At 39.6% G+C, this 144,179-nt stretch overlaps 2 protein-coding genes across 5 annotated transcripts; both read left to right on the top strand.

Moving 5' to 3' along the window:
* Positions 1-24,039: 24,039 nt before the first annotated feature.
* Positions 24,040-96,765, top strand: sdk2a (sidekick cell adhesion molecule 2a; the record flags this gene model as incomplete). The annotated part of the gene is made up of 44 exons (XM_079818134.1): positions 24,040-24,194; positions 30,331-30,437; positions 31,765-31,912; positions 32,975-33,108; positions 36,581-36,692; positions 36,838-37,028; positions 41,727-41,810; positions 41,893-42,087; positions 45,650-45,766; positions 45,986-46,153; positions 46,879-46,981; positions 47,474-47,650; positions 48,679-48,815; positions 48,902-49,049; positions 58,242-58,382; positions 58,577-58,758; positions 60,508-60,623; positions 60,800-60,995; positions 61,098-61,196; positions 61,279-61,470; positions 62,742-62,863; positions 62,959-63,068; positions 63,155-63,305; positions 66,769-67,006; positions 67,723-67,838; positions 67,924-68,113; positions 68,200-68,298; positions 69,504-69,698; positions 69,781-69,982; positions 70,079-70,182; positions 70,436-70,506; positions 70,619-70,754; positions 71,827-71,883; positions 74,639-74,740; positions 74,917-75,032; positions 78,280-78,466; positions 80,122-80,259; positions 82,996-83,157; positions 83,250-83,375; positions 83,459-83,623; positions 83,718-83,858; positions 86,745-86,889; positions 92,150-92,279; positions 96,364-96,765. The coding sequence occupies exons 1-44, from the start codon at positions 24,058-24,060 to the stop codon at positions 96,763-96,765; spliced, it is 6,489 nt and encodes a 2,162-aa protein (XP_079674260.1). The 5' UTR covers positions 24,040-24,057.
* Positions 96,766-104,209: 7,444 nt separating this feature from the next.
* cdc42ep4a (CDC42 effector protein (Rho GTPase binding) 4a) lies at positions 104,210-141,386 on the top strand. Of its 4 annotated transcripts, none has more exons than XM_079819995.1 (2): positions 104,210-104,433; positions 138,073-141,386. In XM_079819995.1, the coding sequence occupies exon 2, from the start codon at positions 138,256-138,258 to the stop codon at positions 139,258-139,260; it is 1,005 nt and encodes a 334-aa protein (XP_079676121.1). In that variant the 5' UTR covers positions 104,210-104,433; positions 138,073-138,255; the 3' UTR covers positions 139,261-141,386. The 4 variants fall into 4 exon arrangements, with proteins under 4 accessions (XP_079676121.1, XP_079676124.1, XP_079676122.1 ...); XM_079819998.1 differs by lacking the exon at positions 104,210-104,433 and adding an exon at positions 129,004-129,034; XM_079819996.1 differs by lacking the exon at positions 104,210-104,433 and adding an exon at positions 133,781-134,023.
* The last annotated feature ends 2,793 nt before the right edge of the window (positions 141,387-144,179 follow it).

Genomic DNA, 144,179 nt, shown 5'->3' with positions numbered 1-144,179 from the left:
GAGGATAACATGAAATTAGTAGCAAAAGTATCAGTTTTGAAAAGATATGGGCACCTCTAAAATCAAAGAATATAACATAAAATAAAGGAATACATATTCCATGAATTACTCTTTTTTTTATATGTAAAAGTGTCTCATTGGCTATTGTTCTAAAATTTGTGCGGGGTTTTTGTGTGTTGGTGGTGGTATTATCACATAAAAAATTAAAGGAGAAGAAAGTAGATGGGCAAATGAGGAATAATTATTAGAAAAAACATATGTCTTTAAAGGAAATGTCCGTTTTTATAATTGTGTTAAATGTGTTTGAAATTAAAGACATAATAAAGTATAAAAAAAAAAAAAAGAATTGCACTTTTGAGTAGCTAGTGCTGTTATGATCTCTGTGGTTTTCATCAGGCATTAAGAAAAGGAGATTGAATTTTGCGCGACAGCACTCCATCCTAACAGCAATTTAGACAGTCGCCTTAGGCCTAGCTGAGATGGTACATAATAAATTAGTAGTTAACTCAAGGAAAGCGCTAAATAGCAAACAGTGGGAGTGAGTGGCACACAGTGACAAAACTGTCAGACTAACTTTAATCAATGAACTGAACAAATCTAGTTGTGTTTTGTCACTCTGCTCGTTGAAACTTTTTCTCTAGAAACAACGTCACGTGGTTGCACTTGCAGTGGTTCTAGGGGTGTTTTTATTTTATGACTATTTTTTCGCTGGTGCACGGGGGCCCATTTTAATGATCTCCCCTAGGGTCTCCACAAAGGGCAGATTATGGTCCTGCAAGGCTCCAGGGAACCTGCCTTTTTAATGTCCAAAAAAAAACAAAAAAAACATTGCAAATACGAGAATGAGCACATATATTGAGAGGTGTTCAGGGACTGGATTCACAAAATAAAAATAATAAGGTTAATAAAGGCTAGACTGCCTTCTGTATTCAACTTACTAAAAAAGTGTAACGCCTCTCGCAGTTCAAAATGCTTCAAAAAAGTTCGTAATGCAGTTACGCTTTTTCCGTAAGTTGAATACGGAAGACGGTCTGCGGAAGCTAGACATTTTACAAAGTTTAAAATATGGATTTTTTTTTTTTTACACAAACCCATCGCTTCACTTCAGAAGGCCTTTATTAACCCCCTGGAGCAATCTGGAGCAATTTTATAATGGATGGATGCACTTTTTCTGGGCTTCAAATTTTGGGGCTGCCATTCACTGCCATTATAAAGCTTGGAAGAGCCAGGACTTTTTTTTTTTATTTAACTCTTTTTTATTTAGGATGAGTAAATGATGGGGTAATTTTCATTTTTGGGTGAACTATCCCTTTAAGATTGTTCTAAAGACAACATTTTAGAATTTGAATTCCGGAAGAGAATGTGTGTATATAAATAAATGTATAAATAGTGTTGTGCATTGCATGTTTATTGCCAAGTGGGGGCATTAACTGTTCATGAGATGGATTGCCTGAGGGAAGAAATTGTTCCTATGCTTGGCCTATGCTTGGCTGTTCAGTGCTCTGTAGCGCCAACCAGACAGCAACAGTTCAAAGAGGAAGTGGCCTGGGTGTGAGGGCTCCAGAATGATTTTGCCAGCCCTTCTACTCACTGTGGATGAGTACAGTTCTTGGAGAGTGGTTGAGGGTAGTAGACATGTTTGTCTTTTCGTCCTGAAATGCGAGGCAAATGGATCCCAATAATCAGGAACCACAGTTTCCACAAATCCCTTCACTCGATTGGGATGTTCTCTTTTATTCTGGACTGCAAGGTCAGTGACTGTAACATTGAGCATATTTTGCAGTATTAAACACATATTTATACCGATTTCATCAGGCTCTGAAAATTCTTCAAAAAGAACACAAAGAATGGCCTTCTCAGCTGCCGTTGCAACTCTTGCGTCATCAGAACAGGTTGTTCAATGCACCACTGTTTCAAGAAAAAAAAAAAAATTTTGCAACGTTTTGTCGGGGCTGAACGCAGCTCAGGTGTTTGGCCTCTTCATTGATCCCTGGGTGAAAGGGTTTGAATATGGGAGATTATGACCATTAATGCAACCTTCTGAGTCCTCACAAAAAAAAAAAACATTTAAATGATGTAGTGAATGGTAGAAAAGGAAAAATGAAATGGTTGTTTAATTATAATTTTAATTTAGCTTTTTCTGTCCCTTGGTGAGAAAGCTGATATTGTGTGAGAAGTAGAATTGCTGTCTCTATAATTCACTCACTCACTCACTCACTCACTCACTCACTCACTCACTCACTCACTCACTCACTCACTCACTCACTCACTCACTCACTCACTCACTCACTCACTCACTCACTCACTCACTCACTCACTCACTCACTCAATTTATCTCTCTATTGCTTGCTCTGTCTTTCTCTTCCTTTGTCTCACTATACCTTTCTCTCTGTCTTTTAAGAGCTCCTGAATATTTATAAGACAATGTCAAAAATAGAACTAACCTTGATTTTACTTTCACAACTTCAACTCTGCATTGAACCTCTCCGGCTGCCTTTTCCAATACTCTTGCATTTAAATTGGATTTGTTAGTAGGAGGTTGCCAGTGTGACTTCTGGGTGGGGTGGAAAGTATTTTTCCCCCCTACAGCAAGGTTTTTGATTCACACCTTTGCTGCAGGAAAAGAGATGGAGATTTCATAAAAGGGGTGATTAAACATCTAATGTTTTAGAGTTTAGCCAGACAGACGGGAAGATATGTCAACTTTTGCCCCACAGAAAAGTTCTGTGTTTTTGCCCACAAGCAGAAGTTTTGTCCGTCATTCACACATTTTGAATATTCTCAGCCTTTTCCTTTTGTTTATTTATTTTCCTTTTCCATTTGTTTATTTAGTTTGGCTGATTTGATGCTTTAAGGCAGTGGTTCTAATCTGGTTGGTTCTCAGTAAGGATAGCATAGAGAAAACAAAGTTAAAACTAAAAATCTAGCAAAATATACCGTCCCTCAATGGCGTTTGATTTTTTATTTTTATAGAAATACAAATAATTTAGTTCAGTTAGAGAACAGACATTACTATTAAAAAACTGAACGTGTCTGCTCAATGCAGTGTGAGCCGACTGACAAGACAGCGTAATATTTGGTTTCAAAGCCTTGCCTTGCCTTGCCTTACTATTTCAATACTGCTTGGGACTAAATTCGCCCTCTTTTAGTATATATACAAGTATTCGTTTAAGTGTAACAGTAGAAAACTAAATTTCTCATTTGTACTGCTTCTGTACTTCAAATGGACTTATAAGTATACTTAGTAGTTTACTATTGTAATACTAGTAGTACATATTTCAGTTTATGAAAGTACACTTTGAAGTGTACTAGATTAGTAGTTTTATACTGCAAGTATACTTTAATTTAACATAACATCATACTTATATTTTACTATTTATATATTATTTTTGCACTTTAATTACTACTATGTTTCTATTTAGGTATTAATTGTTTTTATACTTAAAATATACCTGTACTTTACAGGTTTTTTTTGTCGCTTTGGTACATTTCTCAGATCACAACTGAAATTCTCAAAACTACTTGTTCAACCTCCACATCATCAAGTCACTTGTGTTCTGCACATCATAAAAGCAATTTTTCTTTGTTTTGAACAAATTGCAAATGCTTTGGTACAGTCATGCAATTGATTATGTGGAACTGTCTGCTGTTTCCTACATTATCAATTGCTTATCTCATGTCTCTTCAAAACATATAGGTTGTCATAATGTGTTGTGGATTTTCTATACATACAGTATCTATTCAACTTTTATGTGTGTGTGTGTGTGTGTGTGTGTGTGTGTGTGTGTGTGTGTGTGTGTGTGTGTGTGTGTGTGTGTGTGTGTGTGTGTGTGTGTGTGTGTGTGTGTGTGTGTGTGTGTGTTGGTGTAAATGTGTCCTGAATTGATGAATTGCGGATGAGAATTTTGAATTTCAGTAATGAAGGGGAATGCTAGATCAACCAATGATCAAGCAGTTCTCTAAAATAACTCTCTGAGATGCATCTCACGAACCTTCATTTGGCAAGCATATAGACAGAGCACAACACAAAGTTACAATTTCTTATAATGGAAGAACAAGGAAACAAACAGGTTAAACAGTCAGGAAGAAGAAGAGTAAGAATGTATGATGGAAGGGTATGGAGGCAAAACATTGGAAGAGGTAGAAGAGACCAAGATTGTAGACTTGTTTCTGATTAAATAAGGGCCACTATTTGGAACCATGTTCTCAATCATGACCTTATGGCAGACGCGGGTCAAAAGGTACAGCCGAATGTTAGGAGAACAACTATGTCCTCAATCATTCAAACGTTTGTAGAACAGAAGATACATGTAATCAGACAATGTTTACGATACTGTAATACTGTACACTTACTGTAATGCTTTATTACAGTAGTCCACTTACATTTTACATTATACAGTAAATATATACAGACACACACACACACACACACACACACACACACACACACACACACACACACACACACACGTACATGTATACAGTAGGACTATGTGTGTATATACACACCAATCAGGCATAACATTATGACCTAATATAGTGTTGATCCCCTGACCCACTAGACCCCTGAAGGTGTGCTGTGGTATCTGGATATAACTTGTTTGTTCAGCACATCCCACAGATGCTTGTATTGAGATCTGGGGGATTTGGAGGGTAAGTCAACAGCTCAAACTCGTTGTTGTGCTCCTCAAACCATTCCTGAACCATTTTGCTTCGTGGCAAGGCACATTATCCTGCTAAAAGAGGCCACAGCCTGCAGAGAATACCATTTCCATGAAAGGGTGTACATGGTCTGCAACAATTCTTATGTAGTTGGTATGTGTCAAAGTAGCATCCACATGTATGGCAGGACCCAAGGTTTCCCAGCAGAACATTGGCCAAAGCATCACACTGCCTCCGCCGGCTTGCCTTCTTCCCATAGTGCATCCTGGTGCCCCAGGTAAGAGCCAGGACACGAACCCAGCCATCCACGTGATGTAAAAGAAAACGTGATTCATCAGACCAGGCCACCGTCTTCCATTGCTCCGTGGTCCAGTTCTGATGCTCACATGCCACTGTTGGCGCTTTTGGCGGTGGACAGGGATCAGCATGGCCACACTGACTGGTCTGCGGCTATGCAGCCCCATATGCAACAAACTGCGATGCACTGTGTATTCTGACACTTTTCTATCAGAATCAACATTAACTTCTTGAGCAATTTGAGCTACAGTTGCTCGTCTGTTTGATCGGACCACACAGGCCAGCCTTTGCTCCCCATGTGCATCAATGAGCATTGGCCGTATATGACTAAGCATTTTGACTATCTTGTCTGTGAACAATGACACAAGATCTTGTCATTCTGATGGCACTGATGTGTTCATTGACATAAATACTTACTTTTGACAGATTAACTAAGGATTTTGAGCAAATTATATGCTTTTGCAGGTAATCCATTGTGTGGTGCTGTTTGTACAAATTGTTTTGAGAAATACATTGACTGATTTGCAAATCTTAAGGATGTTTCAAGAAATGTACCAAAGCAACTGAGGAAAACTGCTCGGGTTATGTATATAACCCTTGTTCCCTGAGAAGGGGAACGAGCACTGCATCGGAACGATGCTTTGGGGATGCTCCCTTAGCATCAGCGAATCTGAAACCAGAATGCCAACTAGGCCAATCCGATTGGCGTGCGTGATGACGTCATCGTGACGGCATACCCGGAAGTATAAAAGGGGAGCTGGAACGTAATGGCGGTAGTAATTGCTCTGAAGCATGCGCTCCAGGCGCGCCGAGGTGTGGCGTCGGGATGCAGTGCTCGTTCCCCTTCTCAGGGAACAAGGGTTATATACATAACCCGAGCAGTTCCCTTTCGAGGGAACTCGCACTGCATCGGAACGACGCTTTGGGGAACGAGTACCCACTAGGCCACACCGAAGGGTAGCACCTGCCCTAGTGTGAAGCCGGAGACCGGGCACAGCTAGGACTGGAGCACCCTCGCACCAGGCGTCGTAGGGAGATCCAGGCTATAAAACCTGACGAAAGTGTGTGGGGTAGCCCACCCGGCCGCCTCACAGATATCCTGCAAGGGGACCCCAGAAAGAAGGGCCACCGAAGAGGCCATGCCTCTGGTGGAATGAGCCCTCACGGCCACCGGTGAAGGCAAACTGCGCACCTGGTAGGCCATGGTAATCGCCTGGACAATCCAGTTGAGTAGACGCAGGCAATCCCTTCTTAGGTGAACCAAAACACACCAACAGTTGTTGTGATCTCCTCCACTGTGCAGACTTCTCCAGATAAACTCTTAGAGCCCTAACCGGGCAGAGTAGGTGAAGTCTCCCCTCTTCCGCCGTCACATGAGGCGGAGGATGAAATGCCTGCAGGACCAATGACCTGACCACCCTGGAAGGCACCTTAGGCACGTAGCCCGGCCTAGGGTGTAAGATGGCCTTTACTCCTCCCGGGGCAAACTCCAGGCAGGTCGGCGTTACCGCCAAGGCCTGGAGATCTCCCACTCTCCTAAGAGAGGTAATGGCAAGGAGAAAAGCCACCTTAAGGGTCAGATTTTTTGGTCCAGCCGACTCCAATGGCTCGAAGGGGGCCTCAGCCAATCCTTCGAGAACCACTGCCAGATCCCAGGTTGGAACTCTGGACCGAGCCGCAGGCCTCATCCTCCGAGCCCCACGGAGGAATTGTACAACCAGCTGGTGCCTACCCAGAGGCCCATCACCCATAGGAGTGTGGAAAGCCGCAATGGCAGCCACGTACACCTTGAGTGTGGATGGGGTAAGCCCTGCAGAGAAGCGATCTTGGAGGAACTCCAGCACTGAAGCCACTGGGCAGTTAACTGGGTCCACCTCACGCTCTCTGCACCAAGTGGAAAATACATTCCACTTGAGGCTGTACAGTCTCCTCGTAGACGGAGCCCTGGAACTGAGTAAGGTCTCTACCACCTCCGCCGATAGGCCAGCCTCTATGTACCTGGTCCCCTCAGGGGCCAGACCCATAGGTTCCAAATCTCCGGGCGGGGGTAAAATATCGTACCCGCCGCCTGAGATAGGAGATCCCTCCTCAGAGGAATCTCCCACGGCTGACCTGCTAGCAGAGCTATGATATCCGAGAACCAAACTCGAGTCGACCAACGGGGTGCTACCAGAAGTAGACTGACCCCCTGTCGACGGACCCTTTCCAGGACTCCCGGGAGCAGAGCAATCGGGGGAAATGCGTACAGACGCAGCCTCGGCCACGTCTGAACCATGGCATCCAGCCCCAGTGGAGCTGGATGCGTGAGGGAAAACCACAGTGGACAGTGGGACGTCTCTCGAGACGCAAACAAATCCACTTCCACTGGGCCGAACCTCTTGCATATGGCCTCCACCACCTCTGGGTGGAGTCGCCACTCCCCGGGCCTCAGCCCCTGCCTCGACAGGATGTCTGCTCCCTGATTTTGGACCCCCGGGACATACATTGCCCTGATGGACAACAGTTTCCCCTGGGTCCACAGGAGGACTCGGCTCGCTAGACTGTGAAGAGAGCGCGACCTCAAACCCCCCTGGCGGTTGATGTACGCCACGACAGACGTATTGTCTGTCCGTACCAGGACATACTGATCGCGGAGGTGCGGGAGAAAGCTCCTGAGAGCCTTGTAGACCGCCATCATCTCCAGGCAATTTATGTGCCAGGAGGAACGACGGCCCTCCCATGGGCCCCTCGCAAAGTAGCCGTCCATGACCGCGCCCCAGCCAGTGAGGGAGGCGTCTGTTGAAACGGATTTCCGGCAACAGGACGCTCCCAACACTGGCCCTTGGGACAGAAACCAAGGTTTCTTCCATATGACTAGGGAACGAAGGCAATTGCGCGTTACCCTGATCATACGGAAAGGATTCCCTCTGGGGGAAAACCCCTTGGTTTTCAGCCACCACTGGAGGGGTCTCATGTACAGCAGGCCAAAAGGTATTACGTTGGACGCTGCTGCCATGTGCCCCAGCACTCTCTGAAAGTGCTTCACAGTGATGCTGTGGCCTAGCCTTATTCCTGAGACCATCGCCCGTATGGTCTCGACTCGCGCGGGAGACAATTGTGCCCGCATCGTCGTCGAGTCCAACACGACCCCGAGGAACGTTGTCCTCTGGGACGGCGTCAACACGCTCTTTTTCGTGTTGAGTCTCAGCCCCAAGCACTTTATGTGGTTCAGAACGACATCTCGATGCCGAACCGCCACTTCGTACGACTGGGCCAGTATGAGCCAGTCGTCGATATAATTCAGCACACGGATGCCCTGAAGTCTCATTGGAGCCAGAGCTGCATCCATGCACTTCGTGAACGTGCGTGGGGAGAGGGCTAAGCCAAAGGGAAGCACTCGATATTGGTACGCTTCGCCCCCGAAAGCGAACCTCAGGTACTTCCTCTGACATGGGAGGATGGAGATGTGAAAATACGCGTCCTTCAGATCTATCGTGACGAACCAGTCCTCGGACTGGATCTGACTCACGATCATGGGAATGGTGAGCATTTTGAATCTGAAGCTCCTTAGAGACAGATTCAAAACCCTCAGATCTATAATCGGACGCAACCCTCCATCCTTTTTGGGAACTATAAAGTACCGGCTGTAGAACCCGGACTCTCTTTCCAGCGGAGGAACACGCTCTATGGCTTCCTTCGCTAAAAGAGTTTTTACTTCCAGTTCCATTACCCGAACCTGCTCGGGTATCACTGCTGTCCAGTATAACCCCCTGAATTGTGGAGGAGGAAAACCGAACTGCAGTTTGTACCCCTTTTCTACAGTACGCAGGACCCATGTAGAAATATTCGGAAGGCATTTCCATGCGCCGAGATAATCTACTAAGGGAACCAGCCTCTCGAGGCTGGCGTCGGGTGTTACACGGTTCCCATTCCCAACCTCCTGAAGCGGCTGACCGGCAGGAAGTAGCTGGGAACGGTTCTCCGGTTCTCGCGCGAGCTGCCCAGCCGCAGGTCTTTCCAGAGGCGGCTGGTGCAGCATGCGTTCGCGGGAAACCGATGTGGCCCGAAGCGTCATAGACGGCGGGATTACCACATCGATTTCCCCAGAGCGCTGTGGAGGAAACAACCTCGGTTGCTTCTCCACGGGAGGGACCGCTCTTAGAAGCCCTGCCGCAGCTAGGACTTCTTCCCAGCAGCCTTCCGCGCCTGAAGGACGTTCCTTAGATCGCCCTTAGGAGCGGAAGACTGCTGCTGAGAGCGCCGCCTCTGTTGCCAGGCTCCCGGGGGAGGGGCTCTAGATGCGACGCTCTCCTTTTGCACCTTCCGGTGCGAGGAGCTGGATGACGGCTGAGGCTGCCCGCTAGGGCCAGCCTTCCCAGGTTTAGAGCGGCGAGGGAGATACTGGTGGAAGGCTGCCGACTGTTTCTTCGCCTCCTGGTGTCTGGAAACGACGGTGTTAACCGCGTCTCCAAACAACCCAGAAGGCGAGATCGGGGAGTCCAGGAGAAAATATCTATCCTTCTCCTTTATCCCCGACAGATTCAGCCAGAGATGTCTCTCCACAGTCACCATGGAAGCCATGGAGCGGCCGATAGCGCGGGCCGTCTCCTTGGTGACGCGGAGAGACAAATCTGCAGCCTTCCTTAGTTCCAGAATGTCCTCCAGAGAGGGACCATCTCCCTCGTCCAACTCTTTAAGGAGGTCGGCCTGGTAGGCCTGCAGAATTGATAATGTGTGCAGGGAACCACCAGCCCGACCAGCCGCCATATATGCTTTGCCCACCAAAGACGAGGTATCCCGACAGGGTTTGGTGGGCAAAACCGGAGCCTTAAGGGACGATGCAGAATCGGGTGAAAGGTAGCTCGCGAGAGCCTCTTCCACCCGAGGCATCGCCCCATAGCCCGCCTCGCGTGCCCCCAGAACGTTAGAATAATCCAACACTGGAGGATTGGAAACACGCGAGGAATAGGGCCGTTTCCATGATCTACACACCTCGGTGTGTAGATCCGGGAAAAAAGGCAGGCCCCGGCGAGGTGTTTGGACCCGGTGTGAGAGGAACCGGTCATCCAGCCTGCTGGGTGGCTGGATTTCCGGAGCCTCTTGTGGCCAACTTATATTTAATTTAGCCACAGCCCGGGTCAACACCTCGACCAGCTCCTCTTGGGCGGGTGGATGAAGCGATGAAACAATTCCTGCTTCATCCCCCGCCTCGTGCCCATTTCCTCCGGCTCCTCGGAACCGGAGAGAACAAGCACCGGACCTCCCACCCCGGGGGAAGAAGCCGCAGAGCGGGCTTCCACACGGGGAGGAAGATCTTCGGAACTGTCAGAGGAGGATCGGGAAAGTGCCGCATCAGTCCCGAAACCCTCTGACAAATCCCGCTGTGAGCCCCATGATCTGCGACGCCGAGCCGCCTCAGCGACTGCGGGTCCAGAACCACGGGGCTCACGAGGCTGGCCGGCCTCATCGAACGCAGCCAGCCGAGAGCGGAGCACCCTGAGCGTCAATTTCTCGCAATGCTCACAAGCGGCTCCCTCGAGAGCCGCTTGGGCATGCTGGACGCCCAGGCAGTGCACACAAAGCAGGTGTGTATCCGAGCCCGTCATAAACCTGGGACACGGATGCACACACTGCTTAAATTCTCTCACTCTCTCACTTTCCATATTTCTTTTTTCTTTTTCACACACTCTCACTGACATAAAACAGTAAATAGACAAACAGTTCACAGATAGCGCTTGCTGAAGAGCAATAACTACCGCCATTACGTTCCAGCTCCCCTTTTATACTTCCGGGTATGCCGTCACGATGACGTCATCACGCACGCCAATCGTATTGGCCTAGTTGGCATTCTGGTTTCAGATTCGCTGATGCTAAGGGAGCATCCCCAAAGCGTCGTTCCGATGCAGTGCGAGTTCCCTCGAAAGGGAACTGTAACTAATTTTAAAAACATTTTATTCTAGCGTCATGCATAATTTTTATAAACACTTGAATGTGGGTAAGTTTAATAAAAAAAGGCAACGTTTTAAACATAAAGTTAAGAAAATTTTATTTTTGTCAAAGACTTTGTCTGGATGGGATACAGAATGATGATCGAAACATAGATGGAGTAGATCGAGTATATTAACACCCCAAAATTTCATAGTCCTGTAGCTCGTCCTGGGTCAACATTTCATTCAGTAACATTAGGCAGTTTTGCATGCTGTTTAATGTTTTATGATTGCGTTATTTTACATTTGCGTGAGCAATCTTCTGTCACTTGTTTCAGCTTCTTCTTCTCCTGTGTTTTGATACAGAGATTCTGTACTAGAAGATATGAAATAGCACCCTCTACTGCATAACACTGAAAACCCTGATAGCCTGAAAATTCAGTCAATGGCAGGTAAAAGAGTAAAGTAGTTTTGAAGCAAATTCCTATTATCACTACCAGTGGACTCAAAAAAGAACATACTCAGAATTAGGAACACATCTGTTTTCTTTATAAATCAATATTTTCAAACAATGTACGTTTATAAGACTGTATGCAAAATTATGAAAAAAGTATATTTAATAGGCTATTTAATCAAGAGATTAAACACAACTACAAGCCAATTATACTTAGAATACTTAATTAAACTTTTAAGTATATCTCGATCAAAAGATTGAATATTACTCAAAAAAAAATGGTGCTATATGGCACTAAAAGTGGTTCTTGGCTCATAATCATAGGGAAACCCCTTTTGGTACTATATAGCACCATATCTTAACAGTTTCTGTATATGGTAGCAGTGCTATATAGCACCTCAGTCATTTAAATAACCGCTGAAGAACCACTGAAGCACCAAGATTTGGTGCTATACAGCACTTAAAGTGGTGCAATTTTAAGTATTTTTCTGAGAAGAATGTAAAAAGCAGACTGAAAGTATACTTTCTTATTTTTAGTTCAAAAGAAGTATACTAATAGCACACTTGAATAAACGTATTTTTCGTAAACAATAATGACTCACAGGTGAGGGCGGGACTTTATCATCTGTGTATGAAGCTTGGGAAGCTCCACTAAGTTGACATGTCTCGGCACAAAAACAGCTTGCTGTTGCAAAAACAGCTTGGGGCAGTTGTGGCCTAATGGTTAAAGAGTCGGACTTGTAACCTGAAGGTCACAGGTTCGAGTCTCAGTACTGGCAGGAAATGTATTTGGGGGGAGTGAATTAATGTCTCTCTTCCACTCTCATTACCCACAACTGAGGTGCCCTTGAGCAAGGTACCTAACCCCCAATCGCGCCCCGGGCGCAGCAGCAAAGAAAAACAAAAATGGCTGTGTGTGTTCAAAACTTACTGTGTCTGTGCACTTAGATGGATGAAATGCAGAGCACAAATTCCGAGTATGGGACACCATACTTGCCTACACTTCACTTCACCAATGTTGCTATTGCCTTATTGACTGCTATCTGTAACCCGACAGATTACTAGGCATTGTAAAAATGTTTTTTTATAATGACACGTAATTATTGTTTGTTAGTGAGCTAGACTGAAGATAAACTTGCTTGCAAATTATCAATCATTTAACTATTAGCATAGCTATTCTTTCAAAAACAGTCTCACATTTCATTTTAAGTCCATTCCAAAGAATTCCACTCATAAAGTCAGCAGATTCCATTTGGGGGAAAAACTGTGTGGGTTTCTCGTTCTTCCTGGACTTCTATGTTATGGATGTTACATATATTAATTTGATATCTGAAACAAGCCATGGAGCCAAGCAGCTGTGCACATATTCTTAAGCGTGGTAGACAACGAAAGCACTCACTCATTTAAATAAATCTGTTAATGTGTCCATCACCACATATTTCCCTTGGCCAGACCCTAACCTGTGCTGTAGAAATCTATTCCTGTGACCAGGGCACATGTATTTAAACCACATTAGTCTGCAGTTCTCATAGCAAAATGCTGATCCCAAGCAGTTTGCACCACAGTTCTTGCCCTCTCCCATGTTTGTATAACCAGATGCTTATTTAGTCTATTTTTATAGGTGTGGTCAGTCTTACTCAAACTCCAGAATTCCATTAAGTTTATCTATACTGGTGCCATGTTAACCACAAGCATGGTGTAGATTCCAGCCCTCGCTGCTTAATGCAGACTACAGAGGTTAATTGCACACGGCCTCACATGCAAGACCATCGCCGGCCACTATTGTGTCCTGGCAAACACGATAATTAGTGTTCTGAAAAGAACTCCTCTCTCCTTTTGTTTCTGAGCAGAGCCTCTCAGCTACTGATGCACAATATATGGGTAATTGAGAAGCGAGATGAGATTCAGCGAGAAGACATGTAAGACGTGCGAAAACAATGTCATTAGCATAATGTCTGAGTGTTTGGATCCATATCTGCGTTCTGCTCTACCATCCAGCCTGGTTTGCCCATGTGCACAAATGCCCGTTGCTTCTCGACGGAGCCAGGCGTAGTAGTCTAAACACAGTTACAGGGCTCTGGCTGAAATAGAACTCTTGGAATGACAGGGGTCATGGGGTCAACGATGAGGTGTTTAGGGATGCGGAGTGCAGTGAATGGGGACTGCAGCTGGAAGTGAGGTCATAGGTGTCACAGGGGAGGTATAATTACACCATCTCGGAGAACACCAACAGCCCTATTGAGAAGAATGATGGGGGAAAAGGGTGGTCAAAAAGGTCTGTAGGAAGTGTGTGTGTATGTGTGTTATGGAGTGCCATTACTGGAGACTATCAGCAGGCCGAGATTGGAAACTGCTGTTTGTCTGCTCAAATTGTTTTGTGTATGTTTTCAAGCATAAAAGTTCTTGTTTGGTCACCCAGTCTCAACTCCCCATATGTCTTGCCTGTTCCTCTCACAAAATAATTTATTTTTTCTACTTTTGTTACCAGCTTGTGTTCCCAGATGCACGGCCATTGTGTGGATCCTAGCCTCAATATTGTTTTGTCCCCCGTGAGGACACATTCTGTCTCTGTTTACTAAACTCGGATGGAAAACCCAGAGTTTTGATGCTTCTCGATTTCAAGTCACTCTGATGTAAAATATGGCTGACATACCCTTGACAGCTCAGAGCTGCATCCTTTGCTGTCCCTCCCATCCGAAACGCATGTGACTGATGTTCCTAATGCGAACCGCGTTCTTCACCCTCATAACAAATAAATAAACCAGTGTCCAAGCCGAGCCCTGCCTGCTTTGGAACACAGACCGCTATAAATGTAATGAAGGCGGATGGTAATTCTTCTTTCTGTCAAAGCCATGCAGCCATTAGCATTTACATCCAGCCCTGCCATTCACTCAGTCACCTCGCGGCACTCTAGCCAGCACACGCGCAATGATAAGAATCACAATCAGCGGCCTTTCCGCATACATATATTACAATGCCAGCCTCCAGATACAACGCAGAGCTCCTGACTATTAACAAGTGTGCTATCTCTCCAACACAGGGGTTTCAGGTGTAGGGGAGGGGTTGGAAGAAAGCGGGAGGAATCCGACAGCTTGTTCTGGGCTGTTGGAGTGTCAGTATCTCTAAGGCCCAGTGAAATGACTGCTTGAACAGATGGCGCCTAGACCGTCCTTTCCATTTGAAATTATCGCCTCGAATGCCATTTAGTCATGAAGAATGCAATGTGTGATTTCCTGTAGGGGAGCCTAAAAGGGCATATCAGCCCATAATTACACTGCATATTTGTCATATTTGTGTTTGTTTGTTTGTCGACTCATTCTTTTGCGAGCCTGGCATTAAGTGAGTGAGGTTTTGGACAGTGCCATGTCATACGTCCAGGTGCTCTACCATAATGGAGCCAGTGAAATAATAATGTGTGGATGGAATGCTTTCCCACCACCCCATCAACTAATTAGGATCTAATTATCCAGGCAAGTGTAAACAATCGCAGCAGATGGCAGAATGCGCAGAATTAACTCTAATGACCCGGGGCTCAGTGGAATTCTCATTTTGATGCCTTTGTTTGTTATTTTCCTCCATTATTCTTTGCCCTACTTTCTAAATACAGTTCATAGCTGCCTCCTCGTTCCATGCTACAGTGCTTTCCTGCATTCTCCTTTCCACTTCGTTGAGGTGTTTGCACATCTTCAACTCACATGATATAATTTAATTCTCACTAAGATCAAGTGAGTTTGTTGCTTGCACTCGCATTTTCTGGTTTTGTATGCCACCTACTAGCATTAAATTAGACAGGAAGACAAGCCCTAAGATGCAGTGCTCTGTAAGTAGACACATAATTACAGCACACATGCCATTAAAACTTCAGTGCTCCCTCTGCTTCACTCCAAAATGCACTACTCAAGTCCATCAAAACAGTATCTGACTTCACAGAGTCCACTGGATGAAGAGAGAAACATGCAGTCGGGGCAACTGATTGGGATTCTCAGAGGCATTGACAGAAGGGTGAAAAATAGATGTGGATGAAGTATGAGGGTGCACGGCATCTCATTAATTGATGGCTGGCGTGCACAGTTGCTTCTCCGTGTTGTGCCAAGCGCTCTGGTGCCTAATTAATCTCATGGATATCAGAGACACGTCCCAGGGCGCATACATCCCCTGGTGTTGCGTTAGAGAGATATTGAGAACCAGAGAAGGAGAAAGGAAGATGAAACAAGAGGGAGGGAGAGTAGAGAGAGGTGGGGAAAGGCACAAACAGAGGTGAGCAGAAAGAGACGTTATAGAGGGAAATGCAAGGAGACAGCATCTGCACAACGCCAGAGACTGTGACGAAGTGGCAGAGAAAGAAGAAGTGACAAAAGGTAAGAAAATAGATAGGTGTTGAAGGAAAGAGAGGGCGGGGGAAGAATGTGTGCTGGCATTGTGTCGATGCCGCCTTCAGGAGGCTGTGCTCGGATAATTCAATCTGCCGACCATTGACTGCCCCCTATTCTGTCTTCACTCCTAATTAAATCTCTATTTGATAGCTCAATGCCGCCTCTAATTGTGTACGAGCTACGTCACTGGCTGCCCGCAGCCCTCTGGATCAAAATCGCAATGCCGTGCTACATTACACCTCAATTAATCGCATCAATTACACATCCATTAACCCGCGGCAACCTACTCATACGGCAGTCAAAGACAGATGTGCTGAGAAAACCTGAGGAGCTAATGAAATTCAGAGCTATGAGAGATTGCAAATTACCCCACCGGTTGAATTGCAACAGAAGTCAAACAAAGTAATTCCGAGTTCCTTTATTATTCTACGCCTCATTCAACAGACCTGTGGTGCTTTTCAAAGAAAGAAAACAACAGTGAAATAAAAGCGTTTTCTTCTTTCTTGGTGCGATCACAATCTGCCTAAACAAAAGAACCCTTGAATCACCCACCCTTGTGCCTCACAAATGTAATTTTACCAGCCATAAATACACCAGAAGATGCTGCACACAGTAACATGTGGGCTGAAACACTGAATGTGACAATTGTGCTGTGACCACACTGCTGTTGCATCTGCATTTGTCTTAATGTGGTGACATGGTTGTTTGCCCTGAAGGGTAATGGGGCTCTTCACCTTGCTTCCAGGGTGGAGGGCACTTTGCACGCTTTGGGAGTTGATGAAGTGTAAATCGGCAGGGTGCCGGTCGTCACGGTGACAACAGCTACTGACAGAGTGACAGATCAGGCTGACCTTCAGCAGGGACCAGGAGCGCCAGTATTGTACAGTCACCTGGACCAGCAGACACACAAACATGCACATGCACTGAAATCTCCAGTATTGCACCTAAAGGCTAGGTACGTGGCCATCATTACACCTACAGGAAGTGCTATGCTCTTTTATGGCAGGTGAAAGCAGAGGTGACTATTGCCCCAAAGTTCAGCACTGATTTAAGAAAAGGTGCTTCACAGCTTTAAGAGCCAGAGGTTGCCTAGACCTGGCGTCCACTTATTCTAAGCCTTTGTGACGAGAAGAACAGGATTGGCAAATGTGCTTATGCACAGGTGCCAGAGGATTAAGCGGAAATGGACATGGCCCTTACTGTGTTGGAATAAGGGAGGGAACACCAGAACAAGTGTTCAGTCCGAGCCCAGAGAGCATGATTGCATGCCAGCGTGTTGCAGTGAAAGCTCTGAGGGGTATGCTTTATGTATCCCGGCTGGTGCCTGTGGCCTTTGTCTCAGAGCTATTAAAATTCTGTGTGTGCTGCAGCAGCAGCCTGAGTGGAGCGTTGCCATTTGAGGTTGGCTGTCAGGTTAGTGGAAGTGCTTCTTTGTCGTTTCTAAGGTAGCCAGTGGTGGCAAGGTGGACAAGGGCACTGCAGAATGATGCTCTCAGCCCGACCAAGCATGAAGAGAACATAAAACGCCCCCTGACTCAGGCCAGCTCAGCTTGCCCGTTGCAGGGCTCCTCCACCGCAGAGGAACCACCCTTAGGTTTTCCATCTGGACCAATAATCCATGCCACCCAACACCCACACACACACACAGAAACATACAATGTGTTGAAGGAACCTCAACATAGCACACTTAATTCCCCCAGCGCATGTTCTGCCACCCCCCATGAAGACTAACACAAAAAGACACCTTCCTTTAGTTGTATCTTTTCCTTTTTCTTCCACTTCCAAACCACAGGGATTCTGATGAGAAATGGCACCTGCGTTATGGTTCATTAAGGCTGAGTTTAGCTTCATCCTGACCTGGGGTTTCTTGCTCTCTGTGGGCACGCTCTCCTGCGGGCCTAGCCCGCCCACTCAGAGCAGGATTTTAGAGAGTGAGAAACAGAGCTGCTTAACCCTGCCTGAGCCCCAGCAGATCAAAGCCTGGTGCTCAAACAGTGAAGCGGCCACAGGCACTGACTGACATTCTCATTACAATATGGAGATCGCTCTCAGCACCAAGCTTCCTATGTGAGGACAATGTCAGACCTCTGCAAACTAGTCTGTGCTCTGCCTCCATTTCATGCTAACATAACCTTTCGTCTGACATAATGGGAACCCATGGGAGTGAATTTTTTTACTCAGCCACAAAGGCCCTGTTCATTTCTTTGTATCTAAAACAACACAGCTGCTCCAACCCTTTTGAGATCTCTTGACCACTAAATGTAATGATTTAGACAAACAGCATAACTTTTCTTCAGAAGCAGTTTAAAAAGAATCATTATGGAGCTCTCAGTTTAGTTTGAAGTATCAACATTTTCTCAGATGTTTCTCCTAAAATTGCTTAGAAAAAAAAATAGACACACGTGGGACAATTGGTAACCTACAGTAAGACACAAGAAAGGCATTAGCTGCTATTAGCCACCCGTAATATAGCCCTTTCACCAGGCTGTTTGGGAACTAATCATTAAAAAAGCTTCAGCCACCAAAGGAAACAAAATGGCAGCTCTGCCAACCGAATACTTTGACAGTGGACTGAACAAATGTGAGTTTTAGGGTACGTTTAACTGACAACGATATGCTTAAAATGGAGACGTTTTTTTTTCTTTGAGTTTACCGCCTACAGCCGACACCATTGTCAAAATGATCCCCATTCACAAGGATCTACAAAAACGACTAAAAACGCTGTATTCTACCACTAGGCCATAATATGGCGAAGAAACACTATAGACTGAAAATGTAATGCACATGTGCATATAAATGTAAATCAACGGCCAAAATGCATACAAAGTTTTACGTTTTTAGCTGAAAACAGTGTTGTGTTTACAGCCCCCTTATCTATTATTGTTAGCGCCCACTTAGCGCCTGCCTTTCAGTGAGGATTACTGGCTGAGAGTTACGTCAATTTATTAGTATTCATTTGGTGATGAGGTTCATGATACACATTTTTTTTAGATCAGCCCAACGTCAATGGTATGGATTATAGTATGGATTATACAGTATCTATAAAATTGCATATTAATGAAGATTCCCACAATGTAGCAGATTTACTGAATAGTTTGATAAGAAATAAATAAATTTAGTACATTATATTATGTTTAGACATTATGTTTATATATTATACATTGAAATCTCTGAAATTTGACTGCATACTTTGGTATCTCTGCAAATCTTGTGACAGTGTAAGACATTGCTGGGTGATCGATCTCAGGAGAGAAATCGTAAGGAAAAACAAACTGACTCAATTTAGTCCGATTTTTGTCTAGGAGAAACGGTTGAGATATCAAAGTAAGTATCACTTGTGCTTTTTCTTTTCTTTTTCGGGATGAGACTTTATAAGATGGTGCAAATAATCGCACAGCCAAGCCACACATACATTTGCACACATATGCCCAACCGTCCATCATATCTTCGTAGGGGGATGCTGCTTTCAGCCAATCAATGTAGAGTCTGATTTTGCACCTGAGGTCTCTAATGGTGGTATGTTTATAGTGCGGCATTGCTAAGTGGATGTGCCTCTCCACTGGCTGTGCTGAATGGCAGTGCATTTACTGGAGGATAAAATGACTGTGGTGGCACGGTTGGCGAGCGCTGTGCACTCAGGGTGGTGTGTGTGTGTGTGTGTGGGGGGGGGGGGGGGGGGGGGGGGGCTATGAAATGACTGGCAGTCTGCTCACAGAGGAATTGTTTTCAAGAGCCTGTTACCCAATAGCAATGATTTGGAGGGTTGTACCAGGATTGATTAGGCTGATAATAGTCCAACACCAGATGAAAAGAATTACCCATTCTTATGCAGGAGAGTGTGTGGGTGTGCATGTATGATAGTTTGTATGGGTACTTACTGTATATGTATGTGCAGGACTGTAATGATATGGGTAGACCTAATGAATGTTCTTTCTCCACTATTAGGCCCCGCTTGTCACAGGGCCCCAGACAACATTCCCACACTGGGAAAGCTCACATGTATCATAAGTTAATATATATAATTGTACTTGTGTGTATGCTTGTGTGCGACCTCAGTGCAAACTACATATCCCTCTGTATATGCTTGATGGCGCCCCCTAGAGGTGAGACATGTCTTGCAGTGCACCTTGCAGCACAAAGTAATTAGCAGAACAACCCTGCAACAGAGCTCTAGGGCTCACTAGCTTATTGCCTCAATTAATACAAGCTTTAATTGGCTTTTCACAAACACAATGACAATCAGATCCATGTCACCTACAGAGAACGATTCGGTGACGATCGATAGGTCCCATCATCTGCTCCTCGTGAGGGAAATGAAAGCACTTTGTCTCTTGGCTGAAAGCACCCGCACGCAGGGCTTTGTGTTTGTCTGAGAGTGTGTATAATCTGGCTGTTTTAGAAAGACTGAAGATGAATGGATTCCTCGGTACACTATAGCTCATTCTGTCAGGTTTGCAGGCGGAGCGACTGCATCTTAAAGTTATCTTCAAAACCTTCCCTCACTTAGCCCGTCAAGCCCCTGAAATTCTCACCTCACCCTCGCTCTATCATGACTTCAGATGTCTCTTCTTTCAGCTCCAGAGCTTCTCAGCGTCACAACAGACAAATCGTTTTTTAAATTGTCTTTTATTTTTTAAGAGGCCAAATTGAGTTTGTCAAATCGTGTTTAGCCTTTCAATGTTAATGGCTTCTTTTCCTTTGCTTCTGTCTCTCTCACTCTCAGCATGATGCGATTCAGCGGTGAGAAATGTTTCATCTTTCTTTGTTGTAAGTAAACAACACTCATTTCAAACATCATTTCAATCATAGCCTGTTGTATGCGTGCCCTGGTGGGTAGTGCACAAGCTGTGACGTGTTTCCACTATCTTTATCAGAATGCCAAAAAAATTAAATTAATAAAGAGCTGTATGAATCTTTATATCTGTTTCCTCTCATCCCCTGCGGTCATTGGCCGAGCAATGCCCGGTGGTGCCGTCACAGCAAGGTCACTGTCTAAAACGTTCACACTCTGAGGTGAAATGAACTTCCAACCTTCACCCAAACAACAAAATCCATTGGAATCTTCAAAAAGATTATACTGTAATAAAAATACTATATAAACTCAAAATATGTCATTGTATAACATATGCCTGTTTAATGTTACATGTATTTATTTTTTAAATACATTTTTGTTCATTTTATTTTAGATTAAGTGAACTAAATTGAAATAATTTTAAGACTTATTTGGGCCACCCTGGATGTTAGTTTAGGTCGCGTAGTTGGTTCCAGCCCTGCCAAAATAACACATATTTATCATCTGTCCATCATCGTCTAAAGCCCGCCCTGACAATTTCATTGGTCCGAACAGTTTCTGAACAGTTTCTGTTCGGGCATAATTACTTCTCTACCGATCAAGTCCAGACCGAACTGCCCGAGTAAAAGTAGCCACGTTTACATGCGCACTTTTTTGTCATTCCGATTAAAATCATTCAGATTGAAAGATTCGGTGGACTGTTTACATGAGACGTTATCTAATCCGATCTGGTGTTTACATGTGCTGACTTTCAGTAGGAATCATTTTGTGACATGGGCACAGTTTGTCTGCCGCCTCAGATTCGTAACGTTAGTATCGTGAATCAATAGTTCTGTGTTGGTAATTTTTATATTCATTTATTTTTCTGTGGCCGGACATGCAGTAGTTTAACCTAATTTATGTCCTATACAATGGCTATTTCAACATCTGTGAATGAAAAGCATTCAAGACGTGTTCAGCATCATTACTAATACTAAACATAGATATTTCAGATGATTAAGTTAAGATACCATAATCACAAAGGTATAAATATTAACAAAAGTAATTAAAGTAGACTGTGGGTAATGTTACTTAACCAATTTGAAGCAGTTGTTGAACTTTTTTGTATATCTAACTTACGAGAAACAGAGAAATGTCGGCACGTCCTAGCTCCAGCAGCTTGAATGTTCCCCGTTGAAATGACAACTCTCAACGGCCACCAGGACTTACAGTTACAGGTATATAAAAGCTATTATTAGCCTATTTGTCGTAAGTGTGAAGAATCACCTCAGAAAAATAAATTATTCTGTCAGGCGCAGTTGAAGCCTCGGACAAATGCTGTCAAGATGAGATGCTGTAGCCAGGCTATGTCTGTGTCATTATTCCAACATCATGTTCATAACATGTTACGAAATAAAAAGTTTAATACCTCAGAAAAATGAACTTTCCTCTCTTGTCAACCTGGTGTGAGCGCGGCACACGCTCTTCAGTTGAGGAGGCGCGCGCTGTATATCACGTCACAGAAAGACGTGCACTCAAAGTAATCGGATCAGATCGTTTACATGGTGGAATTTTTCGTTTGATCGGTTCATGAAAAGGTTTATCCCACCCCTCTCAAACCGATTACAATTTCATTCGGTTTGGCCTTTTTTATTCCGATTGAGGTGTTTATATGGAGCATTTTCATTCGGATTGGACTTTTAAACCGATTACATTGCTCCATGTAAACGCACCTGTTGTGGGCGGGGCTATGTTCGGCTGGCATCCAAGCTAGCATCTAGCTATATTTCAGCTACAATTCATACTATTACTGTGACTGTTTTTGTTTTTGCAGTAACTTTTGGGCTGAAAAAGAATTGTATTTGTGTTATTAAAATTTAATTTGCTGTTACATCAAAAAAGTAATGTGATTACATAATGCACTGTATATTACTTGAAATGTGTTACTTGTTAGATCAAAAAAGTAATCTGGTATGCACGTTACTTGTAATTATTTTCTCGTTACATCAAAAAAGTAATCTGATAATGTGAGGCACATTACTTGCAATTATTTACTCGTTACATCAGAAAGTAATCTGATAACGTAATGCATGTTACTTGTAGCGGCTGAGGCGAAATCAGACACATAATCGCCGGTGACATTTAACAAATATGTTTTAAATGCTTTGTGCACAACAGAGAAAGATCTAGGGCTGTGCTCAGAATATCGATACAACGATACATCGTCATGAACTCCTGACGATACGCGTATCGATACAGCAGCCGTATCAATACTGTGTGCTTTTGAATGTAATCAAGGCGATGTGAGCAGCAGTGCAAGACATTCAAAATGGAGAAGATAATAATAAGTTGTTACAACTGAGGATCTTTCAAGGGCTGTGTATCACCAACATGTCACGACACGATACACATCACGATACTGAAGTCACGATACGATACGTATCACGATATGGATCAATTTGGAATTAAATTTCTTTTGAGCAGAGTTTAGTGACAGTAATATCTGTTTATTGAATAACCAGAAGAATGTGGCCACATGAAAAGTCCACAGTTAAAGACACAAAGCCTGTAAAACACAGGCTTTTGCCTCAAGTTATAGACAAACCGTCTATATATTAACATGCACCTCAGGACATTGTATGTACACATATAACTGTCTTGTAAAGTGTACCTTGTATGTTATTTTGTTTATGCATGTTTTATGAACAACTTACTATTTCATATAACCTCATATATGTTGTGTCTCCTATCAAATCCTCAAGTCCTCATTTTCTGATATTGAAGACATGCGAAGTTCAACTCGTGTGAAGTTCTTCTCTGTATGTACTTGTATGAAGTTCGTATGCTGGTGGAACGGGAACAAACTCAATTGCGTTTGCATTAATTGAAGCTGTATTATAATTTCTGCATGTATTTTTATAACATTTTATTCATTGTTAAATACAATCAGTGTTACTGCATTATATTTAATACAGTATCTCTTTAGTTAAAAACAAATGCACACTCTCCATTCAAATCAACAAAAAAAAAAAAGTTAAAATCTTGTTTTTCATGCCCTAAGGACAAAAAAAAATCCTGACTGAGGTTGTCATAATTAATGCATGAAAGGGTTAAGTACACACTGTTGCTTTTTCTGCCTTTTATGTTGTTGAATTAAAAGCTGACTGTACTATTTACGTGAAACCTTCCTCTTCTTCATTGTTTGTGGACATAACACTAGCATTGTTTTTCCACTGTTCACCACTTCTGCTTAAGTGCTGCACTATTCTAATGCTCAGTTGAAACGGACAGCTACATGATAGCTCTACATGTATTGTTTTCTCCCTTGGATTAATCTGCTTGTATTATTCCGGTTTGTAAGTTGCTTTGGATAAAAGCGTCTGCTAAAATAAATACATGCAAATGTAAACCTCAGCCCTAAGCCTGACTCTAAATCTCACCCTTATATCGGATTGGTTGATAGAAATGTTGTCTCAGAAATAACAAGGATGTTGATCCAGGAACATGTTCTACTTGGGTGAAACATGCTAAGCCTCTTTCTTTCTGTCTCGCTCTCTCTCTCTCTCTCCAGATGATGTCCCACCTTACTTCAAGATGGAGCCGGTGGCAAGCCAGATCCACCTGGAAGGAAACCGGGTGGTTCTCACCTGCATGGCTGAGGGCAGCTGGCCCCTGGAGTTTAAATGGCTTTACAACGGTACCGAGTTGACGCGTTTCTCCCTGGAGTACAGGTGACACTTCCCATCTTCCCACTGCTGTATGAGTGTTTCTGGCCCTGTAGACATTTCGAAGATGCACTTTTCACACTATTACTAGTCTAACAGTGAGCATACCCAGCACAATGACACATCTTAAATAATGTATTTATTTAGTAACATTTGGTGGTGGAAATAGTGATGGTGAAGGAAATGACATTTTCGTTTTGACATTTACACTGTCTGTCCGATTTATTCCAAAAATGACATCAACAGCTCTTTGGTGTAGCTAGCATTTTATATTGCCTAAATCCACAAATGTTTTCCACAGTTTGACAAAATTACAGCTAAAATATTCTGTTCCATATTTCTTTTATTTTCATCTCAAACAATCCACTGCAACGTATGTTTTTATATAGTGAATTATCATATTTTAAGATTGAACATCAAGGTCTGGGAGAACGGCAACGCAATAAAATCTATCCAGAAAAGTCATTTGAAAAGTAAAAAATAAAAATAAGGCCTGGTAAAATGTTTCAAGACCATTTTAATGTGACCTTCATATAATAAAGAGAACAAATTGAAATCTTTTAGTTTGAATAAAAACTAACCAAGTTCACAAAAGTTCCTGTAGTTGAAGAAACATGCATTTATCCGTCAGGCAGCTTAATCACCATCACAAATATTACATTAACCACAGTTTCAATTGCAACAAATTTCATTCAGTTTTTCTGGTATTTATTTAAATGATTTCTCTTTTCGTTTTGGTGAGTCACGAGCGTTTGTAGATTGTAATCCTCTTGAGCTGTAGTGCCTCGTTCCCTCTGCAGCCATGAAATCATACTCATGAAATCTCAGCTCACATTAAATGAGAATGTGATGTATTTCCTGAGCGATCCCTGTCGTCCATGTTTTGTTTTATGTATTCTGCATAAATGTTGTATCCCTGGTGAAGGCAGTGTGGAATAATCAATCAAAAGCAAGTAGTCGAGTACCTTGTGAATTATTTTTAATAGCTTTGAGAGCTATATGTAATATTTATATTAAAAAAGCTAGTGGTTTTCTCTCTCTCTCTCTCGATCTCTCTCTTTCTGGTCACAGTGAAGTGGCTGGGCTGTACTCTTTGCTCACATTCTTTTTACCTGCTGACCACAGGACTCTTTCGTATTTGCATTTTAAGGCTTTCTAATGGATAAAGTCTAACCTACCCGCAGTGCTTACTCTAAGTAATGGTCGAGTCAGACATTTTCTGGTCTGCTCTCTACGGGTTTTTTGCCTGTCAGTCAAGAAAATAGGAGCGGTTTCTGACGCAGTCCACAGAGCATCTCCAAAAGATCCCTGGTGACCGAAACTTCCCAGCAGTCTCCTACCTCTCAGACACTGAAAAGTGTGTGTGTGTGTGTGTTTGCATAGTTTCTTTTCTCAGGGAGTGGGGACCTGCTATCTTCTTTGTATTCCTCACATCCACCGATCAAAGAAAAAGCTTGAATTCACTTCAGCAGGTTATACTAAACCTGTGACTGCAGGAAAACTAAAGTATCAGAAAAGGAGCTGGCGGTGTAAAAAAAAAAAAAAAAAAAAGTAGTGTTGAATAAAAGCACTACTGCCCACATGTTCGGCTCTCTCTTTATCACCCCATTTAACTAATAGGTTTTGTCACAGGCTCGTGACTGAGGCCGTGTGCGTAGGTGTAAAAACACACATGCCTACTTCATGCTTTCATGATGACGGCCCAGTTTTTTTTAATTATTATTATTATTATAATTTCAACTGAACACATGACTATGATTGTTCAAAGCAAATAAATAACCCATATCCAGGGACGGAACAAGACCCCTTATTCTACATTAAAGGGATAGTTCACCCAAAAATAAAAAAAATCTGTCATCATTTACTCACCCTCAAGTTGTTCCAAACCTGTATGAATTTCTTTCTTTTGCTGAGCACAAAGAATGTTTGTAACCAAGCAGATCTCGGCAGCCATTGACTACCAAGTGGGGGGGAGGGGAAATACTATGGTAGTCAATGGCTGCCGAGATCTTACAAACAATCTTCCAAATATCTTCCTTTGTGTTCAGCAAAAGAAAGAAATTCATACAGGTTTGGAACAACTTAAGGGAGAGTAAATTATTTGAGTTCAGAGTTCAGAATGAGTTCTGGCATGTCACGTTAGTCAAGCTTGCATCAGCTGACTGTCAGCTGATCACGTCTACCTATAGGAATACGTCTATCACAGCATGCATATAAGCTCCTGCAGTAACATCAGCAGCTATTAGGCTTGTTCGACTTCACGCAGCAATGCGCAGACCGATCGGCGGCTGGCTTGAACCAGTGCATGCCAGTTAGAAATTTTGTCCGACCTGAGGCAGCGCCGACGTCGACGTGACTGTGAAGTATGTCAACAAAGTGCTGTGAGAGCGATTCGAGAGCTGCCAGCTGGTGCATTTTGCACAGCTTCTACAGAGCGACTGCATGAACTCTGATGACGACACAGCTGTTCATCGATTGGCCGGATTCACTGCATGACAGCGATCACGTGTGTTCCATGTTTATTCTAAAACCTCCAGTTCCACTAATGCTCATAAATCAGTTTTTTTATAACGGTAAAACCTCTTTTCATGTAGTCGCGATGTTATATTGTCATGTTTATCAAAATAAAACTGATAAAAACGTAGTCCCCACTTCATTGATAGTGTAGGCTGTTAAACTTTATTCTTGTACAAACAGATGCTGTATTAAGCAGTACATTAAAGTATTGAATAAAAATGTATCTCAAACATCTGGACAAATATTGCATTTATTTCACGTCAGCTGTGCCTGTGATAAAGTATGCAAACAAAGCGCAAGCGTCAATACGGGAAGCAGAAAGTGTCCGTTTGCAGCTCCTCCCCGCCTGCACGCAGCTACTCTCGCTGATCGGTTGCATTCAGCCATAGCCGATGTCAAACACACCTAGTGCGTTCTCCAGAGCTCATTTACCCTTCTCCATCCCCAGCTCCTCCTCTCGTCAGTTAGGATTTTCCATTCTGATTCCACTGAATCAGACTAAATTCCTGAATCATGTTGTACATTTTAAAGGTCCCGTTTTTCGTGTTTTTTTGAAGCTTTGATTGTGTTTACAGTGTGCAATATAACATGTGTTCATGTTTCGTGTGTAAAAAAACACAGTATTTTTCACACAATTTACTTATTTGTATACCGCTGTTTTCACTGTCCTAAAAACGGCCTGAGAATTTCCTTATTCTATGAAGTCCCTCCTTCAGAAACACGTAATGAGTTCTGATTGTGCCAGCGGTTCCCGTGTTGTGATTCGACAGCAGCTTAGCGCACGCAGAGCGCACGTTGCCCGGTTAGGTCACGCCTCTTACCATAACGGAGATGCATGCGCTCAATGATCTCTAAGTACTGGGAAAGCCAAACAAAGGTGATTTGACTCCGGGATGAAAATAACAGCGTCTCGACGACATGGCGACAAACAAACTATACAAGCGCAACACTTCCTCTTCTCCACGCGGGAGCAACAAGACCACGCCCCCTTTTTCATGTATTCTTGTGGGCGGAGGTTAGTCAACAAACTGTTCTACTGACGTAATTAAAGCAGGATGTACAGGGATGTAGTCCAAACCGGCCGTTCGCTGTAGGCTTTGAAAGGGAACTTCAGTTAAATAAAATATCTCGCTTGGCATTGAACTTTGAGCTTTATAATTTTACAGGTATTATTTTTGCTCTAACAGCAACATTACACACTAACTAAAGTTTGAAAAATGGGATCACGAAGAACAGGACCTTTAATATCTACATTAATGATATCTGCAATACATTATGCTGGCTCTGTTCTGTTTACCCTAAGGGGGTTTATCGCTGCTCTCCCTGCTCTTATCCATGCTAGGCTGCATGGATGCGCAGGGAGTTCTTACCCAGAACAGAACCATACTACCAATCCAAATTATATGCTAATTGTCAATCATCTTTGACGATAGTGGTCCTGACAGAATTTAAAATTTTGGGTGAACTATCCCTTTAAGTGATAAGGGTGACTACAAAACCTACAAGAATCGAATAAGTGATAATTGTGTCATCATTTACACACCCTTATGTTGTTTTAAAGGTTCTGTATGTAAGTTTTTGACTGTACTAAAGCATAAAAATACCATAAAATGTGTGCAGATGTTTAGCAAACATGCTAAGTTCACATACTTGTTTCCCTGAAAAACACGCCACAGCAAGTTATTTTACTTTAAAATGTGCATTCTGTGTCTGTTTTTGTTTTGGTCTTTGCGATACAGCACAGTGCCAGTTTACCCAATAGTATTTCGACACCACAGGTTGCCAGTTGGTGGAAAACACAGCCTATTGTAGCCATGGAAGCCAGCAAACAAAGTGGGTCAGAGATCGCAGATTCTACCCGACCTAAAAAGCATCCATCTAAAAATCTCTATGAACGAAAGCACATTAAAATGTGGAAAAATCAACCCATCAACATCAATTGCGCTCGTTCCTGTTGCGTGTCCTCAAACTGGCGACTCATGTGGGCAGGGTAAACAATATTTTGAATTTGGACTGCAGTACCCATTTCAACCACTAGCTGCCATTCTTATAATCAGCACCTTTAAACCTGTATGTTTTTCTTTCATAATATCTTCTCTTGTGTTTCACTGGAGAAAGAATGTCATACAGTGTACAAACTATATGAAGATGAGCAAAAGATGACAGGATTTTAGTTTTTGGGTGAACTATCCCTTTAAGCATTCACATGTGGATTTTTGCTGTAATATTTGTATTCATTTATTTTTAATAGTAGCCCTATTTTTTTTTTTAAGTGTAAATTTTTTTAAAAAGCTTTTTAAAAATGTGCCCCTAGTAGTCAGTTTGCATTGAATGTGCCATTGAACTCGGGCCCTTGTGGTAATAAACCACTGTAAGCCCATAAATTGAGATGAAATGGAAGTAGCAACATATTTTTTCTTCCTTATTGTGACATCTGAGTGAAACAGATTATCAAAAAATAAAAATTTAGGGCAGCAACTTCTATTCATCAGTTATTGGCTGGATGGAGGCAGATCTGAATGCGAGCTTGCAATTGATTGTAAGAAAGGGGCAGTGTCTAAATGGACTTAAAGTTATGACTTTGATTAACATTACAAGGTCAATTTTTTTGTTCAAGTGGATAAATCATTGACATCAATCAATGCATTTAGAAAATCGATAGGCTGAAATTTTTTTTTCATGCAGACTTTAAGGGCCTAAGTGGTTAGTTCACAGTTAGGGCCCTATTTTAATGATCTGAGCGCATGGTCTTAAGCTCAAGGCAAAAAAAACCACGTCACCAACTAAAAGTTTGCTAAGAAGTTTTTCCTACTAAATCAAGGCAGTATTTGACTCTGGTCAAGTGTATCTATAGCAGACTTGTGTGAGTAGCCTTGGACTGCAACATGCCCAGTGCATTATGGGTGTTTAAATATACCTAACTATTTGGCAAAAGGGAGGGCAACAGACTTTTTTTCTTTAGTTTCCTCTAGTCAGGTGGCACTGCTTTCTAAAAAAAACACCTTTCTACTGCATAGGCAGCCAAGTATAATTAAAAAACAGCCCATTTCACCAGTGGTGAAGTTCTGTGATGGGGCCCCTAGTATTCAATTTGTACTGCATGCAGTAAGGGGTCATGGATCCCCAGTGGTCAACTAATGGTCAGCTTGCACGGTATGCATCATATCCTCTGGTGTTCAGTTTCCTTTGATGGTCGCAGGTCATCCAGCCTGATGCTTTGTAGGCCACTGTTTGAGCCCCAAGGACACTGGCCCTGTCTATAATACAACCCACATCCACATAAATATTTCTCTCCTTTGTTCTATCTGAAGTGTCAAATCAATGGCCTCTCCTGTGTTTTGTTGATCACAGCATCAGGGCTGCCTGAGGACTCCTATCTATTGTTGATGAGGGTTCTTACTTCAACAGGTTACTCATGAAAACCCTGAGCTGGCTGAGTGTTGCGGCCTGATCTGCACTTGAGCAGAAGCTAGAACTGTATGATTAATTATGGACAGATAAATAGCTTTTTTGGATCAAAGGCCATTTGTTATAGCCACCGCTTTGGGCTTCCTGCAAGCTCCCATTACTTGAGTATGAAAAGTAGCAAACAGTGGTTGATAGGATTCTGATTATCTTTCACCAGGTACGTGATTCCATCACTAGACCGCTCCCATGCAGGCTTCTACAGATGCATCGTCAGGAACAGGGTGGGAGCTCTGATGCAGAGGAGTTCACAAGTCCAGGTCGCCTGTAAGTGTCAAATCACATCATAACACAAACAATAGATCTTAAAGTGCCCCTATTATGTTTTTTTAAAATATTCTCTTTCATGCAGTGTGTAATTTAGCTGTTGTAAAATCGAAACGAAACGAAAGTCGAAACGACTCTTAACCGCCTATACGAGTTGTCTGTAAATCGAATACCACTGCGTGACAGTTCTATGTCTATGTCCTCCTATGTTGGACGTTGTCCGCCCGCAAACATCTTGACCAGCCCTCAAACATCATTTTACCGACAACTGGTTCTTGAATCTCGAGTTCAATGCAGGATTCCTAAAACGCTTGCTCTTGAAAGATGCTCCTCAGAATCACAACCTGTAAGTATTATTAATTACTGATGTGTATATTTTCTCCCGGGTGTTCAAAATACGAAGTTTTTTTGTTTTATATTGTGTATGTTTCTGGCTAACGTTATTACGTTATTAAACGTTATTACTGTCTTACTGAAATAGCAGCCGTGGATGGAGAAAGATTTGTTTTACAAACTTTAAAGCTATGGAATTTTGGTTTCAATAGCTAGTTCATCATCGCGCATAGACTCGCGCTCGGATTCATATGGTAAAATTGATGCCGTTGTTACTGTCTTTACAGTGTGTACAATCACTGAGTACTGAGGAAGCCTTCCGGAGCTGAAGTTCAGTTATAGTAATGGGCGTTTAGCTTCCGACAAGTGCTGTAAGCGGTAGACCAATCATAACAGACTGGGTCATCTGGCCAATCAGAGCACAGTAGCTCATGGAAACGAGGGATTTAGAGAGACTGATTCATCTGACGAGTCGTTTGAGAATCATTGAAAAATGTATTGATGTGCAATGTATATTATGAGAAAATGAAAGTGGTTTTTGACCTTTGATGCATGTAAACATGTTGTAAGAGATCTTTCCAATTAGAAAACCTTAAAATAGCATAATAGGGGCACTTTAAAACTCTGTAAGTATGATCACTTATTTTCTGTTGTCGATAGTGTAGCGATGCATGAAGCACCGTTCAAAGAAGTCACTTTCAAAGCAAGCAGCTTCCTGTCGGCCAACGTGGCCAATCCATGTGACCAACTTAAACCCGTTGTGAAATCTGCACAGGGAAATGCTTTGCTCTCTCAGAAAACTCCTGATCATGTGGATTGCAAAAATTTGCAGATGATCACAATTGGTCACAATTTAGGACTAAGTGTTGCCAAGTCCTATCACAAGACTGGAGCTTTGTGTTTTCTGTCAAATGGCTCACAATGTACCTGTTCTTTTTGACCTCTCACTTGCCTTTTTCATCCTGATGTGTGCTCCTTTCTCTTTGTTTCTCAGACATGGAAGGCTTTGCGGAGGGTGAACGGTCTCAGGTGGTGTCCCAAGGGGAGGCGGCATTGATCTTCCCGCCACAAATCCACAGCTTTCCGCGGCCCGGGATCACATGGTTCAGAGACGGACGCAAGATCCCCCCCAGCAGCCGCATGTAATCTTCTCTTCATTTCCTCAGAGTCAACTTAATGGGCCCCCTTCTCACAGAAGGGCTTTCGTAACTTACAGAAAAAGAGGGCAATGCTATTGTATTATTACTCCAGAACTTCCAGAAACACTCCAGGAGTATTTATTGCAGAAACTCTCATTGATAAAGTCTGCTTTAATAAGAACCCCTGTTGACTTTAGACTAAATGTGATTGAAGGCTAGAGAGGAAGCCGGCAACACGGGAGCCAATTAGACAAAGTGGACAAAAGGCCTTTATTGATGACCTTGGATGATTGACAGATTTTGCGCCCTGTGTGTGTGTGTGCTCGGTCCATGTTAGAAAGGTCTCAGTAATCACCTGAGATCAATTTACCTCATCCGCCAGCAGGAGGCTCGACAAAAACAGCCGGCATGTTTGATGATCTATAATTCATGCTGATCGTCCGGCATGTCACATTTGACGTGAGGGCTTTAGACACTTAGGATTGTGTTCCTCCACCCCACCACACTGACTGGAGAACATTCAGACACGGCTTTTCAGCTGGAGTATATGATGAATCCCCAATGAGACGCTGAGCGTTGAGGCAGGGGTTATATAAACATCTGAGGCTCCAGCGGTGCTGCTCAGACCTTCATTCTCTCTTGCTCTCTCTCTGTCTCTCGAGCGGCAGTAATGGTCCTATGATGGTGAGAGGGCCTGACAGCATACGATTTGTTTGCCGCTTGTTTGTTGCTCCTTCTATGCATTGATATTCCATGGCGCATTTGGTTTGGACTCTGTGAGAGCCCTTACTCTAATTGTGCTGGAGTCAGTTTAATCTGGGCTGATCAGGCCTGTGCTGACAGATACACAGACTCTAATCTCGCTGCACTCCAAGTGTCGACTCTCATTTAACCACACACACTCACACATGACCTGCATTTTAGCTCCAGCAATCCTAAAACACTTATCCACTCGAGTCGTCAATGCAAATAACATTACCATCCCAGCCTTTTGGACGTAAACAGTTTGCTGGTTGCAGTTGTGCTTTCTAGTTTATGACTACTTTTCTCTCTCGAACGTCTTAGAGCCCTTACTCTGGACAACACCCTTGTCATCCTCTCCGCCGTGGCCCCAGATGCGGGCCGGTACTACGCCCAGGCCGTCAACGACAAGAACGGAGAGAACAAGACCAGTCAGCCCGTCGTCCTGAATGTAGAAAGTGAGTTCTGAACAAAGAATCTACTTTTGTGATGTCCAGTCCAGGAGTCTTCAAAAAGTCTGCCATCATCCTTATAGGGCAGGGATTTCTAAACTATTTTGTCAGCCGAAACCCTTACCTAAAATATTTATTTTGCATATTCATAGTTCTCAGATGTCGGTTAATGGTCACATGACATACAGGTAAACAACCCAGCAAGCAATAGCCGTCATTTCACCATCTCGGTTAACTCGATATAGTCCGGCTATGAGTTACCCACTTCCAGCCAAAATAACCTTGAATTTGGTTACATGTCATTTTTGCCAAAATATCTTGCAAGATGTGTGATATTCCATCATTTAAGAAAAGCCAACAGTGATTACAAGGTGTTTGGTTTTGACATGTTCATGTTCTAGATGACTAGTCTATTCTTGGGCTATTAGACGTCTTTTAAACGCAGAATTACTTGCTGGGAAATAACATACTTGAATTTTTTTTTTTTTTTCAAGGAGTGTTTACTTAGAAAAAGGTTTCTTCATTTTTTGTTTTGTTTTTTTCCCCTCTTTTATTTATACAAATAACTGAGAGAGAACAGAAAATTATAAATAATAGGTTTGAAAAGATGCGAGCTGGACTCAAATTGGTTACATAAGCACCACTTCACAATGTGTCAGAGCGTTTACACTAACTGCTAGACAATCATAAAGGGACAGTTCACCCAAAAATGAAAATTCTGTCATTTATTACTCACCCTCATGTCGTTCCAAACCCATAAGACCTTTGTTCATCTTCAGCACACAAATGAAGATATTTTTGATGAAATCTGGGAGCTCCTTGACCCATCCATAGACAGCTATTTAATTAATACTTTCAAGGCCCAGAACATCGATAAAAAAGTCCATGTGACTCCAGTGGTTCAACCTTAATTTTATGAAGTGTAGAGAATACTTTTTGTGCAAAAAAACAACAACAAAAATGACGACTTTATTCAACAATTTCTTCACGTCTGTGTCAGTCTCCTACACTGTTGACGTAGTAAATACAGTCCAGTGCTTCCGAGTTACGTCAGTGCTACACCAGAACGCCGGCTTACCATTGGCCGAAGCTGTTCACGTAAGCACCCCGACACATGCGTGTGATGCTGACGCAGGAGCTAGCCAACGTAAACTGTGTAGGAGACTGACACAGACGTGAAGGAATTGTTGAATTAAGTTGTTATTTTTGTTAGTTTTTTTGCACACTAAAAGTATTTTCGTCGCCTCATAACATTAAGATTGAACCACTGGACACACATGGACAATTTTAACAAATTTTTCCTACCTTTCTGGGCCTTGAAAGTGTTAGTTAAATCGTTGTCTATGGAGGGGTCAGAGAGCTCTCGGATTTCATCAAAAATATCTTAATTTGTGTTCCCGAAGATGAACGAAGGTCTTACGGGTTTGGAACGACATGATGTTGAGTAATTAAGGACAGAAATTTCATTTTTTGGGTGAACTAACCATTTAATTATTTGCAAATTAGTTTTTCACCCTGTCCAACAGGCGAAATGGTGTGTTTAAATGTAAACATCTCCATCGCCCCCTAGTGGCTGTGTATGACACCTAATGTAGTGCACATATTGGGTCAGACTCCAGTTTTTCAAGAATCAATATTCCCCAACTCACTGCACAGTAGATTGCGATTATATGGCGTGTGGTGAAGCTTCATGGAGCTTTGTATGATAACTGTGGTCCTGCAGTTCCACAATGACAGGGTGATTAATCACCCTCATAAAAACAGCCCCTCTCTTTAATAGACCCCACAAAAACAGATTTATGAAAAAGAGAGGCCGACCATAAAGACCCTCTGTGAGACCATGGCCTACTGTAACTCTTATCCTGTGGTCTAAGAATGGAAAGGGAAGCAAATAAAGGGTAATCAGATCAAGATTGAAGAGAAGAGAGAGATCACTGATTGAGGGCAGATAATCAATAGACAGCAAAAGGTTTCCAGAAGCTGACAAATGATTGCATGGCATTTAATCATGTCGACGGTGTCTCTCAATCAAGCCCCATTCTGCAGCGCGGCACATTAGTGAAGGTATTACAGTGCACTTACAGGAGGAGAGGGTGCAGACAATTACATATATAATACTAAGCACATAATGGAGAGGGCTATGAGGAGACGAACAAGTGCTCTGAACTTCAAGATTAGCTTTATGCCTGCTTTCTTTCTTTACCTACATCTCCACTCTTGCTTTCGTCCTTTCTCTCTCTCTTCTCAGAAGGAAATTTTATAGCTCACAGATTGCTTGTTCAAGTGGTTTCTCTGGTTCTAGTTTTCATGGGCACCCAAATGGCTCCAGTGGGGTCAGGGAGAGGCCATACACTGGATGATCTCACACTTCCACTGAGAAGATCTCACACTTTTACAGACGACATAATGTAAAAAGTGTGGAGCTGTAAAATTCATGTTAACTGTATAGCTCACGTAATTTGGGATTGGAAGAGAAATGTTTGTGAGTTCATATTGAATTCTCTTGCTTGGTTACATTTTTTGTGATATTGTTCTGAAAGTCTAGAGGAGACACATGGGAGATTATTAAGGTGTTTTGCCTCAGAAGAAAAAAATCTAATAAGCGAGAGAATACAGCAAAGTCTCCCTTTGCTTTCCATTTAAATTCACTGTGAAATGCTTTAGGTAATCCATTTTACTTATATAATTTCACATTTTGAAGGCAAAAACAGGATATTTAAACAGAAAGAAAGGAAGGTTGTGGCTTGAATTTTATCCATTAGCAATTGATTATGTAAAGATATTCTCTTGAAATAACCCGAAATACGCAGATGAATCATGATAAAGATAGTGAACAGGCTTGTTTCATGTTGACCTTAAAGGCAGTTGTAAAGAATTTCAGAAGGAGCATTTTATTGACGTTGTCAATAACAATGCAACTATACACTATTATTCAAAAGAGGTTTTTTTATGCTCCCCAAGGCTGCATTTATTTGATAAAGAATACAGTAAATTGTTAAATATTTGAATATATTTTAAACTGTATTTTATTCCCTCTAATGCCAAAGCTGAACTTTTCATTCTTCATTGTCAAATGATCCTTCAGAAATCATTGTAATATACCGATTTGATGCTCAAGAAACATTATTATTATTATTATCAATGTGACAACAGTTGTCCTGCCTAATATTTTTGTATAGAAATAGTTGAATCTTTTGTAACATTATAAGTGTCACGTTTGATACATTTAATGCATCCTTGCTGAATAAAAGTATTAATTTCTTTAAACAAATCTTACTGACCCCAAACAGCAGTGTATATAAACATCTATTTCCATTTGTTTCTATTAAATAGTCAGTATTTGAGCAGTCTGGAAGGCTGATTTACATCCTGAGTCTCATTTTGCACCATTTCAGACAGCAAGCCGAATCAATTTTAGGAGAAACTATTGAGATCTCATTTGTAATTTTCTTGCCTATATGCTTCTGCTTCACTTTAGACATTGGCGGCCCAGCAGACCCAATTGCTCCCTCTATTATAATCCCGCCGAAGAACACCAGTGTGATGGTGGGAACGTTTGAAGTTACACTGGAGTGTGTGGCCAATGCAAGGTATGTGTGTGGTGTGCACAAGCACTCAAAATGACCTCTATCAAACTATTAAAACTCAATTCTGTTTATTTGTTTCCTTCGGGCCACTCCTATCTCTCATTCTCCGCTTGTGTTTATCCGTATTTCTCTCTCGCTTTACCTCCAGGCCTCTCATTAAGCTCAGCATTACATGGCGGAAAAATGGAGTGCTACTAAATCGAGGCCTCCGGGACTTTGGCCGCCGTCTGACCATCAGTGGTCCGTTGGTCAGTGACAGCGGCTACTATGAATGTGAAGCCTCCCTCAGGAGCAGCAGTGCCCCCTCTGTCAGCGCCGGAGCATTTCTGCACGTGCTGGGTAACCTCACAATCCTCCTTCCTGTCAGAGTTGTGTTTAAAATGTGCCTTGTACAGAAAGTATGCATCACTTTCTTCCTTTTAATTTTCAAAAATGTCAACACAGAGACATGCAAAAAAAAAAAAAAAAACTAATTTATGAAAGTATTCATCTCTCAGAGTAAATATTAGCCTCAGTTGCTTGAGTATGTCTCTTCAAAACTTGCACATTTACTTTGTTTAATTTCTGGTCATTTACCATGTAAATATGCTCCAACTCTACCAAATTAAACAGGTAGTGTCTGTGGATTGCATTCTTCAAGTCATACACCAGATTTCAATTGGATTCAAGTCAAAGTTCTTGTTGTGTCATTTCAAAATATAAGCCTTCTTTTTTTAAATCCTTCCCTGCTGTGTGCTTTAGGTTGTTGTCCTGATAGAAAATACTTCAAATCTTTGAACAAAACCTAGATAACTGGCAGACTAAAAAAAGTTCTGCTTCTACTGAAATACATGATGGTATGAGGATAATATCACCAGGGTGTTGGACCAAAGAAAGCTCTTTCCTTTCAAGCCTCGCATAGCTCAACTTTAGGCACAAGATGTTCCTCCAAGTTTTTTGAGGTTTTCTCACCTGGACTTTAGCAAACTCTGGGTGAATCTTGGCATTGGCCTTCCTCTGAAATGGCTTCCTCTCAGGAAGGTAATTCTCTGGAGAGTTATTATTTATGTCTGAACAGTTTCTGTCATTTCACTGCAGCTTTTTTCTGGTTACTACTCTACAGTTGTTCTCTGACAGATATTCAGGCCCAGTTGCTGAATTTGTTGAGAAAGCTTAATCCTAGTACTGTCTGGGTTGTGCTGTGTTTATTGCCCTTTGTTATGATGGGCTTCACGGTGCTCCAAGGAAGATTCTAAGCTTGTCAGTCTTTTTTATAAACTTTTCCCGGTGTTTTCCACGCAGGAATTTCAAGTTTTACAAACGGCTTCACGGTCTTTAAAGTCATTGCTGTGTGTTGCACTTTTCCATGAAAGTATGAACTAGTAATGTGTTAGTTCTGTTGTTAAGTTTTTGTTTGATGTCCAAGGGGACCCGGACATTATGTATAATGTACTGAATAATGTACTATGCATTTCTAAAACTCTTCCGTGGTCCTGTCTTGACAAATTAACCTTTTGTAAAATTCTGGACTGACGTTGCAAACAGCTCGCTTCAAACTGGTTGGTTTCTGCAAAGATCATGTAAGTGATGTATTTTTTTCATTTAAAATGGAGAATTTGGAATATGCAGCTCTGAAAATGCTTTGGACCAGATTTACTAAACTGGGCAAATTTGTGTGAGAGCATAGCGTAATCTACTGATAACGGAAGCACCTGGTTTAAAGCTACACTATGTAACTTTTCCGTCCACTAGAGGTCGCCTGTTCAAAACAAAGGCGTAGTTTGATGACGCCACGTTTGAGCGCAGAATCATGGGACATGTGGTTTTCACCTCACAGCCGGTGGAAAACAGTCAGGATAGGACTCGGGCAGAAATCATGTTCATGGATGCGATTATTAACATTACTGTAGTCTGAAGCAGAGCAGGACCGAGTGTTGTGGAGCTGAGCAAGGCCGCAGGAGCGATTGAAGAGCGGGACTGTTATTATGGCATAGTCGCCCGCGGGACTTTTATTATGACACGGTCGCCGGCGCCACTTCCTCTTTTCCAGTCATGAGTGAGGTAACGCAACTCTGTTTATCGTATTAGATATATCTGAGTGTGTTGAAAAGGAAGTTATGACGTTCGCTCTGCGGCTGCTATGACACTTGTTCACACTGCAGTGAGAGTTAAGTGTTTCACTGAATAAAACCGGAAACCGAGGGTGACGCAGATATGACGCAATCGACAGGCGACTCCCTCACACGCATAGCTCACACGTCCCGGTTCCTCGGTTAAAATAGCAATTTCTCACGATTTACAAATAGTTGGAAACATTTGGGATATTCTAAGTACTCAACTGAACAAAATATATAACTCTGGCCTAGTGGTTTCTGGATATTTTACTGCAAAAATCCTACATAGTTCACCTTTAAGACGTGCTTTTTTAGGGCGGTAAATAATGCCGCAAATACAGTAAATTGACTAGCGTAAACCTTTGTAAGTCGCGTTGCAGGATTCATTTAAATACTCCCATACATTTTGGGAGGGAAATAAATGCATACAATAAGGTCGGCCGCAAAAATAACCCTGTCTACACATTTTCAGCGCTAATTTATCACTTGCATGTCTTTAGTAAATCCTGACAGAGTGGGTTTGCGCTGGCACAAGCTGTTAGTAAATCTGTCCCAAAAAATCTACAATAATTGTGTAAAACTTAGGTATCAAAGGTACAAATGTCCACGATTGTCCCACATTTTGAATGGACATGACGCATCTGCACAGAATGTACAAGTACCTTGTTTATCGATCGCTGTAGGGATGATGTAAATTTGAAGGCTAACTTTTTTCCATGGGTTGATTTCAAACGTTCGGCTAAATTAGGAAAACATGATTTCTGAATCTTGTCTGAACATCTTTAAACATTTTAATTATCCTTTTTGATTATTTTGTTAAGAATGTCTGGGCGGAAGAGGTTGAGAGAATTGAGAGCGATCCCGTCCGGGATATTCCCAAGAAACACGGTTAGAGTTAGCCCTGGAGTCAGTCCAGGAGGATTTGTCTGCAAGGGTACTGTTTAAACACACAGTTACCTGACAAATATTTTTAAACAGAATTCCCTCCGGCGTGAGGAAGATCCGTTTAGATCCGCTCTGACGGATAGATTCGTATAGCCCTGGTGATTCCAGGAAGATTTGTCTGCAAGGGTACTGTTTAAACACAGTTACCTGCCAAATATTTTTAAGAAGTGGTAAAACCGAAGCTGACTCTCCATTTTCTTCCATGGGTACCCTGAACTTAGTGATTACATTCTAAAACAAGTAGTAACATTTAGAAAATGTTAGACGAACATCCAACTAAAACATTTCAGAAAATAACATTCCATAAATAACGTTGTTGTGCTAACATTTTGAGAACATTATTAAAGACATAACTTTGAATAAACATTCTATTAATGTCACTGGAGGAAGTCGAATGTTAGTCAAAGTTCTGAGAACATTCCCTGTTAATTGAGGTAATACTGATGTATTTTATGTTGTAGACTAAACAAATTTATATTCTGAGCTTGTTTCATCCACAGACATTATTTCACTGATTTAACCAAAACCCATTAAACACAAACCAATTGATTCTGGGGAAATGGAAGTGATTAACACACTATCAACATTCTAGTGACTGCTATTAACTAACAAGAAGCTCTGATTAATGGATTAGTAAGTATAGTGCTGAGTTGAATGAGGTAGTTCACGATTAGCTAATCAGTTATATTGTTTTTTTTTCATACCTCCCAGAGGACTATTAAGAACTACTATATAGAGGTTCATAATTAATGTGATTAATGCATAATGTATAATTAATTCTAAAGTGAAGATCATGGTAACCCACTAGTAATGACTCAAGTGTTTCTACGTACTTTTAATGGAATGACTAATTATTTGGATCAGTATTCTAAAGTAAAAAGCATGCTCTCTAGTAATGACTGAAGTCATTGTGAACTTTGGAGGTTTTTGTAAGGTTTCGGATGGATTTGGTAACACTTGAGTCATTATAGTTTGTCACCATGATCTTCACTTTAGAATTAATCATACATTATGCTTTATTCACATTAATTATGAACCTGTATATAGTAGTTCTTAGTCCTCTGGGGGGTATGAAAAAGATAGTAGTTATTGATTAGCTAATCGTGAACTACCACATTCAACTGAGAGCTATACTTACTAATTCATTAATCAAAGATTATTGTTAGTTAATAACAGTTACTAGAATGTTCATAGTGTTACTCATTTGTTCCTGCCTAGTTATTCATTAATGACGGAACTATTCTAATGTTGCCTAAACACTGAACCATATATATAGTCAAACCAACAATTATTCAGACACCAGATATCATTTTTCACTTGTGGTGGACACTATACTTCATTTTTGTAAGTGAGGATAGCAAAATAAAGTGACATTATACCCAAAAATTCTTCATACAGTGGATTACCAGTACAATTTATAAAACATTTGGGACTATAATTCTTCAGACACTTTGACCTGACCATGTTTTACTTGCTAATGCGACCTTTTACACCACAGACTGAACAAAAATTTGCATTGCTTGGTCATTGGTTGACCTAAATTGGTAGTATCTAATTGTGTACTTAATTTTAACAGCTGACAGCTGATTGGTTGATTGTAATCCATTACATACCTTTTTATCAAATGTATCTAGATGAATTTGTTCTGACACAGCTGAACTCTGAGTCCTTGTCATATTTTATTACCGTTTTCTAAACTATAGCGAATAAACTGTGATAATGTGAGAAAATGTTGAAGGTGTAATACATTTTGGTTTGACTGTAGGTTGTTAAAAAGTTGGTGGATGTTATAGAGAACTACCTCTACAGCCATGTTAAACAACAACAACTATGATCTAATTCATGTTGCAACAATAAGAAAAAAAGTGATGGAATAGGTGAATACTTTCTGAAGCCCCTGTACAATTCTCTATATACATCACAGTGTTATTGCTTTATGAGTGTTTTAGTTCAGTCTGGTCAAGTACTCTCACGACTGACTCGACTAAACTCTGTGCAGAACACCCTCAGTTTGTGAAGGAGCCCGACAGACACATTACTGCTGAGATGGAGAAGGTGGTAGACATCCCATGCCAAGCCCGCGGTGAGTTTGTGCATCGGTCCGTGTGTGTGCGTAAGAGTGTGTGGATGTGTTAGATAACACTCGTCTTCCTATTCCCCTGCAGGTGTTCCTCAGCCAGATATAGTGTGGTATAAGGATGCTGTACCCATAAGCCCCGTGAAGACACCTCGTTACAGAGTCCTGGTGGGCGGCAGTCTGCAGATAAATGGACTGCTCCCGGACGACACCGGAATGTTCCAGTGTTTCGCTCGCAACTTAGCGGGAGAGATCCAGACGAACACGTACCTTGCTGTCACAAGTACGTGAAAGCACCATCTGGGCCTGTCAATAACTCTGTCTTCATTTATTACACATCTCTCCAACATTCATCTTCTTCCTTATCTGCTGTCAGATGTCATTTTATAAAGTCTGTGACTTATCAGCAGCTTTTACTTTCAGAAAGAAGGAAAGATTAAAGAGAGTGATTATTCCAAGTTTAAGAGTGAAGGATCGTAAGAATAATGGATTTTTTGTCTGCACTGGACAGGTTTTTATTATGTCCACCATTTATTTAATGCTTACTAGACAGCTTGAAAAAAGACAACTTTTGATTTGGTCAAGTTAGGGAGCAATGGCTCTTATATTTTTTTGCATTTAGAGCCTCTGGAGTGTGTGTGTGTGTGTGTGTGTGTGTGTGTGTGTGTCTGTGTGGGCGTGTGTGTGTGTGTGTGTGTGTGTGTGTGTGTGTGTGTGTGTGTGTGTGTGTGTGTGTGTGTGTGTGTGTGTGTGTGTGTGTGTGTGTGTGTGTGTGTGTGTGTGTGTGTGTGTGTGTGTGTGTGTCTCTGTGTGTGCGTGTGTAGCCCTGTTTCCACCAGAATTACCCAAAATTACCCAGGCCAAGTAACTTTTTTCCCCAGACCTGTTTCTGTCTGTGTTTCCATCCCGGTCTGATGTACTGTGAAGATTAGTCCGGTGACGTAGGACTGCGCGTGAACTTCATTGTTGATTCGAATAGCAAACAACTCTGACTGCATGCACCGCAACAGACTTTTAAAAATGGTGGTTGAAATAAAATGCTGCGTGAAGTCAACTAATCAGCATGTTCAGCGCCCAAGTCCCACCCCCGAAAGTTCCTGAACTTTCAAAAAAGTTCTACCTCGCGAGCAGGGCTGTTTTGAGGGGTATATATTTACCCGGATCTTCATTTAGACCCCGGTTCCTGCGGTCAAAACACGCCAATTACCACCCTAAAGTCCTTAGTTCCTGGGGAAAGTTCCTGCGGTAGAAATGCGGCTTATGTGTGTTTCAATCCTGGTGGGGACTTCAACCTATATGCACACAAACTCATGGGGACTCGTGTCACCATGGGGACCTAAATTGATGTCCCCATGAGGAAACAAGCTTATAAGTAATACAAAATGAGTTTGTTTTTTGTTTTTTTGAGAATTTAAAAAAGTTTTGTGTGATGGTAGGTTTAAGGGTAGGGTTAGTGTAAGGGTAGAGAAGATTCAGTTTGTACAGTATAAAAACCACGTCTATGAAGAGTCCCTGCAAAGATAGTGAACAAGACGAGTGTGTGTGTGTGTGTGGTTCAGGTAAGCCCTACGTTATTAGGACAAAAAGGTTTCTGCAAAGTTTGGTTAGTGTAAGGGACTAGAAAATGACATCAGCTCAGTATAAAAACCATTACGCCTACACTCTAAAAAAAAAAGGTTCTATATGGCACCAAAAATGGTTCTTCGCTCGTAATCATAGGGGAACCTTTTTTAGTGCTATATAGCACCAATTTTGTGTTTTCAGTGGTTCTTCAGCAGTTCTTCAGAGGTTCTTCACCGGTTCTTTGACTAAGGTGCTATATAGCACCTCTGAAGAACCACTGAAGCACCAAAATTGGTGCTATATAGCACTAAAAAAGGTTCCCATATGATTACGAGCCAATAACCATTTTTGGTGCCATATAGAACCTTTTTTTTTAGAGTGTATGGGATATCCTCATAATTATAAGTGTACCAACATGTGTGTGTGTGGTCCAGGTAAACCCTATATTATGAGGCCAAAATGTCCCCATGAAGATGGTAATATCAGAAATCCTTATCCTTGTGGGGACATTTTTTTGGTGCCCATGAGGAAAACAGCTTATAAATCATACATAATGATCTTAATTGAAAGTTTGGTGTGATGGTAGGTTTAGTGGTAGGGTTAGTGTAGGGGGATAGAATACAGTTTGTACAGTATAAAAATAATTATGTCTATGGAAAGTCCCCATATGTACAGTATATGTACAGGTATTCCTTAGGTTTGTGATGGACAAATGTCCCAAAGACCAAATTGTGGTCATTGTTACATTCATTACATTCACTTCAAAAGTTTACATACCCATGAATCGTAATACTGTGTGTCGTTACCTGGATGATTAACAACTGTTTTTATGTTTTGATAACGTAACGGGTCACATTTGTTTGTGAGTCCTGAGAAGTTCAACTGGGCACTGTCCCTCAAAAAAAATCCTCCAGGTTCCTCAAATTTTTCAGTTTTCCAGCATCTTCTGCATATTTGAACGCTTTTCAACAGTGACAGTACGATTTTGAGACCCATCTTTTCACACTTAGGACAATTAAAGGACTCTTAGACAATTAGGTGATTAAGATGACAACACGATGCATTATGAGCGGTGGGTAGTACATTTTCTTATTTTGTTTAAAGATCTTTTAGCACTGCCTTTAAAAACTACATGAGATATTTACATGTCCAATTCAATCATCCATTTAAAAAAGTTTACACCTACTGGCTCTTAATGCATATACTGCAAGGTACTGGGTATATAAACTTTTTGTTTTTTTTTAAATACACGTATCAGATTCAAAACCTGTCTGTGTTCAAAACTTTTAATAAACCAAACAAAATTGCTACTCTGTATCAGTGGATGTTTATCAGAAACGGCATATGTATTTTACTGGAACAGATAGCGGGCCACAGCTTCCGTTTCTTTCTAAAATACTGGAGATAACTTTAAAATTGGATTTAAAGCCATTCACAGTATAGAAACTACACTTTTAAACATTTTTAATGACCTCTTATTTGCAACAGACTCTGGAGATTCTGCTATTCTAATGCTTTTAGACCTCAAAACTGCATTTGATACCATTGATCATAATATTCTGATCTCTTGGTTGGACCACTGTTGGCATCAAAGGCTTTGCTCTAGAATGGTTTAGGTCATATTTATCTGATAGGAAGTTTTCTGTCTTCGTTGGAGACTTTATGTCCCCATCGGCGCCCCTTCCGTGTGGAGTCCCTCAGGGCGCTATTCTTGGCCCAATGCTGTTTTCCCTGAACATGCTTCCTTTAGAGTCTATACTAAGAAAGCATGGCATTTTGTTTAATTGTTATGCAGACGACACACAACTTTATCTGTCATTGAAACGAAAGGTTACCAGCTCTTGATTCTTGGACTGCCTCAAGGACATTAAAGCTTGGATTTTTTTTTACATTTTAACAAGAGTGAAACTGAAATTGTAATATTTGGCCCAAATAGTAACCATGTGGCCCCCAAAACAGAATTGGCTTCCTTACGTTAAAAATCTGGAGTAATCATGGTGATTTTAAAGTTGATAAACAGATACATTTAATTGTGTCTAAGGATAATGAATCCAGAAGTCGCCTGCAATAAGGAACCAGCCAACAATCCCCACAAAGAAAATGGCTTTTATAAACATACTAAATCTCTTCAGGACTATCTAAAGTGTCTGTTTAGGAGTAGAGTGGGAAAATATTATTACCTTAGTAAGACAACAATAGAAGTCAACGGAAAGTCCTCAGTGTGTGTGTTTCTGGGTCAATATGTGCATTATGTATCTTACCAGCCTCCCTCTCTGCTGCAGGTATCGCCCCAAACATCACGGCCGGCCCCTCTGACAGCGCTGTGATTGATGGCATGTCCATCATTTTACACTGTGAGACCTCAGGGGCCCCGCGGCCCGCAATCACATGGCAGAAAGGTCAGTCTCCAATCAGTCATCTCTCTCAGAGAAAGATATTCATCAGTGTCTCGTGGACTTATGGACATTAATGTATCAATGGAAGCTTAGGGATGTCTGCTAAATCAAGTGTCCAATCAGCAGTCTTCTGATGAGCTGGGGACCGTCTTGTCTGTTTGATCTTCATTTTCATTTCTCTCTCTCTCCCTTGTGTTTCGCCATCCCTCCGTTTTTGCACAGCTGATCGGGTTCTGGCGAGCGGCTCTGTGCAGTTGCCGCGTTTCACTTTGCTGGAGTCTGGCAGTCTTCTGATCAGCCCCTCTCACCTGTCTGACGCAGGATCCTACACCTGCATGGCCAGTAACTCCCGTGGGATTGACGAAGCCTCTGCCGATCTGGTGGTGTGGGGTGAGTGTATGGCTCGTCTCACACAGAGTACCTAGAAATGACTAAGATGTCATGTGATAAACATCAAGTGAATTACAAAGTAAAACCATATTTTCCTTACACATTGAATACTCCAACTTGAACTACCCTTGACTTGTAACAAAAGTCATATTATCTGATATTTTAAGAGACTTATTGGCCCTAACACACAGTCATGAGGGTCTGTTGTTTTGTTTTGCATTGTTTGTTTTGTTTTTTTCTGTTTTTTGTTTATGTTTTGTTGTTTTGTTTTGCATTATTTGTGTTGTTTTTTGTTTTGTTGTATTTTTGTATTTTTGTATTTTGTGATGTTTTATTTTGTTGTGTTGTTTTGTGTTTTACGTTGTTTTGTGTTGTGTTGTTGTTTTGTTTTGTTTTAAAAATATTTTTAAACAAAAGAGATGTGGCATCCCGCTGTAATTTTGCCTGTGGGTGTCGCTCATGGACAGTGTTACTTTAGAAAAAATAGTGATTTATATAATTTTTAACATCACATTTTGTAATATTTTCCTTGTTTTTTTTTTGTAATATGGATTACTTTCTCATCCAGTTTTTTAAGGAGGTACTGCCTCCCTTGCCTCCTTGGAGGAAACACCCCAATTATACTTCTTTTTCACAAGGGAAGGATATTACATGTCTATCAGAAATTTGAAGGAAAAATCAATGTGATCGATTACAGAACTACACTATGACTTGTGTGTGTGCAGCTCGAACGCGAATCACTAATCCACCTCAGGACCAGAGCGTGATCAAGGGCACCAAAGCAGCCATGACCTGCGGGGTGACCCATGACCCCAGCGTTACAATCAGGTACAACCTCGACCCTCACTTCATGTCTTTGTCAACAACTCTGTTGACAAATCTATTGTCTCTCTCTCACTCTCTCTCTCTCCCTCCCTGCCGTATCTCACAAGCCATCTTTGATCAACACTAGCTTGTTCCTTCACTTCCTGTCCTGTGTGTTTATTACATTCAGTCTCATAAGACTTGATTTAACTGTCACCTGCTGGGCTGTTGTTATTCATTTTATCAGGGAAAATGAATGAATATGTAAACAAAGCAATAACTTAGATGGAGATTTTAATTAAATGCAAGACAGATGAGATTAAATGGGGAAACGATGTGGCTGCAATTAAGAAGTGTTGAAGTGTGAATGCATATGTGTGCAGGCCAATGTGCTGAATCCCAACATGTGTGTGTGCGCGTTTGTGTTTGTTTGTGTGTGTGTGTGTTCATTAAATAAATAGCTTTGCCATATATTGTTGCTGTAAACAAGAAGTAATAGGCCTCTGTTGTTTACAGGCACATCTGGGAAAAAGGAGGAATGGCTATTGATGTTAAGTCGAGTCCCCGCTTGCGTCTCGACTCCAACGGCACCCTGCACATATCTCAGACTTGGTCCGGGGACATTGGGACCTACACCTGTAAGGTCACCTCTGTTGGAGGCAACGATTCTCGCAACGCTCACCTGAGAGTAAGGTACACGTCCAAGACGCTCCCGTCCAGCCAATTACCCACTGTCTGTGTCCTTCACCCTTATAGATTTACAATCAGCTACCAGTTTTCACTGCCTCTTGGACATCATTTTGGATTGTATCTGTGAGCTTTGTTTTTCTATTGGGATTTAAAGAACTGAGGCAATAGGTTGTTGGGAATGCGCAATGAATAGTAAATATTTTCTCTCTCTCTTTTTATCAATGTTTCATTGTTTCAAGTACTGAAGTGAATTGTGTTTTTTTTGCATGACAAATAATGGTGCATTGGCAAAGCAGTTGAGGCAACGTTTATGCAAACAAGAAAGACAATGTTTATTATAAAATCTCTGTTTATCTCTCACTCAACATCAGTTTGGTTTGCTTTACTGACATGACAAACAATTGTACATTCGCTTTGCCAAATTGTTTGCAGATTGGCAAAATAGTGTAAAAATAAGTTACATAAAGTGAAACAGTACTAAAAGAGTTTATCATGTATGCTACCAGCAAAAGTTTGTGGCCAGTACATTTTTTTTAAAGAAATTAATACATTTATTCAGCTAGGATGCATTAAATTGATCGAAAGTGACAGTAAAGCCATTTATAATGTGACAAAATATTTCCATTTCAAATGTTTCGTTGACAACAAAAACAACATGTCTTTTGAAAATATTAAAAGGCATAACTGTTGTCAACGTTGATAATTATATATTAGAATTATTGTGACAATGAGTAATGATGCTGAAAATTCAGCTTTAACATCACACGAATAAACTGTATTTTAAAATATCTTCGCATAGAAAAGGTTATTTACAATTCTAATAATATTTCCCAATATTACTGTTTACTGCATCAAATAAAGGCAGCCTTGGTGAGCGTAAGAGACATCTTTCTAAAACATCTTACCGACCCCAACATTTTGAATGGTAGTGTATATACTGAAAGAAATGCAGTGTAAATTGTTATGTATAATGTGTGAATGATTAATGATCACTTATTAATATTTTGGTCTTGATCTGTCTCTCTCTGCAGGCAGTTGCCTCATGCTCCAGAGAACCTCATCGCCACCCTCAGCAGCTCTGAGAGAAGAACCATCAACCTGACCTGGGCCCAGGCCTTTGACGGGAACAGCCCACTCATCCGTTACATCCTGGAGGTGTCTGAGAACAGTGAGTTTTCTGGCCTGCTGTATTTTGTCATCACTCTTCATTCATTCAGCTCTAGAGTCCACTCTCAATGTCTCTGTTGGTGACAGATGCACCATGGACTGTGCTCTTGGCCAACATCGATCCAGAAGCCGCCAGTGTGATCGTGGGGGGCCTCATCCCGGCACGCTCTTACCAGTTCCGCCTGTGTGCCGTCAACGATGTGGGGAAGGGCCAGTTCAGCAGGGAGACGGCACGGTGAGTGTGGGAGTAAAAAAAAAGAAAAAACTTTAACCTTTTCTGTAATCACTGTTAAGCATGAAGCTTAGGACCTCATACTGTGAGATTTTATGTGTAACAAAATGATCAGTTTCTTAAGGGCCAGAACATATTCAAGTAACAAGGAGTTAACATTGGCAGATTTTCGACTACAGCATATTAGTCAAAAACTGTTATATGCGGCTTATTCAGGTCAAGGACTGCCCACTTTTGATAAAAAGAGACCATCTGACTGACATGGAACAGTCACAGTTCAGTTTTATATTAAATGCCATAAAGCTTGCTGCGATAGTCGGTGTTGCCGGTGTTTACCGAGTTCAGGCGAAACACCGTTTACATCACCTGCCCACCACGGCACCACCCCCATCGCCATTTAGATTTTTAGAGTAATAAAATAATTTTGTTCAGTTAGAGATCAGACACTACAATTAAAAACGGAAGGTGTCTGCTCAATACAGTGTGAGCCGAACAAGATTTGCACCACAAATGCAGGCGTCAGATTTCATTCCTCACGAGAGCGAAGAGCTGGCAGACAAGATGATCGCGGAAGATTTGGTTTCAAAGCGAAATGTAAAAGTGCCTATTTAAGTGAGTTCGTCATTGTACTGTTTTGTTGTTGTGTTTTTCATTAATAATGACAGGCTAATGAACCCACAATTCAAGCAACCCGCCCCGCTAATTGGCGCTAATTCTAAACCAAAAGTAAAATGAGCACGGCCGCACGGGCATACATTCACGGCCGCACAGTGCGCACACATTTACGGCCGCAGTGTCATTCCCGGTAGCGTGAACAGTCTGGTGCATTTTCAGTTCATGCCTATGGAAGCTTAACTTTCATAGAAATTCATTGAAAAGACTCACTTTACTCCGCACCGCTCCGTTATATGAATGCTCGAGCGGCTGTGCGCATTTTACTTTCGGTTTAAAATTAGCGATTTGAAAAGCCCCCGCCGGTGACTCCAGTTTTATCTGTGTTGTCACACGTTGATTAACCGGTGGGAAAATTTCTTCACCGTCACATCCCACATTCCAGATGCCCTGACGTACTTTAAGCACTCGCGCTACATCTGATATGAAGATCAAATGTATTTGCAATGGTCAATTTGTTGAGTCCAGTGTAGACAACTCCTAGCCGTTGCGTCGTGACACAACAACAGTCTTGTCTGGTGTAGACATAGTAAAAGTATACTTCAGTTTTGCCACAAACGCTAACACCGTGTCTACCCCGGATGCAAGTGGCACACCCCGGATGCAAAAGTTGGCTTTAACTTCCATTGCTACGCAGATGACACCCAACTTGACATCCATTCTGAAGGCAATGCTCCTTTCCCCACTAACTCTTTATCAGCTTGTATTGATGCTATAAATGCTTGTATGACCTGTTTTTTTGTCAAACTCACCACTGAGAAAACAGATCTACTTTTTGTTGGTTCACCTCAAATTGCATCCTGTTTCTGTGCTGACAATGTTAATATTGCACTTGGTTCAACCATCTTCCACTGTTAAAAACCTTGGCATAATATTTTTGTCTTTTCTCTCTTTCCTTGCTCACATTTCCTCACTCACTAAGTGTGCCTTCTTCGTAATATCGCTCGCTTACGTCCGTTTTTAAATGTCAACGATGCTGAGACCCTAGTTCATGCTTTCATCACTTCACGGCTTGACTACTGATATTCTCTTTTCTATGGCTTACCCAATACATCAATACATAAGATCCAATATATTCAGAACTCTGCAGCTATGGGTTCTCACATATACAAAGAAGTCTTCCCAATTTATCTTTTTCTACACAGGCTCCACTGGCTACCCGCTCACTTTCGTATTCAATACAAGATACTCCTTATCACATTCAAAGCACTCAATGGTCTTGCCCCCCTCCCATATTTCTGATCTCATCCATACCTACTCCCCGGCACGCACACTTAGATCTTTTTGATACCGGTCTGTCATTGATTCCACAGCACAAACTACCATCGTTTGGTGGAAGGGCATTTTGTATTGCTGCCAACACTCTCTTGAATTCTATTCCCGAACACATTTGCAACCTTTCATCAGTACACGATTTCAAAATCCACCTCAAAACATATCTTTTTGCTTCTTGTTTCTGTGACCCCTAACTTTATGATTTCATTCATGTTATGTATGTTATTTTATCTACATCAGTTCATTATGTTACTCAGTTTATCCGTATTGTCTCTTTGTCTTTGTGAAGTGACCTTGAGATTGCAGAAAAGCGCTATATAAAATAAACGTATTATTATTAAAAGCAAATAGAACCCATTACAATCAGTGATGATGTCTACACGGTGTGGCGCGACTTCACACAACAAATACCGACAGTAAACTGATGCTCTGTTCTATTCCTGACGTATATCGCTCGCACTACTTCTGGCACAAAAGAATAAATGGATTTGCAGCGGTTGCTTTGTCGTGTCCAGTGTAGACAGTCTGAAGCTGTTGCAGCGCAACAACAGTCAAGTTGGGTGTAGACATGGTGTAACCAAAGGCTTTCAAAGTGTACTCCTTTTTATAGCATGTGTGAACAGGCGGTCTATGCACACTAGAAAGTTTCATCTTTGTCCAATGTCTGTGCTGTTTCTCTCCAGAAGCTATGCGCGATAAAATGTCTTTGTACTTGTTTAAGCTAGAGTTGTGTGCATCTTGTAACGCTCTTCAAGGCGGCCGTTTATTGTTGTTGCATCTCTGAGGGTTTGATTTTGTTGTTGTTCCGACAAAAGTGTCGCCACCTTGTGGACAGACTAATATTACAAAATAATAATACCAAAAGTTTATACAAAATTTTAAAAATCAGGCTTCGCAAACACAGTACTATGGCGATGATGAAATTTAAGTCACAAGCACTGTATGCATACCCTAGTGCAGTGGTTCCCAACCTGTGGGCCACTAGGGGGCTGCAGTGATCCTCCGGGTGGGCCGCGAGATAACTTAAAATGAATTTGAATATATTCATATAATTCATTGATTGTATTATTGATGTGTAAATAATACAAGATCAATTAAAAATATAAATTACAAACAAACAAAGAACCACCTCTCTTGAACGTATTCTTTTATCGAAAGTTTTGATGGACGATGGCTGTAATGAAGGTAAAGACGATTGCAGGGACATTCTAGGCACGCGCGTGTCCGTTGATGCGCAAACCGTGTATGTGTGCTGGTGCGCTCTCAGCTCACTAAATAGAGTTTTGTTTGGATGTCGATTGTAATGAAGGTAAAGAAGATTACAGTGACATGCAGGAGTCATGTATTAGGCACGTGCGAGTACATTATTATTGATGGCCAAACCGTGTATGTGCGGTCTCGGCTCACTGATCGCTATAACGTTGTTTTTCTGCATGAATGCAGTTCAATATATTCACGTAGTTGTCAAACTGAATGTCATGTGAGTGTTTTTTAATGGATGCTTGCCGAAGAAGTGTGTTTTGGAGAAGTTTGTGAGTATCAGTGATGTTTATACACATGGGCATCAGCTCCAGACGTGATTGCTTGTTCTGACAGAGGAACTTTCATTGATGACAACGACTTCTGATGGCTAAGTTTCCACACATTCAGAATTATTTTATTTTTCATTTGTATTTTAGTGTTTATTAATTATGAATGGATCTGTACGCGGCCCTTTGGCATCTCCCTGTGGTCTTTTGGTTGGTATGGCAGGTTGAATTGTGCTTATTTGTACTTATTGTACTGTAAAACTGAGAAGAGCAAGTACTTCCAAGTTGTAAAGAATGTCTGCAAAGTATGTTTGCAAAATAGAACACTGAAGAAGGTTAATATATCTTGAATACTTTTGTTTAAAAAAACATGGGGGAACCATAAGGAGCAATACGGGGGGGGGGTATCCTTGCTGTATTGATTCGGAGAGGAGGTGGGCCTTTGAGTAAAAAAGGTTGGGAACCACTGCCTAGTGTGTAAAAACTGAAGGATACTTTGGCCTTTAGTGTGTGCGAAAGGTGCAGAAAACTAAATGTTATATGGGAAAACATTTATTAAATAATGTCAGTCTTTGTGAACAGATGTATGGGAAATTTTGAACAAATAGGTCACGCTTTATATTAGTTCTTTAAAAGGAAAGGGTTAACAGTGTAATTACAGCTGTAATTACATGCAGGTATTTTTAAAATATATGTGGGTGATTCTATAATTGCAGGTACATTTGGTGTACAGTCATTTTTTCAGCTTTTTTCAAATGTTTAATTTTTTTAATAATTTTAATATGTTACTCATTGTCATGGATCACAAGATGTAAATGTTCTAAATTAGTCAGTGTATTTTTCCATCGTGTACCATTGTGTAATAAAAATAGTTTATTTTACTTTTCTTTTGGTAATATGTCATTTATTTTATTTATAAAAGCCCTAAATAGTCATTTTCCAAATTCTACAACATTAAATTGTTTAAAAAATAGTTGACAGTATGTAACAGAGTTGACAGTAACAGAGTTTATAAACAATACTATAAAGAAATGTTTTTGTGTTAAAAGTTAAAAAAAGAAGTAACTTGTGTTTGTCAAGCACTGAATTATTAAAACTGAACATTTTTTCAATAAGATACTTTCTAAAATGCAAAATGTATCGCCAATCACTCATGTACAGGGCAAAAACAGATAGGTAAACTAAAAGTGCATTGAATCAATTGATTATTTTAAAAGTTAGCACATAGTAGCTACAGACACTTAATATAAAGTGGGACCAATAGATTTGATGCCACTTACCTTTGGGAAATAGTGGCGTTCTTCATTGCTCAGACAGTCTGCTAAGAAAGCCGTTGTTCCCTTACTTCCAGAAGTGAGTAATACCAGCCTGAGATCAGATTGGAGCTAGTGATTTTTCAGTACAATGCTTTCCATCAGACAGTCAGTGAACAGGGTTTCCTGTGGTGTCCTGAGGACTAGCGCAGACATGTCCGTGAGAATCGCACTTAAGCGTAGAAGAATAGCCACAAAAGCCTGGCAAAAGCTGGAAGACTTTCTTTCCCGCAGACCTACGGCCCTCATGAGGAGGGAGGTAGTGCATTATTCAGCTGAGTCAGAGTCTCCAGCCCGCAGTGCTGGGAGGAATGGAACTGTGCAATGAGAGATTTTTAGCAGCTTTTGTACAACCACTTTCAACTCTGTCTACTACAGCATTACAAAGAGCGCCAAGTGACTTGCGCCTTCAAACGTGCCCCGATCCCACAGGAACGCCTGTGACGTCTGAGACGCAAGCACACACGCGCACGTAACATCCTGACTCAAAGATGCCCCAAAAAACGAGAAAATGCCAAACAACATTTCTGCATGAATTTGATGTTTGAGCATTAATATTCGTATCTGGTTGAGTCTTAAGGGATCCTGCTATGACAGAAGCAGTCGTTCACTGATGTTTGATTCTCGTAATCTGATAGAACAGTTACATTTGGAGTTTCTTCGGATCAGCTGGAGAGTGAAGCGTGTATGCCGCATTACAGCAGGAGAGAGACTGATTGAAAATGGAAAAAGTCAAGCTCAAATCAATGTTTGAGGATGAGATCTGAAAGCATGTGGGAAGTAAACATTATTTGCCCGTCTGCAACTTCCTGCGCATGCACAACTGTGGCAAATCAATAATCTGCTGCCCAGGACACCAAAGTCCTCCGCGGAGTTAAAAGAAACAGACTGGGAAAATATATATAAAAAATGTGTGTAGCTGATGTAATACCCCGTCAAGAGCTAACATCCCTGAGGGCGAAAATGAATAACACACTATTACGAAATGCCATATTGTTCTCGAACACACTTAACAGTGGTCAAAGTGGTGAACTCAGAGTCTTCGTGGAGGTTTCATCATTTGACACCTAATTTATCATTTAGCATAAAAAGTGGTCAAGGTTTAGCTGCTTAGCATTGCTGGTATGCTGTAACTACACACTATGCAGGCATTCCTTTTTTTCACTGACAACCATTTAAAATTTGCATTTTATCTGGATTAAATATTTCTCTGTCTGCTAACTCTGGCTGATTGCACCACACGAACACATACAGTCCCATCAATCAGCTACCATTCAAAAGATTGGGGTTAGTAAGATTTTTCAAAGGTTTTTGAAAGTAGTGTCTTATGATCACCAAGGCTGCATTTTTTTTAACAAATTTAAATAACTTATCTAATTTATCCCTGTGATGTCAAAGCTGTATTTTCAGCATCATAACTTCAGTCTTCAGTGTCACATGATCTTTCAGAAATCATTATTATATGCTGATGCTAATGCTCAAGAAACTTTTTTATCATTATCAATGTTTCAGTTATGCTGCATAATATTTTTGTGGAAACCATGAGACATTTTCCCTTGGATTCTTTGATGAATTAAAAGTTCATAACTTGAAATAGAATCTTTTGAACATAATAAATGTCTTTACTGTAACTTCTAAAGTATTTAATAAATCCTTGCAGAATAAAAGTATTTCTATCAACAACAAAAAAATTTACTGACCTCAAACAGTTCTGACTTTATATCTCACAATTCTGACTTTATATCTCACAATTCTGACTTTATAACTCACAATTCTGACTTTATAACTCACAATTCTGACTTTATAACACACAATTCTGACTTTATAACTCACAATTCTGACTTTATAACACACAATTCTGACTTTATATCTCACAATTCTGACTATATCTCACAATTCTCACTTTATATCACAATTCTGACTTTATAACTCACAATTCTGACTTTATATCTCACAATTCTCACTTTATATCACACAGTTCTGACTTTATAACTCACAATTCTGACTTTATATCACACAATTCTGACTTTATATCTCACAATTCTGACTTTATAACTCACAATTCTGACTTTATATCTCACAATTCTGACTTTATAACTCACAATTCTGACTTTATATCTCACAATTCTGACTTTATAACTCACAATTCTCACTTTATATCACACAATTCTGACTTTATAACTCACAATTCTCACTTTATATCACACAATTCTGACTTTATAACTCACAATTCTCACTTTATATCACACAATTCTGACTTTATAACTCACAATTCTCACTTTATATCACACAATTCTGACTTTATAACTCACAATTCTGACTTTATATCACACAATTCTCACTTTATATCACACAATTCTGACTTTATAACTCACAATTCTGACTTTATATCACAATTCTGACTTTATATCACACAATTCTGACAATTCTGACTTTATATCTCACAATTCTGATTTTATAACTCACAATTCTGACTTTATATCTCACAATTCTCACTTTATATCACACAATTCTGACTTTATAACTCACAATTCTGACTTTATATCACAATTCTGACTTTATATCACACAATTCTGACTTTATATCTCACAATTCTTGACTTTATACCACACAATTCTGACTTTTTATCACACAATTCTGACTTTATTTCTCACAATTCTGACTTTATATCACACAATTCTGACTTTATATCTCACAATCAGAATTGCAAGATGTAAACTCACAATTGTGAGATAAAAAGTCAGAATTGCATCTTTTAAAATGTTTTATTCTGTGGTAGAAACAAGCTTCCATACAATGGTAGTGTACATGTTTACACGTTTACATAATTTTGATTCATCCCAGTTCAGATTAATTCACTGATTCGTTCAAATGACATATTTACTCCAGTAGTTGGTGATAAATAAGCATGTTATGGGTGAGTTATTGAACTGATTCGAACTGAACTCCCTTGAAAAAAAGATGACAGATTTAAAAATCATGTATTATCTGAGCAAGCAGCTGCCAGTGAGATGAATGGGAATGCTATCAGGTATTATAAACCTTCCTGATTCTGACAAACGCACCTCAAACTCATGCACTGATGCACAAAAAAAAGTACCATCCGCTCATTCCCACAGAGTGTGAGCTCATCTCACACCAGATCTATTCTCTCAACTAACAACTTCCACTCGTTTTGCAACTTGCAGATCAGAAGACATTCTTCTCTCAGCACGTTCAGACGGGGGAACCCACAGAGGTGGGGGTGACATAATAGCACTGCCGCCGCTCAAGGATCCGCGCCTATTTCTTTGATCCTAAAACACTGCGCTTTATCTCAGCCTCAGAACTGAGGCTCTCACGCAGGAGATATCAAGATGTCAAGTTAAATAGATTTAAGAGGAGTCTTGCTGATTTTTTTTTTTTACTCTCTGGTATTAGCCATTTTTGGCTGGGGTGTCTTTGATCATCTCACACAGAGAGAAAGCACGTATCTCGAGGGGCCCTGCTCAAAATGCAGCCAGCGCTCAGACGGCTTTTGAAAAGTCCTTAATCGCTATTCACTGGCAACTGCATTACAATGACACACAGATACAGTCAACACGTGTGACCCTAGACCACAAAACCAGTCATAAGGGTCAACATGTTTGAGATTTATACAAAACCTGAATAAATAAGCTTTCCATTGATCCATGGTTGGTTAGGATATGACAATATTTGGTCAAGATACAACTATTTGAAAAAAATTGGAATCTGAGGGTGCAAAAAAATCGAAATATTGAGAAAATTGCCTTTAAAGTTGTCCAAATGAAGTCCTTAGCAACGCATATTACTAATAATAATAAATCTGTGATATATTTACGGTAGGAAATGAACAAAATATCTTCATTGAACATGATCTTTACTTAATATCCTAATGATTTTTGGCATAAAAGAAAAATCGATCATTTTGACCCATACAATGTATTGTTGGCTACTGCCACAAACATACCCGTGCGACTTATGACTGGTTTTGTGGTCCAGGGTCACATATGTGGTCAATGTCACAAATGTGTTCAGCTAAGAATAGTGTAGACCAGGTTCAGATTCTTTCTGCACCATAACTTTCCTTAGTTTCTTCTCAAAACCATACAACTTTGCTTATTTCCAGGTTAAAATAATAACAGCACAAAAACTCACATTTTCAATGTGGTCTGAGACAGCTAGACCATGCTGTATGTAATATTAATCTTTCAGTGATTCCTCTCACTCTCCATCTTTCTTTTAAATGATACATTTTGGATGTGTTCCTCCTGTTTTAGATGGTACACTAAAACCAGGAAATAATTGGATAGAGAGAGAGGTAACTGACTCAAACCTGTACCTGGCCATTCCACTTTCTCTTTTAATCTCTTTTTTGGCTCTTTCTCCCAATTCCCTGTTTTTAGAGTACCATTACCCGAGGAGCCCCCCAGCGCCCCTCCTCAGACAGTGATAGCCAGTGGCCGAACCAACCAGTCCATCATGATCCAGTGGCAGCCGCCCCCTGAGAGCCACCAAAACGGGCCGCTTCAAGGCTACATCATCAGGTGAGAGATCTCTGGGACTGTCCTTTTCACAATCAAGCTTCTCTCAGCAGCACCTCATCTTCTAGAGTAGACAGAGCCCAGCCTGGTTCACGTCCCATTGGAATCCCTCTCAGTGAAAGCTCCTATATTTTGCGTCTCAAAAGTCATGGGACGGATACTTTTTCCAAGTCTCATACTATTCCCACCATGCTTAGGTACTGTCTTTCTGGATTACCGGTGGACTGTCAGATGAAGAACATCACTAACCCAGACCAAACAAATCTTCTGCTGGAGGACCTCATCATTTGGACCAACTATGAGATTGAGGTGGCCGCTTATAACGGGGCAGGCCAAGGCGTCTACAGCCCCAAAGTCACAGAATGGACCCTACAAGGCGGTGAGGACCTTGAGAGTATTTTATATCAACTGTTAATTTAGTATTCGATATTTTTAGATTTAATGTTTCTCATAAATTAACGAAAATTATTTGTTGGTCTTTTTTCTTACAGTAACAGTGTTGAATAGGTTAAGGATTAGTTTACTTTAAAATGAAAATTTCCTGATAATTTACCCCCATCCCATACAAGATGTTCATGTCTTTCTTTCTTCAGTCGAAAATAAATTAAGTAACTTTTTTTGAGGAAAACATTCCAGGATTTTTCTAGATAAGACCCTATTCCTCAGCTGGGACCGTGTAAAGCCTCTGACGCCCTTTGAAACTGCATTGATTTGGACCTTCAACCCATTAGTTGCCATTGAAGACCATTGTGTGGAGAAAAATCCTGGAATGTTTTCCTCAAAAAACCTATTTACTTTTCGACTGAAGAAGGAAAGACATGAACATCTAAGATGAGATGGGAGTGAGTAAATTATCAGGAAATTTTCATTTTGAAGTGAACTAAGCCTTTAAGCTTAACAAATGCCATCACTTTACATTTTGTGTAGAAATTGAGAAAATGGAAAGAGATTATCTTTATTCCTGTTTTGCTTGCTTGTTACTTCCTGTTAAGTTTAATAATTTTTTTTTTTGTAATGAGGAAATATCATGTGGGTCAGAGCTAAATAGTTTTTTTTGGTTAAAATGTGTTAATAATTAAATATCAATATGATTTCAACAGGTGTAATATTTAATTTAATATTATACAATTATTGTAAATGATTTAACATTTCCCATAAATTAAATAAAAAATTGTTTTTACTTACATTAACGTGGGTAACAGGGTTGAATAGTTAATAGAAAAAGCATTTAACGTTACGGTTTGTGTAAAAATAGAGAGAAAGGAATGAGATTATTTACTTCTCGTCATGATGAAGAAAGGGTTCAAATGATGTCATGTCCTGTGTGTCACAATTTTAAGGAATATTACATTGTTTGTAATGGTGGAAACTGCAGTTACAGGTTTGCATGCAACAGGGGTCGCAACTAAATATGTATAATAAATATAAATATATATTTATATGATTTATTTGATTAGCCGATGTAATATTTAATTTAATGTTAGATATATTTTAGATATATTTATTTTTAACTTGGGTAACAGGGTTCAATAGTTAAGCCATCAACATTACAGTTTGTGCAGTAAAATGGAATGATTTACTTGAGAAAATGGTTCAAATCACGTCACTTCTTTTTTGTCACAATTTTAAGGAACATTTAATTGTTTGTAATGGGGAGCAATCATGCATTTACAAGGTCACAGCTATATATATATGTGTGTGTGTGTGTGTGTGTGTGTGTGTGTGTGTGTGTGTGTGTGTGTGTGTGTGTGTGTGTGTGTGTGTGTGTGTGTGTGTGTGTGTGTGTGTGTGTGTGTGTGTGTGTGTGTGTGTGTGTGTGTGTGTGTGGTCTTGTAATCATATTCATATAATCATATTCATACCAAATTTGAATATATTGTTTACAAATTATGACATTGTGTGATTGTAATTGTTGGATACAGACCAGCGAGGCATGACAGGTCAAAATCACCCATTTAAAATGGCTGCTTTTCATGATAGATCAATTTGTATGTAAGATAACAGTACCATGTCAAATAGTTCTCACAAAAAGAAAAGGATGGAATTATTGTCTCTGTCTCTTTTTTAGTCACTGTCAGCTCTTTGATTTCCCTCACCATCTCATCTCCTCAAATCTTCTCTTTTCAAGTGCCCACGGTCCCACCTGGGAATGTCCAGGCGGAGGCTGTCAACTCCACCACAGTCCGTTTCACATGGAGCGCCCCAAGTCCACAGTTCATCAATGGCATCAACCAGGGATACAAGGTGAGCGTCCCACCACTGCCTTCTAGTGGTCAAACACAGGACTGTAACGCTCCTTTTATTATAATGGTTTCATTACTTCCAATATATGTCATGCTGAGACAGCAGCAGCAGGATTCACATTGGCTTGTGCTAAGCAATAGTGGTCACATCTGTCCGTTTTTTTTTTCTTTTTTCAGCTGTTGGCATGGGAACCAGGCCACGAGGAAGATGTTACCTTGGTTACTGTGAGACCCAATTTTCAAGACAGCGTTCATGTAGGTTACATCACCGGACTGAAGAAGTTCACGCAGTACTTCACCTGCGTGCTGTGCTTCACTACGCCAGGAGATGGTCCCCGCAGCACTCCGCAGCGCATACGCACCCACGAAGACAGTGAGTGTCCTTATATGTATTCATCTCTACTCATAGCATTGTTCTCTTTAGGCTGACAGGTGTCTGTTTGAAAAGACTCAGTGTTGGTGTCTGTATACTCAGCCCCAGGACCTGTAGGTCACCTGAGCTTCACAGAAATCCTGGACACATCTCTCAAAGTGAGCTGGAAAGATCCGCCTGAGAAGAACGGTCTCCTCACAGGTACCCGTACCAACAAATGGCGATTTCTTCTCATCATCTGAAGCTACTGTATGCTCAACCGCTTCCGGTCTTGTTCCCGCAGGGTATCGCATTTCCTGGGAGGAATTCAACAGGACAAACACGCGTGTCACGCATTACCTGCCGAACATCACGCAGGAGTACCGGGTCACCGGTTTGACTGCACTCACTACCTACACCATTCAGGTGGCCGGTATGACCTCCAAAGGTCAAGGTCAGCTGTCGTCCTCCACCATTTCCTCTGGTGTGCCACCAGGTCAGTTCTACTCATTCAAAGTCAGGTTTTCTTTCACTCCAAGACTACGTCATTACCGTCATCGTTTTACAGCAAAAGTGTTGAATTTGTTGCTGCCTTCAGGTACCCTGTATTATTATAATGACTATATTATCTCATATTATCCCATAATTTACTCACCCTCAAGCCTCAATGTGTACATGACTTTCTTCTTTCAGCCGAACACAATAGGAGTTATATTTAGGTCTACAGTATATAAAATATGATCAGAAAATCAACGTGCCTAATAATTCTGCACTCCCTGTATATATATATATATATATATATATATATATATTAGTGGTGGGCCGTTATCGTCGTTAACGTGCTGCGTTAACGTGAGACTCTTATCGGGCGATAAAAAAAATATTGTCGTTAATCTATTCTCAAAGATGGGTTGGGAGCTGGGTATATACTACACAAGCTATGATGACTTTCACCTTGATATTCTAGCGTGGATGTATACCTAGCCGGCTTGAGGGTGAGTAAATCATGGGGTAATTAAAATGTTTGGGTACTAACTAACCCTTTAATTTATGTTTTATTGTTTGTTGGGGCCAGTAGAAATCTGAACAACTGAGCAAGCAGAAAAAAATCATTACTGTTGAGCGCTGATATCAATGTAAGAGCTTAAAAGACAACTGGGTTGTACACTTGTATGTTGACTTTCAATTGTGTGGCCTTATTAACCTTACTCTTGATATCAGAGTTAATGAAGGCAGGCTGAATATGATGACCTTGTGCGTAAATATTCATAATCTTCAGCCACCTCTTAGACACAAGCAAGAAACTAAAGACAGTGAGACGAGACACCGTGAAAAGATGCTTTGAAGTTTTCCTCTGTAGATGCTCATAATGAAGCATCGGTATGCTGGATGGATCACACTGTTTTTTAAATCAAACCTATCTTGTCTCACTTTTTGTTCCCCATGATGCTAATTTGCAAGCTTCTGCTTCTGCATGCAAAAATGAACTGATGGTAGAAGGAAATGTGTCATGCAAATAAGGACAATGTGTGTCTCTCTTTGATTCTGAATGCATTTTTTTCTGCCGAACATGAGGTAGATAAAAGAATCTGAGGAATCTAAAAGTCTTTTGCATATTGTTCAGTATGGTATGACTGTTTTTTTTAATTCAGCAGTAGGTATTGCGAGTGAATGGCAATAATATTGTTCCAAGGTCTTTTATTTTGTCCCACTGAGCCATTTCTACCATTCATCTTGCATTTTTTTTTATTGCTCCCGTTCCCATAGAGATGCCTGGACCTCCTACCAACATCGCCATCTCCAACATCAGCCCTCGCTCAGTTACCCTGCAGTTCAAACCGGGCTATGATGGCAAAACATCCATCTCACGCTGGCTGGTAGAGGCTCAGGTAGTACAGAACAAATTTATGTTGAGAATTCACATCAAGGTTTCAGCTTTTTTATTAGCCATCATTGATCTCTCCTTCTTTTGTTGCACGTTCAGATCGGTGTTATCGGAGAAAATGAGGAGTGGGTCATGGCCCATCAGTTGGCCAATGAGCCTGATGCACGATCCCTTGAGGTCCAGGGCCTGAACCCCTACACGTATTACAGGTCCATTCCCGGCAACATGCTGAATTCTGGGATAATTTTATATACAGTGCCTGTAGGCTGTGTCATAACTTGCCATCTGATTTTAGGTTTCGAATGAGGCAGGTGAATATAGTTGGCACGAGCCCTCCCAGCCAACCATCCAGGAAGATCCAGACCCTACAGGCTCCTCCTGACATCGCCCCAGCCAACATCACTCTCCGCACAGCCAGCGAGACCAGCCTGTGGCTCAGATGGGTGGTGTGTATGCGTCCTGATCAATATGTTTACGAGAGAAAAGATGTGGAACTGATTGTGTGTTCGTTTTATTTTAAGTAGTCTGGAGATTGCATTTCCACCCATAGGAAATATTTTTATTGCTCAGTGTTTGCTTGTTCATATAGCTTTGGAGACTTAATGTAGGCCCCATTCTCATGTTTTATTTAAGTAGCAACTTATATCAATGTTTCCTATTGCTTCGTATTCCCAATTCATTAGGAGAAATTAAAGTAGACACATGTTATTAATTTGGAAAGTTCTGATAATTAGATCTTGGAAGAAATGAATGAGAACTCTTGGGCCTGGTTTCACAGACAGGGCTTTGATTAATCCAGAGTTAGGCCTTAGTTTAATTAGGACATTTAACTCTTTTTTTCACATTCAGAACTATTATCAAAACATAGATGGAGTAGATCAAGTTCATCAACACCCCCAAAAGCTTCACAGTTCTATAGCTTGTCCTGGATTCACATTTCATTGTTACATTAGGCAGTTTTGATTTATATGCTGTTTAATGTTTGATGATCATGTTATTTTACATATGCATCTGCTTATATGAGATTGCTTGTTTCTGTTTCTTCTTCACCTGTGTTTTGATCAGGAGATTCTGCACTCTACGGTGGCCCAGTAGTTCACAAACACAACAAAATTAAGCCACAACACAACGAAAAAGCCACAACACAATGAAATTAAGCCACAACACAATGAAAAAGCCACAACACAACGTAATCAAGCCACAACACAACGAAATTAAGCCGCAACACAACGAAAAAGCCACAACACAACGAAATCAAGCCACAACACAACGATCAAGCCACAACACAAAGAAAAAGCGACAACACAATGGAAATGCTCCCGACCACTAGGGGGCTCTCGGAGCGCGGTAAAGTTAGTCCACTATTCTAGATTCGGAAATCTTACGAAGATATCAATACCAATTTTAACAGTATGTAACCATTGTAAATCGACATGAAATATTAATTCAAGCCACCTACATGCATTATAGCTGCATTTTAATACTCGAGAATGCTTTGACCTGCTACCATGGTGCATGATGCCTAAGGGAATGTCTGCCAATTCCACCATGTGGTTGAAATGTATAATTTGTATTAATTAAAGTCGCCGTAAAACGGAAGTTGAGATCGTCTTTTTCTCCTTATTGTGACGTATATCTGAGTGAAACGGCTTCTGAAATTAGAAAAAATGTAGGGCGGGGCTTGATTTCGTCCTTCGGGAATTGATTGGCTCGTTGGAAGTTGGGCGTTGCTAATAAAATGGAGGCAGATTTGAATGCCAGTTTGCACTCAGTTGTGGAGAAACTCAATCTATCTCTAAAATAAATGTATTTTCTCTCTAAATCTTTTCTACATATGTTACTGAGCATATTTCATGACTTTTCGCTGGTTTATGCTACAGATTTCACTTATTTTAAGCCTTTTATGGCTTTATTTCTGTAAAACTTTTTTCTCAGCTCTCCCTTATAAGGGGGGCGTGCCGTTTGCGCGTTCACACACGCTGCATTCTTAAGTGCGAGCCGTCATGACAAGCTGTTCGTCCGAGTAATTTTTACATAAAAAAAGCTTTTATTTCTCATATATTTCTCTCTTTTTGCCTCAAGTCCTTCCTGAAGAACGTATTGTGTACACCGAGAAAAATGCACCTAACCACCATATTGCTACGATCAGTGACAGGTTTCTGAGAGGCGGTGCAGAAACGAGACAGGGGGCGATAACCTCGCCCTCGCACCATAGCACATGACCGGAAGAGAAGAGAAGTCTTTCGATGGGGGAGGGAAAGTTAACGTATTTGATTAAAGATTATAAGGGTAAATTATTTTTTTTTAATTAATGAAGTGCACAGAAAAATTAGTCATAGTAAACACTACAATATTAAATATAAAAATACGAATTGTAAAATTTGATTTCTTGCCGACTTTAAACTTTTTTTTCACATTTAAAAACAGACATGTTCAAATACCACAGCTTGATTGTATTGGTAATAATAATTACAAATTAATACAATGTAATACAGTGGCAGCTGGTGATAATTATTTTTGGGGGGGCGTTTTTTTTTTGGGGGGGGGGGGCAGTATCAAGATGCATGTTGACTAAATTCAAGCATTAAAGAGAAAACAGTGTCTTCACTTTTATCTTTATACACATTCATTTCCCACATATAATTTAATGAGGAAAGGAAAAACAAAAGAAAACGACAACAACAGACTAGCGTGTTGACTACTTGAACATACATTTTGCTCTCCTTTCTTTCTGGCCAGCAAATTTCTCAATGACTCTCTGATTAAAGTCAGTCATCTCAGTAGTGTCATGACGTTTGCATTATACAGTTAGATATTTGAGGTCTTTTACTCCCGTTGTTGTCCACAAAACTTCAGTACCGACACTTTGAAATAAAAGACAGGGAAAGCAATAAAGGGCATTGCTAACAACACATCCAGCCAGCCACCTACGTTTCTCATAAGCGTGTGAAGCTCTGTCCTGTCACTGGCCTGCTGCTGGATTTGTAAATCGCGTTGGTCGCTTTTTTTTCTTCCAACGAACGCCTTGTGAAAGAATTTGTTTTAACTGCTGCCATCTCTACGAAAGTGATCATCCTAACAAGGTTTTGGCAGAGTCGGAGGGATTTATAAAGGGATTGTTTTTACGTACACTTTTAGGATGAAATCTACGGAAAGTTTTATAAATGAGGCCCCTGATCCATACACATGCGAATAAAATGCAGAAACGAGCAATATCACATGTATGCATATGTAAAATAACTTGATCAACAACATTAAACAGCATATAAATTAAAAGTGCCTAATGTTACTGAATTAAATGTTGACCCAGGATGAGCTATAGAAATAAAAGTGCAGATATGTATAGCTCGATAAATGCCAGGTCTGTAATTTGGGGTTGTATAAAAGGTATTTATTATGTTTGAACTGGTTTTGAGGATGGCACACTTGGCATTTTTTAGGATCTTGCTGCACGTGGATCATATGTCTGCTGAGAGTCACAAAAGGCTGTAAATGAAAGGTTATCTACGAAATAATTACTAACCTCGGGCATGCAATCACTCATTTAGAATACTCCAACTTGATTAACATTAGAATGAGGTTAAAAACATATTAATGTGCGTACGTGTTGTGATTTTTTGTAAAATACACAGATAATCACACGATTATTAGTGAATGAGACCCAGTGTCTTTTCTGAAACTCTAAGAGAGATTCTCTGGGTCTTTTTTTTTTTGTAGATAAACCAGAAAATATTGAAAACATAAGCAGAATTCTCCATTTGCATCTCATTGTTTTGGGAGAAACAGTTGGGGTATTGGACTATAGGACTTCATTTGTGATTTTATTTTCCTACCGGTTCTAAGACCTAGTCGAGTGGCAATAAATATTCTAAGATTTATAATCTAAATTGAAGTGTGTCTGTATTCTAGCCGCTGCCGGAGTGGGAATACAATGGCAATCCAGAGCTGGTGGGCTACAGGGTGCAGTACTCTCGTCTGGGCTCAAAGGCTGGGTTCCTGTCCCACATCATTCCTGACAGGCAAGAGAGAGAGTTTACCATTGAGGACCTGGAGGAGTGGACAGAATACGAGGTCAAAGTGCAGGCGTTTAATGGCATCGGGCCAGGACCGTGGAGCCAGCCAGTTCACGGGAGAACCAGAGAGTCAGGTGAGAAATCTTCTGTGCTTTCTTTCTTCCCTCTCTTGAACTTTTGCTCTTCTGTACATTCTCAAATGCTTTTACAACAATGCTGGCCTTTGAATTAATTATGATGGCTTCCTACAAGAACACTTTATTACTCAAAGGTTGTACTTTTATTGTCCATGAGTCTTAATGGAGTTTGCAGTTATGATTCAACTAACTTTGTACCTACTAAAATGTCTTATGAGAAATAAAAATGGTAGGTGTTCTGGAAGAGAAGATACCTATAAAATAACTGTGGATAGTATAACTCAGATAATTGATGAGACATATTTGAGTTCAACTTTTGATTGCAGACTTTGTCGTAGCAAATCCAAGTTTGTGAGATTGTTGAGATTTCATCTGAAACTTTAGGGGAGATATGAGATTCCCTGGAGTCTTTTTCCTCCATTGCTCTCCATTGCTTAGACCATTAAAAAGTTATTTGTTTCATGCAAGTATTGAAAAAAAAGTAATTTTCTCATCAGTCAAACCGTCTGTCATTCACAGTTTGATTAACAGCTGGCAGCACAGTCGGCAACACGTTTTTACCATCATGTATCGAATTGTAACCAGACTGCGTTGGCATATGCTTTATCTTGTAAACGTGACAGGTACAATGAGTGACAAAATGCACGCTGATCTCGTTTGAAACTCTGATCGCTCTTACAGTTGTTAATTCTATGTTTTCTCCATTTTTTTAGTCCCCTCCAGTGGCCCTGCAAATGTTTCCGCCTTTGCTACCACCTCCAGCAGCATCCTGGTCCGCTGGGGTGACGTGCCAGAGACTGACCGCAATGGACTAATTCTGGGCTATAAGGTACATTGTAAACCAGCTTCAAACTAGATTTACTGACCTTGAGTTCATTGTACTGAAGAGATGCATCTATTCCTCCTCAAATCAGGTGGTGTACAAAGAGAAGGATGCAGAGTCGACTCTGCATTTCTGGATGGTGGAGGGAAATACCACTTATAGTGTCCAGCTCGTTGGTCTTGGGAAGTATGTGCTTTATGAGATCCAGGTTCTAGCCTTCACACGTATAGGAGATGGCATGCCGAGTTCTCCGCCCATTTTTGAGCGCACGCTTGATGATGGTAAGAGTCTAAACCACAATTAACAACCACCATAGGTTATTAATCTTGCTTATATTGTGCAGGTTACATTTACATTTTTTTAACAGTACCTGGGCCTCCAGTCGGGATCCTTTTCCCTGAAGTTAGGACTTCCTCAGTAAGATTGATCTGGCAGCCCCCTGCCAAGCCAAATGGCATAATCCTTGGTAAGTTGGGTGCACTGCACTCTATACGATTTTTGCAGTCCTTTACTATAGTTACTTGTCAGATTGAACCATGATCCCAGTATGACCATGGATAAAATCAATGACGCACTAGACCATGGTCTTACATGTCAGATTGGATTGATACACATCACAGCCGAAACTTTGGTCCCAATAGTCCCATTGTCATCTTGTTGGAGCAGTCACACTTAACAATAGCACAATTGCAGAACTTCTAATGGTGTGTTCACACTTGGTGATTGCTCTGTTAGTGCGGTTCATTTGATTAAATGTGAACGATTGCATCCAAAGTCTTGTATGCACCAAACAACAACCTAGGTCTCAGTCCTCTTCCAAATAAACTCTGGTGCAGTTCGAATAAACGCAACATGGACCAAAGACATCTAAAAGAACCAAAAAAAGAAAAATGAGACCCTAAAAAGGACAGAATGCTCACGCATATCAGTTTTTCCTCATCATAGTCATGATGTTGCATTCACAGTTGCCTCTCGTCGCAGCAGATCTTCGTTTGTGTGTGAGACGGAGGGATTCCTGCCGCTGTTTTGACTCCTTTACACATTTTATAAGCTCTTCACGAGTTCTCAGCTGGTCAAAATACCATCATATGCAGGCTACATGTGCACATTTTATCCCAGCACACAGTATTATTTTGGATGCTCTGTAAGTTCCGTCTCAAAATAGGCAATATGTCATAAAAGCTGACCAATCAGATTGTGAACGTATCCCTATGCCTTTAGGTTTGAGGATAAAAATGCCAATGCCAATGCCAACAAGTGTGAACAAACCCTAAGATTTACCGCAATTTATCAGCTGTCAGTGAACATGGCTCTGCAACAAGAACTAGTAGCAAGTTAGTGCATTTGTCTCCCATTCTGGTTGTTCAAATCCCACCCGGAGCAGTGCAGGTAGGACTAGTTTTTTGGTGCCGTGACCCGGATGGGAGTGAGTTTTAGGAAGTGAGTGTTATGAAAGCTAGCTGATAGAGATAGCTGTGCAGGCAACCTCTCTTCCCTGGCCTCAAGAGGTGCAGTAGCAACTGACGCTAGAAGTGTCCTTATAAGTGCGTCTGCATTTGTCTGGTTGATGTTGGTTTAAATCCCATGTGATGAGGTCCTTGTAGGACCAGTTACATGATAATCAATTTCAGAATCCACTGACTGCTATGTTTATATGTTTCTCTCATCTAGCCTATCAGATTGCTTACCGGAGAAACTCCTCCAGTATTACCTCTGCCATCGTTGATGTGCTCAACCCAAGTGCGCGACAGTATACAGCAGCTGGACTGAAACCAGAGAGTGTTTATGTGTTCCGCCTCACAGCCCAGACTCGAAAGGGCTGGGGAGAAGCAGCCGAAGCACTGGTGGTCACTACAGAAAAGAGAGGTCTGCTTCACCTCTTTTTACAAGGTCAGGTGCTGTTTACTACATGCCATTGATTAAAACGACTTATCTAATCTCCCCTCAGCACGCCCACAGCCCGCAAGTCGTCCTGTTGTGCCTCAAGAAGAGGTCCTGGCCCGCAGTGTGCTGTTGTCATGGGAACCAGGCAGCGATGGTCTGTCGCCCATACGATACTACACCGTCCAGTACAGAGAGCTGCCCGACAGCAACTGGACTGTCCACTCAGCATCAGTTAACCATGAGACCACCTCTTACGTCATAGACAGGTAAGTCTGAATTGAGCCTGTCGAACTTTTGAGGGTCACAGAGGACAAAACTGGCAGTGCTGAAGTAAACCTACCAAGCTTTTTTCCTGTTCGCAGGCTCAAGCCTTTCACTTCCTACCAGTTCAGAGTGAAAGCCACTAATGATATTGGGGACAGCGAGTACAGCGTGGAGAGCGAGGCAATCACCACTCTTCAGGACGGTAGGGGCAACTGCGAAACGCTTTAATGCTGTCTGGGAGCAAGTTCCCGAGGCCTGAGATGAATCATAATGTGGCCAAAATTGGACACAGCCAGTGAAGGGAAAAACTGCTGGGTTACCTCATGCTTGACCTTTGACGTTTAACCAGAACGTTGCTAACAGTTACACCACTTTTAGCTGGTTTCCACTCTTATCAGGGTCTTTGCAGCTCTGCAGTCATTAACTGAACAAACTGTCTGTTTGTTCTCCATTAGCTCCCGACAAAGCTCCCACAATCCTCTCTGTGACGCCGCACACCACCACATCTGTGCTGGTCCGCTGGAAGGTGAGGTCCGATTCATCCCGCTGTTCTGAGAGGGAACACGGGTGTTTATCTGTTGTTGAACGTTGTGTTTACAAACGGGAGATAATGACGTAATCTGTTCAAACCCATCCAGCCACCCCCCGAGGAGGAGATCAATGGCATTTTGCTTGGTTTTCGAGTACGCTACAGAGAACTGCGTTATGATCGCCTACGCAGCTTCACAGTGCGCACAGTGAACAGCCCGCCAGCCAACTGGGCCGAGATCACAGGTGAGTCTCAAATCAACCCACTCGAGTCTAAATTAGTATTTGTCTATCCAACTCTTTTATCTACAAAGCTTACAGTGGTAACCATAGCCTTATAAAAGACGGTTTGTACAAGTCATGATATGATGCCTTGATTATGATATTCATATAATTCTTTGGTATTACTACCATCTACTTCAAGGTACATCAAAGAATAAAGATTTGCAGTTATCATTTTGGGTCAAGTATGTGTATGTTGAATCTTGGGGTAAAAATCATAAACTATATATTGCATGGGCTATATTGTTATATATTGACAAATCATCAATTAAATATTTACCAGTCTTCTATTCTGCATAATTAGATGTTTTTAAATAAACACTGGCAAAAACTATACAAGTTGTAGGGCTGGAAAATGTGACGCTATATAATGACATTGATATAAGTGATCACCTGGATTTAGACCTAACTTTATTACATTTATATAAAGAGTTCACAGGCAAATTTGCTTTATGCATTTCCTCGGCGTCGAAATCAGACACATATAAATGTCAGGAAACATGATCGTGGTAACATGTCAATATCCATGGATCACTGGATCACTGGAACACTATATCGAGTCCAATCTTTAGTTTAAACTGATATAATAGTTTTTTTCACTTGCATTTTCGGAGTTCCCCCTATTAAATACAGTCATGCAGTAGCTCTTTTGCCACTCTGTCCGGCTGAGGGAGCGTGCTCCGGCAGGAAAGTGACGTCATTGCATAGCCCCTATATAAGAACATGGAGAGACAAACTAATTCAGCAAAATGCTAACTCATCTGTTTTGTGTTTCCCTGTAACTGCTCATTCTATAGTGACTCATCTTATTAACATGCATGTAATTAAAGCTTTACAGTGTATGAGGGCTGTGTTAATTGTTTTCTGAGCAGTTTGTTTTTCTCTCTCTAAGTCTTTAATGCTGTCAGCCTTCTTGCTAGCATGAACTAATGCACTAATCCAGCTCTTGTTTCTCTCTCTTTCTCTTACTTTCTTTATATATCTCTCCCTCTCTCTCCTTGCTGCTATCCTCTCCTCTCCATTCAACTGTTCTCAGCCCCCTACAGTGTGAGGAACCTGACCGAATCCTCACTTACCCAATACGAGCTGGACAGTAAGTCCTGAGATTCGCTCTCGATCTTTCATCAGTGTTTCTGTAGTTATCATTTATACCAGTGTTGAGGGAGCTTCTTCAACTGTACATAACTGAAGTAGTTTAACTGCAGTCAAGCTATTGATGTGATTGATATATGAACTGTTAGCTAAACTATAAATAAAACTGCAATGAAGCTATAACCGGTCAAAAGTTTAGGATAATTATTTTTTATACTTTAATTCAGCCAGGAGGCATTAAACACGTGACAGTAGAATCCTGATAAACAAATGCATCTCAGTTTCCACAACAATATAATGCGGCACAACAGTTAACATTGATAATAATAAAAATAATCATTAATATAGCTGCGAGCATTAATTATCTGGGTTCAAGCACTTTAAGGCCTTTAAGCCAATGCATAAAAAGGTATTATGTTTTATTTAGCAAGCATGCAACCACTTAGATTATAGATGGAAAAGATAATTTACAGCCAATACAGGCAATTTACTAAGGAAATATATATATATTTTTTAATGTTTTTTTTATGTTTTTAACAGTTATAGAGCCACCTATGGTTCAGTCTCCATACAAGTTTGCATGCTTGTTTAGAATCATGGCACATGAGCTCACCTAATTTTGTGAAGTTTTGAGTTTTTTTGTTTGTTTAGGAATTATAGACTTTTATAGTATATTTTGCCACGCCCCTTTTCTAAATAACCCTGATATAGCTTTCCAAAGGGTAAAGTTCAGCATTTTTTAAATAATTATTATATATACAGTGTACTATTATCTGTGTATTATTATATATACATATGTACAGTATATATATACTTTTTTTCTTCTTTTTTAATGCTTTATCATCAAATAGAATGTAAATGTAAAGTTAAAAAACTTAAATTAAAATTAAAGTGATGTGACGTGATGGCCAAGTATGAACCCATACTCACAATTTGTCCTCTGCCAAGGACAAATTTAACCCATCCAAGTTAGTGCACACTCACATAGTAGTGAGTAGTGAACAAGCACACTGCAAACCTACAAGGGTAACTTCCATTTTATATCAGAAGAACATCACTTCACAATAAAATAGAAATTAAAAAAGAGGGAAAAGAGAAAGATAGAAAACAACAGAGAGGGTACATAATTTGTTTTAATTGCTTTGCTATTTTTAGATTTTAAGATAACATCTATGCGCATTTTAATATTCTTCTTAAGCACTGTAAAATTGGGTTTGCCATTTATAAACTATTTATTTATTATAAAATTTGGATTTCATACGTTCATTTCTTATTCAAACAAAATTCTGTCATCCAGCCATCTCCTCCCTTCCTCTTTCGTCATCATCATTTTCACCAAAAATGTATTTTAGGTGGACAGATCCATACAGTACAAAGAACATTAAACACCACATGGAACAAAACAAACCTGTGGCCTGTCACTCACGCCCAGTTTGCCAATGGTATTAAAACTTCAAATTTTCTTTTCTTGGTTTCCTTCGTTGCTTGCCGGGTCTTTCCTTTTGTCATTGGTGATAGTTACCCAAGGCAAGTGAAGTATCGCTGCATTTTGATGTTTTTTTTTGCTTCAATTCAAATGATAAGCGCACCATTATTTATTACACGTATGTTCAAGCCAGCCAGATATGTGCAGATTCTGCGCAATACCCTGTATTTAATATATCATAATGACTCACAAGTTGAGTATTTGCACTAAATCTGCGCAGATTTGGCTTACACAAACTTCCCCAGCAGAGTGAGTGAACCGGAGTGAACATGATAAGTAACCCGCCAAATTGGCTAGTTATTTGACAGCGTTACCCGCCACAGCAGATTTTTTACCCACATTTGGTGGGTTGGTGGGTGTTAATTTAAAACCCTGGTAATATACAATTGTTTACACACTCGTAAAATGCTACATTGCCCTGTTATAGCGCCAACAAGTGGTGCTCCGTAGCGACAGTGAATCGAAATTTCAACGTTATTTTTTGATAATTATTGATATTCCGATTACATAGAATATTTCTGCACTAGACTAGACTAGATTGGTTCCAATCTGGCAAAAACCCTAGGACTAGTTCGCAAAAGTAATTTTTGGACCAAATTCTAAATGGTGGAATTTTTTTTCAAATGAAATCGAAGGTATACATTTTGTTTGTCTTTACCTAAGAATTCCAATGATACAAGACAATTGAGTCTTTGACAAACGGCCTGGAGACTGGAGTAATGATGCTGAAATATTAATGTATAATTAAATTTTTTTATTTAAATAGTTAATAATTAATGTTATTAATGATATTTGTTTCTGTATATCAATACAAATAAAGATATGCACACATGGACTCAAATCTGTAAATAATTTTTCACACCGGTTCTTTTTAATGAAAAGCCGAATCAGGAAACAGTAACTTATTCCTGGAAACGTTACTCTGATTATACTGAAGAACATAGTTAAGTTAACAGCATCGTTAATTTGGGTTAGTTACTCCCCAACACTGCTTTCCAATCATCCATTCCCTCATCCTGCCAAACTCAATCTCTCAACTCCAGAAACGACTCTTTCTCACACCTCGTTTATTTGCTCACACGAGAGCCCAGTCCCATTTGTCTCTCTTCTCACGTCTGACTGTGCCCATTTCTCTCCACACTGTCATTGACTTTTCCTCACAACATCTCACTTCATTGGAACGGGATCATTATGTTTTAGCACCACTTAAGGTTTTATCATGCAATATTGACTAGGGTGTCTATGTGTGCACATTTTCTCCATTGTTCAGATCTGAATAAACACAAGCGCTACGAGATCCGACTGAGCGTGTATAATGCGGTAGGGGAGGGACCTACCAGTTCGCCACAGGAGGTGTTTGTGGGAGAGGCAGGTAAGGACACAAATACTCCTCCTGGATACTCTTAGTCAATATTGTTTTCACAGTCTAATAAAAGCATGTGTCAGTTTTGTCAGTCAGTATAACGTCTAATAAATCAGTTCAAACTGCCTAGGTATTGCTGGAGTCTAGTTTGATCATCTCTCTCTCTCTTTATCTGTCCTCATCAGTGCCCACCGCTCCACCTCAGAGAGTCACTATCCAGTCCTCAACAGCCACTCAGCTTGACGTCACATGGGACCCTCCTCCAGTGGAGGCCCAAAATGGGGATATTCAAGGCTATAAGGTACAGCACTTCAGTGTGCTTCAGCAATTCAAAGATCAATTCAAAACTAAAACAGTGGTTCTTTGAGCGCCCCCTGATGGTGGACAACACAACTGTGGAAATGCTGTGAGTTACCAGAGGAAGTAATTCTGGATTGTCCCTCAGTTCAAACAAGCAAACAAATATCATAATTATTGCTTATTTGACCTAGTCAACATAGCAACATTAGCTATACAAATAACTTGAGTTTAGCGAGGGATGAAAGACAAGTGCGGTGTTTGTGTAACCTGACAAAGCCATTATCAATAATAATAACTATATAAGCGTCCACTGCAGCGCACAATATTGCTCTGCATGTGCTGCATTTTGTCGTCTGCTACACTCTAAAAAAAAAAGTTCTATATGGCACCAAAAATGGTTATTGGCTCGTAATCATAGGGGAAGCTTTTTAAGTGCTATATAGCACCAATTTTGGTGCTTCAGTGGTTCTTCAGCGGTTCTTTGACTAAGGTGCTATATAGCTCCGCTACCATATACAGAACATGTTAAGATATGGTGCTATATAGCACCAAAAGTGGTTCCTCTATGATTAAGACTTTTAGAGTGTACTTTAATGCTTGAGCTCAGCAGGGTGGATTCTGATTGGTCAATGTTTTTATCATTCAACAACTGGAAAAAATTGCTTGAGAAAATTAATCCAATGAATTCTTCTGTGATATGTTGGTTGTGGTGCTGTTCTTTTACATTTACAATGATTTTTAAAACTAAATCTTTATCATTATAAATATTGTCCCTGGTGTGAACGGGCCGCAATGTGCCTCCCTAGAGCTTTTAAGCTCTAACAAAAATTCAAGAGCCTTAGCAACTGCTTAGCAAGGCCTGAGCAATCAATTAGAACACCATCTATCAAAGCCTTAGCAACCACATACCCTAGTAACCGACTAAAACATAAGTAACCAGCAAGGCTTCAAATCCATTAAAATGTCTCTTCAAGCTGGCCAAGAATTCCAAACAGACAACTCTTAAGTAACCTTCACACTTTGAAACCTTTCTTCAGAGTATTCTTCTTCAGAGTACCTTCCAAGTATTCAAACTATAAAAGGCTTATATAACCTTTAAACATCAAACCAATCGTCAAACAGTTTTTACCTTTCAGGCGAGGCTTTTTCAAGCCAATATTCAAAGTTTTTTCTTGACAAACTTTACCTTTTAAGTTGTTTTTGCAGTTTGTTTTGATGCCACTAGTGTTGCATAAATTACACACTGCAATTTTAAAGGTGCAGTAAGCGATTTTCGAAAAACTCTGTTGAAAGTGCATGAGACCAATCACCCCAACAAACTTGTAGCCAATCAGCAGTAGGGGGCGTGTCCACCCATGATGGGGGAGGAGAGTAAGCTGAGCAAGAGGGAGATTTGTAGAAAATAGAGATGCTGAGAGAGAGCGACATTACACAAGAGAAAGGCTCAGAGGAATATAATGGAAAAAGAAGGTTTATGATCAGGCAAGAGCTTTAGGACCTGCATTAATATTAGAAAAGATTTCCAGAGCTGGAGAGGCTTTTGCTGGAAGGCCTGAAATCAGTCGCCGAGGTTGTGTTGTTTCTGCTCCATACATGAGTAAAATGGTTTTGAGTCTGTGCTGCTGGCGACTAACATCAGATTCTTGCTTGTATATACTCTTGTGTACTGTATGTTAATTTTTGTGCTTCCTTGTCGTTTGTTCGTCATCTTCGCTTTATTTTTCGCAAAGCATTATTTTGGTTCGCTTCAGCAACGATAAAGAGACATCCACTCTTGCATAATGTGTTCATGCATTTTGGGGGCAGAGGGAGAGGGGTGTGTTTGTTTGGGGTGATAACAAATATCAACAGTGTTCAACAAAATTTTGAAAAATCGCATACTGCACCTTTAAACATGTTGACATGAGACTAGTGTGACTACTGAAAATCAAACCATTCAAAATAAACCACAACAAGCATGAAAATAAGCCGAAACAACAACAAAAAAAAAATTATCAATTCTTTATGTTTCTTGCTTACAATTTAAATAAGAACTAGAAAGTGCATATGGGTCAATGACAAATAAGGTTTTTAAGATAAAACAGTTTTAAAGTGCATTTTTATGTCCAAAGAATGTATGCTGTTGATTCATATTGGTTTTACAGCTTTTAAGACAGCATTCATTTATTATTAAACAAGATTACTGATTTTACCACCCAGAAAATGTCAGGTGGTGCGATCATATATTCATTTAAAATAATATACATATATACAATATACATATGAATCATTGTAGTGTCTAAAATGCATATCACATGGTAAATTCCCTTTCCATTTCTTTATGTATTGCCCTTTTAGTCCAATTCATATAAATGGACACTTTTCTATGTGTTCAAACATCCAATTTTCCATAAGGAGTTTTTAGGTTTTGTTTTTAACTGTAAAAATGTTTTGTATACATTATATAACGGTTTACAGTTATATTTCTTCATGTTGCTATTACAGTGGGAATTGATACTTTTAAATGTAAATTTGCTGGTCGCACCACCTGACATTTCAAACTCAATATGACAAACTCAAACCATATGTTCGGACAGTTGCAGCACCGGACATTTTTGGTCTTTCAAACACCACAACTCAAAAAGTCAATTGAATTTCTTATAAAGGTACTATTGTAGATCAATTTGATGTATGACATGTTTTTATTACAATTCTTTTTAGGAAGATAATGAATTCAGACACAAAAAATACATGTCATGTCATTGACCCATATGTCTATAGATGCTCTAAATGCCCATTCACACCAAGGACAATAACTTGAATGATAATTAAAGTTTTAATATTCATTCTAATTCAATGAGAATAGGAAAGTCACGTCAGAACAATTTTTCCCCAGCTGATCAACAATAAAAACAGTGACAGCCTATCAGAATTCACCCGACTTTAACAAGATCAAGGTTATAATAAACAACGTTATTGTGCATTGGTTTGGATGCTAATATAATTATCATTATATTTATAGTTATTGTTGTTGGTGTGAACAGGCCTTAAACAAGCCCACATTCTTGCACAAATAGGCTACTATTATATTATAATAGAATAGCATAATGACTAGGTGACTAAGTGATACTTAGTCTGATAGACTGATTTAATCAGACATGGCGCTTGGTCTGAAAGGTTTGAGGACTGCTGCTCTAAAATATTAAGCTTAATAGCCTATCAGATTTACATCTTCCGAAATTATTAATTTGTGCGATTTGTCTTGCTAGATTTATCACTGGGAGTTTCAGCTGCAGAATGAGACTGAGCGACTCCGCACTCTCTTCCTGCCGGAGCTGAGCGTGAAGCTGAAGAACTTGACTGGCTACACCACCTACATGATCAGCGTTGCTGCCTTCAACGCCGCAGGGGACGGCCCGCGCTCGCTGCCCACCAGAGGGCGCACTCAGCAAGCAGGTGATCCGTGGGACTCAAGTCAATGCAAAATACATCAATCAACAACCAATGAAGTGACCTTCATGCTAAACCCGCTTTGGGAGAATGGTCGTGATCTTTGATCCCACTGTTTTCTCAACGTTCCCTGCTGGAAAGGTTATTCATTTTCAATTGGACGGATCACATCATATTGATTGCATGAGGAGTATAGTGCTAGATTATGAAGGAAATGGGCTGTCTCTGAATATTGGGGGGTATTCTGTTGGAACGGAAGCGCATGACAGTTCGTTTAGGACAGGGAGCTGGGAACTGAGTTGGAGAAAATGGGCCACATATTGGGGAAGTGCTTTTGGCAGGTCAGCATAAGAAGAACTGTGTTCCAAGCGATTGAGAAAAGTTAATTCAGTCTTTTCCGCTCCCTTAAAGACTGTGACAGTGTAGTGTGGAAGTAACAATGAGAACAGTACAGGCGAGACTGAATCTTGGCTCAGCTTACCCTAAGACACTGGGAGATGAGCCAACACAAGCCTCCATGCCAATCTTCCGGAGGGCAAACTAATTCCTTACATTACTGCAACATTACCCTGGCCTCTCACAGCAGAAGAGTGCTTAAATATACATGTGCTGAAAATAACTTTTTAAGGTTTTCTAAATTTAAATGTGTCCAGGGTCAAGAATATATTTTGCCACACCTGCTAGATAGTGCGTGAATTGAGAAAAAATTATAAATAATACAGTATAAAATAAAAGAAAGAAAGAAATATTTCTTACCAGCATTATTAATTACAACTTTCATTATATAGTGTATATATTGAGGTCAGTTTTTTTTTGTAAAAATAAAATATATACATATATAGTATATACTTTTATTCAGCAAGGATGCATTAATCAAAAACGACAATACAGAAATGTATAATGATAAAGATTTATATTTCAAATAAGTACTGTTCTAACTTTCTATTCATTATAATAAATAGATTCTTCTATTTATTTTATATTTATATTATCATATTTATCAAAGAATCCTTCAAACATGCAAATAATATACTGTATCTGGGTGTCCACAAAAAAAATAAAAAATAAAAAAATATATATATATATATTAAAATAGAAACAGTTTTTGAAAATCATTGAAAAATGCCAATCCCAAACTTTTGAATGCAAGTGTATGATAATGGAAATACTTTTTTATACCATACATCATACACAGACTCTTAGTTTTTCTGTGAAATTGCACCTGTTAAAAACATGTGTATACTTATTGTTTCTTTCCATTACTTTTATTTTGGTAGCTAAGGCCAAGAAAAAATCCTGATACATGTATTGCCTGAGGTAAAAGCTGTTTTACGTTTTTTTTTCTTTTTCTGAAGCATCTTTTTTCAAAAGACATGCAACAGATTTTGACTTTAGTAGACTCACATCACCTACTGCAGTAAAATTCTGATTATTGATCTAAATTTTTATTTATACCATGTATTATGTTCCAGTTCTTAATACAGTTACCAACCAACTGCAAGTAACTGTTTTATTTACTCACCAAGGTCCATTTTTACTCGCGTTTTGTTCTTGGCAAACGTTAATTTTGGGCCCTGGCTAGATCTATTGAAATCAAACAATCATAATGCACGTTCATGAAACCGTGTTAGATGTTTAATGAGAGCTCTTTTACTCCACAGCTCCAAGCGCTCCCAATTTTATCCACTTTAGTGAACTCACCACTACCTCGGTCAACATGTCCTGGGGTGAGCCCAAGCAGCCCAATGGCATCGTGGAGGGATACCGTGTGGTCTACGAGCCCTGCACGCCTGTGGATGGTGAGAAACTACACCACACTAAAAGCAAATTATTGAGGTAGCAGTCAGTCAGCAGCTGATTTACACCATTTTAGGCCTGTCATGCTTTTTTAAACTTACACATGTCTGAAATTTGCTCTCCAAATGTGTTCAAGATGAGTTTTTTTTTGGCGTGCAATGAATGGCATTCCTCTGGGAAGCTTCCCTCCCTTTGCCCTGTTATTGAGCAAGGCATGGTTAAAAAATTGCCAAGTGTGGTGCATTGGCCAAATTCCACCGTAATTGGGATCAGAGAGGGAATTACTGTGGTCCCATTATGGCTCCAGAGTGGTCAAGCCTTCGGGGGAAAACCAGATGTGCTGGGCTGCTGTTTACCAAGGGCCCGTATCTGGAAGATACGCTTCAAAGAAAAAAGCCCAACTTTCTTTGTTAGTTTAACCCCTAGAGCATGACCTTGTGCAGTGTTCACACGTAAATGCGAATTTGAGTATAAAACTCTGAAAGCAACGCCTGCGTTTGCAAAGCAACAAAAGAATAGTATTAATGTGTAATTTAAACCTTAAATGCATGAATGTTTCGCCCATCATTATTACATATTGGGGTCTTTAGCGACCCGGATCTATATCTAACATAGATAGATCTCTACCTGTCGCGATATTATAAAACTCACCTGATATTAGAGTAACAATTACAGAAACCATCATCACTGGCCTCATCAGAGCTCATTTCCCAGTACATTCAGCATCTGCCTCATATTCACCATCTCAAACATATTAAAAAAACTATCATTTTCAACATCTTCAAAATCAATGTTGAGCGCTGACAGCTTCTTCACCAGATCCAGCATCAAGTGACAGTGACAGTAATATTTGAATAGTGTTCAGTTCTTGCTCTGCAGTAAATCTCTGAGCCATTTCAAGTTTTGCTGATGATTCTTTCTATTCTTTTGTTTTCTGCCTGCGGTAACTATGAGTGAAACGTCACTTCATCATTGTGTATCAGACATAACAGACAAGACAGGTGAATTGCACTTATTCAGTAATAAAATATTCAATTATTGTTGTGCAAAATAAATATACTGTTACTAACCCCGGGCCGTTAGCAACCCTATACAACCCTATAAAATTTTTTCAAAAATGAATGGGAAAACGGGAAATGGGGAAAATGGGCATTGTTTTAATAATTGTATTCTTTTTTTCTTGTTATATTGATATAACTTGTTATTATATAATACATTGACTGAGGAATACTAAGAAGGTTGATGTATAACTTTAAAAAAATAATGAGGAGGAGGGTAATCATAAAGTAAATGCTGCATCAGAAACACTTTGCCATTTTAGTGACACCGAGAGCACTAAAACATCTTGTTTTCTTTCAGTAACCCACTGGATTCAGTGCATCAACACATGCCATGTTCAGGAATACTGTGAACACACTGAATACAGTAAACATTACAGCTGCCTGTTTTTAGAAAATGTAGAAGATCAACCAAGTATGCATACAGAAAATCTGGATACTACTGCATACATTTGCATAGTATTCAAAATATAGCTATAGTCACTGTGCAACATGAAGGTTGCTTTAAATTTAAACAGAACAGAAATGACGGTTAAACGGAAAACAAGACCATGTCACAAGTCAGTATGCAAATGGTTATAAGAAAGAAAACAATACTTTTTCAATATGCAAATATTAAGATGAATCATGAATACCAGATAGATGGATGCTGAACATTCTATCAATATAAGTCAATGGAGCATTTTCAAACATTAACTCTTTCCACGACATCATTTTTGATCATTTCACAAAAGCAACATTTTGAGCAAAAAGCTGAGAAAATCACATTTTTGTCAAAGACTACATTCAGATCAGATTCATAACAATGACTAAACCACAGATGGAGTAGATTGAGTCCATCAACACCCCACGGCGCCACAGTCCTAGACCTCATCCTGGGTCCTTTCATTCGGTAACATAGGCAGTTTTGATTTATATGCTGTTTAATATTGCGCGTTATTTTACATATGCATCTGCTTACATATGCTATCGCTTGTTTCTGCTTCTATATCATCTGTGTTTTGATTCGGAGATTCTTTATTCTGAAGATACATAAAAGCACCCCCTACCACATAACGGTGAAACCATGGAAAGCCGGAAAATTACGTCAATGGCAGAAAAATGTTGTCTCATAAATGACGGAAATTTCTGTCAATGGCGGGGAAAGAGTTCATTTGAAGATGTTTTTTGAATGTTTTGAAATAAGTCTTAAATTTTTTTTAAATGGTAAAAGGTCAAAAGCTGTATACTGGGTAAACCCAGCCTGATCTACCGGCAATTTTGTTTTCGCCCCGCAAGTCAGTCTGGAAACCTGTACATTAATTTCTACTGCTTCTGTTACACTTTTGTGGGAACCAATCACAGACTGGCTTTTATCCACCTGGCATGCTATTGGCGGGTGTAACATGATGACGGATAGAGAAGCGGCGTTGATCACGCCTCTTGTGGTCTGATTGGTTGAAGGAATATCCAATTGAGTACAGAGTCATTTAAAATATGCTCGTTCATCACGCCTCTTGTGCAGTAGAAAATACATAGCAGACTCCCCAGACCAATGTTCAATCTTAAATTGAGCTTGGTCTGGTGATAGCAGATAACAAAAGCTGTGTAATAATTAGTGTTTGTATGTTAGTGTTTTACTCTAGCATGGTATCTAGAGTTTGAGTGTTTCCTCTACAGACTCCTCTCCTCACACTTCAGGTGTCAGTAAGATTGTCACAGTGGATGTGAAGGGCAGCGCCCCCTTGTGGATGAAAATCAAGGATCTGGCAGATGGAGTGACCTACAACTTCCGCATCCGTGCTAAAACCCTTACCTATGGACCAGAGGTCGAGGCCAACATCACCACTGGCCCCGGAGAAGGTCTTGCTTCCTCACATTTAGCCATGTTTTCTATTTTGTAACACCAATAAATCTAAAGCTCAAGAGTCTTATTGCCCTATTTCACGATACAGGTGCTCCGGGACCTCCGGGAGAGCCATTTATCTCTCGTTACGGCTCGGCCCTCACTCTCCACTGGTCCAGTGGTGACCCCGGCCGTGCTCCCATCACACGCTATGTTATAGAGGCAAGACCATCTGGTGAGTTGAAGAAACAGAAATTGTTTAGAAACGCAGAATTTAATGTCATTACAGAGGGAATAATGGCATCTCACCACCAACAGATGAAGGTCTGTGGGATATTCTAATCAAAGACATCCCTAAAGAGGTGACATCATACACTCTTAACCTGGATACTCTCAGAGAAGGGGTCACCTATGACTTCCGTGTCATCGCGGTGAATGACTATGGCTACGGTTCTCCAAGTGCCCCTTCTCCTTCAATATCAGGTGAGTGAACTTGAACAAGCATGCCAGAAAGCCTAAACACTTTCGTGTTTCATTGTGGAAACCCATTTTTCTGCTTCTTTTCTCTTTTTACCAGCCCAAAAGGTCTCCCCCTTTTATGAGGAATGGTGGTTTCTGGTGGTTATTGCTCTCGTGGGCCTCATTTTCATCCTTCTGCTCATCTTCATCCTCATCATTCGAGGTCAGAGCAAAAAATACACCAAGAAAACAGACTCAGGTGGGTTGATAAGCCAAAAACACTCAAAATAGATCCATAATGTCTCTCGATTTCCCTGATTGTGCTGTCTCTTTCTGCTGACTCACGTGACTAATGTGAGATGGACTCAAATTTAGCTCTATTTTCCCATCACTGGTGGGTATCGCTATGGTGCTCTGGGAAAAAGTGATTTTCCACTTGAGAGATGCACAAAGAATCAATAGCAGTGTGTGTTTGCTTCATTTGGTTGTGGTCATTGCTATCAAAATGATTGCTGACTCATTTGCCTGCTTCAGAGGGAGGCAGTCTGCTGCTCCAAGCAAAATTACATCCCTCATCATCTCATGTCTTCTCTCAGCTTGGGAAAGAAGGTGACCGTCAAGTCTTTTCTCACTATTCTTGATTTAGTTCCAAACAAAACTCAAGAAATGGGCATGTAAAGCTGTGGAAAAGCGGGAGAGTAGAGGGTGGGAAAAAGTGAGACAACAACCAATAAAACACAGACCTGGAACTCACTCACTATACAGACTATAATAATATAAAATATTAATTTTAAATATCACACACACACACACACACACACACACACACACACACACACACACACACACACACACACACACACACGCACAAAACACAGAGTTGAGGGCACCTTGATGCACTTTAAAAATCTAACCCTAGCTAAATGACAACAAACTCTCAAGAACGAACGAGAAATGCATAAGAATATTTAAAGTCCTCATGAAATCAAAATTGATCTTATTGAATTTGTTAGCCCACATTACAGGTCTTAGGGTGAACAACTAATCCGTGCAAGTTAATACACAGAAAAAAATTGTTTGCCGCTGTAATCTTTAATCAAAATCTGAAAAGTAACTTCCGGTCTTGAATGGCGTTCCCTTTCCGATGACGACTGTGTGACGGCTTGGGTTTGAATACCCTTAACCACTCCCCTCCAACCGTTAGTCTGCTATGAGCGAGAGATGGAGAGGAGGAGTGCTGAAGTAAAACCCTGCCCTCTATTCAATATTCCGCTTCACTTGGAAATACATCACAGCACTGAAATAAAGTCAGTTGCAACTTCCGGTTCACTGGGACTTTAAAAGGTCTAATAATATACAGTATGTAATAATAATAAGTCTATTAATAGACTTTAATAATAATATCAATTTAACGAAGAAAGAATAGATGCATAGTTACTTTTTTGTCCATTTTTCTTTGAATTGTCAGTCTACATTAATTGTCTTCTGTGTATCAGAATAATTCCTCATGTCATCACGTTCATGATCAAAAGTATCAGTATCCTTAGTTGCACATTTATTTCATGTGAAGACATGATTAAATATGTGTGCATACACATGAGTATATGAAATATGTCCATAAAAACTTGAAACGTCCATATATGCTCTATGATCTACCTTGCGAGCGTTGTTAAACTCATCGGGGTGTTCCACATAGAAAACCTCTCTCATGCACGCTCCGTGTGTTGTTTTATACTACATATTGTTACAGTCAAATTTTCCATGTGTTGGTAGCCAAACTCCAGCTCTGACACCATTGTGGGAAAATGAAACTACACTTTTGTGCTACTGTGTTGAAGAAATGTACACTTGCACACATGTGTCCTACCGCAGCACTGAACAGGCAGAGGTGAAGGAACAGGACTGTGACGTTTAAATTATCTGCTGTAATGCGATCTCATGCATATACTACAGCGTAGTGATTGGATTGAAGCGCTCAGAACTGGATCACGTAAAATCGTGCCCATAGCCAATCACACACTCCGGATCCACGCATCCACACTTCAACCCGGAAGAACAAAACTGCTCTGAAAAACGCAAAAATGTCCACTTATTGTTAAAATGTGCTTTTAGTGTTTTCAGTGATGTGCAGCCTGTACATCTGATCACATCTCAAAAAATGTGCTTAGGGGTTTAATGACACTTTAAGGCTGTGGCAACTAGGGGTGACGGTGTAGAACACGTGGCAAAACCTGAGCTGACAGATGCTCAACATCTGTCCGACGTTGTTGACGGCCGAACTTTAGCTTGGTGTGTCACGGCTGTTAAAAAAGAGCAATTCTTTATGACTTACCCAACCCTTTATTTCCAATTGAATTGATTAAAAAAGCATGTGCATTTACTCTGAGAAGTTGCATAAAGCCACCCAGTGAGAGCTTGTCAGATCAAGAAAGTTCTAGTTTTGGTTATGGACTGTGGGCTCCATGCATGTTGCATCTGTCTGCTTAGAGTTCTGGGGAGGTCGAGTTGCGTGCTGATCTGTGAGTGTGGGAGGGATTCTCACATGGCTGCCTCGGTCAGTGCTTAGTGCTGTGCCAGGGTCAGTAAACATGGTTGTGGATGTGTGAGGAGCACAAGGGAAGTGTTTGTGTAGGACACAAAGGGCTTTTCTCAAGATACTCCCCACTCACCCGGCTCCGTTCGGTCCTGATCTATTGGTGCCGGTTTGTTTTACTGAAGCCCAGTGAGGGAAGAAGTTCTGCAAGGTGGGAGATCACACTGTTCCATCTAGGCAGAGAGGTCACTGATCTCCTCACCTCCCTGAAATCACACTTCAGTGAGACCCTGAGCCTTTGAGATCAGAGGTCTTCTGACTTTAGAAGATGTGTGCTGGATGACCTAGTGAGATTTGACTTGCCTAGCTGCCATGGTCACGTACACAAGGTCAAAGCCAGAGCCATACCACTAGAGATCAGTCGTTCGAGATCTGGGCTGGCAGGCCCGTAAGGTTGTTGGGATCAAGTGAGATATGTATTTTAATAAAAATATGATGAAGTTTTTGCTTGTTTGTTTGTTTTTTAGTTGAATTTAGGATGGATGGATGGGTGGATATTTCTGCCACTTTTGTCAAGATCCTAATAGATTGTCTTCTTATCTCTGTCTGTAGGTGCCCACTCGAACTGCACATCTCTGCCCCTATCCCATGGAGAGATGGTGCGGCTGGATGAAGGACGCTTCCCTGCCCTGGAGCTCAACAACCGTCGACTCTCTGTCAAAAATTCCTTCTGCCGTAAGAACGGAATCTACACCCGGTTAGTATATATGTATGAAAATTGATTTCAATTCATCATATACATACACTGTGATATCACGTCACATAGAGCCTGCAACAGTTCCCGCTCTGCTAATGTGATGTTTTTTCTGGAAATTTTCTTTGGGGTAAACACTGTCAGTATTCTGTTCAGGACATTATTTGCACAATGGGTTTAATTCCCAAATGGCTACCAACAAAGAGCCAGAGAGGAATGTATTCTGTCCACACACAGAGATTTGGCCCAGCCGATGATTTAAATTCTACTACAGGCATCCTTTAAATGGATTGAGTTGGCATGGATTTTAATGACAGTCGCTCTTTTCAAATTTCCAACTGCAATCTGTCAGCTGAAAGAACACACCAGAATGTGGAAGTTGGACCACTCAGTCAGACCTCCCTCCTTTGTGTCTTATTGACATTCAAAGTGCATTCTGTAGAAATTGACTATTTATGTAAGCTGCTTCAACAAAGCATCTTTCTTCACATGCTCTTGCGCTTAGATCAGACATTCATGATGGTCATACCATGTCCCTGGTTGCTTGAGGACCAAGAGAAAGATCTTCAAGGCTGTGAGTTATTTAATGACAGTTAGGGGGTTTCACGTTTTTAAGGACTTTTATAAACCAATTTGGAGTCGACATCACGATTACATCATTTGCAGCTGCGCGCACAAAAAAACAGTGGTAACAAGTGGAGGAAAATGGGCAAAATCCACGGAATAAGAGAAAAAATGTCTTGTTGTGCCTTTGGATGTCAGAATCAGAATGCAAAAAAGACTAAACTAAAGCTAAACGCAGACTGGACTGATGAAACCTGCGTTGATAAAAAGCTTTACTATTAAAGCATGGATTTGATGTAAACAATAGATCTGCATAATATTCACATATGCAGTTCATAGGGGCATAATAGCTTTGCAGTTACAGCATGAAATAATATTTAAACCTAGAACTTTTTTATAAAGGAAACATTTAAACATAACATTTTTAGGTCTATCTCATAATTCTGACTTTTTTTCTTGCAATTGCAAGTTGATATCACAATTTTGAAGGGGATAGGTCATAATTGGGGGATATAAACACAATTCTGAGGGGAAAAAGACAGAATTATTTATATCTTGCAATTCTGATATTTTTTCGTATAATATAAACTTGGAAATGCGAGATAGAAAGTCAAAATTGTGAGAGATAAACTCGAAATGACCTTTTTATTGTTTTATTACATGGCTTCCATTGAGTGCTACTGCAGAACGGTCAGCTACTTGCTAACAGCTACTTGCTCCGCCCACAAAACACGTCATTGATGTTTGCAAACACCCAAATGGTCTATAGGTAATTCTCTGGGCACAGTTTTTTTCTGAGGCTTGCCACAGGCAACCCAAACTATATATTATATCACTTCTAGCACATTTAGCCAAACATCAGCCAAAACTTGGAAGTTATTATTATCTATAATATATTGATTATTAATGACAGTTTTTTAAGGTTTTGTCAGTGTATTATCTGATACGGATCATAACACTGTTCTGACCAGTTGTTCTAACCGATCCAACATGTTTACACACTGCAAGCCAATCAGAGTATATTTGGTGTTTAGTTTGCACTTATGTGGACCAAAATTTTGGACCAATGATATTTCATGGTGGGTGGAGCTACGCCATGTGACGCTCGCAGAAAGAGAAATTAAAATAATTATGTTGCTATAATTATCTAATTGGGCGAATGTGACCAGGTTGCATATTTTCATTAACCATGTCAGACTTGCAATGCAATATGTAGAATTAAAACAGTTTAGTACATTTATCTCATCCTTAAATGGCATTCAAGCCTTAATTGTCGGGGTCAGACCACCCTCAAACCCTTCTGTAGCTCACGCCCTGCTTCAGGACTTCTGCAGACACTTTGGATTTGGACATATTTGCATGAACAGTGTAAAATAATGGTCCACAGCATTCTCGTTGTTTTAATTAACTAAAGTTTCTTTACGAAGGAGTCTGAAGGCTACTTAATGTGATTGGTTGAAGGGATGGGTCTGCTTCAAGCTTCCTCTGGTGGTAATTGGAGAAGCCGCTGTGCGCCCATTATACTGGAATGTGCTGGGGGGTTTATGCTGGTCCTCTGCCCAGATGCAGAGGCCCAGGGTTGGGATCAAGGAGCCTGGGCGCCGAAGGACTTCCACTTTGGATGCAGTCCTGCTAATGAGCTCCCATCAAGATTGAGCCACGAGAGATATCTTTGATTGAGGTAAAAAAGGAAAGGGCTTGGTATGGGACGGAAGAGATAGAGGCGAGAGATGAGAAGAATGGAGGACCTCAGCACTCGTGAATAATTAAAGCTCCTCTCTGGCTTCTGAGGGGTGTTGGGGGCTGTTTGACGTGGCTCCGCCTCTCTGCTTCAACCTTTCTCAAACCTCAGCCTCCTTTGAATTTTAAACAGATACAATGTGATAACCCTCCCCTCCCCCTAGGACTCTTGCTTTATTCCCAGAGGCCCGATTTTTGTTGGGACAACCCTTCCACCACCAAGGCTTTCCATTAATATACAGCTCGCGCATGGTCCTCTTGTTCGTTTTCAGGTTGAACAAAGCCTCATATGTTTCGCCATTGATGCTATCAGCTGGTGGATGCCATGTTTTTCACAAACCCTTTTGCATATCAGATATTCCCTTTACTCATTAGTTCACCGCGTGGTTCTTTAAAGCTTTTCCCTGTGTGTGTGTTATTTCAGCTTGATTTATAAGCCAACAGAAGTAAAGGGAAGCTTAGCAGCCTCAGTTCAAAAGCTAACGTCTCCAGTGACCTTGACTTTGAGCATATCAGACCTCATTATGGCAAATCAAATAACCCCATCCTGCTATGAGGTGATCCTTCTACCTTCCTTTTTAACGAGCACAACCCCTTTTAACAGTCCAACCCCAGTAGCCCCCAATGAGTGGACGATTCCCTGTCTCTTTCCCTTTCAGAAGACTCATCATCCGCTGTTTCTCCTGGACTGCTCTGAGTGTATTCATCCAATCAAAATCAGCTTTGATCCATTGATCCATGAGGATGCTGCATCATTGGGTCTTTATGAGTTCCTTGTGACTCCTGCATAGTCTGCATATCTTAAAAGAGGCCCATATGTGCACTAAATTCTAAGTTTTTGAAATCATGCAGTAATCTGGTGTGGAGAACAGGATGAAATGACTTGATTTAGGGCTGTTGCAATACACAGGTGTAAAAAATCATATATTGATATACTACATATACTATACATATGATAATATTGTAAATAACCCAGCGACCAGTAACTATCTTGTTGACTCTCCAACATGTGGAGGCGTTGCATCTTAGCGTTGGTTGCCACCCATCATAATATGGAAAAAAGATTAATAAAAAAGAAGGTGACAATGCTACTATTGCCGCACAAAATGTACTCTTCTCGCACAAAAAGTTTGCTCGCCAGTGTGGAAGTTTGGTGAAAAAAAGTGGAGTGTTAAAAACCCCAGTCTGCAGGAAGTGCCAATCAACAGTTCTTTTTACACATTTTTGTACAGTTATGGTTACAAACTATTTCTGCCTTCAGACACTTTTATATATTCCATCATACTCCTCAAAATACATGTGGTGGGGGGGTAAAATGCACCATCGATAGAGCTTAGATAGGTTACGGCTCAGTCTGACATTATTATGAATTATTATGAATGTTCAAGTAGCAAGCATTAGTCAATAAGGAAGATTATGCAGATACGAAAACATTTAAAGGGGTCATGAACTAATTTTTTTTATACTGTTGTCTGAGGTCAACTTATGACATTCGCATGGTTTTTACATTCAAAAACATCATAATGAATAAGTAATAGGCTATTTTCAACACTGGTTTTGAGCCTAGCTCTTGAAACGCTCGGTTTTTATGGGCGTGCCGCATTGAAGACTTGGAACTAAACACCCACTGCTATGATTGGATAACAGTTTTGCATTATAATGAGCTTCTGCTCCCCCGTCAGTACACGTGGGCACTTGTTTTGAAAACGTGTGGAAAAACGGCAACCGGAATGATTCGCCCAAAGGGCTCGCAAAATGTCTTTATCAAACAAACACAATGATTGATCTCTCATCCACCCACCCGCAATTAATTGGAATGTTATTTTTTACTACTTGGCCGGCCCGATCGGTCGATATTACAGCGAACCGTGCATAACACACACACACAAACGCGCAAGTACAAGCCCATACATGTTCAAGTCTGATCAGGAATAGCAGGAGTCAATGAACCAACTCAAATACAAAGCCTGTGACAGTGTGGTAAGGTATGTTTAGTTAGACACGTACATAATAGATATCAAACGCAACAATGCAATACTATTACATATAAAAAAACAGATTTTTTACTCACATAATTGTGTTGCTTCATTCCTGTCAGATTCAGAAGCCACAGCATCGTTTTTTAATCTCATCCTGTCTGCAAATCTCTAGTTTACAAATGAATCCACGGTGAAATGAAGCGAACAAATGCAATGTCTAACCCCACATGAGTTAGATCTTCATTAAAAATAAAGTTCAACCATGCATTTTGGAATCCGAAGGAAGCTGTTTGAAACATGCCATAAGCTTTATTGCTTGGAAGTTCGATCCGGTTTAGCTCCATGTAGGCCTGTTATTTATTTAACATGCCAGGCTCGAGTCAGTGGGTTGGGCTATAGAATCAGGCTTCACTAAACTCTGACGTCACAGCCTGGCACATTCTGAGATCTCTCTTTTGCTGGGCCTGGTGTCAATAAAAGCTTTTCTTTGACTAACAAAGAAGTTTTCAGCTCTGAAACGTACAGGATATTCTTGTATTACCATGACCTTTTATATATCAAAAGCTCAAGGGAAAGTTGATTTTTCAATTCATGACCCCTTTAACTTCGATTACTGATAGTTCAAGCGTTCGAGTAAAAATAACCATAATAATATACCATATAGTATATAGGAATGATAAAAAAATAAAATGTGTTTAATGTGTTGACATATAAACATAGGCTACAATAAAAACAATGTTAAGAGGACTCTGTTATCGTATCTCTGAGAACTGATTTCTTCAGTTCAAATAACAAGGAACGACAGGTTTTTATGAAATGTGGTGGAGTAAAAAGTACATTATTATGCTTTAGAGTAAAAGTTTCAAAAAAAAAAAAACTGATACTTGAAAAATGTGCTTAAGTACAGAAACAAAGTAAAAATTGAGATTTAATTTCACCAGTGAATTAATGAATCATTTCTCTGTATGTTGGTCCTCCAGATCTCCACCGCGACCCAGTCCTGGCAGCCTACACTACTCTGATGAAGATGTCAGCATCAAGTACAATGACTTGGTCCCAGCTGAGAGCAGCAGCCTGACCGAGAAGCCCTCAGAAGTGTCTGACTCACAGGTGATTCACCCCAAAAAGGCAAATTATTTTTTTTCTGTTCTCTAATGTTTTCTGGAATCAGAATTGACCCTGTGTACATGTTCCTGGTCTTATTGTCCTTGATTCATCAGTACATGTTATTCCGGGGAAAAAAAAGTTGAATAACTTGCTTTGCCTTTGAAATGACTCTGTTTCGGCTGACATCACATCCCTCTTATTTGTCAACCCCTCCCCCCAACCGCCTGACTCCATTCTGGTATTAAATGCCCACTGTTTCCAATTCAATGAATTGCTAAAGGATAAAATCAGGCCCTGCCTTACATGTGACTGTATTGTTTATCATTCACATGTTTTCTTTTGTCAGTAAGCTTGTGGATGTTAATTAACATTGTAAATGAAGTGTTGAACACACAAAACGCTACAGACCATCCCCCGCAGGGAAGAAAAAACACAGAAGGGGTCTTTTTAACACCTGGATTGTTCTTAGACAGCAATGAGATTAAATTGAGAACAAATGGAGATGTTTGCTTAAGTCTTCTGCCTTTTAGGCTTCTCCTGACTAAAAACCCTAGTAATCTCACTGTACATCAGCAATTTATGGAAGATTGTTTTCTCCACAGAATAAAAAATATTAATTGCGGTAATTGCAAAAGGTAATTGCGACTTTTTATCTCACAACTCTGACTTTTTCTGACTCAGAATTGCGTGATTTAAAGTCGCAATTGTAACTGACTTTTTTCTCTCACAATTCTGACTTTATATAACACAATTCTCACTTTATAACTCACAATTCCGACTTTATATCACGCAATTCTGACTTTATAACACAATTCTGACTTTATATCTCACAATTCTGACTTTATATCTCACAATTCTGACTTTATATCTCACAATCCTGACTTTATAACACAATTCTGACTTTATATCTCACAATTCTGACTTTATAACACAATTCTGACTCTATATCTCACAATTCTGACTTTATATCTCACAATTCTGACTTTATATCACACAATTCTGACTTTATATCACACAATTCTGACTTTATATCTCACAATTCTGACTTTATATCTCACTTTATATCTCACAATTCGGACTTTATAGCACACAATTCGGACTTTATATCTCACAATTGTGACTTTATATCTCACAATTCTGACTTTATAACCCACAATTCTTACTTTATAACTCGCAATTGTCTGTTGATATCTTGCAATTCGGAGAAAAAAAAGTCTGAATTGCGAGATGTAAACTCTCAATTGTGAGATAAAAACTGACAATTATCTTTTAAAATGTTTTATTCTGTGTTGGAAACAAGCTTCCATAGCAATTAGCTATGTTTAAATCCACCTATCTTTATGCGCTTTTTGGAATATTGCATAATATGCATAAAAACCTGTTTTGGTTGTTCTGAAATGCCCTAGCTAAGTCTGCTGTCAAAGTGGTTCAGTATCTTCCAGAACTGTCTTGCACAACTGCGTTCCCAAACAAATAACTTTATTGCTTTTCAACTGCACGCTCTGAGGTGCAAGTTATTTATTATATATGAAAATTATTATATACAGTGGCATTTCCTGCTGCAACAACTTCCATTTTTCTTAGTGATATTTAACGCCAGTTTATCAGGAAGTGACGATTCTATTTTCTTCGGCTCACTGGATGGAAACAGCGCTTTATTCGCAAATGTTTTATATGATATTCAATTTTGCACACAAGTTAAATTTGCTACTTTGCTTGAAAACATAGCTACTGCCTCATTGTCCACACTTCTTGAACAAATATTTGAGATCAAGTTGATACTTATAAGAAAAAAAAGCAGAGAACTTCATTAAATCTCTTGAAAGAGCTGTGAAAAGGAGAAAATGTTCCTATGGGCCTTCAAAATGCCATTATTTTAAGCTGAACCATTATTTCTCCAAACACATTAAATTAATGATGATAAGAATGACCTTTCTTTTACAAACTGCTCATCTCATTCCAGACCAGCTGGTCTAATTTATATGCATTGCCTGGAAAGGGAGGGGAAAATGGCTTAAATTATTTCTCATGTCTGAAATGTCCCCATCATTACAAATAGGGTTATTTTTATGCAACAAGAAATGTAAAATACTACAATCTTTTCTCTTCGTGTTTGCAGTATTTGACAAAATAACTATGAAACTAGGGCTTAAAGTGTCATGGTGATTGGTTAATCATTTGTCCCAAGCTGTGAGAAAGTAGGGGGCACTCCTCTTGTTTTGAGCATTTGTCATTCCTCCCACAATCCTACTGGGAGCTTTTTGCCTGTTTGTCAGGTACCATATTAAAATAACATTCCTCCTTCAAAGAAAACCCTCCCACCCTGCCACAATTTGGCATAATGTCTTGTAAACGAGCAATTTGGGTTTTAATTCAGACCGTCTCTGACAGAAGACAACAGTCATAGAGCTGGTGGACATTTACAGTTTAAGTAGAGCATGAGAACCATCTGTCATCGTTAAACATTCTGATTTTGATTTGTCATCTGACTGTGAGGTTCTGTAAATAATGTTTTTGCCCTTACAGGAGGCGCTTATGTTTTCATATAAGATCACTGCTCCTCCGAGTTTTAGGTGAGGCCGTAGTTTGTGTCTAGTAGTTTAGTAGAGCAGTGCTGATCATAGGAATCTGTAGAGTATTCTGAACCCTTGCTCATATCCCTCTCATTAAAACAACAGCTTATTAAATTTTACTCACCCTAATGCCATTCCAACCCTGTATGCTGTTAGTTTTCCATTGAACATAACAGGAGAATGTTTGAAGATATATATATATCAGGCATAACATTATGACAATATTATGATAATATTGCCCAAACAGCCCTGATCCCTTCGAGGCATGGACTCCACTAGACCCTTGAAGGTGTGCTGTGGTACCAATATGTTAGCAGCAGATCCTTTAAATCCTGTAAGTTGGACAGGGTCAGCATGGGCCCCCTGATTGTTCCGCGGCTCTGTAGCCCCATACGCAACAAAGTGTGATGTACTGTGTATTCTGACACCTTTCTATCAGAACCAGCATTAACTTCTTGAGCAGTTTGAGCTACAGTAGCTCGTCTGTTTGATTGGACCACACGGGCCAGCCTTCACTCCACACATGCATTCCTTCCTTGGAGCACTTTTGATAGATACTGACCACTGCAGACCGGAACACCCCACAAGAGCTGCAGTTTTGGAGATGCTCTGACCCAGTCTTCTAGCCATCCCAATTTGGCCCTTGTCAAACTCGCTCAAATCCTTACGCTTGCCCATTTTTCCTGCTTCTAACACATCAACTTTGAGGACAAAATGTTCACTTGCTGCCTAATATATCCCACCCACTAACAGGTGCCGTGATGAAGAGATAATCAGTGTTATTCACTTTACCTGTCAGTGGTCATAATGTTATGCCTGATCGGTGTATATATTTGCTCATTCCATAGTGAGTGGTTAAAAAATCTATATAATTTTGTGTTTCTCACAAAAGTAATAGCAGTTTTTAAAAATCATGAGGGTAAGTAAAAAAATTACAGTACTCACTTTGTGCAAATTATTCCTTAATTTAAAAGGAATTATGGAATATGGGAAATTATGTTGTTTTATTCAACTTCTACAACTTGTATTCATCTAAACAGCTTATTTTATGATTTTACTACCATTCAAAGGTTTGAGATCTGTAAGATTTTTAATGTTCTTGAAAAAATTATTTTGATCAATACAGGTACTATTGTGAATATAACTGTTTTCTATTTGACTATATTTTAAAATGTAATTTACTTCTGTGGTGCAAAGCTGCATTTTCAGCATCATTACTCCAGTGTCACATGATCCTTTAGAAATCCTTCTAATATGATGATTTGCTGCTCAAAAAAACGTCTTATTATTATCAATGTTGATAATGCTGCTAATATTTTTGAAATAGAAATATTTTGAAACAATGTAAATATCTTTACTATCACGTTTGATCAATTTAATGTATCCCTGATGGTCTTTTAGCAGAGGCTTTTATCCAAATTAAAAAGTGCTACAATGCACAGTTCCAATGCAAACTGGTAAGGGAAGTACAAGATATCACAAATAGTGAACGTTTATTTCTTGTTCGATTACAGGGAAGTGACAGTGAGTATGAGTTGGATCCAAACCGGCAGAAGACCCACTCCTTCGTCAACCACTACATCAGTGACCCCACCTACTATAATTCCTGGCGCCGGCAACAGAAAGGCGTCTCTCGGCCTCCGGCGTACGGCTACGCCCAGCCCGACACGGTGGCAGAACAGGAGTCCCGTCCCCACCCGCCTCCGCTGCCACCGCTACCACCTCTGCTACCCCACAGCAATCCCTCCCCGCAGCCCCAGGGCCAGGGCACCCTGTTCAGGCCCAAGGGAAGCCGGACTCCCACCCCGTCACTGCTTACCTCTGACAACCACAGCCAGCACAACCTATACAGGCCCCCTAGCAGCCTGGGCACCTCTGCCCAGGTCCCGGCCACAGGATTCTCCTCCTTTGTTTGATACAAGACTCTCATTCCAATGACAACACGCCTGGGAGGGACTCCTGCAGTGTTATTGGTCTGTTCTGTATAATCCCCCCCCCCCTTGCTGCACCTTGTCGGACATCAAGAGCTGCTTTTGGATTTTATTTGGCCAGGTGTGCAGGTGTATTTGAGTTTATATGTGCGTGCAAGAGCATTGAAACATAGACAATCATTCTGAAGGATCGGTTTGTCGGTTGTACATTTTGAAATATATTCACTTCATCCTTCACAAAAAAAAAGAGTGGATATACAGAAAAATGTCCGAAATATAAAAAAACTGACTGCATATACAGTGGAGTCCAAATGTCTGAGACCATCGGGAGTTTCCTTCTTTTAAATTTTTCACGTTTCATTTAAGTTTTAGGATTTTGAAATATTTAAGGCAAAGAAAAGACAACTGTAGCTGGACTGCTGCACCCCAGTGTAAATGTTTTAAAGTGATGAGAACAAACAGCATTTCATATAATGCTGCAGATTTCCAAAAGCGCTTGTCTTTATAATTCTGTTTTTGTGATATCGCTCTGATGTCTTTCACACAGAAATTTCTGGAAGAAAAATATTGCAACTGTGAGTTTGGTGCAATGACGGTCTCTTGAAACTGAACATTCTGCATTCCCCCTCTTGAACATTCTGCTTCTTAGTCAACAAACTTTGAGAAGGGAAAAGTATGGAATTTCTGTATGATTCATATGATACGATTTTTATTTATTTTTTGCTTACTATTGCTTACATCCAACCAAGGAGATACTGCAAAGGAAGAGGCTCTACCATTGTATCATTATTTTCATGAAATTGTGATACATTCGGGATGGAAATGTGTCTCATTAAGTGAATAATAATCCACTTGATTCTGCTTTATTTATTGTTAGTATTGGGTCAAAATCTTTGTATAGTCTGTTGAGGATCACATCCATTAGTTTGGTAACAAACATTCTTCCATTAACGCGAGTAGAATGTTTGTTCAAAGTTATCTGGTCTTTAATAATGTTTTCAGAGACATTAGCACAAAAACATTATTTATTCATCGTTCATGGAACTTTTTTTCTGAAACGGTTTCAGGATGTTGGTCTAATATTTTTTTAAATGTTACTGCTTGTTTCAGAATAGTCAGAGAACATTCAGAAATATCGTTTCCATAACTTAATTCGAACTTTAGCCAAACGTTTTGAGAACACATGAAATGACCCTTCACTTTATGGAAAATGACAACGTATCCACAAGATATAATCAAATAATGCGAAATATATTAATGTTTTAATCATGTATTTGCATTACAAAAAATATAACAACTGTGAATTTGTAAATCTCTGAGGGAGTTTTTTCAGCTTCTTATGGGCTATTTACACGACACTGTTTTCAACTAAAAACGGAAAACTTTTTATGTGTTTTGGCCGTTCATTTACACGACACCGCCATTTTGAGTGTCTGAAAACTCGAGTTTCAAAGTGCAAGTTTTTGAAAACGATACCAGTATCGTCTCTGTGTAAACAGCCTATATATATATATAGCGTTTTTAATGCGTGTGAACCGGAATAGTTTTAACATTGTTGGCGTCTGTATGTGAAAAATGCTAAGGTTTCCATTTTTAGTAAATCATTGTCGTGCAAACGTACCCTTAGACCAACCGAACTTTAACACTAAAGAGCAGAAAATATTTTTTTTGTGAAATGGAATTTCTAAAGAATTCAATACAAGACCATAGACTGTATAAAACAATGGACGTAGTGCCCGTGACGTCACCTGTAGTTTTCTGAAGAGCATTTTTGAAGCCCAAAGTGGGCAGAGCCGGCCGTCGCCATCTTGGCAGCGCGTCACTCACGGATAACTGAAAATGGGCAAAGAGGCGGGACGTGGGTGGAGCTGAGGTGCCTGGTTGCTGAAACCAGCAGTGGCAATCCATCTGTCACTTAAGTGGCCACACCCTTAATTATGCAGAAATTGAAGGCTTAGTATAATTTAAACAGATGAGTTATTAAAAAAAAAATGCACTCCCCTCACAGTCATGAAGGTCAAAATTAGCCGTATAGACAAAAAACACTTTTTGTACCAGGCTGTAAACAAATTTTTTTCTCCTGTAAAGTTAGGCATTTTAACATGAGGGGTCTATGGGATTGACTCTCTTTTGGAGCCTGTCTCTAGCGGTCAGTCGGCAAATTGCAGTTTAAGTCACTTCTAGAGATTCAAGAGAGAGACCGGAAGGTTGCCGCTTTTACAAGACCAGCTGCATTTATGTAAGCAAAGAATGTCACACCTGGATGTCTTTGATGGTATAATAATGCTTATGGAAAAATAAAATAATCTTAACATTAATAATCGTGCGGTCAAGGGCGACCGCTCAAATCTGTAAGATACTGTGTGGGTCAACATCTTCCATGGGTAGTGCACATTAAACACTCATCATTAGCAAATGAGCTTCATGGACTGACGTCACACTGTGTCAGTTGAGTCAGTCTCACGTTCGGGGTCTGTTGCTCAGAGGCTGTCTGCTTTTTCAAATGACATTGTATGTATTTCTCTGAATATATTGTAGAATGTGTTTTTACGGTTCACAGTTTGACATAGTGTACACATACAGTATGCTTACGTGTATGTCAGCAGATGTGCTTTATTTAAAATCGATTGGCTTTATACTTTTAACTTAAGAAGAACAACAGCAGTCTTACGTGGAAACTATTTTAAAGGACTTGAAAATTACGATGATCACGATTCACAATATCTCCTGTCTTGTTCTCTGTGAGGTGACTATCACTGTACAAAACTTGATGAATTATATTGGACCAAGGCATGGTTCATATCTAAAATAAATTACTCTATTTTTCAGTGTTTTCGTTGATGTATTGCTTTGGCTTTTGACCACACACTGTGAAATGTTCGTTTTAATGGAACGAAAATGTAAAAATGCTGGTAAAACCAGTAACTAAGTTACCTTAACATACACTATACTTGAAAAGTTTGGGGTTGGTAAGTCTCTCCTGCTCACCAAGGCTGTGTTTATTTGATCAGAAATACAGTAGATCAGTATATTGATTATGACAATTTAAAATAACTTTTCTATTTAAATACATTTTAAACTGTAATTTATTCCTGTGATCAAAGCTGAATTTTCAGCATCATAACTGGTTAAGAAATATTTCTTATTAATATTATCAATTATCAACAGTGCTGCTTAATATTTTTGAGGAAACTGTGACACGTTTTTTCAGGAATCTTTGTTGAATAGAAAGTTCAACTAGCATTTATTTGAAAAATAAATATTTTGTTACAATGTAAAAATCTGACAACCACAAACTTTTGAAGGGTACTTTGCAGTAAAAAACAAAACAACAGTATGCTTTAATGACATGTCATTCTTAATCTGTAGAATTTAATATGGAGTTGCCCCACCCTTTGCAGATACCCATAACAGCTTCCCCACCCATAACAGCTTCAACTCTTCTGGGAAGGCTTTCCACAAGGTTTAGGAGTGTGTTTTTGGAAATTTTTAACCATTCTTCTAAAAGCGCATTTGTGAGGTCAGGCACTGATGTTGGACGAGAAGGCCTGGCTCGCAGTCTTTGCTCTAATTCATCCCAAAGGTGTTCTATCGGGTTGAGGTCAGGACTCTGTGCAAGCCAGTCAAGTTCCTCCACACCAAACTCGCTCATCCATGTCTTTATGGACCTTGCTTTGTGTACAGTCATGTTGGAATAGAAGGGGTCCATCCCCAAACTGTTCCCACAAAGTTGGGAGCATGAAATTGTCCAAAATTTCTTGGTATGCTGAGGCATTAAGAGTTCCTTTCTCTGGAACTAAGGGACCAAGCCCAACCCCTCAAAAAAACAACAACCCCACACCAGAATCCCCCCTCCGCCAAACTTTACACTTGGCACAATGCAGTCAGGCAAGTACCGTTCTCCTGGAAACTGCCAAACCCAGACTCGTTCATCGGATTGCCAGACAGAGAAGCGTGATTCGTCACTCCAGAGAACACGCCTCCACTGCTCTAGAGTCCAGTGGCAGCGTGCTTTACACCACTGCATCTGACGCTTTGCATTGCACTTGGTGATATTTTGTTTGTGTGCCGCTGCTTGTCCATTGAAACCCATTACATGAAGCTCTCTACACACTGTTCTTGAGCTAATCTGAAGGCCACATGAAGTTTGGAGGTCTGTAGCTATTGACTTTGCAGAAAGTTGGCAGCTTCTGTGCACTTTACACCTCAGCATGCACTGACCCTGCTCTGTGATTTTACATGGGCTACCACTTCGTGGCTGAGTTGCTGTTGTTCCCAATTGCTTCCACTTTGTTATAATACCACTAACAGTTGACTGTGGAATATTTAGTAATGAGGAAATTTCATGAATGGACTTATTGCACAAGTGCCAACCTATCACGGTACCACGCTTGAATTCTCTGAGCTCCTGAGAGCGACCCATTCTTTCACAAATGTTTGTAGAAGCCTCTGTATGCTGTGCTTGTATATATGGCAAAATATTTTACTGTAAAATATTGAAAACAATGTGGGAATGAAAACAATTAATTGCCTTATGAATTACTGTGAAAAAAGTAAGATACTGTTTCCAGAATAACTGTTTATAATATTAGATCAGATTTTATTTAAATAGTAAAATGTTTCTTTATATATATTGATTTATCAGTCATGTATATTATGGTGTTTTGACATTTTATATATAAATGTTCCAGCAGCTCTTGCCTCATTTCCCTGCAGCTGCAGTGGAGATAGATTTGGGCCAGATGAGAATGGGTAAGTGAGCGCTGAATCATTCAGCATCCCAAGAAACTGAGCTTAGATGTGGGAGAGTTCACCTGGAGATAATCTCTTTATTCCAGGCCGGAAAGCATCGATTTGACATCGGGGGCTATAGCAGAGATGTCACAAGAGAGATGAGAAATAATATGCCAGTGGGAAGGAGAGGCCAAGCTCACACAGACAAACCCCATCTATAATCATACCTATAAACATTAAAAGTATGCTTTATCAATACTGTATATGAAAATAAATAAACACACATACTCAATGTTAAAGACAGTAATTTAATGATGCAAACTGCATCTCACACAGTTGATGGATCAATGAATCCTGGGAATGCAGCCAAATGGGGAAATGGCTTTTAATTGTGACTAAAAGACTTCCTCAATGTACTGTCTGTCAGTCACACTGTTAATCTTATGACCATGATTGTGAGTAATAATGTACCCCATTCACATCATTAACATGTGGATGTCTGCATCTTTTATTATATACTCTACTGAGCAGTGTTGGGGTAATGCATTACAAGTAACAGTTATGTAATCAGATTACTTTTTGCATTTAACAATTAAAATAATGTATTACTTTTAAATTTACAACAAAATATCTGTTACTTTTTCCAAATAAGTAGGCTAATGCAAGTCTTTCCTATTTATTGACTGACTGCTTATTGTAGATCTGGACTAAATGTGAGCAGGCATTTACTCATCTCACTTGCACAAAAACAGATTCAGTATTCCTCCAAATGAATAAAAACAGTGAAATGCAATCTCAGAATATTACGCAAACCTGCAATAATTCAATATTTATTACACAAATACATTGGAAAGAAAAAGTATGTGAACCTCTTGCAGAATCTGTGAAAATTTGAATAATTTTAACAAAATAAGAGAGATCATACAAAATGCATGTTATTTAGTTAGTGCTGTCCTGAATAAGATATTTCATATAAAAGATGTTTATAGTCCACAAGACAAATAATAGCTGAATTTATAAAAATGACCCCGTTCAAAAGTTGATGTATTTGATTCTTAATACTGTGTGTCGTTCCCTGATGATTCACGGCTGTTTGTTTCTTGTTTTGTATTTTTTGGTGATGGTTGTTATTGAGTCCCTTGTTTGTCCTGAACAGTTAAACTGTCCAATGTTCTTCATAAAAATCTTTGGTTTTCCAGCAATCTTTTGAATATTTGAACCCTCTCCAGCAGTGACTGTATAATTTTGAGATCCATCTTTTCAGTCTGAGGACGATTGACGGCCTCAAACACGACTATTACAAAGGTTCAAACATTCACTGATGCTCCAGAAGGAAACACAACACATTAAGAGTCTTGTGGACTAAACATCTTTTATGTAAAATATCTTATTTAGGACAGTACTAAATACAAAAGTACATGAATTTTGTATGATCTCTCTTTGTTAAAATAATTCACAGATTCTGAAGGGAGTTCTCATACTTTTTCTTGCCACTGTATATACTTTATGTATTTAATCTCACTTTATTAACCAATGGCTTTGCTGCTGGCCTTCGATGATCCAGATCAACAATATGAATAAACAAAAACGACTCTAGATAAACATCACATTTGCGTTTCTTTTTATTGCTGATGTAAGAGGGTTTAACTTTCTTCTCCTGTGTCCTATTCCAGAATGGTAGGCCATATAAAAGTTTTGTTTGAGCTCTATGGTACTGTTCCTTTACATTGGCTAAAAAATAACTTTGCTATATATAAAAAAAAAAACAAGAAAGCCCATTTGAGAAAAATAACATAAAAGTAACGTAACATTGCTTTCTACAAAAGTAACAATAGTTACTTTTTGTAAGGGAGTAATGCAATATTGTAACACATAACGTTTTAAATAACTTTCCTGCTAGAGTTACTAAAAATTCCATGTCACTAATTTTTCTGGTTGTGGGGCCATCTTCAAAAATAAAAATAAATAAATAAAACAGATATATGACCATATTGTTTGACTGTTGGGTGCAGATAGTGATCTCACTGTTCAAACATGCCTTTCTCCTCTACACAGAGTGCCAAAGGCCTTGAACTGCAAGAGGATACTCCTCTTTAGGCGCATGTCAGAGGTGCAAATTACACATAATGGCCTTTTGCAAATTGATTTATGTGAATATACAAACAACAGTTAAACCCTGCGGGTACGGACTAGACTTTCAATGGCACAATGACTAACAATAGTTCCCCACAAGATCCCTATCAAGTTTACTGCATTTCAAAGAGACATCCAAAGATAAAGGGAGGGCAACTGGGAGGGCAGGAACAGTAACACCCTTTTTGCACGCAATACGGCCTTTTTTGGGATTAGTTGTTAAAAATCAATCCAGCACAGCAGAAAAAATGTTGTTTATCTTTAATAGCTTCATTAGACAAATCTGTACAAAAAACTAATGTACCAAAAAATAAATAAAAGATGAAACGTCCAAGTTGAGGTCATATTACACCAACATTTGAAACAATTTTGGTTTCAAAGAGGTGTGCAAAATGCAAGTCCACCCAATATTGTGAAGTTAAAGTGATAAAACAGTCAGTCCCCAGTACTCGAGATGCATTAATTGTACTGTGTCTTTAAGCGCAGCGTGTATAGAGGCGTGTCTAATGTTAAGAGGGGGCGTGTCTGTGGAACGAAAGGGCGGGGTTGAATGAATTATTGCACAGAGCGGTGCGCTTACAGCAGAGCTTGACACAGGAAGGATGCGGGCGGCTGTCTATGGACCCAGAGCTTGTGTGTATTGTCACAACTGAGAGATGCATGTATTAATGTTACCTATGAATAAACAACAGCAAAGAGCACGAGGAAATATTTAGCTCAAACAGCAAACCACCCGCTGGATAAAATCATAACCTGCACAGTGTATGGATCACAGCATTAAATACAGTAAGTTTTTAACCCTATTTTAAGGAGAGTGGGATATTTCACACAATTAAAACATGCATGAATAGCGCTTGTTTTAACACTCTTGTGAGCTTATACTAATAACAATCCGATTTTGCTATGATTTACTATGTGGTACTGGGTTAGGTCCAAGTTTTTGTTTAGTTTGCTGAGGCAAACCATTCATTAGTCTGCATTATTACCTCCATCAGTCTTCAAAGCCATGGTCGAATAAGGGAGGGTCTCTCCCTGGAAAGCTTTATCAGTTTTGGAACGTAAGTTCTGTTCACAATGAAGCATTAAATAATCAGCTGTTAAACATGTCCATGCATTTGCATAAAATATGTCCTTTCCGCTGATAGAAGCGCTTTCTGTGTGTTCATTGTTATGAGGATCCATCATCATCACTGCTCCACATGGTCAGCTGCATCATTGTTCCTTATGTGCTTGTGCGTTTTACGCACCAATCACGAGTCAAACGCTCTTATGATTTGTACTCTCAAATTTGCTCGACCAATATTGCCTACGTCATGTGTGTTGCGACACGGTCGCTCCTCGGTCATCGTGATGATGATGAGGATGATGGATGTCCATGTGCATGACTGGTATGAAATATTTAAGGTGTAGTAGTAGCCAGGCTAATTGGAGCACAGCATGTGCAGCATAACATGTCTTTGTTGTGAATAAAATGCAGGTTTAGAAACGGAACTGAGAGACTGCCACTGTGAGGTCTGTCACAAAAGGAAGATCAAGATTGGCAATGGTGCCCATTGCAATGGATGAACTTGGATGTCCTGACCTACATTGGAAAACCAATGTCTTAAATTAAAATATTAAACTATAGTGTGAGTGTATAGTGTGTATATATATATATATATATATATATACACACACACATATTATACAAATAAACTTTTATATTAGATTTATATACATACTGGCTATATTTATACTGGTGTGTACACACACACACACCACAGTAAACTACAGGATCTAAAAGGCTCCTAAAACTACAGTATTTGGATGCTTTCGGGTTTTTAAACATTAGGGTACATTCACTAAGCACCTATAGACTGAACATGTAATAAGCATGTGGATGTCACCTATTTCACAAATTCGTGTTTTTGTAGTTTACACAGAGATTATAATGGTATCGTTTTCAAAAACGTGCACTTTGAAACCCATTTTCAGAAAACTGTTTTCAGGCCCCCAAAAACGCAGTTGTCTTGTAAATGAGGGGTCAAAACGCTTAAAGTTTTTTGTTTTTATTTTAAAACAGTGTTGTGTAAATGGGTGCTTGGTGTATCTTGTTGATAGCTCATGTTGTGAAGGACAATGAATTAGGGGTGAGCGATATAGCCTCAAAATTATATCACGATATTTCAAGAAAATTTGCGATAACGATATTTGTGACGATATAGAAAAAAATATATGGAACAAAGTTTTATTGGTTATTGCAGCTGGTAGGCAGCAGCATTTATTAGTGCAAACAAAACCATATCATAACATTTTAGTTTAACAATAACTAAAGTAATTTATGCCATGGTCTGTCTGAATATTTGCTTCTGATTGGCTGGAAGGTGTGCAATAAAATCGTTTAATGCACATTGCACAGGTAGTTCCAAGTCGGATGAATCCTCGTTCTATATTATTAATGCGCTGAGGTGTTACACGGAGCACTGTAATCGGTTTAAAAGTTCGAATGAAAATGCTGCATATAAATACCTCAATCGGAAATAATGTCATAATGTTGACGAGAGGAAAGTAAATTTTTATGAAGTGTTAAACTTTGTATTTCGTAACAAGTTATGAAGATAATGTTGGAATAATAACAGACATAGCCTGTCTACGCCATCTCATCTGACAGCGTTTGTCACAGGCACTTTCTACTTCAAATGCGCCTGACAAAAGAATTTATTTTTATGAGGTGTTTCTTACAGCAACACCAGGTCGTTTTAGATAACGTCTCGTGTAAACTGTCCACAGAATCGTTCAATCAGAATGATTTTAGTCGGAATGACATAAAAGTGTGCATGTAAACGGGGCTATTGAAGCGCACACACACATACACGCACGCGGATACTATTGCATTCATGAGCACAGAAACTTGTTATTAACGCCACCCCGCGACTTTTAGCAATAAAATAGCTAAGTTACTGGATCACTACATTATATTTCTCAGCAACGATGGGGTTACATCGCTATTTTTTTAGTAGGCTAATAAACGCACATCTTCGCTAAGAGAGACGATGAACAGACGCAGTCACACAGGTACGAATATCTCTCTCTCTCTCGATCGATAATTAATCCAAATAAATGCTATAATCCATCCATTCAAATAAATGTAATCTTACACACTACTTTATCTCTGTGTCAGAATCAAAGGAGGCAGAATGTTAGATCTCACGAGCCGTAACTGACGAAAATAACCGTCAATGTTACCCTTCCGGTAAAATATTGCGCTGCAAACATCAATAACAGCTTTAAGTTGTCAATGTTTAGTCAGTTGTCAAGAGGGCTGACCTCTTGTAACCAAGTAGCTCCCTTTTTAGGTACTAAGTCCTTATCGGATGGTGACATGCTGCTCTTGTATACTCTGACAGGTGTTGTTGTTGTGCGCGCTAGGGGAAGTAAATTCGCCATACGTCATCGCGGCGCTATATCATTGATATCGCGATATGACACTTTTTTATCATGTAAAAATGTATACCGGTATTATCGTGAACGGTATGATATGGCACACCCCTACAATGAATATGAAAATTTACTTCATGCGTCCACTAAAAGCAAATTGTGTTAAAGCTGGTTCTGAGAAAAGCTCTGGCATCATTTGTTTAAAGATGCCGCTTTGATATGATATTTAGTTTATGTAATAAATGTATAAATCATAAAATAAAATTAAAGTTCAGAAATATTTCTGTGCTACAAAAGGAGATCCCATATTAATCTTTCGTATTAGTAACAATAACCACAATAGCAGTAGGTTGTCGATGGCAACTGTTGTTACTAAAGGAACCTAATCACCTTATGAATTCATGTTTGACTTTGGCCATGGCATATGGAGCAACACTCAAGTGCATCTGAAGGTCTGTGTTTACACACGTGTGTCCACCAGTTGATAAATGGTCCTCGTGTTTGTTTAGTTACAGAAGTTCAGCACCTGCTGGTCATCCTGGTACCCAGGTTAATGAGTTTGCCATTTTCTCGTTCGTCACTCCCCCACAGTAAACAGACCCGCCAGAAAGCAGATGTACAAGTTTATGTGCTCGCCGTTTTCTTTCTGTTAGTCTACTTGAAATTTTTTCCACTTATCATGAATTTGTTGATATAATCTCTTCCTCATTTACAAAACCGTTAAGGAGAAAGATATCTCATTTTCACCATGCATTCTTGTCAGATTCAGCAGTGGTTTGTATTTGCCTGTGGAAGTTGGCACTTTTAGTGTTTTAGGTTTCTCATTTGCACTTGAATAGTGTGCAATGAACCTCATTACTGTACAGCTGCCATGGGCCTTTTTTAAAGTGTCTTAATTATGAGACTTTTGTTAGCCTCAGTGGGTTTAAATGCATGCACATCTTCAATGCCTTTTTAGTTATTATACTTTTAAAACCCCAATGGGTCATTCTGTGTCTTTTGGAAACGTCCCTGGCTAAAATTTTAGATTTTGTGAATATTTTTTTTCTGAAGAAAGACAAACATGAATATTGATGAAAGCCACAATATTAAAGAGGGGCCAAAATGACAATTTTTACATGAGATTTGGAGCCAAATTACAGGTGGACAAAAATGACTTTAAAAAGATGGCAGCATCATAATTTATTTTTACACAGATATTGGTAGGCCTATTTGTAAAATCTGTTGACTTAAGCAATCCTTGTTGCATTATATGCCAATTGTGACAGTTCAAAAGTGGGGAAAAAGCACTTTTCATGCCTGTAACTCAAGAAGTATTAAATATATCTGAATATCCTTTTAGACATTGGTTCTTAACAAACCTTTCTTTATTTAACACTATATGGTTCACTTCCAGAGATATTGGGATCTCAATGAGTAAATTGTTGAATTGTACACATTTTCAATGGTCAAAAACCAAATAGTTTGCACACAGCTGATACTTCTCTCTTTTAAAGAATGTATGCCTGAAGAACAAATAATGTTGAAACTAGAAATGTATCTCGTTTCCTGTCAAAACAATTGCATAGAACACACCTGTCTGAGTTTCAAAAGCATTCTTTATCCAAAGTTTGCATGCCTGTAACTCAAGACTTATTAAAGGTATCTCAATATCCTTTTATATTCTGGTTCTTAACAAACTTTTCTGTTGGAATGTTCATTTTTAAGGCCCTATATGTTTTATTTCCAGAGATATGGGGATCTCAATGCAAATTGTTGAACTTTTAGCCATTTTCAGTCAACTCAAATCAAATGTGGGTGACTTTTTAAACAGCTGATACTCATTGTATTTAAAGAGGAATTTCCGCATTTAATAGTTTGGCTTTCATTACTATTTATGTTTGTCTTTCTTCAGAAAAAAAGGAAATTTTGATCCGGGGTAGTGTTAATTTCGTCAGACGAGACGAGACTAAATATGTTCGTCAACGACCTTTTTTTCCATGACGAAGACGAGACGATGACGAGACCGCACCAATGTCCAAAAACGCTGACTAAGACTAAATTAACATGCATTATTGTTGACGAAAAAGGACGAGACTAAAATGTTTTGCATAAAATAAAAACTAAGATAAAATCTCTCTTCATTTTCGTCTACAATTGTCTCTTCTTTTTCTTGATGAGATAAAATATTCAGCTGTTCAAAATATTCAGAAAGAGTTCCCGCTGTTGCTCGAGTCTACAGGTCTCTCTCAGACTCCGCCTGTCATCTCGCGGCGGCACGCATGGTCACGTGGTTCCCGGAGCGCTCAATACTTCTAGCGCTGTGTCAGTACATTTGAATGACTTAAGCCGCGCAAGTTAACACAACAGCTTCACTATACAGGTGTTTGCAGCAATCTTTGGTAAACAGTAGCCTACAGCATAGTGTGTATTGAGTATTACGTCAGCCACATTTACAGTAGCCTATCATTTTATTTAGAGAGTGGTAGAGATGCAACATTGTTAACATTAATATTAATGTTTTTCTTGTATTTAGCCCTCATGTATTCCTTACTAATTAAGTCACACTTATACTCATTGATGGTCAAATGTGACCATACACCTTAACTATTTTTAAAATAAATTGCCTATATTTTAATTCAATAATATTTATTGAATATTTTGAGGAGATCTTTTGGTATTAAATACTATTTGTGCAATACTTATTGTCCATTAATGACCACTTAAAATATTTTTCTTCTAATATTTGTATTATTTTTATTACAATTAGTGTATTAATTAAGGTTAAAATAGAGAATTCCACTGCAAAGAGGCACATTAGAGTCATTTTGTGGCTGGAAAAATAAAACATTTCACTTGTAATGCCATTACCCACTGGTGCCTGTATGGCCCTTTAATAAATATACATGTAGTCTAGTTGCAGATCATAACTGCTTACTTATTTGTGAAATTTTGAAATGTTAATAATAGTGAATAGTAAAGAATGCAAGCAAATATAATAAAATAGTGCTAAAAGGTTAATAAGCAAACTTATTTTTCCTTATATGTACAGTAGGCTATATACATATGAATTCATACTGAATCAAGATCAAAATCAATATTTGTGCCCATCGTCTCATAAGCTAATGCTGATTATAGGCATCTACGCTGTAAATCAACCATTTAGCTATGGTGTTGTGGCACAAACATTATGCAGGTTATATGTACTTTATGTAACTTATTTTGCCACAAAATATATTGAGTTTTCCTTTGACTAAAATGACTAGACTTTTGGTCGACTAAAACTTGACTAAGATACCTTGAGTTGTCTTTTGACTAAAACTAGACTAAAATGACGAGACTTTTAGTCGACTAAAACTTGACTAACAAAAAAAGATATTTGAATGACTAAATATGACTAAAACTAACAAGGACATTTGGCACAAGACTAAGACTAAGACTAAATTTAAAATAGGTGACAAAATTAACACTAATCCGGGGACCTCTGTTTGAGTTGTCACAGAATGACCCTAATGTAATTGGTTTTTTATGATTTTCTAGTACACAACACCCTGTTTTGTTCACGGCAGATGTCCTGGAGAGTGCTTTGAGCATATATTCTCTTTCTGTGTATTTCCTAATGGTAAAATAAGAACAACTGGTGTTAAAAGGATGATGATTCCCCAGTAAAATCCCACAATGATATAGGCCTAAAGATCATACAACAGTATTTTTTTTTACATTGGTATTTCTCTCTGAGAGAGTGCATGTCCTCGACCTCGACAGTTCTGTGTGTGCCTCAATGTGTGTCCAGCCTTTTCACGTTCCAGGAAATTCCACATAAACTGTATATTTCCCCAGAACAGGGCAGTGAAAGCAATGTCAAGCACTGGAGGCTGAAAAATGTCTAAGAGCCGTTAGTATGTTGCATGGAATCATACAAATACAGATGCTATAAGATTTGGTAGAAATAACATGCTTGATGAAACCAATTGCAGATAGAGATATCACATGAGATTTATTTGACATGATACAGTGGGCAGCTATGTGAATTCAACCTCGTCCAAACCCACAGTTGCTCCCTCTGATCCACTGCCAACTCACTGACCGCTTTAAACTTTATGTAACCTCATGGCATTTGCTAGAGCAAGCATCAGTATTACTTTTACTCATAATAAATGACACCAAATATTAATCTTTACTTTGTCACTTAACCGTTTATGTTATGGACATGATACCTCAAATCATACGACTTGAGGAAACTACCTCTGCGTGGGAGCCAAGTTTAAAGAGCCAAAGTTTCTTCCCCAATTAATTTACATTGTTTTTTCCCGTCATTTGTGATTTACTTGATATGTTAGCAACAGTGTTGTGGAACTTTTAAAAGTAATGTATTACAATATGGCGTTATTCCATAAAAAAGTAACTAATTGAGTTACTTAGTTACTTTTAATGGAAAGGAATGCATTACATTACTTTTGCATTACTTTTGCAGAAGAATTACTTATATTACTAAGGATTAATTAAGAATTACGTTGTTACTTTTATTGATTCAGCGATTAAAAACAGATTTGATGTCTATTGAAAGTAGGGGTGGGTATCGTTTGGTTTTTTTTTCGATTCCGGTGTCAAACCGATACTTTTAAAACAGTACCGGTGCCTAAACGGTGCCTGAACCAATACTTTAAAAAAAAGGCCACAAAACGAGGTGGGTGACATTAAATTGCTTTTTATTTATTTATTTTTTATTATTATTTAAATTGAACCATTTATTAAAAGTTTAATGTATACTTAAATGTATGAATATAAATAAATACAAAACACAATTTACTTATTTACAAATTATTATTGACTTATTTACAAATTCACAGTAAAACCTAAGCCACCTAACCCAACTACAACAGGCCTAATTTAACTCTAAATAACAGTTACAGTAATAACAGCAGTAGTCTGTATTCTTGGTATGCTACAATACAAACCAGCTTCGAGCTTCAGCTTTATTTTGAAATATGATCATATTCTCTGGCTAAATATTTTAGAACACATCGCCTTAATGTTTCCATGGCGACGCGTCATGTTTCTCACATGACGACACACAGCTCAGCTGTATCGGGTTTATTTCGTTGTTTTCTTTTTATTCAAAATATTCACAAACTTCTTAACTGTCGAACTATCTGATTTTCAAATATGTGTGAGTGAATGTGTGTTAGTTGATCTATAAAGCGCAATGGGCGGCGCCATGTTAGTTTGCGCCTCAGAATCAGATCTGTCGGGTTCACAACACTTGAGTTCATCCTTGTTTCACGAAATACATGAAAGTAAGTGACCAGTGAACTGGAAGAAGAATAGAGTAAACTATATAATTACTATATAATGTGCATGTATCTGATGTGAATAAAACACGTAACGTTAGTCAAATCATAACTGTCTGAAAGGATTGTCATTGCCGCTTCCATAGACATCAGTGTGGGTTTTTTGCTAGTACTTATGAGCATTTAAATGTCTAAAACCTGAAATAAACATGATGTGGTTGAAAACACTGAATATTTGTCATGAGTTGTGCAACATTAAAGTTTGCAACAGTTTGCAACATTAAAGTATATTGATAACAAAATTTCCCCATCAAAATCAGAGTTTGAAATGACGTTCCACATGCGCAGTGGTAAAAACAAAACTGTATTAATTTGGTAAACATTCGTAACAAACTGAAAGACCCTATAATTTTCAGTATGAAAAATACACCCCTAAATTAAAGTTATCTTGAGGCTCCCTAGTGGGCTCTGTCCTCCTTGTAAAGAATGACTTATTATGGACCAATAAGAAATCACTTAGAACACCGTAGCAACTTTTTGCAACACTGTTTTCGTCTTTTATGTCAAATATATTCAGTTGCAGAATATTTGATGCAAGAGAAAGTTGCATGGTGTCTGTTACAAGGTAGTTATAGAGCCATTTCTTTGTTGTTACACAATGAAACTTTCCCTGGAAGTCATGTCTATGTCTGGCTTTGAAACTGGCTTTTCCATGATGCGTCAACATAAAAGCAAAAAAAAAAACTGATAACCTCTGTGAGTGTCGACACTGCATCTCAGCTATTTAAAATGATGCCTTTCATGGATCCCATCACTGGAAACATTCCAGGCATGTTTTATGACTACAGAACATGTGTTTTTAAAGATACTTTTGGCCCTGCTGTTTCTTGATTCTGTAGTAACATCACACCTGCTGAGGATGAGAGTGGTTGTAATGTTCACAGCTGGGTGTCAAACCTGCCTTTAGGTGGAATAGACTCAATAAAGCGAAGGCGCTATGCTCTTAAAGGGGTCATGAACTGGCTTTTTTTATGCTGTTGTCTGAAGTCAACAACTTATTTGAACTTATGACGTTTGCATGGTTTTTACATTCAGAAACATCATGATGAATAAGAAAGGCCCCGTTCACACCGCAAGTCTTAATGCTCAGATCCGATTTTTTGTTTGGCTGTTCACATTACCTTTTAAAATGTGGCCTATATCTGATTCCAGTGTGAACTGTTTGAGGTTTCAAACTAACCCGCATGCGCAAAAGAACAATGACATCAGACATCAGATTTATTTCTCATGTCTGTGAGGCTGTTCAGGCTCCTCTTCACCTGCTTCGTAGCTATCCGGGCCGGGATTACGTTTTGGTAGCCCATCTGAAAAACACATAGCCCCGGGGCGTTGGGCTTTGCGAGCCCTGGCCTATAGGCTACATGTCCGAGTCTGATCCCGAATCACAATGAACCAACAACACCACAAATAAAGGATTCTCCAGCCTGTGACAGCGTGCTAAGTTATATTCAGTTAGACACGTACACACAACCAATAGATATCAAATGATCTGTAACAATGCAATACTATCACATATTAAAAAAAAAAAAATTACTCACATAAGTGTGTTGCTTCATTCATTTATGTAATATCATACTGTCTGCAAATCCAGTCTCTTGTATTATATATCAAAAGGTCAAGGGAAAGTTGATTTCTCAATTCATCACCCCTTTCAAATTAAAGTTTTTTTATTGGCATCAATGGTCAATGAAGAACCTTTAACATCCATGGAATCTTTTCACTGCACAAAAGGTTCTTCAAAGTGGAAAATAGTTCCACTATGAAGATTGTTAAAATGCTCTTCACACTTAAAAAAAAATACGTTTAATAATTTGTTACATTTATATAGCGCTTTTCTAGGCACTCAAAGCGCTTTACATGGAAGTGGAATCTCTTCCACCACCACCAATGGATGATGCAACGGCATATTGCGCCTGAACGCCCACCACACACACCAGCTTATTGGTGGAGAAGAGACAGAGTGATGAAGCCAATCAGTATATGAGGATGATAAGGAGGTCATGATGGACAGAGACCAATGGGCAAATTTGGTCAGGAGGATGCCGGGGTTACACCCCTACTCTTTATCGAAGGACATCCTGGGATTTTTAATGACCACAGAGAGTCAGGACCTCAGTTTAACATCTCATCCAAAGGACGTTACACTAGTTTACACTAGTGCTTTTTTGTTTTAAAATGAATAACTTTTGCTACGGTTTCGCCTGTTGTCTACACTACTCCGGTGTTTTTGACACTCGAAAACGGACACTTTCGAAAACGCTACAGAAAACGTCTCGGTTACGTATGTAACCCTCGTTCCCTGAAGGAGGGAACGGAGACGTACGTCGGAACTGACCGACGAATTGGGATCTGATCTCAGAGACCAATCTACTTCGAGTGTATTAAAAACGAGCCACGCATTCCACGCACCGCCCCGCAGCGCGGGTATAAATAAGGAAGTGGAATGCTTGATCATTGCTTTTTTCTGCTGAGGAGCCGAACTAGTGACTCGGCCCCCTAGCGGAAGCACAGCACCTGGCGACGGGACGTACGTCTCCGTTCCCTCCTTCAGGGAACGAGGGTTACATACGTAACCGAGACGTTCCCTTTCAGTCGGTCACGTTCGACGTACGTCGGAACTGACCGACGAATTGGGATCCCTACCAAAACGCCAGGGCGCTGGCCCTTCCAGCGTCCTGCTTGAGCGCACTGGACCGTCTTAGATGGTACGGAAGTCAGGGCTCCAAGCAGGGAGGTCAGTCACTGCTGTTTCTGCAAGACCCACCCAGTGTGACTATTGGATAACGCTGGGAAAGCGTGCCCGTCTCGGGAGATGGTACGCTGCGGAGCCACGTCCTTCAGTGGAAGGATTGGTGGCAGAATACGCATAAGGACTAACCTGGCAGGGTAGTGCAACATATGGCAGTCTCTGGGGTGGTTCCAACCTGGTTCCAGGGGGGAAAGAACACGCCCAGAGACGACAGAGCGGGCTCTGTCAAGGGAAAGACACGGGGCTAGCCGAGTAGGGTATCTGGTACCGTGGAAGAATACACATAGCCTACACACCCGTTTCACAAGCATACGGGTGCAGGCCTGGCATCAGACGGCCGCAACGTCTGACACCACAGGGGTGACGGAGGAGCTCGACAGGGTTAGCCGTTTCCGGGGAACACAACTGGAGAAAATAGACGCACGTATCCGGCCCAGAGGGCGGGAGTGGCGTTGCAAGCCAACACTTAGAACGGGCACTTAGCGCTACTGGCCACTGGGGGCGAGGATGCGGGAAGATACCGGCTCTACACGGAGGCTATAGAATCTAGCGAACGTGTTAGGTGTCGCCCAGCCCGCAGCTCTACATATATCTGTCAGCGAGGCGCCTTGAGCCAGCGCCCAGGAAGAAGCAACACTCCTTGTTGAGTGTGCTCGCAACCCGAATGGGCAAGGCACGTCTTGGGACTGGTAAGCCAAGACGATAGCATCCACTATCCAGTGGGCTAACCTCTGCTTGGAGACAGCCTTTCCCTTCTGCTGGCCTCCGTAACAGACAAAGAGTTGCTCTGAGGTCCGAAAGCTTTGAGTCCGGTCGACGTAAGCGCGAAGAGCGCGGACGGGACAAAACAAAGCCTGGGCTGGGTCTGCCTCCTCCGCAGGCAGCGCTTGCAAGTTCACTACCTGGTCCCGGAAGGGAGTGGTAGGAACCTTGGGCACGTATCCAGGCCGGGGTCTCAGGACAACGTGAGAGTTGGCCGGCCCGAATTCTAGGCACGATTCGTTGACCGAAAGTGCATGCAGGTCCCCTACCCTCTTGATGGAGGCCAATGCCGTCAGAAGCACTGTCTTCATTGACAGGATTTTAAGCTCCACAGACTGCAAAGGCTCAAAGGGAGGGCTCTGAAGTGCTCTGAGCACTAGAGCCAAGTCCCAAGAGGGTAACGAGTTTGGACGAGGAGGATTTAGCCTCCTCGCACCTCTGAGGAACCTGACGATTAGGTCGTGCTTTCCCAAGGACTTACCTTCGACTGCGTCGTGATACGGCGCTATTGCTGCGACGTACACTTTGAGGGTGGAGGGAGACAGCCTTCGCTCCAGCCCGTCTTGCAGGAAAGAAAGCACGACACTATCCGAACACCTTCGGGGGTCTTCCCGGTGGGAAGAGCACCATTCAATGAACAGGTTCCACTTCAAGCATAGAGGCACCTCGTAGAGGTGCATATTTGCGCAGGTCCCGGGGCCAGCTGTGCGCCAGTGCATCCGTGCCGAGGGTGCCCCCGGTCAGGGAATAGTACCACTGGCAATGGGTCGAGTCCGGAGAGGCAAACAGGTCTACCTGTGCGGCTCCGAAAAGGTCCCATATCAGCTGGACCGCCTGGGGATGGAGTCGCCACTCCCCCGGAGGTGTCGACTGGCGAGAGAGCTCGTCGGCTGTCTGGTTCAGCGCACCTGGGATGTGAATGGCACGAAGCGACCTCAGACGCTTCTGACTCAAAGGAGGAGGCGGCGGGCGAGTTGGAACATGCAACGGGAGCGTAGATCACCCTGACGGTTGATGTACGCAATGGCCGCAGTGCTGTCCGTACGGACCAGTACATGCTTGCCACGTAGCGGCCCCTTGAGGCGGCGCAGTGCCAAGTGTACCGCTAACAACTCGAGGCAATTGATATGCCAATGCAATTGAGGTCCCGTCCACAGACCTGAAACTGCATGCCCGTTGTACGTGGCCCCCCAGCCCATGGAGGAGGCATCCGTGAAGAGCACAGCATGCCTGGACACTTGTTCTAATGGCACCCCGGCCTGGAGAAACGAAGCGTCGGACCATGGGCTGAAAGTTTGGCGGCAGTAAGGAGTCACTGGGACCCGGTACTGGCCGCTCTGCCACGCCCACCTCAGGACTCGGCCATGGAGCCAGTGTCGAAGCGGTCTCATATGAAGCAATCCGAGCGGCGTTACCGCGGCTGCAGATGCCATATGCCCCAGGAGCCTCTGAAAAAATTTCAGTGGGACCGCTGTCCTGCTCTTGAACGAATTCAAGCAGTTCAACACCGACCGGACTCACTCTTCCGTGAGGCGCGCAGTCTGGCTGACCGAATCCAGCTCCATACCGAGATAAGAGATCCTCTGTGTGGGACAGAGTTTGCTCTTCTCTCGGTTGACCCGAAGGCCCAACAGGCTGAGGTGACTGAGCACCATGTCCCTGTGTTCACACAACTGCTCCCGAGACTGGGCGAGTATAAGCCAGTCGTCAAGATAGTTGAGGATACGAACGCCACGTTCTCTGAGCGGAACAATGGCTGCCTCTGCGACTTTCGTGAAGATGCGAGGTGACAGAGACAGCCCGAAGGGCAGGACTTTGTACTGATATGCCTTCCCCTCGAACGCAAAACATAGGAACGGTCTGTGTCGAGGAAGGATAGACATGAAAGTACGCATCCTTCAGGTCGATCGCTGCGAACCAATCTTGGGGACGGATGCATTCGAAGATGCGTTTCTGCGTTAGCATCCGGAACGGGAGCTTGTGCAGGGCCCGATTCAGGATACGCAGGTCCAAGATTGGCCGTAACCCACCCCCTTTCTTGGGTACAATGAAGTAGGGGCTGTAGAACCCCGCCTTCATATCGGCTGGAGGAACCGGCTCGACCGCGTCCTTCGCCAGTAGGACATCGATCTCTGACCGCAAGACCTGAGCATCACAGCTTCGCACGGAGGTGAAGAGGATGCCCTTGTACTTGGGAGGCCGGTGAGCGAACTGAATCGCGTAGCCGAGTCTGATGGTACAGATGAGCCAGCGAGACGGCCTGGGGGCTGAAGCCCAGAGACCGCACAAGCGGGACCAACGGCACCACAGACGTACCCGGGGTGGGGCAGCGAGGCGGAATAGACAGACCCGACTCGGGAGGCCCGGAGGCGGCCCGGAGTGTTGTCTGAGTATTCCAGGGTGGGGCAGAGTGTGGGTGAGAAGGCCCGGGGGCGTTCTCGGTGCCCACACTGCTGCCCCCTGGCGAAGGGAGGGGAGGAAAGAAGTGACAAGGCCCGGGGGCGTCGCACACTGCCAACCTGGCCCTCTTGGGGCCCAGGGAGAGAGGAAACTGCTCTGAAAATGTGGGAGAGTATTGACACCAGTCAGGGCCCCCGGTCCTCCTCCGGGGGGGTGAGGGAGGGGTGCGGACACCAACTCCCTCGGAGCAGCTCCTGTTCTCCCTGGGCTGCCCATCTCAGGGCCGCTTGCCCTGAGATGGGCAAAATTTAAATATATATATTTAAAATTTAAATATATTGACATTTTACATATTGCATTGCCATTTTGCATATTGCATTTTAAATTGAATATCACTACACATAAGCTTACATATTTCTGCGGTCGTTGCTCCTAAATGGTTGTCCTATGTCAAACAGTGTTTTACAACCTGCGATAATTTTCATAAATTGCTGATGAGGTTTATTTCTTAAATACTAATTAACATCGTAGCCTACGATTCCATCGGTGTCATCATCGCTGAGTCATGCATGTCGTAAAAAAATTATCGTGATTTTAACGGTAAAAGACGATGCTAATGCTACGGTCAAAAACTGTTAACTGGTTAACAGAAAGTTTAACAGGGAGTAATTGTAATATATCTAACCTTACATTTACAATTATACAGTAAAATACCGTTAAATTTACAGTTTCTGGAAGTGAAAAATAACAATTTACAGTGAAAAAACGTAAATTGACATTCACAGAATTCCCTTTGTGACACTTCACATTTACGTATTTTAGTTGTAATAACTATTTCGTCTTAGTTTCTTTTTTCTAATCATTTATGTACATTAGGGTTTTATGTTACATTTAATGTTGTTAAATGAATGTTTATTTTATTTTTTAAATCTCGTGTCTTACCATGATGGTGTTAAGTGTTTGTGTGAATGACACTGTGCACCTTCTATATATTATTTATTGTCCTACTAAAAGCTGCTTGTGATGAGCTTTGATTCATCATGTGACTCTCATCACCACTGTGATTGGTGGTTGTCAGTATATATCAAAGGTACATATTTGTATTTCAATAAGTTGGTAATTTAACATTATTTCAGTTAATTTAACTTAAATCTGTAAAACCTAAAATTTTCTGCAAGCACAGGTGCCATTTTTTTACCATCAATTTTACGGGGATTTTTTTTACAGTGTACCCGAGTTTATTAGATCAATGTCGTACAGTGTGATTTGATCTTATAGAATTGCCGAAATGACACAGATTTCATTAGGCAGGCATTAGTTTAAAACAAGTTTTCTTTAAAATTAAATCTGTATGGAGACAGTTGAAAATAGGGTGAATACATGAAGTTCATCATAAACATCACTTGAGTAGCAATAAAACTCATGTTTATGGAGGCCTGCTGTGCTGTTTGCTTGTTTAGTGTGATGGGGTTGAGTTTATGTTGTGTTTATGCTCCTGCGGAAGGGCAGGGAGTGGATTTTTGTTGGGATGGGCGGGAGTGGACACTGCCCTTCCTGCCCAAACCCTAATCTAATTCACATCCTTCTGTCTGTGTCTTTGCACCAGGAATAACCTGTATTTCACTGTAATGTACTGCTTTTAAAAGCTGTTTATTGGTTAAGTCAATGGCCTTGCATTGTTTTACTCACAAGTCTTAAAGTTTAGTGATGTACTTGTTTAGTAAGCATCAGTTTAAGATGACATAAGGCCTGTTCACACCAAGATTAATAACTATAATGATAATTGAATTGGGGTCCACATCAACGGACAATAAAGTTTTGTGATCTATAAGCACAACTATATTGCTTGTGAAATAATCAGTAGTACAGAAATGTTTTCAATGTTTCCTGCACAGCACTTCATGGAGACTGACGCACCATTATTTGAATTCTTTTCCCCCACACTGGTCTGTTGTTGTGGTATCATCATTTTTTTTTTAGATAAACCCGTCCTCCAAACTGCACATAAATACAAAACAAACTGTGGTTGTCTATTTAAGTCACTCAGATGGTCACTTCCTGTGTAAGTGAGTAGTTCATGGCAGACAGTCAGGCTTCATGAGGATACAGTTCTTACAGTCCGTTGTTGTGTTAGCCATGTGTTTGTCTCGCTGTCATCTGTCTGTCGTCCACATCGCCGGTGTTTTGGGAGCAGTGCACTGTCCTTTGTAAATATGCAGCTATGAAAATATTTAGCTTTGGAGCAGAATGAATATAGATGTGCTGATGTGATTATTCCCACCAATAACAATGGATTGTGTGTATAAATGCCAACATTTCTACTGTGTGAATAATCTTGTACATAGCTTTATTGTTCTTTGCTCAAAAACAACAACATCCAGAGAAAAAATATTGTGCATTTAGTACAATGAAAATATTTGCATGGTTATTTTAGGATCATACCTTCATATCAAGGTCTTGTTTTACCTCACTTTGAAATTAAAGCCCTGTCAAGATTATGGCCTTTATGGATTTAGGAGCATGGGGGCAAAGAAGGAAAGAGGGAAAGAAAAATGTAAATCAATTATTTACAAAAATAAATAAATAAAATATTAAAACAGATAAATACAAATATAAAAATAAATTAGACATAAAAAAATAAATATAAATAAAAATAATAATAGATTAAACATAAAAATATAAAAAGTATAAATATAATACAAATAATAAACATGTTTGTGAACTTTTGAACGGGGTCATTTTTATTGTGTCTTTGATCTGTATGTAAATATATATATATATATATATATATATATATATATATATATATATATATATATATATATATATATATATATATATATATATATATATATATATAAGCCCATGTTCTGTAGCAATAAAATCATTTCAAATTGTAATTTTGGTACTTAAAATGTAAGTATTTACATATTTTAATTCTAAAAAGTTTGATGGTACCATTTAAATATTTGTATATATTTGTTTATATTAAATACGATGTTTAAAATATTTTTATATTTATATATTCCCTTTCCTTGCTGCTTTAAATTTTTAAGTACAATCAACTTTGTCATCTCATCTTAAATTACATTAAACTGACCTAAAAAATTTGTTGAATCTTGTATTACGTAATTTTTGTTTTTTGAAAATTGCTTAACTTATTAATATAATGAGTTAAGGCAATGTAATTACATATGTTGTAATTTACTTATTGAGCATATAATTATATATATATAGGGTAAACATACCCATTAAGCACACTACTATCTTTGAGCTCAGATTATAAAAAGAGAAAAAATGATTTATCACCCTACTTGATGTCTTAACCAATTGATGTGTTTGTTACTATATACCTCTTGTAATTTCAAGTTAATCAGACCATCGCACACGGAGATATGGGTATTAATTTCTTTGCACTGTCTGGTGGCCATTTTGAAAGCTGTCTGAAAACGTTCACCAAAAGAGTAGCTCCTTAAATGTGAAATTTTTTAGATGTAAAAACCTTTATTTTCGATAAGTATAACTTATTACTGCAAAAGAGATTAATGTTTAGACTTTTGCATATTATAACCTGGAACCTGGATGTGGGAAATAATTAAAGTTCGATCCAAAAGATACTTTTAGCAACATAGCACAGGTGCTACAGAACATTGTTAGCTTACTAGCTGTATAAGATTGTGTGCTACACTAATATATTACTTCACAGGCATTACTGGTTTGTACTTTTAAATTCATTATATAATAAATGTACAGTTTATTGATGTTCTGTGGTTTTACACTGCTGTAATTTTTAAAGACTTCATATTATTGTAAGGTGAGCTTAAAGGGTGCACTGCTATGAAAACCACAGCTTCAGTGTGACATCAATAAGAAAAAGTATAATTTATTTTCAATAGCTGGTCATATTAAAATATGCATGAACTTAATACATGACCTAGATTATTTATTTACCAAAATTGTCCTTTTAAATTTAATTTAAAAATATTTATTAATTTAAAAAAATGTATGCTGTTCCAATTAAGCTCAGTGTGCTCCCTTTAAGCTCATCCACATTAAACGTCTATGTTAATAATTCATAAACAGACTTTAAATGTTAACTGGTGGTTGTCACTTCAAATTAATCTTTAAATTATTCTTTAAAAATGTTGTTCAAAATAAACAAGAATTTCCACCCCAAAAAAACATGTTGTGAGCTTAATGGGAACAGGGGTGTGCTTAAAAGGTACAAACATGTAGCCATTAAGCACAGCCAGACGTTTTGATTTTAAGGATGTATATCTTAATTTAAATGCGTTTGTCACATTATAACTTCATAAATAGAGTGACAACTGCCCTCATTCTAAAAGCCTAGACAAAATCTTGTGTGGTGAAAGCATTGCACCAATTTCCTCAGGCATATAGAGATTCAGTCGAGTTCTGTGCTGAAATCTTCTCACTTCTTGTCACTCCATGACATTTATAATGCAAGGTGAGACGCCATTTTTAGTTGTGACCTAGATGTTTGCTCCATCTAAATCACCACAAAGCAATCAAGATACTGACACCCAAGATAATGGCTACTTGAATCTTTTGATTGATCTGTTTGAAAGACCCATCCTCCTGACTATTGTCATGCTGACTCGGCTCTGTATAAGAGGTGTGCCACATTCAGCCCGGATAGCCTTTTGTGAGCAAATGCAGATGACACCTGGGGGAAGGAGGTGTCACGCTGAGGTGTGACGGGAGGAAGAGAGGTTAACGAGGAACCTTGGTGTGAAGATTATCTTATCTCACATGAATAATATTTACTCGCCCTTCCCCTCATCTTTTCTGCATGCAACTATAGATCTCCACAAAGAATAGCAGGCTTAGCATTATCTGAGGTCCGTTTGAGCAGCGGTACTAGATTAACTGGCTTTTCAGCGCTGTCATGATTTGGTTTTTAGGGTAATCAGCATCTGTGAGGACAAATGGGCTGGGAAGATGTGCCTAGTCACTCTGCCCCAGAGAGGGTGCATTATGGGTAATTGAATCAGCTCTGGTCAGTGTCTGCTCTCCAAATCAAATATTTAGCCTATTTTTGGTAACACAGATGTAAGATATTTCAGGAGTGTGTGACACTTACATTAATATCTGTAGTCGTGCTGCTATAAAAAAACAGTCAAACGCAGATGTTGTTTTTCACACTCTATTTAAAGGCTTGTTTACTTCACAGGACACTAGCACAGCACCAAATTAGTTTTGTTTATTCTTTGTCCAGTTAAATGTCTGGTGAATTCAGGGCTTTAAAGGATTAATTCACGTTCAGTTTGTCCATGTATTCTTGTCGGATAAAAATATTATCTGCCCCAAATGAGCACATGCGTTTTTTTATGCACATCTTGTTGTTTCCATCCAGCATTTTAATGCAATATCTCAAAATGCACATAAAATAGGTGGAGAAAAACAGCTAATAACAACCAATCATCACAACCTTGATTTTCATTTTGTTCTTGGTGCAAATAGGCATTTGTTACATGTCATTGTTACACGTTGCATGTAGTAACAACACTACCTTTGCGTATTTGCAAGCAACTAACTAAACCAAACCCTAATCCTGACCTTATAGAAAGTACATGTTGTTAATTAACTTAGTTCTTAAAGGGATAGTTCTCCCAAAAATGTAAATTCTGTCATTAATTACTCACCCTTGTGTCGTTCCAAACCTGTAAGACCTTCGTTCATCATCGGGACACAAATTAAGATATTTTTGATGAAATATGAGAGCTCTCTGACCCCTCCATAGACAGCAATTTAATTAACACTTTCAAGGCCCAGAAAGGTAGTAAAGACATCATTAAAATAGTCCATGTAACTCCAGTGGTTCAACCTTAATTTCACGATGTGACAAGAATACCTTTCGTGTGCAAAAAACAAGCAAAAACTACTTTATTCAACAATTTCGTCCTAGCCTATGTCAGTCTCCTACGCAGTTTCCGTTGTAAAAACAGTGCAGCGCCTGTGTCCTCACCCCGTGCATGAAAATAACACCTGAAAATAAGCGTAACCATTAGTTTATTTACCAGTCTTGCTGTCCCCTGCTGTTTAAAGATCTGTTGTAATGTTAGTTGGATTGTGCCATATGGGTCTCTGTCTGTGTGGCCCTGAGGTCATGGGGGCCTCCATCCAGGTCATTGGCTCCTAATAGACCCTGCCAGACAGATCTGTCCCAGCTGGTGAACACACCTCATCACATCACATCACACCACATCGCTGCTGACAGATTTATGTCCAGTAGGAATCACTACTCTGTGCTAGCAATCTATTCACTCAATAATTTATGAACTCAGTGGCTTCCAGTTAATTCAGCAAGGAGATGCAAGGAAATTACTCTTTTTAACATTATACTCGAATTAAAGCAAGGCGTAATTTTCTGCTTCAGCTGTAGTCTTTATTTTAGATGATTTGAGGACTCGTGTGATTAAATGATTTATGGTTGAGAGACGTATAATAAAAGAACACGGCTCTAGGGGCTTCTGCTCAGACAGGCAAAGAAAAACTTCCACAGATCAACAGCAGATCATTCACTGTCTGAGTGCTAGGATGCACTCAGCACTTTTGTTTGATTCACAGAGAGACGCTTGTTCACAAAGAGCGAGCTTACTGTTCGTCCACTGCGAGGACCAAAGATGACTTGAAGTGCATGTGACATGCCAGTGTGCTTCAGCCTTAAACAGCATGTTTCAGTATCTTAACATTGCCATTAAATGAGACTTATTTACCCATGTTCTTCATGTTTAAAGGTGAAGTGGGTTATTTCTGCACCACTGAAGTTGGGCGTTCCGATGCCCAAAGTTTTGCTGGTTAACATGGTCCAGTTAGCTTCTATTTTCCATAAAAAAAAAAATTCTCCATTACCCGACATTGAAGTATATTATGTTACGTTGTTGTGTTACATGTTTTGTTACATGGTGTTATGTTACTTGTCACATTATATGTTATGTTATTACGTTATGTTACATGTTGCTGTTTTATGTTACCTTATATGTTGTTACATGACATGTTATATATTATTACTTGTTATATGTTATGTTACATGTTGTTACATGTTACATTATGTTTCATCATAACATGTTATATAACATTTGACATGTTAAATTTTGTTATTACATGTTATGTTAAATGTTGTTACGTTACGCGTTATGTTATGTTGTTACATGTAATATATTATATGTTGTTGTTACATATTATGTTATGTTACATGTTGTTGTTGTTGTTGTTATTACATGTTGTTGTTACGTTATGTTATGTTACAACACAACATAACATGTTATATAACAACATAACATGTAACATGTAGCAACATATAACATAACGTGAAACATAACAACATGTAACATAAAACGTAACAACAAATAACATGTTACATGTTGTTACGTTACTTGTCATATGTTATGTTATTACATGTTATGTTAAATGTTGTTACGTTAATGTTGTTATATATTGTTACATCTTATGTTATGTTACATGTTGTTGTTACATGTTAAGTTATGTTACAACAACATAACATGTTATATAACATTACATTACAACATTGCAACATATAACATAACATGTAACATAACATAAAATGTAACAACATATAACATTACATGTTATGTTTTGTTGTTACATGTTGTTACGTTACAGGTAATATGTTATGTTAAATGTTGTTACCTAACGTGTTATGTTATATGTTGTTACGTTATATATTATTACATGTTGTTACATATTATGTTATGTTACATGTTATGTTATTACATGTTGTTGTTGTTGTTACATATTACAAAATAACATGTAACATAACATAACATGTAACAACATATAACATAACATGTAACGTTACATAAAGCTAGTGGTGCACCGAAATTTTGGCCACCGAAAATGATCGGCCGAAAATGGCATTATCGGTTTCGGGCCAATAAAAAAAAAAAAAAGGCAGAAAACGTAAACCGAAAATGAATGTCACCATCCGCGCGCAAGCGCTTAGGTTTCACTCACGGTCGAGCTGTTATCACGCGACGCATCTGACAATCAAAGATTAAGCATGTCAGTGGTATGAGAACAAATAGAGACGTAATCCATCTGAACTACCCATTGTCAGAAGCGACAATCCCCTTGACTACTGCCGCACGAACGAAGGACGCTTTCCATTGATTTTTTTATATATATATATATATATATATATATATATATATATATATATATATATATATATATATATATATATACAAATTTGTATACAATTTTAAAAGAAGCCATTTTCGGCTTCAGTTTCGGTTTTCGGCCAAGTGCATCCTAAATTTTCGGTTTCAGCCCAGAATTTTCATTTCGGTGCATCACTACATAAAACATAACTTGTAACATATAACAACATAAAACATACCAACATGTAACCACATATAACGTTATGTTATATGTTGTTACATGTTATGTTATATGTTAGGTCAGGGGTTCCCAAACTTTTCCATCCCAGGACCCACCTAGACAAGTATAATCTATCTCAAGACCCACCAAAATAATTTTAAAGCATGAATGTGGGGTGGGGGTGGGAGGCGTTATTTTCTTTAGAGCAGTTTTTATTTTACTTGTCATAGTATGAATGACATACAAGTTTAATTGCAATGCAAACTTAGGGTACATTATTAAAAATTTTATAACAATTAAAATAGCCGCCTAATGGCTATGTTGAAATAATGCGAAGAGTAACAGAGTAGTTTCTGCTGAAAGAGAAGTTGATTCTGGTGCGCTGTGTGTGTCTGACAGGAGTCCCACATTCACAGATGGCGCGTATGAGCGAGCTCATATATAAAAAGTAGTATAAATATAGTAAGTGACGCGCCAATTCAGCTTGTGATTTGACAGAGTTACCCTCCACAATTAATTTTTACCATTTGGCGGGTGCTAATTTCAAACCCTGTTAATAATAATGCTGCTCTGAAAACTGTTATCACAACAAGTCACGCACGTGCGCTTCATGAAACACAATGCTGATATATTTATAAATTAAATTGCAGCCTTCGCCATTTGAAAATCGCACTGACTAAGTAATATAGCGATTTATATTTAACATTGGTATATTGTGCAACCCCAGACTAATCTTTGTTTGTTGTGTGTGTGTCATTCACTGAAACATAAATTGATCTGCAGCCAGGTGACTGCGCGACCCACCTCTTCCCACTCTGCGACCCACAAATGAGTTGCGACCCACAGTTTGAAAACCCCTGTGTTAGGTTATCTACATGATCTGCACAAACAGATAATAGAATACAATATAATATTTGGTCACTCACTAACATTATAACTTGTTTGAAAACAATTATTTTTACATTTCTGTTTTGCTGCTAGTGGGGCAGAAATACACACGTCAATCATGTTACGTGGATGAAAAAGTTTTGAGATTCAGTATTTAAACGATCTCTGGATTATGATTTCAAAATCAGGATTTGTGGATCCCTCAGAGATGCTTTTTATAACTAGAGGCACCCGAATTGCATTATATGTGTGTGTGTGTATGTCTGATGTGTGTATGTTTTTCTATGAGATTTGCTAAACCTCTTAAACTCACACAGGGGTCAGAGGTTAGTATGTATAGGGTCGCAGGGACGTGGAAAAGGAGGAGCACATAGTGGGAGCTAGGGAGGTGTGTTTAGTCTGTACAGAGGAAGTCCAACTGTTCCCTACGAACTTTTGCTATCATGGATGTTGTGAAAGGGTATTTGGAAAGTCACTCACCCCTTCAGGGGCCTGTTGTTTCCCACGCTGCCTTCCCATGCTCCCCGTTCTTACTTCATATTTGCACGTCTATAAATAAAGCTCCTTCTGACCGTAAGGGCCTGATAAACTAATCCAGAGATGCACATTGACCAGGTTGTTAGCCTTTTCCCGCAATATGCGCTAATAGGCACTTTTCAGAGGGATTTAGATTGTAGTGTGTCTATATAGAATGATTGTGCCAGAAACAAATGGAAACTAAGTGGCCAGAGCATGAAAAGTGTGCAAACATAATGTTAATTTTTACATAGGGGTTGCAAAGGGGCTAAAAAATCCAAAACTTTCAAAAAGTTTCCAAAGATTTCCAAAAATTCTGGACACTTTGCAACCCTATTTTTGCGTAACTGTTGAAATAAAAACCTTCAATGCTCAAGGTGGCAATAGAGTTGTAACCTAACGCACTCAATGGAGTTTGCTTAGCTAGAAGTGTGTGTTCACATGCTTGCAAAGAGTATGTTTGGGGCCTTGGCGTATGTGGGACAGGACAGAAATGCAGCGGAACTGTGTGTCTAGGGGATTTAGGGCTTTACATCTTTCATCTACTGCTTGTTTTTCTTCCAGCTTATGCCACCCAGTAGAAACACCGCATATAAACACTGCTGTCATTGTCCAGAATGCTGTGAACTGTTGTTCTGCATTGTAATTTGTGTCACTAACTGAATAATTTTGCATATTGATCACTCGCTGTCCTCTCTTTGGGCTTCTGTTTGTGCCCTTTTTATGAGAACTAATTTGCTTTTATCATTACACTTCCATTTTTCTATTAATACAAATCTATTTAGATCATTTTCAAATTAGTAGGCAAAAACAAATTCCTCCCCTTTTGGGAAATTATAATCATTATGTTTCGTTTTTATTGGTTGTGATGCAAAAAAAACAAACAAGTGTCTGACTGCATAAAACAGCAAATTTAAGCAGAAGTTAACCAGTTGCATGGGCAGTGTTCTGAACTAACGCGGTAAGTTGTAACCTACTATAACTAGCTCACATTTACCTGTACTTATGTGTTCGGATCAGTAGACAAACGTAATGTCAACTAATTATGTAATATTGATTAGCCAAGGTTTATAATAATTATTTTTGTTATGATCGATAAAACCAAAACAAATTTGGATTTTCTATTTAACAAAGAATCCTGAAAAATGTACATTAGAGTTTCTACAAAATTAAGCAGCACAACTGTTTTCAACATTGATAATAATCAGAAATATTTCAGCAAATCATCATAGAATGATTTCTGAAGGATCATGTGGCACTGAAGACTGAGTAATGATGATGAAAATTCAGCTTTGATCACAGGAATAAATTACATTTTATAGTGTATTACAATAGAAAACAGTTTATAGTAATAATATTTCACAATATTACTGTTTTTACTGAATGCAGCCTTGGTGTGCGCATAAGAGACTTCTTTCCAAAAAATTTTTTTGACATGCTTTATTCATTCTCTCATTTGTCTTTCTGCTCTAGCTTCTGTACTACTCTAGCTTAAGCTGATTTTGGCCACAATTTTGCTGTCTGAGACAAATGTTGCAAATCCTAAAAGATTCCTCTGATCCTAGGCTAAAATCTGAAGTCTTTGATCATTTGACATGTTCACCGGCAGCCAATTAATGACCGCTGCGATCAAATCTTACCTCAGATGAAATTCTGGCATGCAGTGTCAGAAGATTTGGCGCGCAATCCTGCAGTGTGACTTCTCCTACGACGACTATGACCAAAATGAGCTTTAGAGATTTCTTTGTAGCCACCGGTTCAATCCAGTGTGTAGCTCACTGTCACCGAACGCGTCATTGATTGATGATATAAAAGAGATGGTGGTCTAGTGGGTTAAACCATTGAACTAATATGCACAAGGTTGCTGGTTCGATCCCAGCAGTCGCCACCACCAGTGTGTTCTTGAGTAAGGCACTTCATGTTGCTCCAGGGGGATTGTCCCTGTAATAAGGGCATTGTAAGTCGCTTTGGATAAAAGCGTTTGCCAAATGAATAAATATAAATATAAAACTCTGGACAAGTTTTCTTGCGGGCATCCGTTTTTAGCGTGCCTTGACATCGTACAGTCTGACATTAATGACAACTTAGATCTTACAGTGTGACATGGCTTACAGCAGGGATCATGTTCGTACAGTTTGACAAGGAACAATCGTGAAGGACTATTATAAATCGCACAGTGTGCACCCGGCTTTACTCAACAAACTTGGCAACATTCAATGGCTCTTGATTATGGATGCACTGATATAGTGTTGTCACGATACCGGAAATTCTAGCTTCGATACGAAACCTGGAAAATTATCGATACTCCATACCATTTTCGATACCACGGGGAAAAAATGCTGCATATACTGTCAAATATATATTTTAAAAAAAAAAGTAATTTTCGTCCATCTATTGAAGGTCTAAGCAATCAAAAAAAATCTTCTGAAGAGATCACTTTATATGATAAAGCTTTTAAAGCTTTTTTTTTTCATATATAAACATTGATCAATTACCATTAAAATTATCTCACAAATATTTGCTAACTCAATGTATTTTTTATGATTGGGTAATTTTGTTGCAATAGCTTACACACAGCACAAGGAAGCTTGATCTAAAAGACAAGTGAACAGTAATAAAATAAGAACAAATAAACAAATTACTAACAATAGAACAAATAAACTCAATAGCATAAAGATACAAATTAAATATGTCATGATTCGAGCATGCTAATTGGTCGTAAAAAAAAAAGGTAGCGTCATTGTCTTCGGTCATACCATAGGAAATGAATGGGAAATCGGCAAAAACACAAAAAATCACTGAATATTTGTGTGTACAATCTACAAATCGGCCACAGTGCTGAAAAAAAGTACACAGCAGTAAAGGGGTGACACTCTAAAACTAAGATAAAAAGAGTGTGATATTGAAACATCCACTCACACACACGCACGCACACTTATACCACACACACCTATGAAAAACTGAGCCTATGAACCACATTTAGAATTTTTTTAAATCACAGCTTCATCGGAAAAATATGAAACTTGGTGACTTTTATAGCATTAGGTATGTTAACACAAAATAAAATTGAGGGCATGATTCGAGCATGCTAAGTGGTCGTAAAAAAATACTCCCACTTGTGCTCTTCGGTCAAAAATGGCCATTGGAAATGGATGGGAAATCTGCAAAAACACAAAAATTCACAGCATTTGTGTGTACAATCTACAAATCGGCCACAATGCTGAAAAAAGTACACAGCATTAAAGGGGTGACACTCTAAAACATCAAGAGTGTGATATTGACACATCCACTCACACACACACACACGCACGCACGCACACTTATACACACACATATACACCTATGAAAAACTGAGCCTATGAACCACATTTGGAATTTTTAAACATCACTGCTTCATTGGAATGATATGAAACTTGGTAACTTTTCTAGCATTAGGTATGTAAACACACAAAATAATTGAGGGCATGATGCTAATTGGTCGTAAAAAAAATACTCCCACTTGTGTTCTTCTTTCAAAAATGACACCATAGGAAATGAATGGGAAATCTGCAAAAACACAAATTCACAGAAAAAAATCTATATTTCTAACAAAAAAAATAAATCTAAAACTTTATAATAAATAGTCTTTGAGATTTTTTAAATATATATTCAAATCCATAAAAAAAAAAAAAAAAATCATTAAATGTTTTCAAAACAGAACTAGGGAATTCTCCATAGAGACCTCTAGTGATTACACCCATGGTTGCATGATTTCTTAAATAATTCCAAAAGAGGGCACTAATCTGCCTTCAAAAAAAATATTTTGAAGGCCTAGTCTCTATTTTAACCTGAAGTACTGCAATAAAAATAAAAATAAAATTAAATAAAATTAAAATGTGTATAATTTTCAATGGCAAAAAATAGACCATATAATTATTGCATAAATATTTTTAAAAAATAACATCAAATCATCTCAAAATACAAATTTAAAAAGAAAAAAATATTATTGAAGAAATATACATTGCATTGCTTTTACTGGGGTGGAGGAAGATTATTTTTTAGGTGTCCAGACAACCAATGCAACCCTTAAACGAAGAGCACCAGAAGGTTAAGTTGCACAAGTTAATCAGTCAAGAGCAGTAAGTGATCCCTTGTCTTTTTGTAGTTTGAAAAAGAGAGTGGCATGTTTATTCGGCTGCTGTCCCTTTAAGACCTGATGCATGGATGGATCCAAAATGCCGTTACACATTCTTCCTGAACTGTTTACGACTGTGTTTACGTTAATACTCACCAAGATGGGGCATTGCGACATTATTTTTGAGTATTAGACCATTAATAAGCTTGGAAAAGAGCTAATTTTTGCACTTGTATGTCAGAGGCAGCGTTATTACTGTATGTGTGTGCGCTTCAGATGTGAGCGCGAAATCTGCGGGAATGAGTAAAATTATGTGCAATCCCACGCGAAATTCAGACCCGTCCCACCAACGCTATTTAACCGTAGTGAAGGAGAGGACGCGGGTGCGTGTCAACTCGCTGTCGGTTCGGAAAGGAGAGCAAGAAAGCGCAGCTGGTATCGGTATATCTATACTATAGAAAGGAGTATTGGTATCATTTCAGATATTTCAGTATCGATACATATCAAAATATACCTATAACCGATAATTAGTTATATTTGAAAGCCGATAACCGATATATTGGACGATAAATCTAAATCCAAATTTTCATATAATTTTTTTAGAGCCTGATTACAAAAACAAAAGTCTCACCATTAAAGTCATGTCCCAAGCACACAATTATATTGTTCTCATTATAGCTTTATGTATGACAGGCACTGAACTGTATTTTCCTTTTCAAAGTGATTTCAATCATATTTCAAGCCATTCAAAACTGTCATGGCGAGCAGTGCGCATCTGAAGTTTAATCCATTATTTATCGGCTTTAATATATCGGACAAATTTTCTTATCAGGCCAATAACGATAACATTAAAAATGAACATATCGACCAATATGGTGGCCGATATATCGTGTAACCCTACTCTTGAATTATGAAATGCTTAAGACACTTTAGATAAAAGTGTCTGTTAAATGGCTAAATGTAATTAAGAACCTCAATAAGGCATCAAAGCTTGATTAATGCACAGTGGAAACAATACTAATATTAACTAACTAATACTGAAAATGTCACCAATATATAGTGCTTCCCTGGGCATCATTTTGGAGGCTGTGCAAGGGCTTGCTTTGTTTTCAGGTGGGCTTGTCATCATGAAATGATGTCATGGAAACGGGTGTGTGCAGCGTAGAGCCGCAGGACGCCTTCACTCATTGGCTGAGCCTTATCCTTGCTCTCTCTTGCCTTCAGGGAGCCGCTGGCTGCATGCATTCATTCAGTCTCTAACAGAAGACGCTCATTATCTTTTATTTAAACAGCGATTGCTGATATTCAGTGGTTCTGAGACATGGTATGTCTTTTTTTTTTGTGCCACAGAATTAATCTTTTATACCAAAGAGAGTGCTAATTCTATTCTAGTCAATGAATTTGTGCATAATTCACAAAATCCGTGTGTGTAATTTAGGTTTTTAATTAAGTCATTGACTATAATTAGTGAACTGCATAGTGTGAAAGAAACGTCTTGGTTAATGCCAAAAGGGGAAAGAATGCATGCTGACAGGAAACTCTAACATCTGTGTGCAGAGGGGTGTTGCTATAGAGACGCAGGCAGGTAAGGACATTATCAGGAAGTGCAGACAAAGCTGGTAGAGGAAGACTAAGCCAGAAAGAGGTCATGAGTTGGTTGGGCACCTCAGTGAAACTTACTCTTGCTGCAATTCGATTTCAAAGCAAAGACTTCATGAATATTACAGGAGATCAGTGACAGGAAAAACTTGTTGCCTGCCAAGCATTTTCCCCGTCTCTCACCGTCAGTGTTGATTTACAGACCTGGGAATAATGCCGCAGGACTCGCCGGTGAGGGTAAGCATTTTATTCATTCAGACCTTGTTGGGGTGTTTTGAGTCGGAGGTTTGAACTTGCATGTCGGTGTGTGCATGTGTTTGTGCTTAATTTGATGTTAATTGTGGTTGTCCCTGAAGAGCTACCTAGTTCAGAGAATAGAGGTTGAGTTTTGAGTCGTGTGAAGTATTTTAACCTCCATGCCATCAATAGGGTCATGGCTTACCATGTTCCTCTATGTCTGCCATGTACACAGTCATGGCTAATTACACAGGATGTTGCTGTACTTGCTGTGTCTTATCTACACTGCAGAGCAATGGTGTTTGATGAGGTATTGCAGGATCATTTGCAGCTGTTCACTATCAATGATGTTAAATGTCATCACAATATTTTTCCATATCATACGATATCGATTTGTATCACAATATTCATTTAGCATTAGTGGGGAAAGAAAGGCTTTCCACATATTTGTTAGACCTTGAGAATGATCACGATTAAACTTCACAGGTTAGCTATATGTTTTAATTTAACCCCCCATGAAATTCATTTTGGTCACACTTTAGATTAGGGTCCAGTTCTCACTATTAACTACGACTTTTGCGTCAATAAAGTCCTAATTACTGCTTATTAATAGTTAGTAATGTAATTAAGTTTAGGTTAAGAGATGTGGAATATATTATGGTCATGCAGAATTAGACATTAATGTGTGCTTTACCAATAAATGTTGTACTAATAAAACTATGAGGCTGAATCTAATAAGTACTAATAAAACAAATTTTCCCAAAATGTTGTGTTTTAGGGGGAAACTTATTTTATTTTGGGGGGGTTCTGTGTTTTATGAATTAATACAAATATATGTAAACTTTAACAATTTATTCAAGCTTTTAAAATGTAATCAAATGAAACTGTAACAATTAATTTACAACAAAACATTGCATTTGTATTTATTTTTTGTCAAATAAGATGCTGACACCTAGCGTGGTTCTATGATATTCCTTATAAATAATAATACATATAGATTTTATTATACAGTATAGGGCTGTGCAATATGGACAGAATAATCATATTGCGATTTAAATTTTTATTTTTTTTTATTTTTTTTTATGAATATTGCAATTGCGATTTTATTTGCGATTTTGGCAATTGTTTTTGCTTTTTCAAACATGCCAGTGCACAAGAAGTGCATAAAAACACATTTCACAATGAAATAACAGTATTAACAGCTTGATAAACAAAACTGTAATAAATTATCTTTAAAATAGACAACATAAAATAAATTAAGGTTAACTAACCTAAATTCCAGTCATAACAATCAATAAACTTCAAAACCGTTAAATTTATATACGGCTCCATCGTTCGGCTGGACCACATATATCTGTGGTCGTGGCGTAGTAAATGTGTTTTTATTCACTAGTAAAAAAAAATTCATAAAAACAAATAAATACAGTGCATTGATTCTAAAATTGGTTGACAGATTATTTTTCAGATTCATTTTGACAGCATTAAAGTTCTGAATATAATTTAAATACTGTATGTTGCTTTGGAATTATATTCATTGTGAAATGTGATAAATCTTGAATTAATTATTCATTATGCAAGTGGGTGGTAAAAAAAAAAAACTGAACATGAAATAAATATTTCCAGATAATTTGCTAAAGTTTGCTTTGGCATTAGTGGCAATACAAAAGCTAATTATTCAAGGGTGTAGTTTTGGTACAGTAGTCATTTCCCTTCAGAGATACATTAATAGAATTCAGTCCTACTTTAATTAATATAGACTGATTTCCCTCAGCCATCGCTTGTGAAGGTTGTAAAACCTCTCAGTTCTTTCCGTAAAGAAACGTGCGCTGCATGGCATGCTGTGTCTGCGTGAGACTGTTGCCTACTTTCTACTTCAATTAGTCAAACTAACTTTACTTAACTTCTTTTTATTTTTTACTATAGCATGATAGGAATGCCTCGCGCAAATCTCATTACCCTTTTGGGCGGCGCGCAGGTGAAAGCGCCCAGAGTAGCCTATACTACGTTGATTCAGCCATGTTGTGCTGATAATCGTTTTTTTTTTCAGTTCGTACGGGAACTTAGCGATTATAAAAGCTCTGAACGCATGATGCATATAATTCATCACCATATTTGTTATGTTGTGTCCGCTTGGTCCTGTCCGCTGCAGTGAGAGAACTAGAGTGATCTCTGATTGGTTAACATCTTAAACATGCACACAAGAACGTTGTAGTATTCTGAATTCAAATATAAATAAATAAATAAAATCGCAGCCTTATGCGGTTTAGAAATCGCATGTGCTCAAATCGCGATTGTTTTGCGATAGCGATTAATTGCACAGCCCTAATACAGTAGTGATATATTTCTGTGATCATTTCTTGAAGTTAAACCACACTTTTATTTTGTTCTTTCTGTTTTAGTTTCAGACATTAGCTAGTTTTTCTCAAATGAAACCGTGAAAAGCTTGTGAAGTGACTCTCAAAGCAGCTCTGGAGGTGAAGTTCATGTGTTCATGTCCTTATATATTGAGACGGCAGACGCTAAAAAACACTGCGCTTAACCCTGGGTTATCGTCGTTCTAAACACCGCTTTTAACCCTGGGTAAAGGAACATTTCACACTTGTGATTTTAGAAGTGTGGTTAGCACCACTTTTTACCCAGGGTTATGAAAGTTTTACAGTGTTAACCCTGCATTGCGATGCCAAACTTTTACAGTGTGAAATGATGCAGTGTTAGAAGGTTAAAGCTAGACGCTTAGCAACAGACAACCAATCGCATACTCATATTTGCGTGCTTTGGACAGTCACAGACACACTGCACATTGTATATAAACAGTAAATTTTGAGAGGAAAAATGTCAAATGCTGACTGAAAACACAACAATGTGAGTGAAGAAGAGACCGTTTCTTTCTTACCTTTTATAGTCCGAAGAATCCATTCAGTATAAACAGTTAGCAATATGAGGATGCGCAATTCTAGAGTTTTCATGCAAACCTGTCAAGTGCTGCGTTCATCCAATCAATGATACTGATATGCAAATAAGAACGTTAACCCAGGGTTTAGGAATGTACAATGTGAAACGTCAGTTTATGAATACCCAGGATTAATTGTTAACCCTGGGTATATTATGAGCAATGTGAAACGTTAAGCAAGATAACCCACAATTCAGTTTACCCGAGGGTTAGAATGACCCAGTGTTAACTATTTCAAGTGTGAAAAGCCCTAGTGAGCATCACATATGTGAGTTTGTGTATCAGACAAAACCGCACCATTCATTTACACAGACACGCGCAAAAATCACTTATTAGTGACATGGACTGACTCGCTGTTGTCGCGTTTATTTCTGCTAAGAGATACGCTGTTAGATTAATACATATTGAGTAAAAATGTCCAGAGCTTATCATCGTTATTGACGTAAATTTCATCGTGATCTTGATATAATATCATTCATCACCCAGCTCTATTATACAACATTTTATTTACCATACTAAGATGGAAATTTGAGTGGGAAATGTGCTTCATTTTCATGAAAATGAAAATCATAATGATCCCAATAACATGCTTTATTATCAAAAAATGTTTTCCATTTTATTATTTTGCGGTAAAAATATGGTTTGTAGCAGGTTTCATGAAATTCACTCCATAAGGATATTACTATTGACACCATAAGTATTTCACTAAGTAGTTAAACTCTCCACTAAGTTATTTTATCAGTCTCTGCTTATCTTATTAATGATTGAAACTCTGCCTGACCGCAAGAATCCTGACCCTTACCTCATCTGAATGCCAAAAACACTTCTGCAGACTAGAGCGGGGAAAGGAATGACACTGCAGCTTCGGCTGGTATTCTGGCCAGACGCATTGATAAGACATCCTTTCAAATGCCTGTGTTCTGCCTGGACTGCCAATTTCTTCTGACTGCATTGATCTTGCACCCAGAAAGTCAAACAACACAGAGTTGTAATTAACTTAACTTCTTGGCTTTGCACTGTGGTCTTGCTTAGAGTCAAGATGTCAAATCTCCAGTTAACTATGAAATCTGATTTTGATCTTTTTTGTTCCCAATTACAGATTATCTTCTGTCTGGCAGTTGAAGTGGCAGCCATCAAGACTACACAGAGTTGGCCTGAGCAGAATCTGGATGAACCAGGAACCTTTTAGGACTCGTTAAAAGAAAACCACTCATTTGTGAAACCACAACACCAGCAGTAAAACGCAATTGTAGAACTGGATTTGTGAGCTGTACAAACCAAGATGCCTATCTTAAAGCAGCTGGTAGCGGGGTCTCAGACCAAACGGCGTTCTCGTATGGACCTTACTACAGAGATGATCAGCGCACCGTTGGGTGACTTTCGCCACACCATGCATGTAGGGCGCAGTGGAGAAGCTTTCGGGGACACCTCTTTTCTCAGCACTCGATCCGGAGAGCCATCCCAAGAGGGACACACCTATCCTCGCTCTCCGAAACCGGGACTGCTGTCTCGTACCTTCCGGAGCAGCAAGCGCTCTCAGTCCGTCACCAGAGTAGACCAGCGAGACAACACCCTCCTTCCTCACAGTGAGTCACCTACCTTTGTGAAGAATGCCATGTCCTTGCCCTTTCTGAACAATGACGAAGATCAGGATGGAGACAGTAGGGGGCTCCAGAGCTTGACTTCCAGCCCCTCCAATGGGGCCTCTGCTAATGCATTGGACCTGGAGCTCCATGAGAAGCACTTCGGTGTGTTGACGGACCTGCGGCCTTCCCCATTCTACAACGGGGGAGGAATGAAAAAGGCTGAATCTGTAATGTCATTCCATGTTGACCTCGGGCCCTCGATGCTGGGGGAAATCCTGGGAGTCATGGAGAAGGAAGATGATGATCAGGGATTTGAGGAGGGCAAGAGCAGTGAGGGACATGCTTCTCCTCTTCTCTGCAACCAGGGAGGAGTGGAAATGGATGAGGAAATGAGGGAGGAGGTTGTGAAAGAAGAGGAACCAGACGGGTTAGCTCATGACGAGGGTCCCATCAGGGCTCCAAGCTCTGTCGACTTGGAGATTCAGAGCGAAGGCACCAGCACCCCAGAACCACACCACAAACATCTGCATCACCTCGACAGCTGCTCCGTTTCCAGCTCAGGTTCAGCTGCCATGGAGGAGAAACCAACCAGTGAGCCTTACGAGGAAGATATTGGAGTTACTGACAACACCTGCAACCCAGACAATGAACCAGCCTTCTCCTCTTTCATAGAAGATGAGGATGATGAGATCCGAGTATGAAACCCTACAATCAGTAAACCCTTCTGGGGATGGATCGATAAATATCCAGAATTTGTCATTGTGTAAAGAGGAGAACTGCAAAGACATAAGCACGTCAAAGCTGGACAGATGCCTCAGGTTCCTGTGTCCCTGTAGAGATAAGTGGAGGAGACTGCTTTAGCTCAGACACCAAAGCCATCTGTCACACTACTGACCCATGCTAAGATTTACAGCTGGATGTGTTTACATTGACCGAATATCAGTCCAAAAGGGACCTGCTACAAGTTCCACTGATAGCTCTGCCGAAGGAAAGGCGTCTGGGGATACGTACGTGACCAAAACTTTAAACTTACTCAAGCAGATGCCGTTTTAAGCCATTCTCCCATAGTCCCATGCAGGGTTCCCATGAGTCGTAAAGCTGGAAATATCAGGGATTGATACTTTTTGTGTTTGCAATCTCTATAAAATTGTTTAAAAATCCTCATCTGGTAATCACAAGCAACTATGTAAATTAATTGGTCAAAAGATTTGGGAGCCCTGCCCATGACTTGGTGCCTAAAGATAATGGTTCTTTTGATTTGGAGCACTAGTGTATTAAAGTAAATAATATAATTTGTTCTCTGGCCCTGCGCATAAAGGTACTGTATATTTTCAAAGTTAAAATCGGCACTCTGCCATTGCCAAAAAACGTGTGTTGGGAGCTCTTACAAGATGATCCAAAATGTTTTACCCTACACATTCTTTGGGTTGTCGAAGCCCTGCAAATAATTTAACTCTTGATTGCATGTATAATTCAGTCATCCATCCAGTAATAGAGCATCATTTTGAGAGCTAATGTGGTTCAGAAGCTCAGGAAATGTCCTTGTGAAACTGACAACAAGACTGCAGAGCTCAAATGGAGATGATTTAAAGGCGGCAGATGTTTGAGAGCCTCTTCATCCTCCACGGAATGACTATAGTCCACTTTTGGGAAGAATGGCAACATGTGTCCCTTCATCAGATCTTTTTTTTTTTTGTCTGTACATGTTTTGCATAGTAGTTGCTTGCTTAGTATCTTGCATTTCTCACCACTTCCTTCCTGCTCTTCGTGGTGTGTGAGGGGAACTACTGCTGTTTATTGCTGTATTTTTTTCTTTTGTTGTTGATCAGTTTGGTTGTTGCTGTCATTGAAACATTTAAACCATGGGTTAAGCAATATGTGCTATGTCAAGCAAAACTAAGAGGTCAGTTGTGTTAAGTCATATCTTCTAGTAAACACGAAAGTGTCCGTTGTATTAATTGTGCTAACTCATTTTAGCAAATTATGGCGCTGGTATTGCTCCTTAGCACTGTGGCGCTTTAATACACTGAATACACAGATTACACTAAAATTCATTGATTCTGTTTGCATCTTTAGACATTTTCATTGTGTACATACAGTATAGGTCTACATATTGCAGATGACCATGAATAAACTAAAATGAGGCCTTTATTACTGCAGACCTTCATGTGTGAATTAACTGCACTAGCCTGCAAGCTTACCGTCTCTGAATTAAATATTTATAAAAATAAATTCAACATTAAGACTACAGTAAGACGAGATTTACAGGGAATCCTCAGCTGCTTCACACTTGGGGTCATGTCAGCCTTAAGCAGAAAAGTGCCAAATCTAATCTAGCATGTACTGCCTAGTAAGCCTGACTTTTGAGTATCGTTTAACATGGTGAATGAATGAAGTTTTGCCTTAATCTGCTATTTCAGATATGGGCCAAACAATCTTAGTTTGATTACTGTGGACAGAAATGCTGAGCAAGAATTTACCCAATTTGCTTCAAGATGAACCTCAGGGAGAAAACAAAAAACAAAACATGAGGTTAGCGATTCAGATTTATTTGCATATCCTTGTGCTAGCGGTCAATTTTAAATTTGGGAAGATGAAAACATAAGCAAATTAAGAGAGAAGTCTGTTTATATCTGAAACTGTGTGTCTGTGTGTGAGGTGGATTTAGCAAAGTTTATCTTTGTACTTTCCCTTTTTTTGTGATAATAGTGCTGTTTGTGTCACTTTGCTACAATTTCTATGTTGATCATGTATATATTCATGCTTGCCAGCCTTTTCAGGCTGTAACCGCTATATTTTTAAATAAAAGAAAAAGTTGTCCACAAAAGTTATTTTCTTCTTCTTCTTTTTTCTTGTAAGATTGTTATTTCATTATAGTTTTGTATTGTGCAAGTGGCATACATTTGAATTTATCAGAGAAAATACAAGCATAAAACCATTTGGTTCATTTTATTTTATTATTGTGTGCCAGTTATGGGGTTGGATGAGTGAAATATTAAAGGGATCATGACAGGAAAACTGAAAATGGCTGTGATCTTTTGACATATAAGATGTCTTTGTACCAATAAAGGTGCAGTGTGTAATATTTATGAGGATCTATTGACAGAAATGCAATATAATATACATAACTGTGTTTTCAGTGGTTTATAAAGACCTTACATAATGAAACGTTATGTTTTTATGTTACCTTAGAATGAGCCTTTTCATTTAGTCAAGCTCCAAAAAGGCTCGTTTTGATATTGCAGGCAAATACATTTGCATATGACTGCCACCAGAGCATGACATTGACAAATAGTTTCACATGAGCTCACCATAGGCCCCGCCCCCTGGCGTCAAGTTGCTTAATGGCTGACATTTGTCTAAACTGGATGTGAGCATTGTGTCATGTCATAAGCGAAGCCATTATAATCACTGACACTGTCTACACTGGATACAGAATATATATGTGCGTTCAGTTTCTTGTATCTTTTCGAAAACATATTCATTTTAATAATTCAGTGCTTGATAAACACAAGTTACTTCCTTTTTTTACTTTTAACAAAAAAAATATTTATTTTTAGTATTGTTTGTCGACTCTGTTACAGACAAATTAGGCAATGTAGAACTAGCATTGGTTGACAGAGTTTGACGGTAACATAATTGACAAATTTAACCTTTTTAGCCAAAAACTCCACTTGCTAGCATAAATGCTAAGAGCACTAATGAAATCATGATTAAAAGACTTTCAAACAACCCACTGTGTGATCAGGGATAAATTCTGTTTTTCTTTTTGATATTGTGGTAACAATTGTGACATTTTACAAAATAACTCGGTGTAAGGACTTTTTATATATATTTTTTTTCTTATAGAGAGCACACATACATTGATTCAGATCTTATCAGTGAGGGAAAGTGACTTCATTTCCTGTATCTTACATAGTTGTGGGAGATAATTCCACCAATTTAAAGGCAAAGTATAGTACGGTAATAGAATTGACACAATATTTATGGACACATTTTTATAAGATAAAAGTTATTTTAAAACAATTTAATGCTGTAGGATTGGGAAAATTACAATGTAGGTCTTTTATAAATAAAATAAATGAAAATTTACCAAAAGAAAAATAAAATAAAATATTTTGATTAAACAAATGATACATGATGGACAAAATACACTGACTATTTCGGACAACAAGAAATCCTGATTTTCAACTATAAGACAGTTTTTACAGAAAACATTGTTATGACCTGTAACATCTTGCACTTGCAGCGTTCGGGTAACACATTACATTACAATAAGGAACTTGAGTTACATAATCAGATTACTTTTTCAAATAACTAGTAAAGTAACGCATTACTTTTAAATTTACAACAAAATATCTGAGTTTCTTTTTCAAATAAGTAACGCAAGTTACTTTGTTTTTGCATTTATTGACTGACAGCTCTCCTGTCCTCATGTTGAGAGAAATCATGAGTAAAGATGGATGAGTAAAGACGCTTTATGGGTGTTGTGTGTGCTGTGTGAACATGATGCTTATTTTAGTTCTAGACTAAATGTGAGCAGCCATTTACTCATCTCACTTGCACAGAAACAGTTTCAGTATTCCTCAAAATGAATAAAATCAGTGAAATGCAAAATCAGAATACTACGCAAACTTCCCATAATTGTGTACATAATATTTTTATGCATTTAATTTCACTTTATTGACCAATTTACTTGTGTTAAACCATAAGCAAATTTTTTTTTTATTATTGGTGAAGAATTTGCATTTCCTTCAGCCATATTATTTCAATTCTGGTGTAAAAGGGCCTTTACATTTGCCCAAAATATGTTTAACTTTTTTTGTTATAAAAAAAAAAGCCCAGTCCAGGTGAGAAAAAGTTACGCAAAAGTAATGTAACATTACTTTTCATAAGATGGATGGATGGATGGATGGATGGATGGATGGATGGATGGATAGATGATAGATAGATAGATAGATAGATAGATAGATAGATAGATAGATAGATAGATAGATAGATAGATGATAGATAGATAGATAGATAGATAGATAGATAGATAGATAGATAGATAGATAGATAGATAGATAGATAGATAGATAGATAGATAGATAGATAGATAGATAGATAGATAAAAAATGCATGTCATGACCCCTTTAAAGCTGCACTATGTAACTTTTCCGTCCGCTAGAGATCACCTATTCAAAACTAAGGCATAGTTTGATGACGCCACGTTTGAGCGCTGAATCTTGGGACATGTGGTCTTCACCTCTCAGCCAGTGGAAAAGAAACGGGATAGGACTCGGCAGAAATCATGTTCATGGATGCGATTTTTAATGTTACTGTAGTATGAAGCAGAGCAGGACCGACTGTTGTAGGAGCTGAGCAAGGCAGCTGGAGCGATTGTTAATAAGAAGAGCAGAAAACGTCTCGCGAGCAGCGGGACTTTTACTATGGCATAGTCGCCTGCGGGACTTTTAATATGCCACAGTCGCTGGCGCCACTTCCGCTTTTCCGGTCATGAGTATGAGGTAACGCAGCTCTGTTTATCATTTTAGATACATTTGAGTGTGTTGAAAATGATGCTATGACGTTACTCTGTGCGTTCGCTCGACGGCTGCTATGACACTTGTTGCACACT

The sequence above is a fragment of the Gobio gobio genome, assembly GCF_949357685.1.
Source record: "Gobio gobio genome assembly, chromosome: 1".
Classification (NCBI taxonomy): domain Eukaryota; kingdom Metazoa; phylum Chordata; class Actinopteri; order Cypriniformes; family Gobionidae; genus Gobio; species Gobio gobio.
This window is presented reverse-complemented; position numbering and strand designations above follow the sequence as displayed.

Excerpts from the sequence above, each read along its gene's own strand:
- cdc42ep4a (XM_079819995.1), top strand. The coding sequence starts at position 138,256 with ATGCCTATCTTAAAGCAGCTGGTAGCGGGGTCTCAGACCAAACGGCGT.